Here is a 144,179-nt window from a genome sequence, read left to right on the forward strand (position 1 = left end):
AGGTGAAATTTGGGTGAATGAAAAAGTCCTGATTGGATGGGAGGCCTTTTCAGATTGAAGGACAGACAGAAGAACAGCCTGAGGGAATGAAACACTGATTGTGTATATATATATATATATATATATATATATATATATATATATATATATGTGTGTGTGTGTGTGTGTGTGTGTGTAATCTTCCTAGCTCTCAGGAGGCAGAGGCAGGAAAATCACTGCAAGGTCAAGGCCAGCTCAGGCTTCATTATTTGACCCTGCCTGAAAAAGTAGAATAGTTAAACCATAAGTTAATTTCAGTCTACAACTATTATTAGATTAAAAATTAGAAAAAAGGTCTAAGATTTTAAACGGATAGTGATTAATGTTGAAGCAGGTAGAAATGCTAGTTACTGTGGTGTGATCATAACAGATTATCTACTAGTTAAAATGAAAAAAGAAGCTGGGCATGGTGGTGTATGCCTGCAACCCCAGCACTCTGTAGAGAGGGAGGCAAGAGGATCAGAAGTTCAAAGTTATGCTCAACTACAGAGCCTCAGAAGACACCAACTCCGTGGATACCTTGCTCTCAGGCTTCCAGCTTTCAGAAATGATAAGATTAATTTCTGTTATTTAGGCCACCTGTCAGTAGTCCTTTGTTATGGCAGACCCAACCAACTAATAAAATATCCCCATTTCCATATGGTATGCAGCTCCACATCCTCAATTCTTCTGTATCGATAATTCAGAATTCTTCTGACTAGGAGACAACTCATCCCCCATACACTGCTTCATTAGATTACTTACTTTGGAGGGGTTCTTTTGGGAGGTGGGGTACTGGGCCTCACTCAGTGGCTCTAGATGGCTGAGAAGTCATGATCCTCCTGCTTCTTCCTCCCGAGGGCTGGGCAATAGGTATGTTTCACCACCCCTGGCACAGTGATTTGTTTGTGCCAGCATGAGCTCATGAATTTCATTTTATACTTTGGATTTTAATAAGGTGCCAACTTCTTTATTCAGTTGTCCCCTTTGTCCTTGATATACCTCCACTGTGGCGATTGGTTTGGTTGTTTCTGTAGCATTTCCTTACTTTTGAGCACACTTTTCGGGGCTCATCTTGTACTTATCTCCTCCTCCATTTCTCCAAGATATCTGGCCTCCCTTTATTCAAGACTTAGTGGCTTTCTTGCTGCTGGGGTATTTAACTTCTAGACTCCTAGGTGCTACGGCAAAAAGAAATAAGTATGCATACTAATTGGTGCATGTATAGTAGCCTATAAGTATCTTTAAATGTAGCTACCTGCATCTATGTTAATCCAACCATAAGTTCACATTGTGTGAAGTTCTCAATTTATTACTACTTGGATGATCCTAACCAATGTCTTCCTTTTTATAACTCCCATTCAAACAGTGAGAAGCCCATATGTCTTAGTTAGTGTTTCTATTACTGTGAAGAGACACCATGACTATGGCAATTCTTATAAAGGGAAATATTTAATTGGGGTGGCTCACTTACAGTTTCAGAGGTTCAGACCATTGTCATCATGGCAGCAAACATGGCAGCATGCAGGCAGATGTGGCGCTGGAGTAGTAGCTGAGAAGTTAGACTGAGACTCTGGGCGCTATCCCGAGCACAGGAAACCTCAAAGCTGCCCCCCACAATGACACACTTCCTCCAAGGCCATACCCACTTCAACAAGGTCACACCTCCTAATAGTGCCACTTCTTATGAGATTATGGGAGGTCAATGACATTCAAACTACCATACCATACTTCTTTTGTTTATAGAGAGCCTCCCTTTTAGCCTAGATGATCTTCAAACATTCATAGCAATGTTCATGTCACCTGCTTCCTGTTAAGATTATAGGCATTCACTACCATATTCAACTTGTAAGCCCTTTTTTAATTTCTAAAACTACATTTGCTTATTTATTTATAGGTACATGTGGAGGTCAGAGGACAGTTTGTGAGAATTGGGTCTCTCTTTCCATGTGGGTCCTTGGGATGGAATTCAGGTCATTGGCAACAAACATCTTTACCTGCTGAGCCATTTCACCAGCCCCCATAACCCTTCCCGCCTCTCTCCCCCCCCTCCCTCTCACTCATTCTCTCCCTCCTCTCTCTCTGGAAAACTTTTATGTATATTGTTATTAAGAGGTTCAAATAAGGTAAGTGAAAATGTGTACTGGAGAGCTGGGTATGGCAGTGTGTGCTTATAATCTGAGCATGATGGAGGTAAGAAATGATAAGGAGTTGGAGGCCAGCCTGAACTGCATGGGAACCTGGGAGGGGTGGACAAAAAGAAAGAGTCGAAGCCTGGGGATGTAGTTCATTTGGTAGAGTGCATACCTAGCATTCTTGAAGCTCTGGGTTTGATTCCCAGTACTATGTGTAAACTGGCTATGGTGGTGTGGTGTGACTGAAATTACAATTACAAAATAATTGTAATTATCTTGTTTTTGATTGGTTGGTTGGAATGGTTTGTTGGAGACAAGATCTCTTGTAGTCTAGACTGGCCTCAAACTCCCTATATAGATAGAGATGGTCTTGAGCTCCTGATCCTCTTGTCTCCACCTCCTAAATGTTGAGATTCTAGGTGTATGCATGCCTCCATCACTAGCTTCAACTCACTATTATCACCTGATGGACAGCATTGCTGTACTGTACTGTGAAAACACATCCGCACAAGACTTTGAAGCTACCTAGAACTTCTGTTTGCTACGCACACAGCAACAGAGTTGGGCAACTTCGGGACCAGGCAGTGGTCACACCCGGGTCAGGCTCCTGGCTTTTGTTTGACTGTGACTAGGGCAGCAGAGAGGCACAGCAGCACTTCCCACTAAGAGGCAGCTGCTGAAACACATTCGTGGGGCTGTTCCTAGGTAGACATTGAGCCCAGCCCTCCATCCTTCCTGTTTTGTAAGTAATCTGATAAACAGCACTTGATAAATCCTATTTACAGCTTTAAATGACTCGGAATTTTTATACTTTTGATTAAGAACTGTGACCATTTACAGGGATACAGCAAAACTGAATGGAAGTGGCTACACTCTCAAGAGTACAGTATCTTTCAGAAAAACATTTATGAGGTACTCACTATGGCCAGGCATTGGGCCAAGTGCTAGGGCAAATAACAATCACTCTGACTGTAAGGAGGCCAATGGAGGGAAGTTTCTTCAGTGCACTGTGATGAAGTGGTAAAACAATGTTATGTGGAAAGTGAGTGTGTCTCCGGATGAAAGAATGAACTTGGTGTGGGGCGCGCGAGCACACACACACACACACACACACACACACACACACACACAATCTTAAAAATATTTGAGTCCATGTATAATTAATGTTTCCCTAACTCGTTTTTCTTAGCTGGAGTATCTATTCTTACACTTACTGTAGCAGTTAACTGATCTGTAGGGAACTGTTCCCCTGCCCCAACTGTTGAAGGCAAATAACGAACTCATTTATCAATAACAGGGAAGGCCTTATATACCCTCCTCCCAGCACCCTGTGTGGTCACCCCTCATTGAGTGGGCACGATCAGGAGCTCTGACAGCGATTGTTGCTAGGCCCTCAGGCAGACTCCAGGTTGGCTCAAAGGAGTACTTTATGTGCATGCCTTGGCAACTGGTCTGAGCCAATTTCCTTGACCCTATGGGCCTGTCCTACTACAGTCCTGAAACTCACTTTATAGATCAGGCTGGCCTGCCTCTGATAAACAGTGTGCACCACCACCACCCAGCTTTCTCTCTGCTTAACTGAATACGTGAGCAGCTATCTCAAGCTCTTGCTAATGTGACTTACAATGATTTCGTGGAACCTGGAATTGTGAGCTAGAATAAATGCTTTCTTCTCTAACTGCTTTTGTCAAAGTCTTTTATCAATACAGCAATAGGAAACAAAACTAGGGCAGTTTCTTGTTGCTGTGACATAACACCCAAGGAAATAATTAAGAGTTAGATTTGCTTTGCTTCATGGTTTCAGAAATTTCAGTGCTGGATTACTTCACTCCACTATAGGGTTTTTTGTTTGGGGCAGTAATGTTAATTAAACTCAGAGCCTCGTGCCTGCTAGGCAAGGGCTCTACCATTTCAGCACCAGGCATGGTATCCTTGTTGAGTGTCTCAAGTTCAATAGAGATATTGGTTACCAACAAGGTATACGTACCACCACTGCATCCGTAGGGTCCCCCCCTCCTTACTTTTGGGTCTGAGTATGATGAAGCCAACAGTAGTGAAAAGCATGTTCTTGAAGCAGTGGCCCACCTCCATGGCAGACAAGAAGAGACCTAGAACCAGTCTCCCAAACCATGTCCTCAGGAACCCAGTCTCTATAAGGACGCATTGTATTCCACCTCCTCACAAGTCTACTGGATTATGAATCCATCAGTCAATTAAATAAGCTCATAACCCCAAGACCCTCCTCTGAATACTGCATTCTGTAACATTCCACACCCAAACTCTAGAAGCTACATGAAATTCACATTTTTAAAATCACTGTGTTGCCAGGTGGATGGATATTCAACTACTCAGGATGCTTAAGTGTATTACTTGAGCCCAAGACTGAAGAAAGGCCTGGGCAACAAAACAAGATCTGTCTAAGAAAACCACTGTGGCTTCCACAGCAATGAAAGTGGAAGGTCGAGGTAGGATGGCAGAGAGCACGGAAGGTTGGCAGCTACAGCAGTGGTGCCAGACATGCTGGCTCATACCTGTAATCCCAACACTCAGAGGTCAAGCAGGAGGACTGCCCTGAGTCCGAATGAAGCCTAGAGTAAGTTTGAAGCCAGCCTAGGTTAGACATCCTGCCTCAAAAAATAAAACAAAAAACATTAGTGGTTTGGTTATGGTACAATAAATAAGGGTTTATGGGTGTTGGTCACTACTTCCCCCAAGGGGGGAATGAGGATAACTTCAGAGCTCTTAAATGCCTGAGTTGGTGAAATCATGGAGGTATTTAGAGTATGAGTGTAGAGAGGACCAAATTTAAGAAAAAACAAGCTGCTTACATGCTGTTTTCAACCAACCTTCCTTACATAAGCTCACCTTTCTCCAACTCCTTGTTTTTGTGAGAATGAAGTGTCCTTCACCTTTAATGCACTTTTTTCTTCCTTCTACCTACCTTCACAGCATCTGATTTCTAATTCCATCTGAAAACTCGTCTCTGTTCTACACTGAAGCACTCATTCCTATAGAAGTCTTAGAACTTTTCTGAGATGGTCTTATGAAGTTATGAACTGTTCCTCCTTCCTGCCTATGAGGTTACAGGCATGTGCATGCAGACACGGCTTATAAAGCGCTAGAACTGAACCCAAAGTTTTGTGCAAGTTAGGCAAGCACTCTACCAACTAAGCTATATCCTCAGCCCTGTGGGCTTCCTGAAACTATTTCCACCTGTCTCTTTCATTTTTCTGTACCTAATATTACTACTGTAGTACAGCAAGATGAGAACAGCAGGGTTTCATTAACACATTTAAATGAAAACAAAATCTAAGATCACAAATAATTTCTTTATAATGGCTTAACTTCAGAAAACATACTGAAAAACATTAACAAATAAGACAAAACTGCGTATTAAAATCAATAAAAATTAGGTAGATCCATTTATTTTGGGTGTATTTTACAAGTATAAGTTTGGAAGGGCTATTTGACAAACTTCAGCATTAACCGCCAACTCTACAGACATCTTTAACAAGAAAAGGCATTTACGTTGGCCCTCTGCATACAGTGTCCTATTGCATACCAAATGGTGGAGAAGCAGTGACAGATTTGAGGGCATGGTACTAAAGGAGTTAGATTATTTCTACTGCTATTTAGTTGATAAATACCATACAAACACACACGAATGGGTGTCACCACCATCAGGAATTTATAGAATTGAAACCCACAGGTCTACCTACTTCAAAAGCTAGAACAACTAGTTAAGAGTATCTACTTGTCATTTATAGATGAGCTACTCTGAGTTCCTTTGATTCTGATTTCTAAAAGTTGTAGTGAGAAGTTGGAGAAAGGGACCTGGGTAAGACTGGCAGTACACGCCAAGTGAGATCAAGATGGCGCTTCAGAAAACGTAGGTGCTTCCAGTGGGCTTCAGGGAAGGACAGGTGACAGACATGGGTTACAATGAAGTAGTAAGTTTGAACATTGGGGGATGTGATGAAGCCATCACAGACAAGGCCTTGGTAGCCACTCAGAACTGTTCTTCCCACAAGCTACCTGCTTCTGACCATCAAATAGTAAGTTTAGCGCAGAGTTTGGGTTGATAGTTCAGTTTTGATAAGACTGTGATATTCAGATTAAGAATACAAGTCTGACTTAGTAATGACTACCAATACTCAGAGGTATACTTTGGGTACATCAAGTAAAAACAGCAACTAATTCTAACTGTGGAAGTAATAACAAGAAGAGGCCTTGTGACTGCCGTGAATAGTTTGGACTTGTTTCATTAGTACAAGATTATCTAGCAACTTGTAGACTACAAACATGCCCCCTCCAATCTATCCAAATGCTATTCCAACTAGACACGAGCTGCAACTGTCGATGTAGCCTTCAAGATGTTTCTAATAGGAGCTACTGAACAAAACAGACTTTAGACTTTAGCCAGTTTGCCTTTAGTATTTTTATCAACTTCAGTTTACTCTAACATTGAAACTAGCCATTCCTTAGACACAACTTTGACATAGAAATGGACAATTAAGCTCATTTAATCAAAATCTTCACTAAATGATGACCAAAGAGCCTACAAAAATGTCTATAATAAACTGAGCTTTGAAGCAGAACACAAAACAGGAAAATGTAAAACTCCTCTCAAGCACCAATAATGGAAGCTATGCAGCTATACGTACAAATCCTTAACAGGTCTTCCCTCGTGGAAAATCCTGAGATTTTATTTAAGCACTGCTACTTTATAGAAGGCAGGTTGGTTTAGTGAGGAGACTTCTGATAGTGATTTTATTTGGGGCACTTAGTATTTCACAGATCCTCAAGTCTTGAGGTAGGTTAAATATCAGTGTCCTATTTTACAAATCAAAACTCAAGCAGGTGTTACTCACTTGTCATAAATTGAGTCTGGTGGTCAGGAAGAGCATGGCCACTCTGATTTCAGATTCATCTAATCTGAATTTAATGGTGATGGGATTGCAAATATCCATGGGGGGAAAAAGACTAGATATCAATCCTATGGTGAATTACACATATTACAGAATAGTTCACTTGATCATTACAAATACATTGACATAGAACTACGCTGTAAAATTACCAATGTGGAGTATAGAGTGTGTTGCTTTTCTTGCTTTCAGGTTGAGTGGAGCAGGACTAATCACGAGTGTGAAACCATAGGAAAGCAGGTGCATATAGCCACAATACAAAATGATGCCTGGATTCCCGTAGTAGGGTAGGTCTCATCCCAGCCCAAGATGAAGAGAAAGAACAATATCAGCTCAGGCTGCTGCAGCTCAATATGCTTTTCCCCTAGGCCTGACATCCTGGAGAAAGGGCTCTAGGAAAATAGTAAACGTGTCCCAATAAAGTGTGCTAATGTTTTCACTATCACATAAACCACAAGTAAAAGTAAATTGATATTTTATTAAAATGACATGTAGAGGAGATACCTAAATAGTTTAATATAAATGTTTTACCTATCACATAAATCATTGTAATTGTTATAAGCCCAATTCTCCTAGTTCATCCTAATTATTTAAAATTATTTAACCAGAATTCAGCTTATCCTGACAGTTTCCTAGACCAATCTTTTCAACTACTTGCTTCATTATAAAGTTCCCTTAGGGATAAGAGTGTAGTTCTGTGGTACAGTGCTTGTTAAGCACGTGTGAGACAGTGGTTTGATCCTCAGCATAACAAAAAACCCTCACAAAAATCCTTTTATTTAAGCAAGTTTAAAAAGTAGAGATAGACACGTATGCTTTCATAAATGGAACAGCCCAACACGAGTCACAGAAGCAAAGTAAAGAGAAGATGGGGGTTGAGAACAACATAGAAGGCAGAGAATGCAAGCCTTTAACTTTAGTATCCCCAGTTGGGTTGGAAGTAAAAAGTTTCTACATTAAGGAAGTTTATATAAATTATATGAATTGTAATTTTTTTGTAAAGAGTCAAAATGAAATGTTCTGCATAGAACAAAAGATATGCCTAAGCAACATATCATATTTGTACAAGGCCACTGAAAGTCATGAATATCAGTAACAAATGAAAATGCTTAATTCTGTATCAGGCTGAGTGTATTTCAGTTTGGTATTCTAATAAGCTCAAGATTGTAAACTATTCTTATACAAAAGCAGTAATGGTGGGCAGATTTGTGTAGGAAGTCTTGTGCTTCTGGTTGGCACATTATCTACTTTCTAATATGGTGAAATTAATACAGACATTTGTAAAAGGTTGTGCAAAACTATTGTATTTACAAAATGGCACAAAAGTGAATGCAATAGTCAGTGCACATGCACACCCATTCACGTCTTCAACAAAGAAAGCTGTCCCAGCACTGCAGACCCGAGGAAGAGCATGAGCGTCAATGACAGCTGGTAAGCGTTGGAGTCACACAAGTCACACCAGAACGGGCAAATATCGCCCAGGTAAGATGCTCTTGTTAAAGCTGGAACAGCAGGTTTAAGGCCGTCAAGTCCAAGCAGTTATTCAAATCTTTTGCAGCCCATTTACTTGTGTCTGAATTATGTGACTTGTCTTCCAACTTGTGGTCTTAAACGTCTGTCTTACAAAATTCAAAAGGAAAATACAGAAGAAATCAATACAACAGAGGTTCTATTAAATAAGAGTAACATACAAAGCTGTAATTACGGGGAAGTAAGGAAAGCCAGAACATTAAAGCTGTAAAACTTGCTTGCTACTTGTTGGAGCCAGCCCTACACCAGCTAGGTAATATGTACAATTATTGTAACGTCAATTACTTAAGTTGTTGTTCCATGTCCTTTGCATCAGTGCACTGTTAAACTAACCAAAACCTCTACACATGTATGCTCCCTGACAACAGCAGCACACACTACCACTACCTGCAAAGCTGTCAGTCTCCAATGACATAGTGAGTGAAAGGAAACAGAAAGTGGGTAAGTAACGCAGAAAGGAGAAATAAAGGACATTAGAAGACCCATGCAGTTCAGCTCTTTTAATCAGCCAGCCAGCTTGCTAGCAACCAGGGATGGTTTCCGCTGAGGAAGGTCCTGTGGAGTGGGAATGTGGTCACCAGTGACCTCTGTCTTATCCGGGGCTGCAGCAGGAAGCTGCTTGTTCTTCATCTTTGCTTTTGCCATGTTGTAATCCCCAGAATCAAAATACTTTTGCTGCAAACAAAAACAAAAACAAAAAAAATAGATTAGAGTTTAAAGATACAGTGATGGAATGATGGCCTAGATAAATAATGAGAAGAAAAAAATGTCTCAGACTTTACAGACCCTAAAATGAAGTAGCTGGGACTCACAGCTAGCGCAAGACTGCTGAATGGCCTAGTAACAGGTCTTATTAGCTGGCTCCTCCTGACTAGTCTTTTGATGAGCCCCATCTGGCCTAAAGCCAATGGATCTATGATTAGAAACTACTTTTTGGATAGCACTGTACAAGTTTTATATGGAGTAGTAACAATGAAACGTGGGCAATGTAGTGGGTAGCCATTCCAGCTTGGATCTGGAAGTTCCAACCCCCATTGAGACTCTGGCAACTGTCACGCCTACGAGGCGGGGCCAGGGGAGGCACCTGGAGACCCAAGAGCTGGATGGGCGAGCACTCTCTCGGTGCCTGGGGCAAGGCACTTCTGAGGTTGCTGCAGTATCATTTCTGGGTGATGCTTTAAAAAGAGTGTGGAATTCTAATGCCCCCAAATCAAGAAGCTGCTTCTAGCTAACTATGTGTGGCACACCTGGAATCCCAGCACTCAGGAAGTGGAGGCAGGAAGACAGACACTCAAAGCTTGCTACAACTACATGAGACTCTGTCATAAAAAGGAAAATGGAGCACTGCTTCTTTTACTGGCTGGCATCTGGACAACAAAGCAGTCTGGTAAATTTCTTGTGTTGCTTAATGTACAAAGTAAGAAACTGAACACCGCAAGCTAAAATAAATAAATAAATACATAAACATTTTTTTTTCATTTACTTATTTAGTGGGTATGTGTGTCAGAGAGTCTATGTGGAGGTCAGAGGACAATTTTTACAATTGCTTCTCTCATTCGTGAGTCCTGGGGACTGAACTAAGATTGCCAGGCTTGGCAACTTTACCCTCTCTCTCTCTTATAGGCCGTACAATTTCCTCCAATTTAATGGAACTCAGTTTCTAACTAGAAAAATTTAATCAGAAAAGGATCTCATTTAATTGCGTACTGGGATATTCTGAAGAGTATAATAGTTACATTTTACTATTGCTAGAGTTTAAACTCACAGTGAAGCCCAGAGAATCTGAGCAAAGATACTGGTACAACAAAACCTGGCAGAACAGACACTGACAGGTGGTACCGGTGAAGGAGACGGCTTTTTCTCAGGTTAGGGTCCAACAGATATAGTCTAGCAGGTTTTAGATGTTTAACAATTTCTAAACTTCATGAGCGTGTGTGTGTGTGTGTGTGTGTGTGTGTGTGTGTGTGTGTGTGTGTGTGTATAAATGCACATGCACACACGCCATATATATTAGATTACTTCCTATAATCCTCAGTTTGGAGTCTTTGTGCAGCAGGAGTATCAGAGCAAGTCTGAGGCCAGCTTGGGCTATTTAGTAAGCCCCAGGCCAGTGTGAGCTATAATGAGACCCTATCTCAAGCAAAATAAACCCCTTAAAACCAAATAAAACATACTTTAGATCATATGGAGGCAATCTTACAAGTCTCTCTTCACATTCATTCATTCATTCATTCACTCATTCACTCACTCACTCACTCACTAACTGAAGACAATGTCTCATGTAGCCCAGGCTGACCTCAAATTCTAACTTGCTATGTAGCAGGGATGACTTTGAATTCTTTTTTTTTAAGCTAAGGATCGAACCCAGGGCCTTACATGTGCTAGGCAAGCGCTCTACCACTGAGCTAAATCCCCAACCCTTTTGAATTCTTGATCCTCTTGTCTTCTCCTCCCAAGTGCTACGTATGTTCCACCACGCCTGATTTCCCACTAAAATTGAACAGCATTGACACTATGTATGTTATCACCTAACATGACAAACCTTAAAGTCATGTTTATTAGAACTGGGTCCTCAGTCTTGGTACTTTACAAACCTTACAAATACAGAAAATCATGGGCTAGACTGTTCAAATCCTTAACCACTCTGATGGGCTATAACTCACCATGGACACGATATTATTATTAGAAGCCCAGTGAAAATATAACACATTAATTTCATAATATCACCAATGGGTACAGTACAGAAAAAGATCCAATATGGTAATTAAATTTAATTCAACCCTCTCAAATAATGGAGAAACTAAGTCTCTTAGCTTGTTAACTATCATGGCAGAGGAAAACTGAAACCTAGAACCTTGTAACTCAGATTTGAAATAAATTCTAGAACAACAACAAAAAGGCTTATTTCACTGATAGTTTGGGAAAATACAGAATCATTCAAACATTCAATTTCAAATTCTATAAAATTATTTGATTCAAGTGGCATTTACTTCATTTCCAACTATTTACATCTACGATACTGACTTTAAGATATATTAATTCTGTTGTGAAGAAACTGTCTCCTAAATACTAGTAACCAGTCAAGTGCAAATGGCTATCTGATGCCTAGGATTATACATGATTATGTCATAGCTGAAAATACACCTAACAGTATGGTTCTGTAAGTGGAGAGTCCATGCACATCCTGCATAACTAGATTCCTAATGAATGCAGTTCTCACTCTGATATTTCTAGTTTCCCACTACATGACCTTTACAGTCATGATTTCAAATAACCACATATTCTATTTTGTTGACTGATTATAACTTACTATTTCTCTGATGCTGAACAATCATGCTGCTTCTAATTACAGTAAAAGCTTTAAGAGGGAAAAAAAAAGCTTTAAATTTGAAGATATTTTTCTCTCAATTACACCCTTACATTAATTTATAAGAGATTAGTCAAATGTAAATATTTCCATGAATCTTCTATAAAACACTTTCAAAATTAAGAGTAATGATTTTAATGTTTATACAGACAAGTAATTCATTAACTACACTTAATTTCAAGCTCAGCAGTAGGAATTATTCTAATATTTTTCCACTTTGGTTGAATTTAGTATGATGAAATTTCACTGATTTCTATCATGGATGTAAACAGTGTCTATTTTAATAGTTCTATTTCCTCTGTTAAATTCCTTTATTTAGGATCATGCTAATGTTTTTTAAGGTCCCTGATATTTTGAATAATTTCCTTTCTAGATTCTGTGTTATGGTACAGAAAATTTGCATTTTTCTATATTTTACATAATTGCCCATATATTATTACTTGAAATATGTGAATCCTTTCATTTCACACATTAAAAAAAAAACATGCTATTTGTTGATACCTTTAAAAATCATTTGTAAAAATCACATTCGGCGTTTTGAGTTGAGAAAACAGTTCATATGTAACTATGGTGCACACCTACAGACTTGTTTTTGTATATAAGTAGCCAATACCAATACACTTAAGGTATTTACTTAAGGAGAAACATAAAAATGTAGCATCTTATACAATAATTATCTTCCACATATACTTCACCATTATCTGATCCCACATGATTAAGAATTCAAATGTGTTTTAACTCTAATTTTCTAAGAAGGAAGGAGTTGAGAGAAAATTAGCACTACTATTTCAATGCTAATAAATAATGAAATGTTTTCAGTAATTTGAACTACTAAAATTATAACATGTAAATTAGATAAAAAAAATGAACTACAAAGCAAATTAGATGATTTTACAAGTGATCATTTCATCCAAATACAAAGAGTCTTAAGCCTCTGGATGTTACGTGGGACTTGCTTTCCAAATGGTAAAAGCTTTAATAAGGGCAGTGGGATACACCACCAGTTTCTAGACATCGGTTCTTTTGAAAATGAAAGGGACCATACAGAAAATACAGGGTAGGTTTGAGTTATATCTACATTTACTTTAATTACAAAGATGACAAAATATCAATATTAAATGAAGGTGGTGGTCACAGGAATTCTTTTACATTATTATTTGTACTATGCTACATACTTGAATATTTTATAATTTAAAGCATTATAATTGATTCTTTTCATATATCTTCATGGTATGAACCATGTAAAATATTGACAAAGACAGACACATGCACCTGGTAAGCTGAGATTAAAAATGCAGATACTCATCTCATGGCCTGTCAGCACACTGAGTTCATTTCCCTGTGAGGGAAGATGCTCAATAACTTACCCCTTTCTGCAACCTTTTCCTTAAAAAATCGGAACCGCCAGGCTTTTGTCCCAAGTGTGGATACCTTGCTTTTAATTTTGCTTCTTCAGCTTTCTCTGGACTAGTCACTTTATCTTCCATTTCCTGAAATAATTTCAAGTAAATTATTTCTATTACAACTCAGTTTTTGAAAATAATTCACCTCTTAATATCTGGATTCTGACTTTCGTTGTTGAATGCCAAGTAATACAGCCTCTGACTAAGAAACCAAGCACAGAACCCTTTCAAACGCTTCTGTCTTTCTTCTCAAATGTCCCATGTGATAGCTCTATTATAGCTGTGATGCATGTATAACACCCCACACAGTGGATAAAAATACCCAGATAGCTCAGCTCTCAAGTCTTGCTTGCAGTTACTTTCCAGTCATGTATAATACATTCATAGTTAGTCACCTTCTATGGAACTCTTCAGCTCTTTGTCTATATTTAGAGAATTTTCTTAATATTATCAAAACCTAAAAGATCTTTCTGATTTCCTATTTATTCAAAAGTACGTATGATTTTAAACTCCTTAGATTCTTTACTAGACTTTAACAGCTGCCCAAATACTAGCATATTTCCCTTAACTAAATCAATTCAGAAGACCCTGATATCTGTAAAGGACAGAAATACGTTCAGCAATCTTCACATCTGGCTGGGTGTAAGAGCTCATGCCTGAATGGATGGAACTAGAAAAAATCATCCTGAGTGAGGTAACCCAAATCCAGAAAGACAGTCATGGTATGTACTCACTCATAAGTGGATTCTAGATATAAAATAAAGAACAATCAGACCACAACCCATAGAACCATAGAGGCTATATATATAGAGCATGGAGGTCCCTAGGACAACTGTGGCTTATAATAAATTTCGGTTTTACTCAATTATTAAAAAAAAAATAGCCAAATGAATGGAAACACATGAACTATGAACCAAAGGCTGAGGGGCCCCCAGCTGGATCAGGCCCTCTGAATAGGTGAGACAGTTGATTGGCTTGATCAGTTTGGGAGGCAACTAGGCAGTGGGACCAAGTCCTGTGCTCATTGCATGAGTTGGCTGTTTGAAACCTGGAGCTTATGCAGGGACACTTGACTCAGTCTGGGAGGAAGGGACTGGACCTGCCTGGACTGAGTCTACCAAGTTGATCGCAGTCCTCGGGGGAGGATTTGCCCTGGAGGAGGTGGGAATGGGGGGTATGCTGGGGGTAAGGGGAGGGAGTGGGAGGGGGGAGAATAGGGGAACCCGTGGCTGATATGTAGAACTGAATGGTATTGTAAAATAAAATTAAAAAGAGCTCATGCCTGTAATCACAGCACCTAGGAGTCTGAGGGAGGAAGACTACAGCAAGGTCAAGGCCAGGCTACAGTGAGTGAGTCCCTGTCTCTTACCATCAAAAAGGGCAATTCTGCTCATGTCACACATTTTTAGGTATCAAAGTCAGCTTCCTAAAAAGACTCATTAAATGTACCCCCCCCCTGTACCAAGGATTAAACTCGGGGTACTTGGTTATAACTCTAGTCCTGTCACTGTCTCAAGACCATTTTCTCAAACACCCATCCTGATTAAGTCCATATTCTTCAAAACACTATCTTACAGGAAAGAACTGATCACCTCATGACAGGAACAATGAATCATGAAAAAGCACAGGTCTCCTATGATGGGAGGCTGAGCAGCTGGCAAGGGTACTTTTAGCTATGGGACTCATTCTGAACTGGCAAAATCACACTTTGGCACATTTTGAATCTCTAAGGTTATTTATGAAGTAAAATAGCAGAAATGTTAAATCTATAAATGTCAAACCAACTGTTCTTATATAACAAGTAAATAAGTTATCTAGGAACTTTTCAATCTCAAGTATTTTTTTTGGAGATTTTCCTCAAAATTACATTTATACATATTCTACAGTATTATCAACACTTGACCCTCAACAACTTCCTTATACCCCACATTTAATGTCTGAGAGGATTTTGAAGGAACAGTTGCTAATGGCAGATATCCTTTGTTTTCTTTCTCTCTCTCTCTTTCTTTCTTTCTCTGTGTAGCTTTTGAGCCTTTCCTGGAACTCACTTTTTAGACCAGGCTGGCCTCGAACTCACAGAGATCCGCCTGGCTCTGCCTCCCAGTGCTGGGATTAAAGGTGTGTACCACCACCACCCGGCTGTTTTCTAATCTCTTTATAAAAACCTGCCTTTTCTGATTCAGATGTCCTGCCTCCCCCTTCTAGGCTGCAGTTTCATGTATCTATGCTGACAATCTCTTATTATGGCCATCCACACATATGCTCCATACAAAATTTACTTGTGTATTCAGCACAGGTTAAGACTCTAAGTGACCATTTTTCTAGTCCTTACATTTAAGAATGGTATGTCCAAAAGTTCAAGTGTGAGGTATACAATCTAAACCCTGGTAACTTGCAGTGTGTAAGCATATCAACACGCTGCTGATTACTGTCACATTTAAAACTAAGCTTCCATAAGCCACTACACAAAGCCTCCATAAGTCACAACACCTCAGCTGGTATTCAAACTGCAATATCATCATTTTTTATGGTGCTTTTTGTTGTCTTTTTTTTTTCTTTTTTTCTTTTGGTTTTTCGAGACAGGGTTTCTCTGTGTAGCTTTGTGCCTTTCCTGGGACTCACTTGGTAGCCCAGGCTGGCCTCGAACTCACAGAGATCCGCCTGGCTCTGCCTCCCGAGTGCTGGGATTAAAGGCGTGCTCCACCAACGCCCCGGCTTTGTTGTTTGTCTTTGACATGAGTTTCATTCTGTATCTCTGGCTATACTGGAACTCACTATGTAGACCAAGCTGGCCTTGGACTCAGAAGAAATCCACCTGCCTCTGTTTCCTGAGTATTGTGGCAGTTCTTTAAGGAGTTTTTCAAACCTGATTTTATGCATAATTCCTGTCTTACAAAGTTTAGAACCTAATCAGGTAAAGATATAAGGACATTGTACTTATGTAAAGCTGGAGACACTAACATACAAAAATAAGGTGTGCTAGAGCCTTAGCGACATCTAGTGGCTGGCCGCTTACCCTTCACTATACAAACCTACTGTAACTCACTGGCATTCTCAGAGCTGCAACTTCACAGCAAAACTTGGATGAAAAACTGATGCAAGGCCCTATTCTTGGGCTTCCCTGTCCAGTTAGCCCATTTTAAATAATGCTTATTGAAAAGGAGCCAAAGTCAACTACTGGCCTTTAGTCTCAGCACTTTCAAACCTTCCTGTCAGAATCAAGATTTTCTTGGGCCAGAAAGATTGCAGAGCAGCTAAAGGAGCTTGCCACATAAACCTGACAACCTGAGTTCAACCTCTGATTCTGATGGTGGACGGAGAGAGCCAAGTCTGAGAGCTGCCTTCTGACCTTCACATGCATAGACAGCACACATCCACCCACACTCATAAGAAAAAATAATGAGGCTAGCCTGGTTTACATATCCAGTTCCATGTCTATACGGAGAGACATTCTTTCTCCCCTCCCCACACATACTCCTCAAACCCAAACACACTTCTTTTGATAACTTCTTGAACCTAGGATCTCAAATGTTTGAGACCAACGAGACCTCATCTCAAAACAAGGAAGAGGACAGGGAGAGGAGAAAGAGAGGGAGTGAAGGATGAAGAAGGAGGAGAATCCTTGAATGTCCTTGTCAATACATAACATGTTATTAATAAGTGCTATTAGTATAATTTCCTAGATGAATTCAAACTTTGTTCTGTACAAACACTTTAAAACAAAATTAAGCACTATCAAGACTTGTACAATACTTTTTGAGAACCATATAAAACATTCTTAATCTACTGCAGTTGCTGAAGTTTTAGGACCTTACATTAAATAACTCCAGCTAACAATGTTCACTAACATTCTAACACAACTACAGATTTACTTACAGAAATATAAACGTGTGGGGGTGGGGTGCAGTGGCTGCTGGCATTTAGCCATTCTTGCTCCTCTCTACAAGCTTCCCCAAACAGTACAAATAGAAGGCTAAAACTACATTTCCCCAACTGTACTCCAATTAGGCAGCCACACAGATGAAAAAGTGTAGAAGAAGAGAGCCCACTCTTCTCTTGATCGTGCTGCTACAGAGCAGCAGGCCCCTGTGAGTTCCTCCAGTGGGGTATCCACAGAGAATCAGGGGCTCTTGTAGCAGCTACACGGCAGTGGAGTAGATGAAAGGCTCCAAACACGACTTTCTTCAATCCTTGCCTCTGAAAACATCTTTTTCCCCTTCTGTTCTTCCAACCCTTTCAAGAATTTGTAATCTAGTACCCCAAACCATTTCCTTTCTGTTTGAAATATGTCAAGTAGCTTTTGTTCTTGCCCTCCTTGTATGATGGTTTAAAAAAAAATCAAGCGGAATAATTTATACTTATAGTCATGTTAAAAACAGAATTGGACACAGAATTTGCTATGATTACAGTTTCTTGAACATCAAAGATATTCCCGAACATTTATTTTAGCTAAGAAAGAAAACAAAATGAACAAGGGCAGTGTGTGTGTTGAGATAAAGAGAAGGAAATATAAAACAAAGAAAAAATAGGTTACATATGCATGCATCAATTATACCGTAGATGTCTTTTGTAGGAAGGGGTGGGGGGTGGGGTAGGAGAAGATGAAGGGCCAGGGATGTACCCTATGTCAGAGGGCACAGAGGCCCTGGACTCATAATTTCCAGCATCTGAGAAGGAAGGAGAGTAGGCAAGAATAAAGGGCTGGGGTGTGGCTCAGTGTGGAGCACTTGCCAAGAATGGGCAGGGCCCCAGGTTCAATTCCAAGTGCTGTAAAAATAAAATGAGACAACAAAGAAAAACACATAAGAGGATAGTATTTTTAATTTAAATGTTTATAATTTGGAAGTCATGATGGTTTATAATGACTGTCAAAACATGACAGGAACCAGAATCTCTAGGCACATCTGTAAGGGAGCTTGCAGATGGATTAATTAGGTGGCAAGATCTGCTCTAGATGTTGTCATATCATTTCATAGGCTGGGGTACTAGGGACTGAATTTAAAAAAGGAAGTGGACTAAAGAGATGGCTCAGTGGTTTAAGAGAAGTTGTACAATCATAAAGATTGGAGTTTGGATCCTAACAACTATGTAATAAGACAAGTATTGTGCAAACACTTGTCATTCCAGTTCCAAAGGAAGCCCTCTTCTAGTCTTCACATGTGCATTTACACAAAACACATAAATGCACACAAGTGCACACACACATGCACATACACTAAATATTAGAAGGGGGAAAAGGGAGAAAGATGAACACCGACATTCATCTTTGCTTCTGGCTATAGCTGCATTGGCTCATGTTGCCATATACTCCTAGCCATCGTGGACTGTATCCTCAACCTCTGAGCAAAAATAAACCCTTTTTTTAAGTTACTTTTATCAGATACTGAGTCAGAGCAATGAGAAAATAAATTAATATACAAGTGATCATGTTTTTTTTGGTGGGGGGACAGGGTTTCTGTATATAGCTTTGGCTGTCCTGGTACTTGCACTGTAGACCAGCCTCATAGAGATCTGCTGGCCTCTGCCTCCCAAGTGCTGGGATGAAAGGTATGCGACATCACCACCAGGCTTACAAAATAAAGTTTTAAAGGGGGCTAACTAAACAAAAATAAAGCATAAAATCTCCAAATTGGTAGTTTAGTAGTGAAGAAAAGAAAATCAATGGGGGAAGTTAATGAAATAATAATGGGACTAGATAACACACACTCAGAGCACAATAATAACAAAGGAACAGAAAAGATGTGATGTGATTTTAAAAAAAGGGCAGCAGTAACAAAGGGTAAGATGAAAGGAAAAAAAACTAAAGTGCCAATGATCACAATAACCATAAAAGGACTGATGCCCTGTCCATTTAAGTCTGTAGCTGGAAGCCAAGGGAGACAGTCATGCCTGTAATCCCAGTATTTGAGAGACAGAGCCAAAAGGACTGCCACCAAGTTCACAAGCCAGGTCAATATAGGAAGATCCAGGAAAGCCTGTTCAAAAGGTCAAAATAAACAAATATAAATTCAGAGCCAGATTTTAAACAGCAACAACAAAAACTAGTCACTTACCAAGTAAAATTTAAAAAGTGAAATAGGTAGAAAGTAAACATAGGGGAAATAACACACTAGTCAAGCCCTAATCAAATAAGAGCTAGTGCATCTATATTGAGTAAGATAGATACTACGACAAACGTATTATTAGAATATATAGGCCAGTCAGGTGGTGGCTACACACACCATTAATCCTAGCAGAAGCAGGTGGATCTCTAAGTTTGAGGCCAGTCTGGTCTACAGAGTTAGTTCCACGACAGCTGGGGCGACACAGAGGAACCCTACAGAAAGAAACACAGAGGCCCTGCTCTCTGTGCGGCTCCCATGGCGGGCATGGGACAGCAGGTGCTGTTTACTGGTCCCCAATGACAAGGTGCATGCCAGTGTGCTATATAACCTGCACACGGGTGCCTGATCCTTGAGAGGAGGTCCCAGCACCACAACAGGGATTGAAGACAATCACTGTTTTGTCCTTGAAGGAAACCTAACTGCCACTAGAAGCCCACCCAGGAACAGGGCTGTTTTCCCTGAGGAATGAAAGCCAGGGGTCTGGAATCTCCCCCTTGGAGGTGACTGGGATGGCAGCAAGGCTTAGGTGATGATTTCTGCTGTTTCAACTATGAGCAGTGTCAGGAGCAGAGAAGCCGCTCTGGTTACTGTGGACTTTATTGCTACAAAGAATAATTTCTGTCTGAATTAGGACAGATCCTAGGAACTCTGATCTTTCCTATATTAATCAGTGTGAGCAGCAATCAACTTATTATGTTTTAAAAAAAAATGGCTTGAAACCAGCACATTTCTGTACCAGGCAGACATCTACTGGGTAGGTGCTGGCAGGTGAATCTACTCCTGGTCATGGAGCTAGAGATCACTTGAGTATGAGTTCAAGGATAGTCTGGATAAACTTACTGACAGCTCACTGTGTCCTGCCCCAAAGAAGACAGTGTTAACTTATATTTATCTTATAAGTACTTGGTTTTACAAAAAAAGATCCTAGTAATTTCTTTTACATGTATGTATGCTGTGTGGAGGCATGTGCATGTCATAACAGAGGAAGTGTGGAAGTAAGTCAAAGGATAACTTGCAGGAGTCAATTCTTTTATTCCACCAGTGGGATCTGGAGATCAAACTAAAGTTGTAGGCTTGAAGGTCAGAACCTTAACACTCTCAGCCATCTCACGGGTCCCTGATAAAATATTTTAAAGAAGAAAAGAGAAGACTGATCAGGTGTGACTATGTATCCCAACATTTCTAGCATTCAAGGGTCTGTAGAAGTTTGTAGTGAGTTCAGAGCTGCCTTGGGAGGTACACCCTGCTTTAAAATAAAACAAAAGGAAGTCACACAAAGATTGTACATGTGTGTAGTAGACTTAATTCAGTGGTAGATCAGTTGCTTGGGATGTATGAAGATCTGAGTTTAATCCACAGCAGGGGTCAGGAGAAGAGTAATAAGCAAAGAAACTAGTAAGAGTCAGGCAGTCTCAAAGTTACAGGCAAGGGGTGGGGGTCTACAAAATTAACCCTGTTAAACAAAAGCTTAAAAGCTGGGCATATGAAAACCCAGTATGTACAAAGTGGAGGCAAGAGGATCAGGGGTTCCAGGCCAGGATGCAATATATAAAACCAAGCCTTAAAAAACAACAGCAAAGGGAGAGCAAGTTCCAGGACAGCTAGGGCTACACCGAGAAACCCTGTCTCAGAAAAAAACAAACAATAGTAAAGGAAGCTGGGCAGGCGTGGTGACAAAGCCTTTAATCCCAGCACTCAGAAGGCAAAGACAGAGGCAGGTGGCTTTCTGGAGTTCAAGGTCAGCCTGGCCTATATCAAGAGTTTCAGAAAACAAACAAACAAGCAAAACCGACCAAACAAATAACCACAATAACAAAACTCCCAACCAACCAACCAACCAACCAACCAACCAACCAACCAACCAAAGAAACCACCCCCAAAAGCCCTCACAAAAGTAAAGGGCCACTTGTCACCAAGCTTAGTCACTGGGTCCCAGATGGCAGGAGGAAGAGAACAGACTCCCATAAGTTGTTCTCTATTCTACACATATGCACTGTGGCATATGGGTGCTGGGGATGCTTTTCTGTATGCTGTGAATGTGTTGCTCTGATTGATTGATAAATAAAACGCTGACTGGCCAGTAGCCAGGCAGGAAGTATATAGGCAGGACAAGCAGAGAGGAGAATTCTGGGAAGTAAAAGGCTGAGTCAGGAGATGCCGCTAGCTGCTGCCACATGAGAAGATGTAAAGACACATGGCAAGGTATAGATTTATAGAAATGGGTTAAGATATAAGAACTAGCTGCGCGGTGGTGGCGCACGCCTTTAATCCCAGCATTCGGGAGGCAGAGCCAGCCTGGGCTACCAAGTGAGTTCCAGGAAAGGTGCAAAGCTACACAGAGAAAACCTGTCTTGAAAAATCAAAACCAAAACAAACAAACAAACAAACAAAAAAAGATATAAGAACTAGATAGCAAGAAGCCTGCCATGGCTATACAGTTATAAGTAATATAAGTCTCTGTGTGTTTACTTGGGTCCAAGCGGCTACAGGACTGGTGGGTGAGATTTGTCCTGATCATGGGCCAGGTGGGACACAGGAAAACTCCAGCTACATATGGGAGAGCTTGCACACTCACACTCATCCACTAATAAAATATAAAAAAATTTAAAAGCTAAAATAAAATGTCAAACTCAAGAAGAAAAATAGCTTTAAAAATTCAAAGCTGATTTTGAAATTTTATTCTATAAAAACTCCTGTCACAGGTTTCTACATTTTTAACATTACATGATGAAATAAAGTGCAATTTACATATATATTTATATATTTATAAATATATGTATTTATACATTCTTGACAAATGATGGGATGGTTATCAAACTGTCTTCCTATAGTATACACTTAGAAGAGAACCTAATCTTTATCAAATATAAACATGAACTAAGATTAACACATGTATTTCTGTGAGCTTTACTATTAGAATACATTAGAAACCCTCTGTTACTAATATACAAGCTTTGAATACATATACAGAAACATTCAAGGGTTAGGGTTCAGTAGCAAAGCACAATCTAAAATTCATGAGGTCCAGGTTCAATAGATCAGCACCAACAATAGCAGAAGACCTTTGAAAATGACTAGGTCTAGGGATGTAGATCAGTGGTACAGTGCTTGCTTAACATATGCATGATATTCCCTAGGTTCAATCTCTAGTCCTAAAAAAAAGTTAAAAATGGCTGGGCTGTGTTGTGGTGGCGCATGCCTTTAATCCCAGCACTTGGGAGGCAGAGCCAGGCAGATCTCTGTGAGTTCGAGGCCAGCCTGGATTACCAACTGAGTTCCAGGAAAGGCGCAAAACTACACAGAGAAACCCTGTCTCGAAAAAAAAAAAAAGTTAAAAATGATTATTTTATATTCTAATAAGCTGATAATTTTATCGGAATGTCATTTTTCAGCCTGTGGCTGTTACATAGCTCAGCAGTAAAACCAGAGCACTCAAATAAGTTCTCTGTCTGCTGAGCAATATGTTCACTAATGTACTGATGAATTAACAAAGGCCAACTGACCTTTTCAGATATTGTGAAGAAGGTTCAACTACTGTTACCATTTTATAGAGAATCACTTTTGTCCTGTAAATCCTTACTATTTACCAGTGCTTGGCATTCAATGACAGTAAATAAAAGTCTCCAGAATGAACACAATGTCCTTCAACTGTGTCCATAAAACCAAGAAACTTTCTACATAAGTAGATTTACCATCAGCTCAAGAACATTGATGCAACAGAATTAATAGGTTCAGGAATGTAAGTTATAAAGTAAAAATCTTATACCAAGAACAGAAACAAATCTAAAAGCTGGTTGGACTGGAGATGTAATTCAGTGGTAGATCATCTATCTAACATGCACAAGGCTCTGGGTTTCATCTCCAGTACCACAAGATGGAATATGACTGAAACCCCAGCACTCAGGCGGTAGAAGTAATAAGGTAAGGAGTTCAAACTCATTCTGACTACACACTGAGTTCAAGGCCAGTCTGGGATAAGAGACCCCATTTGACAAACAAAAGACAGAAAAATCTGAATAGAAAAAAAGAACATTATTAAGCCTACCAGTGATAGAGTATAATAAAACAGCTCCAGAAAATACCAAGATTAACTAGAATTTTTTAAAACCTGGGGGGTAAGGAGTGGGGAAGCATTTTTATATCTACTGTTAAACAATGATATAAGGAAACAGACATGTTATTTGTATTATTAGGGATGTTCAGGAAAATGTATTAGGCAGGTTTTGTCATTAGAAGACATCAGAGTGGGACTGGAAAGATGGCTCCATGGTTAAAAGCAATGGCTGCTCTTCCAGAGGACCTGGATTCAACCTCCAGCACTTACACAGACAGTGGCTCACAATGGTCTGTAGCTCCAGCCCATTTCCGATGCACATTTCTGACCTTCTAGGGCACCAAGCAGCACACATATACTCATACATGGAGACAAAGCACCCATACACATTAAAACAAATAAACAAACAACCAATAAAAGATACGTGTCATGTGTAAGATTTAAGAAGCCTCTCATGAAGGAGAGAATACATTTTTTCCCCTCTGTGTCCTTTCTCATCGTTTAATGAGCTTAAGATGTCTGAAACTGGAGCAGCCATACTGCATTAAGAGCTGAGGTGCTAAGAATGGTGGAGCAGCAGCAAGGACCTGCATCCTGAAAACCTCAGAACCACTCTCCCACTCCTGGGCTAGCTTTTTGTGTTTCTTTGCCAAGAGAAAAAAATAACTTCTACCTTGTTCAAACTACTACTAGTTTCATTTTCCTGTCACATGTAACCAAGCATAATTCTGATTAAATAAAAAGCATGTAGGATTTAGACACAAAGACTTGGACAAGTTGGGCCACCGTGGCACACGCCTTTAATCCCAGCACTCGGGAGGCAGAGCCAGGCGGATCTCTGTGAGTTTGAGGCCAGAGAAACCCTGTCTCAAAAAACCAAAAAAAAAAAAACCAAAAAAAAAAAAAAAAAAAGACTTGGACAAGCAGGTTTTGTCTGAGGATGGAGAGGAAGCATCAATAAGAGAATGGACAGTGTAGGCAAGAAGGGGACTTCTGGGAGATGAAGCAAGAAAATGTGATGAAAGGAGGCTGAACAGCAGGCTAGTGAGCTTGGACTTCACCCTGTGACAGATAATCGGGGCAGATAAACTTACTCCCAGCGAGGACTGTCCAAGGTCATCCCCTTAACATCCACCTCTAGGCAGCCTTTGAGAGAACTTGCAGTGGAACGGAACTGGAGGTTTTACTCTGAAACATTCTATGTTAGCAGTTCTCTTCCTTTTCCACCATGCACAAAAATACCAGGCCTTTTTTTTTTTTTTTTTAAGTTTTGTATTTTTGGGTTTTTATTTGTTTTTGAGATAAGGTCTCTACATAGCTCTGGCTGTTCTAGAACTCACTCTGTAGACCAGGCTGGCCTTAAACCCACATAGATCCACCTGCCTCTGCCTCCCAAGTACCGGATTGAAGGTGTGCGCTACCATGCCTGGCCCATATCTTTTTAAAAAAAGAATTATTTTTAAGTTACTGTGTTTTGTCTGCATGTATGTCTGTATACTACTCGCATGCCCACAGGTCAGAAGAGGACACTGATCCTCTGAAACTGAAGTCACAGGTGGTTGAGAGCCACCTCTCCAGTCTGGCCAGGTGTTCTTTAAACACAGTATTTCAGTTCTACTTCAGCTGAGTTCTACTTCAGCTAGTCTTTCTAAGACACTTCATTTAGTTTGACTAAAACAACCTCTAGAAAACTTGCTACTGGCATCTTAAAACAAACAAACAAACAAACCAAAGCCACAACACGCACATATGCATTATGTATTTAGTTTTTTTCATATTTTTAAAGTGGGCCAAAGTTAAGGTTTTTATTCTTTATCACCATGGGCTTTATTATACTGGACAGCTTCTGCTTCCAGACTGCTGGGATTATTAGGTGTGATCCACTATGCCTAGCTAGAACTAATTTTAAAACATTAAGTTATCTCAGTTCTAGATAGTTATATGACCTCATAGCTTATATTAAAAAGGAGAACTTAGTCATCACATGGCCTATGGGATAATTAACCTTTAACAGCTGCTACCATTTCTCAATATATTTAGTTTCAACACAATACCAGCCACAATGAATAGTTTATAGATAGGCTGTGTTTCTGTTTAAGACTGATACAAATTGAGAGACAGATATCTGTGTTTTTAATGCTCACACATATTTAATGAATGTCGCAATTAAAAACAGGTGCCTATCTGATTTCCTTCTCTTTTTAAAATTTTGCTTTCTAATTTTATTTCCACTGGTCTCTCTCTCTTAACATGAGTGTATACCATTCATAAGGGGTAGAAGATGACCTTGTCCTATTCCTTGCAGGGTCCAGCTATCTTAAACTTCTTTAGACAACAAGCTACCATAAAGTCTATCTTATAAGTATTTTTAACTGAATACTTTGACTATAATTGAAAGGTCAATTGGGAACAGAGACAATAGTCAACTTTTGAGGTCATGTAACTGTCCTTCCAAATAGAAGAAACAGGTGATTTGGCTCACAAGACCACAGAAGTGACTCTGCACATTTTCCTCCTGCTGAAGGATCTGTTCATGCCTCAGGCACCTAAAATCTACAGCCAATCTTCCATTCCAAAAGGGACACTATATTCCCAACACCCTCTAATTTATATTAACGACATTAGCTAGAAACAAAAAGATCTAAAAAAATGCTTAAAGAGAAAAAAATCATAAAGACAAAACATTAAAGTTATCATTGGTATTAGATATTGTATTGGGCTATTTTAATCAAAAGTATTTATACTCTAGAAATCAATACTTCAAACTTTGGTAACATACTAACAAATCTTGTCACCCAAAATTATTTGAGTCAGGTGTAGTGGCAGCGGGACTGTAATCCTTGAACTTGGGAGGCTTAAGGCCAGAGGAATACTTCAAGTCAAAGGTCAGCCAGGGCTACAGAGTGAGCCCCTGCAGGAAAAATAATTAAACAAGGGCCAGCAAGATGGCTCAGGTTCAATCCTGGAACTCTCACGGTAGAAGGGGAAAATCGACTCCTGCAGGCTGTTCTCTGACCTCTACACAAATATCCCCATTTAAAAAAAAAAAATTACCTACCACACCATTATGTATCAAATTAAAACCAAGATTCATTTCAGTGTATTTAAGACAAGATAGACATGGGCTTTGAGTTCCTAAATCCTAAGCAATTATGAACACATCAAAGTTTACAATATGAACAGGTAATATATAAGATTACGACTAAGACTGTAATCCTTAAACTGTATGCTTTTTCTTTTCTTTCTTTCTTTCTTTTTTTTTGGCTTCAAAAATTCATTGCTCAGCTGGGCCTCATGGCACAGGCTTGCAACTTGAGCCACTTGAGTCTGAGCCTAGAGAACCACCAAACTGAAGGCTTGCCTGGGCAATTGAATGAGATCATCTCAAAACTGAAAACAAGAAGGCTAGGCCAGCATGGTAACGGAGCAAATAGTGTCAGGGCCATCCGCTCTAGCTAGCCACACCAGCTCTTGTCCCAGAAAGGCAAAATAGGGGCTGGGTGGCTAGTCAGTCAGTACAGTGCTTGCTGTGAACACACATATTCTCTCTTTCTCTCACTGGCTGTTCTCACAGAAACAGAAGGGGACCCCAGGAATAGAGCTCAGTGGTCAAGCCCTTGCCTAGGCTGCCCCAGAGGCCCTCCTGCAGAAAGGAAAAAGGACAGACGGACAGGAGGGAGAAGAAATCTTTCTTGCAAAGTATCATACAGCCGAACAACGTGGTGCTTTTATTATCTTTGTTCTCTTTCTTTTCATCAGTTAATTTACAAGTACTCTCAGAACAGAACTACTGTAATGGAAGAAATAACAGAAAAAGTCAACACGATTAGGAACATATGGAATGGGCACAGAGCACTCATCTACAGGGCAACATTCAGTATAAGCCCTAAGAAAGTTTAAACATTACAGCAAATCTCATGTACAGTAAAGCAGTTTGTTATTAATTATCAATTAATTTGAGACAGGGTCTCATTATGTAGCTCCAGCTGGCCGGGCACTCACAGACATCTGCCTGCTTTTTCTGCCTGAGACCTGGGATTAAAGGCACAGTTTGATAAGAAAAATTGCTGGGAACTCTTCATAATTTAAGAAACGAGACCGAGGGCTCTTCTCCTTTCTTAATTGACTCCATGTAACCAGGAAGGCAGGGCATCAGAATAATTAATTATAATGGAATGGGCAGGCAACAGCCCAGATAAACATACAGGCCTTGTATTCCTAGATGGATTGCTAGCTCATTTCCCTTCATCGGAGAAATACAAATGAGCTGACAAAAAGATCCCCAAGTCTCGAGAAATATCTGATTCAATTAGTGAAAAAATTGTAAAGCTCCAATTCTCGAGCTATAGTCAAGTACCACAGGCAAACCCCACCAGCTAGCATGTCTGAGCACAAGTCGTGCTGGGTTTACAGTTCCTCGGTTGGGCCTCCCGGCCGTCGTAGGCAGTGGGCACTAGGACCGGGACTTAACCGACGGGGAAACCGAAGCCCCAAGGGTTTAGGCACAGATCCTGGGGTCACACGGCTCACAATCCTAACCTAGATCTGCATCGCTCCCCCCAGGCCCCCGAATGGAGACACCGCTTTAGGAGTTACCTGCAAGCTTACAAGTGGTCGGAGCGCTTCCGGGGGGGGGGGTGAGCGCGCGGGAAGGGGGGGGGAATACAACGTCCTAAGCAAACAAAAGCTCGCTAGAAAACTTGGGTTCCTAGCACCGGCCCGAGTCCTGGCTCTCTCGTATACCCAGGTGACACACCGAGGCACCGGAGAGGAACGTTAGGTGTCCAAGCCGCCTGGGGGGAGGTCAAGGGGGGGGGTCGGATGCGGGAGGAGCCGACCGCCTCGTGTGGTGCGGCCAGGCGGCGGCCGGCGGAGGGCTCCTTCAGGCCGGCCTCGCTCGGGCCGCGCTCCCGCAGGCCCGCCAGCCAGGGCTCCAGCCACACCTGGCTCCCGCCGCCCCGCCGGGCCAGCCCGGCACGCTCACCTTCTGCTCCTCGGCCGACGCTGCTTCAGGGACTTCCGCGGACATGGTGCTCCTTCTGCAGAAGAGACGCCGGGAGAAGACGGATTACCGGGGTGGCCAGGCCGCCCGCTGCCCTCTGCCTGCCCCGCCGCTCGCCGGGCTGGCGGCTGCCGCCTTGTGACGACACGGGCCCCGGGAGCCCGCAGCCCAGGCCCGCCAGACTCCCGCGCCGCACCCTTACCTACCTATCCCCGCGCCTCCGGCCCTGCGACGCCCAAGCACTTCCTTTTTCCCTCAAAGGTTGCGGCGGCTCGCGCCTCACCTCACTTCCGTCCAAGGGCGCCCGGTGCTTCCTGGGAATTGTAGTTTATCTGTGGCTCTGCCCCCGCCTTTCCAGACTGCTCTGACCTCCCATTCACCCATTGGCTTGCTCTGTGCTCTGCAGTAGCTCTGCTTCAGCTTAACCCCATCCACCATTACTTCATTCCTCCACTTTGTCTCAGCACGATCTTATTTTCTTAGCTCAACCTCTTCAAAGCTATCACTGCTCCGGAGAGTTCCATAATGAGCACAGCATCATTAGACAGAAATTGTGATTACTTTGGTCATGTCACCTTCCCTCTTCATATTAGCCACACTAGGGAAGAGGCCAATATTTCACTCTGAGACCCTCCCAGGCCTTGGTATTTCCTATGTAATAAATAACCGATGAATGAATTCAGCTTCCATTCGTTGTTCTTACACGGCAGTCAGCTCAAAACATTGAGCTCCATAATGACTTTCTTAATTGCCAAGTCCCGTGGCTTCATATCGACTCGTCATTCTACTAAGCATCTTATACCTGCTGGCACATCTGGTTCCAAAGAAATGTCCCTCAGATATCTTGGAGTAAGGTGGCCTTATATGTTCAGCTAGTAGAAATTGGAAGGTAATGAATGCAGTTCTGGAGGGCAGGAGAACAATCAAAAGATCCTAATTGGAAGCCACAAAACCAAAGCTGGGCCCTGTAGTATAGGACTGTAATCCCAGCTGTCTGGGAGGTTGAGACAGAAGGATGGCAAATTTATGCCTGCCTAGGCTATAGAGTAAATAAAAGGCCACCCTGGGCAATTTAATGAGGCCTACATCAAAAGGCAGGGCATGTAGCTCCTCAATGGTAGAGGGTTTGCATAGCATGTGCAAATCCCTGTATTCTGGTCTCTCCAGCACCAGAACGAGAGAGAGAGAGAGAGAGAGAGAGAGAGAGAGAGAGAGAGAGAGAGAGAGAGAGAGAGAGAGACTTACTTAGCTCAGTAGTAGATGATCATTTGCCTGGAATGGGTTTGACTTCCAGCACCTCATAAAATCAGTGTGTTGGTGCATGCCTGTAGTCCTAGCACCAGAGGGGTAGAGTCACAAGGATCAAGAAGTTCAAAGTCATCCTCAGCTTGAGCATGAGGCTAGCCTGGGCTATGTGAGGCTCTGTCACTAAAATGAAAGAAAACAAGACAACAACAATAAAAGACAAGCAAACACAAAGCCTCAACAAGATGTAGAATCTCAGACCTGAAGACTTACTGAGACCTCAGTTTGAAAAACAAAAGGAGTCTTAATCCTGAGTTCCCTTCTAAGGAAAGGTTAGTCAGCCTTAGTCACTTAACCAAGTGCCTGTTTAAGATAAAAGAGCTTAAAAAGCTGACCCTTGGACAAAGATATCCCCTGAGAATGGCTCAATTTGTTCACAAATCAACTGTAGTGCACACCTAGAATCCCAGAACTTTGCAAGTGGAGACAGGAAGAGCATCAGTCCAAGGCCAGTCTTAGCTAGCTACGAGTGAGTTCAAGTTCAGTCTACACAACATGGTGTTTCCAAAACCAAAACTGCACAAAAAGAACAACAACTGTGTGTTTGTTATCATTCTATACTGGCGAAGGAACCTTCTGATATTTGCCCCACCCCCATTCTGGTTTTTTGGTTTTTGTTTTTAGACAGTCTCTCTATGTATTCTTAGCTGTTCTAGAACTCACAGAAATCTGCCCACCTACATGTGCCACACCTGGCTTCGTTAGTTTGAGACAGGGTCTCACTCTAGCCCATGCTGGCTTGAAACTCACAGCAAACCTCTTGCTTTAGTCTCAGTGCTCTTCATTTGAGTAGAGCTACAGACTGAAGGAAAAATGTACTAGTCAGGCTAATGGATGCATCTAACTAGTGTTTTTATTAATCAAATACAATTCACACACACACACACACACACACACACACACACACACACACACACACTCACTCACGTAAACTTCAGTAGATTTTTGGGTTAAGATGTGACAAGGCACACAGAAAAAATGCTATTTGTGACCTTAAAAAGAATCTGTCCCACCGGGCAGTAGTGGTGCACACTCTTAATCCCAGCACTCGGGAGGCAGAGGAAGGTGATCTCTATAAGTTAGAGGCTAGCCTGGTCTACAGAGTAAGTTCCAAGACACCCAGGACAACACAGAGAAACCCTGTCTCCAAAAAAAGTCTCTACAATGAAAAAAAAGCATCTATGTAAAAATGACAAATGGCAATCCACTGTACCAAAAGTTGGCTTCTAAACATCACTGACTCCTAATGATACCATGCCTGCCTACACATTTTTCTATAACTATATTGTACAAATAAATGCATTAACAAAACTCTGCAAGTTTCAGCACACACACAACACACACACACACACACACACACACACACACACACACACACAGAGACAGAGACAGAGACAGAGGACAGATATGGGGGAGATGAAGACAAAGACTATAAATATATATCTGGTTCTAAAAGATAGTTAGTAGCATTCATGTCAGAAAAATCTGAATTTCTGGGGAACAGGGTGACCAAATAAAAAAATTCCTCAGAGGCAATGTTCTGGAACTGTCTAAGAAGCCATCCTTCCCCAAGTAACACTGTCAACAGAATCACCAGTCATAAAGCCTGGCTCTGGTCCCAGTGCAATGCTCACCCACATTAGGAGAAAAGAAGATGTTAGATATGGTGGTACACACCTGTAATCTCAATACATGGGAAGTAGGGGCAGTCGGAGCAGTAATTCAAGGCCATCCTGAGCTACATAGTAAGTTTGAGCCAGCTTGGGTTACATGAGACCCATCTCTAAAGAAAGAAAAAGTCTTCATCTGTCTTTGTCTTACTCATATCAGTGTTCCAACATAGGAAGATGAAATAGGAGCGAGGAAATACACATATGCAGATTTAGCCCTATGTTCAAGATACCAGAACTGGGAGCTAGAAGGGCCAGGGTTTGGGGCAGGCCATTCTCACTCCCACTGTGTTATATTCTGTAGGAAGCTGGAGCTGAAAAAAGCAACTTTTGACAAATCTTAATTCCCAGGGCCTGTTAGAACATGATTCTGTACCATTACTCATGTACTTTAATCTTTAAAACTGCACATTGATCCCAAATACTCCACCCCTCAAAATACTCTTTTGACCTCTAGATATTGGCCACTCCTCTTCCTTCCTCTTCCTCCTCCTCCTCCTCCACCTTTTGTTTGTTTTAAAAACGGGGACTTACTATGCAGCCAAACAGGCTGGCCTTAGATTTGCTGCAAAGCTCAGTCTGGCCTCAAATTAAATGATTCTCCCTCTTCTGTTTGATGCCTGATGTAATCAGAATCTCAAGTCAGCTGTTTGCCCCTTTTTTTTATCAAGAAACAAAGAGAAAACCAAAAAATGGCGGTTGTTTAAAGGAAAAACGGTTTTGTTTCTACTGTTGGGTGCTTTTCACTTTTCAGTTTGGGCCAAAACTGATCGAGAAACATCCTCAGTTTCTCTCCACCTGGACTGTAGCTACCTACAAGTTATGGAATCCACGAAACACAACTCAAGGAATTTGTATGTGTAGCTATAGCTAAACATGGTTGAAATCTTTGTTTGGGAAACCTTGGGGTTTAGGAATTTGCGCTACTCTGGTTCCCAGCACTGGACTTCCTGATACGTTTTTATTCCCTGTGGTCCCTGTACATGCTATTGCCCTATCACAGGTATGAGCTACCATTCCTGGCTCTGTCTTGTCCTTTGTTGAGATGAGTGGTCTCACTCTATGGTTCAGGTTGGTCTTGAACTCACGAATTTCCTAGGTTCAACCTTCAGAATGTATCTACAACTTACATGATTTTTGACAAAGGGTCTCGATAACTCAGGCTAGCCTCCAACTTGCTATGGAGCTACAGCTAAACTTGAATTCATGGTCCTCCTGCTTCAGGCTTTGGAATTCTGGATTACATGAGCCACTATGCCTGCCTTTTTACCTGGCCCTTTATCTGGCTCTTTGTTTGTTTGTTGTCTTGAGACAAACTCATTGTGTAGTCTATATTGAGCTCTAATCCGTAAGTCTTCTGTCTTGGTCTCCCAAATGCTGGGATTACAGGCCTGTACCGCTACACCTGGCTTTACCTACCTCTTAACAAGAGGATTTTGGAGTTAGTGGGATGGTTTAGTAGGTAAGGCACTTGCCCCCAAGCCTAACAACTTGATTGTGATGTCTTCCTTGAATTCCATCCTCTCTAGTTTTACTCACTTCTGTCCTTGTAGCCTGAGCTGCCGTCAATCCAGAATAGGGCTGTTCCATAGCACTTTCTGTGATGATGTGGGTTGTCTACATTTGTGCTCTCTAAACACACTGGCTACTAATCATACAGTGCTAAATGCCAGCGAGCATTTAATGTGGCTAGTACAAGGAACTGAATGCTTAACGAATTAGTCATAGAAATTAGGAACATCCACATACTTTTGACAGAGATTCTTACAATTAGGTTCAGTCCAAGAACTGATGCTAATCGAAGCTGCCTCCAGTGGTTCTGATGTGAATGTGCACACAATAGTTGGGATTTAGTAAGCATGTAAAAGCTTTAAAAGGTCAGAAGATCAGAATTTTCTTTTCTTCCCTCCCTTTGTTTTTGAGACACACATGTAGCACAGGTTGGCCTCAAACACTATGAATCAGGAATAAACCTTGAACTCCTGATCCTCCTGCTTCTGCCTCCCTTGTGCTGGGATTACAACATGTACCATGCTTGCCTGGTTCACACTGTGCTGTGGGTTGAACCCAGGGCTTGGTGCATGTCAGACAAGCACTCCATGACTGATCTACAGTTCACTGAGGGAGAGAATGGATTTTTAAGGATATATAGTAGGAGACTTGAAAATGATTGAAAACAAGTGAGATACTGAGTAGTTAGAATGGTCTCTCTCTCTCTCTCTCTCTCTCTCTCTCTCTCTCTCTCTCTCTCTCTCTCTCTCTCTCTCAGACAGGGTCTATGTAGTTGTGGCTATCCTGGGGCTATGTAGACCAGCTTGCTTCAAACTTGAAGCAATCCTCCAGCCTCTGCACCCCCAGTGTGGAGATTACAGGAGTGTGTCCCAATCCTGATCTGCGATCCAAATATTCCTGTTGTCTGGTGTGCTGCCCATCACCCCAGCACAAATATCAAGGATGGAACACAGGTTCTATCCATGGCAGGAGGCGGCTTCTGATGCATCCAGTCACGCTCCTTTGCTTGGTAGCCTTTCCTGCTGCCAAATGCCTCTCTCCTTGGCAGCTGTAGAGGTAGATTGAAAACTGTCTGATGGCTAATCCAACAGTTAAACAAATGTCTCATCTCAGAATAAAAGGCAAATACACGTTTTAGGGTTTTTTGCATATATTTACAATATAAATATTAATTTGTTTTCAAAGTACATATTCTCTTTAAAAGTGTGAGAAAATTCTTTAGCATGGGACAGCCATTTAAAGTAAAACCTCTACAGTTGTGATTCAGGAAAAATAGAACATTTTTTGGGGGGGAGGACCTCAGAAGGGATGAGAATGGGCATGAGGCTGAGAGCTTGCCAGGGGGACAGAGCAGCTTTGTCTTACTGCACCGAGGAACAGCATGTTACTCCAGGGCCAGCCCCTGAATGGATGTTGTAAAAACTAACCTGGAGAGATATAAAAAGCAGACATGCTTGCATAGTGCATTAATCTTCAAGAAGCCCAACATTTCATTCTCACTTTCAGTAGCTTAAATGAGTAGCACTTAAAACACACCACACAAAATTAAAGACTTGTGCATATATTTCGGATTTCAACATTAATGTCAAAAATACATAGTATGATTTTACAGAGGATTGTGCTACATTAGAACACTAGAGACAAACATCACTTGAGTATTAAGGAAAACATTAAATATTAAATAACAGAAATAAAACGTGTAAACACTAATCTAACCGGGGATTTTGCTATTGCGACTGTCCAATGAAGTGGTTTCAACAGTATAGAAAGGGTGAAGACACGGCTGCTTCCAGTCCACACGGAGTCACAGGTCTCACTCACTTCAGGGGTCCTTTAACAAAGTCTGGTCCAGGACAACAGAGGAGTGCCACTCCCCCGCCAGCTCTGATTTCATGGACTCCATTCTGTGGATGCTCACGTTCAAGCCTGGCTACTGAGCGAATACTTTAAGTTGCCCCTCACCCCCATCAACATCTTGGTGAAAACTGAGGGTTTGTTGGCGATTCAGTGTAAGATTTGAGTTCATACGCAGCGCCGCTATCAACCTCCATGGACTTTCTTGAGAACAGGAGCCGTACATCTCTATGGAGGTAGATCTTTCCAGATTTAGAACTCTGGAACCTAAGTAAATACAAAGATAGAATAATAATGTTAGAGAATGAGTCTTTCAAATAAGTAAACCTAATCATTAAAATGTGAAGCAGGAAGAATCAGTGTTGCTGTACTACAAGATGTTCCTTATTTAGGCTCTGAATTGTCAAAAACATGCTCCTGGTTCATCACACCCTAAACCACACTCCTGTTCTGTAACGGGACCAAGGCTTCTTTCTTCTGAGTCTGGGTTTCGACTTCACTGCTCCCCTGACTCTGCTGCACATGCACATTCCTCATCTAAGGTATCAGTTTCCATGACACCAGCCGATTATAGGATTATGCCTTGGGCTTTGTGGTCAGGCAGTTCCTAGACACACAGACAGACACAGTTCATATAAATTAGCTGCCCATGACTCAGGGTAGATTAAAATGGGTTCCATACCTGAAGAATACTAAAAGTTTTTTCTGGCTATGATTGCTTACATCTGCAATCCCACTATTCAGTAGGCTGAGACAGGAGGACTGTCATGTTTGAGCCCATTATGGACTACATATTGAGTTACAAACCAGTCTGGATTATAGTATAATAATGTGTCTCAAAGCAAAGCAAATTAAAACAGACAAGAGTCAAGTTTTTCTTAAATGTGTATTTGTGTATGTGAGCATTCCTCTGTGTGTGTGTGTGTGTGTGTGTGTGTGTGTGTGTGTGTGTGTGTGTGTGTCTCACAGTATCAAAGTATCAGGTATTTTCCTCACTCTCCACTTCATTTATGAGGCAGGGACTCTTGCTGAACCCAGAGCTCATTGAATGGCGAGTCTAGTAGCTTAGTTAGGGTTTCCAATGCTGTGATAAAACTCCATGACACAAACAACTTGGGGAAGAAAGGTTTACTTCATCTTACAACTTGTAGTCTGTCATCCAGGGAAGCCAGGCTAGGGACTCGAGGCTGGAGCCTAGAGGCAGAAACTGAAGCAGAGGCCATGGAAGAGTGATTACTGGCTCGCTCCTCCTGCTTTTTTGTAGCACCTAGGACCACCGGCCCAGGGGTGGCACTTCCCACAGTGAGCTAGGCCCTTCCTCATCAACTCTCTATCAGGACATGCATCACAAGCTTGCCCACAGATATAGCCAGAGGCTTTTCTGCATTCTGCCTGGTCCCACAGCTGCTTATAAATAAGCACTCAGAGGCTTATATTAACTATAAATAGTTGGCTGATGGTCAGGCTTACTACCAACTAGCTCTTACAACTTAAATTAACCCATTTCTATGAATCTATGCATTGCCACAAGGCTTCAGCATTACTGGTCTGCTGGCATCTTGCTCCTTGGGTGGCTGGATGGCGTATGCGAGGCTCTGCCCTTCTTTTCCTGTACCTCTGCTTGGATTTCCCACCTGGAACTATCCTGCCTTGCCGTAGGCCAAGGCAGCTTTATTTATTAACTACCAGGAGCAACACCTATTCACAGCATACAGAAAGACATCTCACACACAGGCCAAGCTGGTGGATGCATTTTCTTAATCTTCCAAAATGACTCTAACTTATGTCAAGTTGATGTAAATACTAGCCCAAACCTCTAGCCAGCCAGCTCACTCCAGAGATTCCATCTTTGCCTCCCAAGAGCAAGGATTCGCCCAGCTCCAATGTGTGTTCTGAACTTCAAATCAGTGCAGCAGGTGCTTCACCTACCAAGTCGCACCCCCCCCCCCCCCCACCCACCCCCCAGTCTATAGTTTTTGTTTTGATACTGGGTCTCACCCTGTACTCAGGCTGCCTGGAACTCACTATATAACGAATGCTGGCCTCTAACTTTGAGTAATCTTCCTGCGTTAGCTTCCTTAGTGCAGCAAATATTACAGATGTTAAGCATCATGCTGGGCAAACTTCAAGTTTTGGGACGATCGCTGCTATTCTTAGCAATTGGTTAAATGAAACCATCAAACCTAAACACCACTAGAAGTAATGACGACAGTTAGTGGGGAAATGGAAGAGGCTATCAAAAGTTGGCTCGGAGCTGGTTCTATCTTCCACTACCCTTCCTCAGCAGATGCCACCCAATGCTGATTTCTCCGACTGTCCTTGGCATAGCAGAAATGGTCTGTGTTTATGGACTTTACTCCAAAACTAATGGAAAGGCCTGGTGTGGCAGCATGTGCCAGGGCCCATCTCACTGGCTGGCTCACTTCTCCTCCCTTAAGTTTTCACCTTGGAAAGCTTTGGGGAAGATGCCATTTTTCCAATTAGGCTTTGTATAGCTTGTAAGTATTTAGCCGTGTTATGTGAAGACTGAAAGGAGAGGTCGCTGACTTGGGGTGAATGTTGGCTACACATGCTAAGACTGTTCAACTTCAGGAGGATGGCAATGCAACTCAGCAGCGTTCACCAGGCTCTAGGTTTGACCCCCGATGCCACGAAACAAATACTATCAAACAACCAAACAGAAGGCATCAGGACAATGCTGAAATGGGGGCTGAATCAGAACTGCCTCTTTCCCACCAGGCTGGGAGGCTGACGGACAGACTGACTTTGCGGTACTCAGGACTGAACCCAGAATCTCATACACACTAGGGAAGTACTCTCAATGAGCTGTATTTTCAGCCCTCGTTTTCCTTTTGACTCTGGCAAGGTCTCACTATGCTGCAAAGGCTGGTCTTGATTGGGCACTGTGGCCCAGGAAGAGCTGAACTTGGGATCCTCCCTCCTCAGCCCCTCAAACTGCTAAAATCACTGTCTCCATCACCGGGCTGGGCTGTCACTGCTTTTTATTATTATTTATTTTGGTAGTACTGAAAAAAAAATCCAGGGCCTTCCTCATACTCTCGTACTAGGGAGACAGTGAGCAGCACTGCCCACCACTGGGAAGTATTGCTATACTATGTGATTTCATTACACGTCTCCTTTATTTATTTGTTGTCATTTTATCTATTTGTTTTTTAAGTTTCTCAAACTAGGATATCGCCCTGTAATCTAGGCTTACACGGAATTCACTACATAGTCTAGGATGACCTTGAACTCACAGCTGTCAGTTGTCCTTCCTCTGCCTCTCCAAGTGCTTGGTTTAACCGTATCAGGAAACAAAGTTCTTTTACATTTAAAAGAAAAATCTGTGTGAGAGGGGAGGGGAGGGATACTTGCCACCATGCAAGTAGTTTTCAGAGGACAACTTATGCGAGTTGGTTCTCGTACCACGTGAGGCCTATCTCACCGGCCCACATCTCTTCTTCTGACAAAGTTCTCCAAGTTTGTGTCTCACAGGCCGTTTTTCATACTCACGGCTTATGAACATGATGTAGTACGACGCTCTTGTCAGGCAGTGCCAGGGTGAGTGAAACACATTGTCTTCTGGGGACAGAACAAGACGGGGCGAGGCCCACCAGGCAGCGTTCTAAGAGGAGCAGTCAGTCACTGCCTCAGGTGTGGACACCGCATGTCTAACTCATTCCCGACCCAAGCATGGTGCTTACACACTGAAGGACAGCTGGGACCCACAGCGTTCCTGAGAGCCAATCACTGACAAGGCTGAGAATGTTCTATAGTTGCAGGAACAAGGATGCTGACTTCTGCTTTTGTTTTGCTCAGTGTTCCTGAGGGCTACATAGGGATTGGTTGGGGGGGGGGGCGCTTAAAATGCAACTTAGGGATGTTGGCAAAATGAACCAGAAGGACAACAAAACCCAAAGCCTGTCCACGACCTAGAGCTCAGGAACTTGGAGGCTAAGGCATCTTGGAAATGTGTCCTCCATGTAGCACTATTACCTCCTAGATGTCGAGAAGCATGCCTTGCAGGAAATGGTCAAGGAGTGACGGAGAGTCCATTTCAGAACTCCTCTGTCCAATATGGCCACTAGCTACATGCGGCTAACAGCCACCTGAAATGGGACTACTTCAAATCGACTGTGCTGAGTGTAAAACAAATTGCTGATTTAGAAGATGTAAAGTATCTTGGTGCCTCGACCACTCAGATTTGGGATCACAGGTAAGAAGAGGCTCACTCCATAGTCAGCTTTGGCAGTTTACTACATGCCTGCTGCTAACTGCAATCCAGGCTGATGGCTCAGTTTAAGTTTCTATCAACATCACTGGTAACTTACTGCCTCAATTATCAGGCTTTACTCTGACTTTTAGCATTTCCCAGTTAACAAGTGCGAGCCCCTGACTCCAGTAAGCAGCAAGGGTGGTAGGAATGAATGCCACATGTTCTCCATTCGGGCACGTTGTCAAGAGGCCCCAAGAGCAGAGTACCCGGTACTGGTCCAGTCGGTCAAAAAGTTCCCTTACAAAACAAGTGTAACGATGTTAAATTGTTCTGAAGTAGGGTATTTCCCTATTAATTTGAAACATTACCTCAGATGTATGAGGTAGCGTAATAACTGTGCTGTGTGCTGGACGCTCTCTCTATTAATACTTCTCTTCATTTCTTGTTTAACAGGAACAGAAAATGTTCTCTGTCGCAGGAATGTCTGGTGATTGGCGGGCATACCTCGTAGGTCATACATCACAACAAACATCTTCACCACAGTCTTATTGGGATTGAATAAGGTCTGAAGAAACAACAGAGGGGTTATTCTTCACAATGATGATTGTTTATGACTCACAACACCATGTCAGTAATTAAACAGACAGTTTAGTAATTTAATTCCACTGGATAAGTTCCATTTCAGAAGCTAATATTAACATTTCAAAAGTTCACAAAATAATACTCAAAATTCTTTCAAAGATTCAACTTCATTTCTTATGTCACAACAAGATAAAATCCTGTAATAAGTCAAAATCTTTAGCCACAAATTTCATATTTAATAGCAAACCAGATACATTTTTCTCACTGTTCAGATTTTCAGAAACTTTTGTGCTAATTTAAGCAGAATACACTTCTCATGGTGTATTTTGTAAGCATATTCTAGGTTCCGTCATTTCAAATATTAGCTGGTGATATCAACCGCAAATTCTCAAGGTGGATTATAATTTTTCTTATGTTTTAATGGATTGCAGTTTTAAAAATAAAAATACAAGCTCAGCAAAACTAAGTTTAAATTAGCTGTTTTAAACTACTTATTGTAAAATTATATTGCTATAAATGTTCAAAGGGAGACTTTTCTATTGAAAATATTTCCAGGTCAGGATATAAAGCTCACTCATTAGCTCCAAAGTCTATAACAACATTATGTTTTCATCCACAAATGATCAGACTTCACAAATCATCAGTATCATTAGAGACCAAAATATGAGAAGGCTGAAGTAATTCAATTCTTCTTGGCTATGAATAATTTATTTTTTAATACACATTTTTAAATAAAAACCCAGGCTGCTGAACTGACTTTAACCAAATTACCAACACATCAATCGGTAACTTGGTGCCATGCTTTCAGAAGCTCATCCCAGGGCTGGCCATCACTCACTGAATCAAAATGAGAAATACATCAACATTATGATCCAAGTTTACAACCTAGCAGTGCTAAGATCAAGGCTGATACATTCAACAAGCACAAGCAGACCCAGAATTTCAAACCACGTAAGAAATAAAATCATGCTTAAAATGGACCACTCAGAGGTGGACTTCTCTTTCTGGGTTAATGTCTTATTACTAGGGCAGCTCACAGCTAGCTCTCCAGTGATTCACACACCCTCATGGGTTCCACAGTCAGGGGCTAGAGAACAGAAGCCTATCACTCTTGAACTTTAAAAAAAAAGTCTGGGGTAGAGAAATCACATTTTAATATGCAGCCATTCTTCGGTGGTACACATGCATATTGCTTACTACTGTCTCACCCCTGTGAGATGCCAGATTAATGCACAGGCTCAGCATAGCACTGAGACAGATGTGATAAGGTGTGACCAGGCTGACAAAATCGCTGACTCCCTGAGGTCACAGGGCTCAGGAAGCCTGTTGGGCTAGACCAGAGGCTGAGTGCAAGCAGCCAGCCTCAGCCAGATTCTTCCAGTCTGCAAAATCTGAAGCAGATTGAGGACTTTTGGTGTTATCTAGGTCAGATAGAAAGATAACGTAGATCAGGTCTGTCCTGGTTATAAGCGGTATTCTGAGCCCAAATTAGATGAATGTACAGATGAAGGAATGCCACCTTCTCTGCTCTGGAATCATCAGATTGTATTGGGTCAGTTTTAGAAACCATTACACTAGTAATAACACCTCATTTCCCATATTTTCCTACCAAAGCAATTCTAATATTTTGGGGTCTTCTTTTATATAGGTCAATCTCAATATGGTTTAATATTTAATAGAAAACACTGGTCAGGATCTAATTATATTGAAAACAGTTTAAGTCATGTAAATGGTATGTATCATTTGCCTAAAGCATTCACCTCTATTAGATTATTAATCTTTTCCTTTAATGGAGGTCCCCCAAATGGTCACTCCTGGGGCAGAGCATGGCAACTCCAAACAGAGCTGCAGCCCAGTGTTACTTACCAAGGTTGTTGCAGCAGCAGTAGCAGGAGAAAGGGCTAAGTTCTATATGTGTGTGAGAGAATGATTATTGCAATTGTAGGCTATAAAACACATACCACTTGTATCGTTCCTGAAGGAGGTACTCGATAACCCCTTTTACCAAGGGACTCTAAAGTAATCACACCCTTGAAACAAAAGAAGACAAATTGAGTGCATATGTATATAAAAGACGAAAAGTAACAGCACAACACGTTATTACACTTTCAGTAAATTTCTATGGTGAAATATTCCAATTGCATTGAGATATAGTCTGTGAGTATGAAACACTGAGGCTCCCCCTTCTAAAGGAACCATTCACTGCTGCTCTTCTGGACACGTTGCAACCATCAGCATACAGCATTACCTAAGACCACACTGCTGGGAACTGCCACCGAGACAGACTAAGGGTCAGGTTTCCTAGCCATAAGGAAATAAAGTGAGGCTATAGGATTAGTTCCCATCATCCAAGAAAAGAGGGGCAATGGAGAAACAAAGAAATGGCTGGTCTTGGAGTATGGAAAAGTAATGAGTATACAAAGTATCCTTTTGGGCCGCAAAAGAAGGAATTCTTCAGTCAGGGAGTCAACAACTTAAACATCAATTTTTTCTAATGACAGACAGAAGAAAAGAACTAAGACAACAGGTAGGTGGGACTAGGGTCCAGGTTCCAGTCTGATGAATTTCCAGCAGAAGGGATGTTCTAAGCAAATGTGAAAAATGAAGGTCTACCAGCAACACAAGGCTGCCTGCTCTGCACCTTTCCAAAAGGAAATGCTACTTCAGAAGTAGCTGGATCACGCTGTGTCTTAACTTGTATCTTAAGGTGCTTGGAATGTTTATTTTTTTTCCATTTTTTTGACACAGGGTCTCTTGTAGTCCAGGCTGGTTTCAAACAGGCTATGTTACCAAGTCTGGCCTTGAACTCCAGATCCTCCTGCTTCTGCTTCCCACGTGTTGGGATTACACCATGTCTGTCACCATGTCCAACTTATTTCTGTTTCTTTTGGTTTGCTTTTTGATTTACGCAAAGCCTTGCTATGTAGCCAAGACTGGGCTAGAACTGATGAAAATCCCCTGCCTCGGCCCCTCAAGTGTTGGGATGCCCAGGCTACTGCCCTTTAGCTGTTTCCTTGTTAAGGAATCTAAGACTTTGAACTAGCTCTAAACCAGAACACAGTGGCTTGAGAGCTGAGATCCAAGGAGAAGTGAAGGGTGAATCACAGTCATTTCACCACCACCAGCAGCAGCAGCAGCAGACACATGATCTTGCTAGAAAAGCAGTCTGCCTAGCCACTCTCCAGATCTACCAAACCAAATCTGCCTTTCGACAGGACTTTCCTGATGATATCATTGTAAACCAAGTTTAAGAAAACCTTAAGCACAGGCATTTTGTCTGCGGAGTCCAAACAACGGGGAAGAAAGCAGAAATGCAAAGAAAGTAAATCCAAAGCTCAGATTGAACACGCAAAAGCTTCTCAGTAACCGGGGCGACCGTATGGCCATAGGTGGTGACAGTAATGTAATACAGAACCGTGGCACTAGGTGACATCTTTGCTGGGTTTGGAAACTAGACCTGGGTTGGGATTAAAAAGGAGTGGATCACCGTGACAAGAGAGTCATACTCTGACACATGCTCCTAACTCCACCTGGAGAGCATGGACATTAGACTTAGGCCCCTGCAATGCAACAGTATTTCCTCACAGTGTGCTCAGCATCCTCACTGAGGCGTGTGCTCACCACTTTTCAAGAACAAGCAGTGTGGACAGTTACATGAAAAACACACTCTTCTTTCTAGTTCCAGAAAGGAAAAGTAAAGCATATCAAAATGATAGCTACTTTTATAGTCACACTGGTAGAGCCAGGAGTTGCTGCCCTGTCTCATAACCTCCTTCCCACACAAGAAGGAGAAAGCTTGGGGCGGGGACGACTGGAACTACAACTGTGACTGTATTTCTTTCTCTAATATACACTTCTAATAGTTTTTAGAACATAACAATAGTGCAATTAAGCTGATAGTGACTGAAAAAATTTAAAAGGTCTTTTATGTTTAGCGCAGCACTCCAATACAAACATTTTCTTTTCTTTTTAATTGGGTGTATTTGTGTGGGTATGTGCATATGAGTACAGTACCCTTGGAGGCCAAAAGAGGGCGTTGGGTCCCCTGGACCTAGCATCAGAGACAGTTGTGAGCTACCTAAGGTGGGTGCTGAGAACCAAACTTGGGTCCTCTGGAAGAGCAGCCAGTATTCTTAACTGCTGAGCCTTCGCTCTAGCCTCCAAACAACAATATCGAAGGATAGAAAACCGGCAGAAGCACTGGACAGTTAGGAATTACACAAAAATACCAGAATTTGATTAACATGACTTGATTTGTTTCATAGGCCAGACTGTTAATATTTACACTTAGGAAATTACCCTATTTAATATAAAGAAACATCTCCTCTAGCATTTTTGTAATAGTAAGGTTAAGATGAACTAAATTTGACAGACTCCTAGCACACATAAAAAAAATCTTCAAATTATTGAATTGTAGGGTGTGACGACACACCAGAAATCCCATTACTTGGGATGTAGAGACAAGAAGACCAGGAGTTCAAAGCCAGCCTCAGCTACACAGACTTTGAGGTCAGACTGGTATCTCTGACACTGTTTCCAGGCAGCTGAATGTTGTGGTGCAGCTCTTGGAGAACATTCTTACTGCTGACTCCAACAGGAAGAATTAATTTTTAAAGAATTGTTTGATGAAAAATCTCACCACAAAGACTGTTCTGTCCTAACATTTTACCTCTGGGGACCATTCAATCTGTGAGGAAAGGTCACACAATTATTAGAGTAACATAAGGGTGCATTACTTCTGGTGGTCTGGGATATGTATCATCTAACAAAACATGATCAGTCCTATCTAACAAAACATGATCAGTCCTTTGAAAGAAGACTAAGCTATCAAAATAGAACAAAATTTAGGAAAGATTTTTAGTGGAATGTTGGAGTGAGCTGCTAGTAAAAGAAACCCATACCTACTAAGTAAACAGACCAGGGGAAAAAATGATAGATAGTTGAGTGAAGACCATATTACAGAAAAGGCAGCCAGGCATTGATTTTTAGTTGCTTTAGATTTTTGAGACAGGGTTCTCCTCTGAAGGCAGGATCTTCTAGAACTTACTACATAGCCCATGCTGGCCTCAAGCCTACTGAGATACGAAGGGAGGCATCATTAAAGGATGAACTAACTTAATCCAGTAGGTTGACTTGTCCCTTTTCCAGTAACTATTCAGAGTCCTCTGTTTGTACATATTTGTTCTTCTGTTTGTAATATTCTCTGTTATTTTCTATCAAAGTCTAAAACACTGGCCAGGACCTTGACCAAAATTTCACCCTAAAAATGGAGTAAGCCTAAACTAGCCTCCTTGACAAACTGGGTCAACAATGAGGTGGTCAGATTTAGGGACCTAAAAAGTATAGCATCACCTCCTCGCAGGTATGGGGAAATCCCTTTTCATAGCTTTTATTATTAACAAAAGACATTGCCACTAGTGTTCTTCAAAGCCCTGAGGCAGGAGAGAGGGAGCCACTGGGCAAGTGTGAAGTCAGGCTGCAGAGTTCTAGGCCTGTGTGAATTTCTGCTTCTCACAGTGAGACTTATGTGACCCTGCACTTCACACCGTCACTACAAACTTCTTGGTATTTTGAAGAAGTGTTTATATACACTCCGTGTTCAGAAGCACTTCTGCAGGGTAATGCTTATTTTACCCAGAATCCACTGCAACAGAAAATGGGAAAGGTAAATTTACTGGACCTCAGGCTCAAGGCTGTGCTCTAACTCCCAGAAGCTCTCTTTCTTTCCACTAAGACACTGCTGTAATGAGAAATAGCTCACACTCCCTAGAACCCCAGGATCAAAAAAGAATGTGCCAAAGACAAACCAAACAGGAGAAGGTGGGGTGAAGGGGCCTCAGGCAGCCACGGGTTCCCAGATCTTACTAAGTGTGACTGAGATAAGAAATACGTGAGAAGGCAGCCACCTGGAATTAGAGTGTACAGTGAACACTGGGGGATTTGTGTGAACTTAGCAGGCTGGACTGGCTGTGCCAGTCAGTCATCAGTAAGTCGTGTAGAAATGAGTAAATTTTCAGCACCATTTTCAAATGCAAAACAGGTCACCTGTTATTTAAGCCAACTGAGAAAAAGGTCACGGAGCAGTGGTCTAGCTTACTGATCTATATCGGTTTCTAACTTTCTCTTAGGAATTGTTTCATGTTTTCAAGGACAGGACTGAAGCAGATGTGTGAATTACTAGGCTGGCTGATTCTGGCAGAAAAAGACAGTTAAAAAAGTACTTGCCATATAAGGCGAGGGAGCATTATCATCCGAAACACTGTAGAAAGACACTTCCACGGGCAGAGTTAAGTGCGTGGGGCAAAAAGTACCACTGGCTCCTACCTCGGCAGTAAAGCCATCAACTATGCCGAGGGGGTCTAAACGGTAATTCAGAACAGATTCCTGGAAGACAAGATGACAAGGTGTGTTTTAAGAAGACAGAACAATTAGTAATCAATTTCATTTCCTCCCTCTCTTCCTCCCTCCCTCCCTCTTCCAACACAAGACAGGGTTTCTCTGTGTAGTCCTGGCTGTCCTGGAACTTGCTCTGTAGACCAGGCTGGCCTGAACTCAGAGATCCTCCTGCCTCTGTCTCCCAAGTGCTGAGATTAAAGGCATGTACAACTACTGTCCAGCTTTAATTTCATTTGCTATTTAAGGAAATACTTGACTATGCTTTCTAGTTCCCATGGTAGCATGCATCTGCAATCCCAACATTTGGAAGGCCAAGGCAAGAGTATTGTGAGCCAGACTATGCTAGAGTAAGTTCAAGGCTACTCTGGGTGACACAGAGAAATCATGTCTCAAAATGAAAAATGATGTTATAGTGACTCACACCTGTAATCTCAGCACTTGGGTATCTGAGGCAACAGGACTTGTATGAGTTCAAGGCTAGCCTGGGCTATGTTATATAATAGGCTCTACCAGAGAAGGTATTTGCCCATGACAGAGCACACTAGGAAGGTGCTAGAAGGACTTAAACAGGCCACATACAGAAGCTGCGTTAGAAAGCTAAATCAAGCATTTGTCATGTTGGAAAATGATTGCTTTAAAAAAAATTGCTGTTGTAGAATCTATGGTGTTTTGTTTAGTTTAACTGAAAAAATAAGAGTCTAATTTTCTTCTCAGAAAGAATATTATTAAAGACATAATGATACTGTAGTCCTTCGACTACATAATGATACTGTAGCACTTCGACTCCTAAAATAGTTTCAAAACAACATTACCTCAAAATTTCCTAGAAGACTAAGACTTGTGACCGGTGGAGCACTCGAACTCAAAAAAGGTTTTTCATGAACATCTGGGTCCTCTTCAATATTCAGACATGGTCGAGAGCTATTTTAAAAAAGCAAAGGAAAAAAGAACACTTTAACTGCAATATTTTATTTTTATCTGTAAAATGAATTAGAAGCTGATTTGAATTAGAGGAAGTTTATTCAAACTAATATAATAAAATTAATATTATCAAATTTTAAAATGCAAAATTTGTAGTTGAAATTTCAGATTAAATATGTATTGCTAATATTTGGTAAAGAATATATACATATATATACACACACACACATAATTCACTGAAAGGTTTCAAGGTATAATTTATAATATATCACATAGTGGAAGCTACTGGAAATGGAGGATATTCAGAATTTTACAACCAGCTCACTTTCAAAGACTAAATTATGTGACTGTAATTATGGGGCTGCAGATGTAGCCCCAGGGGCAGAATACTTAACTACTCCTATGAAGCCCTAGGCTGGATCCTAGGACTGACAAAGAAGGAAGGAGGGAGGGAGGGTGAGAGAGAAGGAGGATGAGAGGGAGGGAGGCTGAGAGGGAGGGAATGTGGGCTAGAAGACAGGTTAAGGAGCAAAAATGAATGAATCCACTTCAAACCTTAAGCCAATGTGTTTCTGATTATGGAGACGACAAGCACACAGCAGGGCTCACTGCCTCATTCTTTACAACATCACGATAAAAATAAGGCTTTGTAAAAATTTTAATTTCTATAAAATGTATGCACAAGGGTGTTTTGTCTGCATGTTTGTGCACTACCACGTGTGCCTGGTGTCCATGGAAGCCAGAGGACGGTCAGATTCCATCTGTAAGTTACAGATGGTTGCAAGCCACCATGTGGGTGCTGGGAATCGAACCAGGGTCTCTACAAGAGCATCCAGTGCTCTTAACCACTGCACTATCTCTCCAGCCCCAAGATAATATTTTATTTTACTACACTTTTGACTCAGAGTCAGCATGTCTGCTGCGTCATTCTACTTCACACACATGCACTTGGAGTAATTACCTTCTAGAGGACAAGCTTCTCAGATGCAGCAGCGAAGTGTCTAGATCAAAGCAACCTGACTGCGTTTTTCTTTGAGGAACCTAAAGACAAAACAATTATTTGTATTTTTTGTTTGTTTTCAAGAGAGGGTTTCTCTATGTAGCCCTGGCTGTCCTGGAACTCACTCTGTAGACCAGGCTGGCCTTGGACTCACAGGGATCCACCTGCCTCTGCCTCCCAAGTGCTAGGATTAAAGGCATGTGCCACCACCACCCAGATATTATTTGTATTTTTTAAAGGACTACCTTTTAAAAATTATGAAAACACTCAGAAAATCCAAGTTAAGCATACTGTTTTAAATGACATTTATTTTTTATATGTGTATGGGTACATGCATGCTGGAGCACACATGTAGAGGTCAGAGGACAAATATATGAGTTAGTTCTCTTCTTCCCACATATTTTTCTTTCATTCGCATTTCATTAACTAATATGGAAAAAAAAACCCAGATACTCATAAAAGCACTTTGACTAGGTTTTAAGTAGAACTAGGCTTTTCCCAAAACTAAAGCTTACATGGTATCTCTGTACAGGACTCTTACTCTGTGTGTATATGGTTTTTGTGTTCATGTATAAGTGCAAGTATGTGTTTGCAGGTGTGCACATATGTGTGGAGGTCAGAGGTCAATGTCAGGCATCTTCTTCGATCACTCTTTACCTCACTGTTTGAGTCAGGGTCTCTCACTGAACCTGGGGCCCACTGATTCTCTAGCCTGGCTGGTAACCAAGTGTCAGAGCTACTCCATCTCTGCCCCGCCTGCCATCACCGGGACTACAGACACTTACTGTAATGCTTGGCTTTTGTGTGGGCACTGAAGATCTGAACTCAGGTCCCCAGGCTTGTGACTGAGCCATCTCTCTACCCCAGGACTGTTATTAACTTATCTGAGCAACTTACCTGCTTTGGGGGGATGTGTGCCTGTAACACTTAGAGCTTAAATTAAAAGGGGGGAAAGAGTGCTGAAATCCTACCCACTGTAACTGAGAAATGTAATACTTTACAGAGAATGGCTTTAAAAAACACTGTTCTGAAGTTTCAATCACTAGCATATACTAGATTGTACTTCTTACAAAACATATTAAAAAATGAAAGTTCTAAGTTCAAATTAAGGGTAGTCATATATAACATGAGAATTAGATTTGTTTTTTGAATTAAAATATGTATAAAAAGTCTGTGATGCACTGGTCTGAGAAGAAACAGATGAAATCATGGCTAGGAGTGATGGCAACCCAGTAAACTGCACAGGTTGCTGAGGCCAGAGGACAGGAAGCTCAGGGCCAGAATGGACAACTCTAGGAGACCCTGCCTCAAAGAGAAGCCAACCATCCCAGACAAAGATAATAATAACAGGGGAAAAGATTGGTAGGATGCTTTCCTAGCATGTGTGTGTTCAAATGGGTTCAACCTTTTAATCCCACAGAAAAAGTCTCTGACTCAATTGTGTCCCAGAACCAGACCATATAAAACAAACCAACAAAAACAAACAAATAAGGACTTGTCTGTACAATTCTCAGCATAACTCAGCTCTTTCTTCCTTCACTTCATTCTCCATGCCCTGCCTGGTCTGTGCTTGGAACTTCTGCTAGACATCCTGAGCATTTCACTTTGTTGTCTATGGCCCTTTCAGGATTACCATTCCCTCCCCTTTCTGTCCATCAAGGTAGGTTCTTTCTAAATATCTGTCCAGGCACCTACTAAACTTCTACTCAGCTGATTCCATTCTACTATTTTATCCACGTGGAGTTCATGTGTGTAGTTGCATGGGTGTGGACATGCATGTTTGTGTATGTGCACACTTCAAGGAAAATAATTTCATATCCAGATGTCTTCTTTCAAACATAACCCCACCCTTTGGAGATGGGGGTCTCACCTTATAGCCCAGGATAGCTCTGATTTGTAGTCATCTAGCCTCACCCTCTCAAATAGTGCTTGAATAGAACCCAGGGCCTCCTACTTGGATCTGTTGTCTCTGAACAACATCCCAAGCCCTCCAAAGCTAGATTTTAACCACTGCACTTGAAACTACAGAACTACTTTCTAGATAATACTGCTGCTGGTACCAATATTTACTGAGACTAAGAAAAAAAACTATTTGTATTAAACTTCATCAAGGTATTTAAAAAAAAAATTTTTACACTTAAATTCTTCAGCAAAAGAATTTTAGAAAAATTTCAATACCAGTAAAATACATTTTAAATTTGTTCAACTTATACTCCTTTCCCATATTATCATATAGCCATTAAAAGTACTATCAAAACCCACAAGGCTTTCTAACTGAAAATTTATTTCACAAGTTTTGAAATATTTCTATTAACATTAGCTGAAGTGCTTGCAAGCCTCTCGGGGGCCTGCAGGTGCTGGGCATGAGGGAACTCGGCAGGGAACTTACGGGACTTGAGAGGAGAGGCAACCCCGTCTGAGGGTGAAAGGCTCTGGTTGATGTCCCATCCAAGGAATGAAAGTTATGTTTTCTCCAGACACTTGGATGTTTCAGCGTATCCCTCTGCAGGAAAAGGACTAGATTTTAGAGGGAATATTCAAAGAATGGCAACTTTGTAGATTCATTCCTGATGCAGTCTGAGATACACAGCCTCGGTGGTAAGGCTGAAGAGCCCTATCTATCTTACATGTATAAACACACACACACACACGTACATACATCAGCACAGAAAACAATGCTTGTTTTTGATATCATGCTTCAAAAGTTCTAAAGTGAGCCCAAATATAACTGTTTTACCAGCACATCCAAATTATGCTTGAAGGGCCTGCATTCCTGCCAGGGTGGCCTTGAATCCGTATCTCTCTTCCCTCAGTTCTAAAAGCCTGGAACTGTAGGCATGAGGCACTGTGCCTCTCCAAAACATCTAGAGTTGTTAAGGCCACAGTAAGTCTTTGTGACAATTACACTTTTAGAGTGTACCTTCCTATTTAAACAATATGTTAAAGGTTTATGAACTATGAGGATCGATTATCATTTTCAGAATTATATGGTTATTTGGTATGACTCAAGGACTAAACTGTGAGGAAAAACCAGGAACTAAGTCCTCTGATTAACCACTTGGTGGAACTCCTGCAGACACCCGGCTCACTACTGTGCAGCATTGGTGACAGGCCGCAGCTGCTTGCCCAGCACATGAAGCTGACAGGGATGGATGTCTGTTTGATTCCTGGCTGTTTCCCACCGATTGTTTGCAACACTGAAGTAAATGAACAGCCAGCAGGAAAATCCAAGTGAGCCGAGCACCTGCACAGCCCACAGATTTGTCCTTGATTAATATGAGGAAGCAGCAGAACCCTGGGCCACAAGAACCCTGAAAAGAGGGTAAGGGGTGCCGATCAGCCACTGCTCCAGGCATATCCAACACTCTAAGCCTCAGTTTCCTCGTGTGCTGTACCTGCCCCTTGGCAAAGTACCAAAAGGAACTGAGTTATATAATCATGTGACATAATGAGAGGAGGCTGTAAAAAAAGGCAAAAATGAACTATTTTTATAAAACATCCACTCCTGCATCCACAGGCCAAACATAAAGTCCAGGTGCTCTGAATGGGAGGAAAAGGTCACGTGGCCTTGAGACAGTAGGCGAGAAACTGATGAAAGGTGGCATGACGGACCTCACAGAGCCTTAAAAAATTCAGTGCTGTAACTGTAGATTTTAAAGAAGGGTCCGAGCACTGCATTTTAAACCACAAAATCTGTGATCTACTTCTTCTATTACCTAGTGTTTACTTTCAAGAGAGTGGGGTATTGGCAAGGATATTAATAGTTCTGTAGAAGGCTTATCATGCCAGACTGGGTATTGTACAGATAAGAAGCCCCTTGGGCCTTTATAACCAGATCTCCTGGGAATAAAGTTCAAACCACAGCTAATAATTGGGAATTCCACTTAGAATATTACATGTCACCTACCAACACGTCTGCACTTTGCAGTCTTTCGCTTGTAGACAGACAGTGCTTCACACTTTTCCTCTGAGGTTTTCCATCAGTGGGATCTTCTTTTTGCTCCTGTTCCGTTATTTTCAGCTGCTCTGAGGCTGTGCATCTGAAACCGTCAGTACCTTCGCTGAAGTCACTCCCTGTGCTGAGCTGACTGCTTTGCTCACAGGTCTGTGATCTTTTTGCGTCTTTATTTGAACAATTAGTTTTGTACTTATTGAAACAGTCAGACATTTCCGACATAGTAACTTTTATTCTTGAGTCAATACCTTTTGAGTCATCACATTGGAGATGACTGAGAGATCCTGGGTTATAATTCTCATCTTTTATTTTCTCCGTACATTTATTTGTGCAAATCTGTTTGTCAATACTGTTGCAATGTGAACACTGTTTCTCAATTTCATGGCTCATTTCTTGCTCCTTAAGTTGTGATTTACAAGGTGTACTTTCCAATCTGCTAATCAAACCCAAGTTACTTTCATTGCAGAGAGTCATATTAGAGGAAGTTAGTAAGCCAGCAGCCTTGTTCTGCGGCTCCTGCCTGGTGCTGTGGGTGATGTCATCAGGATGCTTCTGATGCTGAGTTCTTACTTCATGCTTCAGAGACTTTTCCTGAAGATTGTATTTGGAAGAAATGAAGCATTTACTAGGTTTGGGGCTTTTCCCATCCCCTCTGTCTCCCAGTAAGGACACTTCTGTATGAGAAGCAGAAACAGAGTCACTATCTCTGTTCTTCTTCCACAAGGCTTTGTCATCATAGGAACTCCTGATCACTTTAGAAGGAATGGAATTGGAGTCGTGCTTGCTGAATGCAGGACGGGGAATGTGAGCTGTGGGGTCGATGTGTTCCAAGTGCTGTGCAATCCTGGCTATGACGTCCTGCCGCTCCTGGAGCAAAGAGCCGATCAGCGGGTTTGCCTCCCCAGCAGACTGGCGAGAGTAAGGGCTGTGAGAGGTGCAGGTCTCTCCTGGAGTAGTTTCCGACTTCCCTCTCACTTTCCCCTCATTGGTGTCCTCTGTGGAGCTAATCTCTGGGCTCCCAAAAGAGACTGAGAATGCTTCTTTGCATCTTCTGACACTCTCGCTTTCTTGGGGAACTCGGTGAAGCTTTGCACTAAGTGAAGTGGACTCCTGGGTGCTGAAGGGGTGTTCAGACATGCGAGAGGAGCTGGGGTCACAGTGAATCAGGTGCTGAGCAATCCTGGCAATGACTTCTTGTCGATCCTGAATCAAGGAGTCGATTAAAGGGTTAGGCTCCCCCACTGACTGCCGGGAGCTCTGACAGCTGGAGACACTGGAATCGATCGCAGAGAGTGATTTCAAAGTTCTCACTGACGCCTCCTGTGACCTTACTTCTCCTGTGGTGCCACCGAAGCCCAGGACACTGGCCTGAGATGCCCCGTGGTCAGACTTGCTGCCCGCACCTGGGCAGAGCCTGACATTTCTAATGGCTGCAGAGTACTCAGGAGTCAAGATACTTCTTACATGCAGGGCACTCACGGGTGCCATGGTCCACGTGTGTTTGCTACACAGACCCTGTGAGCTGCTGGGACAGCGGTGCTCTATTTCACCAGGGCCACGGTGTTGATAGGCCTTTAGCTCCTGCTCTTGAATTCTCTTCTCATAAAGAATGTTAGTATGAATACTACAGGTCAAAACCGGATAATGAGCTTGTCTGGGTAGGGACTGAACGCTGACTTTCAAGGCCACGTTGTGAGAGACGTTGGGAACAGGAAACACATGCTCAGTTGGAGTCTGTGAAAAACTCCACTGCAAGTCGACATCAGCAGCACTGATTCTAGAGCCAAACAACACAGGTTAGTCACAGCTGCCCTCGGACTCTCTAAGTCACTTGAGGATAAAAAGCAATCCTATACTCAGCTCTGCACTAACTCCCACCAGTCCACCATGCACATCACCGATAAACCAACTCACACGGCACAACAGACTGCACTTGGAAGAAGGTTTGTTTTTATTACTTTGTTCTTTAAGAAAGAGTTTCATAGCCAGGCGGCGGTGGTGGTGCACATCTTTAATCCCAGCACTCGGAGGCAGAGGCAGGAGGATCTCTGAGTTCGAGGATAGCCTGGTTTACAGAGTAAGTTCTAGGACAGCCAGGATCACACAGAGAAACTCTGTCCCCCAAAACAAAAATAAAAACAAAACAAACAGACAGAATTTCACTCTGTAGCCCAGGATGTCCTGGAATTTACTATGTAGCACAGGTTGGTTTCAAACTTGTAATGATCCTCCTACTTTAGCCTTCTGTGGGATTACAGGCATAAGCCACTGTGCCCAGCTGAGGTATCTTTTTAAGAACTCAAAAAGAAAATGTAAACACTAAAAGAATATTATGATTTAATCATATTTACCAAAATAGAAAGAAAAAAAGGACTTTGTGTTTATTATTAAATAAGTGGGTTCTGTTCATTTTATTGAGCAAGATAATTTAGAGACTGTCACCTGCATAAAGAAATAACAAATCGCTTTGCAGTGTGCATGTTTATTTATGCACACACAAAATACATAATCACACACACATGCACATAGGAACTCACACATGCAAATATACAATAACACACATACATGCACATAGGAACTCACACACACAAACACATGTACTTTTTTTTTTTTTTTTTTAAGATTTTGCTCAAGTTCAAACTCACTTCTCCTAGCCTAAGCATCCTAGCATCTCCTAGCATCCTAAGTAGCTTGGCGCTGTGGGCACACAGCACTATGTCCCACAATGTTTATGTGTTTTAGATAGAAAACTCCAGGTCATCAATAGAAGTCACAAACCCAGGTGACCTCTGTTTCCACTTCATCATGACATTAAGGCTGGATCGCCTTCCTAAACTAAGCTTTCGAAACCTTCCTCTACACCAAATTTAACCCACCAAGCCATCCTAATGAGATTTAATTCAACAAGATTACCCATATAATAGAACTCTCTTAACTTGTTTTGAGAAAAACCTCAACCTTTACTGATTTTCATTTACAAATGAAGGAAATGTGCTTGTGAGAGCTAAGACACCACTCTGCACTGTCCCTTCCCACCCTGGACATACCTGTAAAGAATATTTCGTGGAATAGCACCATGAGAAACACTCAGCCAAGCACTTAACTGAGAAAAAAACACAAATGATCGGACAGCCAGCAGAAGTGCCTTCTCTTCGATGAATCGGTCGCCATTCCTAAGGGGAGGAAGAAGGTACAATCACATGTCAGCAAATATGGAGTGACTGCTTTTGCAGGAGATAAGCGGGAACAAGCATCTCCTGGGACGTGTGCTCTGAGAGTGCACACATGCACTTCCTAATGTCACTTGGTGTCATAAGTACACAGTAAGCATCTCAACTCTACTACATGAAAAAGAGGGATTCAGAGACGTGCTACAGTATTCCAGAAGGTGTAGGAGGTCTTGGAAACCTTGACACCAAGTTTAACAACTTACTGTCGGGGAACTGGCTCCAAGATCCACCTCTCCAGTAACAGTGCATCCTGCTTGATGGCGGGGTCGTTCAGGTCCAGGCCCTCGGTGCTAGGGCCCTCATCACTGTAGCAGCAGTCTGGCAGGAGCATCACTTCCACCATGATTGGAAGATTGTTTTTCCACAACAGCGTGACCTCAGATCTGGTCCGTCTGGCTTGGCGACACTTGAGAGAAAATGAAAATAAACAAATGTCTCAATGACTGCTCTAATTTTGTATTTAAATTTCAAAACTGTAATTGCAGACATCTGCATAAGAAGCGTGACCTATATGGGAGTGCTTGCTCAGGTCTGGCGGACTCACTTTCTTGTTAAATGATGCACTCCAGATAGAAAGCTCTGTGCACAGGGCTCAGGGTAGAGGTTTGGGCTGCACAGTTTCTGGGGAAGGGCAATTTTGCTCTACTTTATGGGAAAGAATGTCAAATACAATGTCTGACAGGTCTCTGAGTATTCCCAGTGTGCCTACTTTGTCAATTTCATCAGTTCATAGGAAAGATTCTGAAACCTAAAGACCAAAATACTAAAAAAAATTCATTTTCAATCAACAATCAAAAAAAAAAAAAACAAGATGATTTTTTAAAGATTTTTTTTTTAAGTTTAAAAATTAGAGTGCTGGAGAGATGGCTCAGCATTTGGGAGCACTGGCTGCTCTTCCAGAGGACCCAGGTTCGATTCCCAGCACCCACACGGTGACTCACTCACAACTATCTGAAATTCTAGTTCCAAGGGATCAGATGCTCTCTTCTGGCTTCTGTGAGCACCCAGCATTCAAGTAGTACACAGACATACACACAGGTAAAACACTTGTATATACTAAATAAAATTAAAAAAAAAAAATTTAAGCCAGGCAGTGATAGTGCCACACGCCTTTAATCCCAGCACTTGGGAGGCAGAGTCAGGTGGTTCTCTGAGTTCGAGGCCAGCCTGATCTACAGAATGAGTTCCAGGACAGCCAGGACTACATAGAGAAACCCTGTCTGAAAATAGCAACAACAACAATAAAAAATTTAAAGTTTAAAAATATATTTAAGGGGGCAGGAGAGATGGCTCAGAGGTTAAGAGCACTGACTGCCCTTCCAGAGGACCTGGGTTCAATTCCCAGCATTGACATGGCAGCTCACACCTGTCTGTAAACCAGATTCAGGGGACCTAACATTCCCACCTAGACATACATGCAAAGCACCAATGCACATAAAATAAAAAGAAAAAATTTAAAAAAGAAAAATTATAGGGGAAACAGGTAAAGTAGGAAAACCATTGTAACAGTTTATCTAATGGATAAGAACATAAAAGGGAAGGGTCAGGGTAACTCCACAACTAAAGAAAAGCGAGTCACAGCCACCAGGGTTGCCAACCTCCCTTCCTCTCAGTGAGGTCACCTACTGCACTTTCAAGCACCTGCTTGACACAAAAATCACTGTGACAGAGCAGCAGGGATGCAAAAATTGGAACCAGTTTACAAAAACGATGAACCCCAGCAGCAATGGAACCCGAACCGGTTCACAAAGGACGGACGAACCCCAACAGCTCACCTGGGCCAGCTTGTCGCTGCACTCATGTCTAGCTGTCCCTGGGAAGCGCGACTGCGCTGGAGGACAGTGGAAGCTCTCAGCACGACCTTTCACGGAGCACTCGGGTGTCCGTCCTTCTGTTATCAGCAAGGCCAGAGAAACCAAGAACTCCTCTGCGTCATACTCAAAATACTCGTCCAGGGCATCTGACATTAAAAAAAAAAAAGGAAAATTCTGCATTGTATTAAAAATTCCATCACTTGAATTAATCACATTTTTTTTACAGTGTTTTGTTTATTTATCTGTCTTTGTGGGATTGAACCCAGGGCTATACATATACTAAGCCAGTACTTTGCCATGCTAACAAGTGCTCTACAACTGAGCTATATCCCTAGTTCATTAATTTTTAATTAATTAATTAATTAATTAATTAGTTGTAGATAGGGTCTCATGTAGCCCAGGTTGGCCTTGAGTCCACAAGTGGTAGGTAGAGGTTGGTCTTGAACTCCTAACCTCCCTGCCTCTGGCTCCATTTTTTTTTTTTTTTTTTTTGAGACAGGGTTTCTCTGTATAGCCTTGGCTGTCCTGGAATTCACTCTTTAGCCCAGGCTGGCCTTGAACTCAGAGATCCGCCTGCCTCTGCTGGGATTAAAGGCATACACCACTGCCTGGCCTGCCTCTGGCTCTTATGGGCTGAGATTACAGGTGTGCAGCTCTATGCCTGGCGACTCCAGCTTACTCTGTCACTGAGATACACCTCTAGCCCTAAAGTACCTAACAGGAGTTCATGTGAGCTGGGCGCAATGGGACATGCCTATAATCACAGCACTCAGAAGGCTAAGACAGGAGAACTTCTGTAAGTTTGTGGCCAGCCTGGGCTACACAGTGAGTTACGGGCTACTACTGGTTACAAAGCAAGATCCCATCTCAAAAATCCAAAACTAACGCCCCCCCCCCAAAAAAAAACCCAAACCATTACCTCCAACTAATAATAACTTAGTTATCTCTAACTAAGGGTAGTAAGTAGTCTAGGTCTAAAACCCGAGCACTGAGGAAGCTGAGGCCGCAGGATGACAGCTAACACTTAGTGACTTAATTGCCATCAAGTGTCACCAGCACTAAGTACCCCCTCTAAGTAAGCTCAGTTCTCAGATCACTGCAGGGTGAGGACTCCTACCTGCATCTTACAGCCAATCAAGCCAAGGGGTGAGCTGGCCCACACTCACCCCAGACAATCTGCAACGTGGACAGACGTCTGGCTCCAGAAACTAGGCTCTTAACCACCATAATAATGCTGTGTTCACTGTGACTATGAAATCTATTACATACTTTGTTTCATATATATATATATATATATATATATATATATATATATATGACCTACACTTTTATTCATTTGGTATTATTGTGATACAGAAATTTCTGTATTTCTGGAAATGGGACTATAAATTATAATAATGTGCTGATTGGAAGAGAGGGTCTCAAATCTCCTTTGGGAATGAAATTAGGTCATAAATCAAGGGTGTTCACAGATAATCCTATAGATATACAATCATACTTCCTACCTTTAAATTTTTGATTACATTTATTAATTTACTTGTGTGTGTGTGCCGTGTATATGTATGTGTAGGCATGTGTGCCGGTACCTATGGAGCAGGGGTGTATGCCACAGTGCAAACGGAGGTCAGAGGGCAAATTCCACCAGGTGAGTTCCCGGGACTGAGCTCAGGGCATCAGGCTTGGTGGCAAAGCCTTTACTTGCAGTCATCTGGCTGCCCCCTGCTTTCTAACTTTTTAAAAATCGTGTGTTTACTTATGTAGTGGACAGTTTTTCATCTCAAAAGTGGGTCTATGGCTTTATTTAGCTATTTAGCTATAACTATGGCATGATCTACTTAATCAGTCCCATACTGTTGGATGTATAGGATGATTCAGTTGTTTTCTAAATAGACGTAAGAATCTTTATTAATATGCTGGAAAACTGAACTCACTATCATTTCTTTGGATTAAATTATCAAAAGAACAACTTTTGTTCATATTAACAGACTGCCCTCTATGAAGATAAAACAAAATTATCTTAAATAAATTATCTTCTTAGCAATCTCCCCAGTTGTTCCCTGGCCTCCTTTCCATCTTACTCTGTGGTATGAGTGGCCTGGACTCTTTCTCCTACCCTGGCAGGCTGCAGAAAGAAGTGAGACAGCTTGTGTAGCAGCCCAGCCAGCCCTGGGAAGGACAGCCACCCCCACCCCATGCTCCAGGACAGAGCTGTGGCTGCCCAACTGTGTGGGAAGGATGCAAAGGGAGCAATGTGTGATGGAGGGTGCTGGTGCAGTCGGAGGCCCTGCTCCCTCTGCGTCTCTCAGGAAGCATGGCTGTGATCTCTCCTAGGGTCTTCCCAAGCTCCCTCTGCCTCCCCTTCCTCCTTCCCTTCTTCCCTCCTTCCTCCCTTCCTCCCTCCCTCTCTCCCTCCCTCTTTCTGTAGGTTCATTAGGTTTTTTTTTTTTTTTTAAGATGAATTCTAATTTAGTACAGGCAGGTCTCAGACTCACTACACAGTCAAGGCTGTCCTTAGTCTTCCGATCTTCCCGCTTCTACTTCTCAAAGCTGGGACAGAGGTATGTGTTATATCACACACCCAGCTCCACTGCTTCTCAAGAGCGGAGCTTCATAAACTCTAGAAAGTCTAATTCAATCACCCACATAAGCACTCAGATACTGCCCTGGCAACTGTCAGCAGCCTGTCCTTGTACATCTAGTGGGGATCTTCCTAAGTGCCTAAGCTGCTTACTTTTCTTGTTGAAGTGGGCTCAAGTCCGGAGCCTCAAGAACATGGTTCTCCAAAGTCCCAGCCCAGACCCAGCTCCCAGTCAGATTGCAAGCACAGTGCACAAAGGTGAGGGACCCTGTTCCACCTCCTACCCTAGTGTGATCCCACTCCACTATAATCCTCAGGGTACAAGGTTTGTTGTCGCTCTTCTTCACTGGTTGGCTTCCTAATTCATCCACTTACAACCCCTCAAGCTTGACCATGGCCGCAGCTGTCACACAGAGCCAACTATTCTAGCTGGCAATATGACATGTACTCTGACAGGGATGCTGCCCAAGTCCCAGGTCAACTCAGCTTTCACAGCTCCCTGCAAAGTCTCTCCACCCCAAACGCCCGTCTACAGATCGAGCTCTTGTCCTTCCCATTCTCTTTCCAACCGTCAGGCATGGCTTTCTCCTCTCCTTTCCATCTACCACAGCTTTGTGAAGAACTGTTCCCTGTGTTGTTCGTGAGAGGCCTCTGCCCTACCTGCTGTCTACATTGACCTCTTACTGACTTGCTTCTCTGCCCAGAGCTTGCATAAGCCACTGACTTTGTGAATGGCAAGATGCTGGCATTCAGCCTAGAGCCATGCCTTCCCCATCCACACGGCTACATGCCACCATTTTCCGTGGACAGACTATTTCAGACAACCTTCTCCAAAACCTGGGGCACTGACCACTAACGTGATCAGGAGAAAGGACAGGCTGAAGAAGCCAAGTGGTGCTACAGATGAACTCAGATGAACTGTCCTGACAGCTCTGTTACACCCAAAATCCACTTCTTCACAGTGAAAATCTTAACACTTCATCCTTGGAACCCATGGAAATGTGAAACAGAGACCCAACGGCCCACAGTTGTTCTCTAACCTCCCTGTGCACATCATGTACACACGTATACACGTACACACACACACACACACACACACACACACACTCTCCCATATACACTGCACATGTACACACAACACTGTTTTGTTAATTGTAACAAAAAAAATCTTTAAATCTTCAATACATGATCATGAGAAACAGCAGTAACAAACATACCATGGATTGACTTGGCTTTTGTTTCACTGTATCTATGTGTAGGAATGTGCAGGTGAGTGCTGGTGCCTTCAGAAGCCGGAAGAGGAAGTTGGCTCAATTGGAGCTGGGGTTACAGGCAGTTGTGAGTGGTCCAACATGGATGCTGGGAACTGAACTCTGGTCCTCTGGAAGAACAGCAAGTTCTCTAAACTACGGAACCACCTTCCTAGCCCCATATACAAGTTCTTTATCTCAGCTTTCCCCTTATTATTTGTGTCTTTGCATGTGTGTGAGGGTGCAAGTAGGGGACAGAGGATGTTGTCTGGTGTCTTCCTCAACTGCTCTCCATTTTCTGTGAGGTAGGCTCTCTGGCTGAAGCCGGAGCTCACCACTGAGGGAGTGCAGCTGGCCAGCTGGCCTGGGAACCTGCTGTCCCCACTTCCTGAACTGGAGCTGCAGGTGGGTGTCGGCCAGGCCTTTACTTGGGCCAAGTGCTTCACCCTCCGAGCCACCTCCTAGCCCTCCTGTCACTTCATTAAGCCGAGACAGTAGCGTCCTCCAGCCTCTAGTCACAAGGGTTACTTGTAAATTTTTTAGAATACTGTCAAGCACATAAGGGACACAACGTAACTACTTATTAAATTTATAATAAATACTATTGGACACTACGTCCCCCTTTTACGGATGAGAAAACTTTTTTTTTTTTTTTTTAGAGACAGGGTTCCTGGCTGTCCTGGAACTCACTTTGTAGACCAGGCTGGCCTTGAACTCAGAGATCCTCCTGCCTCTGCCTCCCTAGAGAACACTAAATTTTAAAGTCATTTTCCCAAGCTTACACACACGATCACCAGTAAGAGAACCATCTTGAAGGTCGCTCTCCAACAGTAGTTCTCATCAACTCTGACTTCTTTTTATTTCAGAAAAAAATTCAAAGGCAACCATCCTAACTTATGGCATGGGTTCTAAGAAGTTCTCTGGACAATTTTCAACGAGTCCTAGTCTTAAATAACTTAGACAGTTCTCTTGTTTCTTTGGTTAAGAAATAAGGTATTGTTTAAGAAACCTGCAGCTCATAATTAGTTCGTCTGCTGGTTATATTTTTTATTTCACTGTTTTTGTTCTCTCTCTCTCTCTCTCTCTCTCTCTCTCTCTCTCTCTCTCTCTCTCTCTCTGTGTGTGTGTGTGGTGCATGTGTCCGAGTGCAAGCTTATGTGTCCCACATGTGTGGAGATCAGATGGCATTTTCTGGAGTCAAGTCTCCCCTCCTACCATGCTACTGTGGCTTCCGGGGTTGGACCTCAGGCTTGCTGGGCAAGTGCCTTTACTTCTGAGCCATCTCATTGGCCCGTTCTGTTGGCTTCTGACAAACAATATTTTAAACATTAATTGTATGCACTAAGGGTTAAATAGGATGCCTAAATTATAATTAATTTTGAATCTGGATTATTACAATGTGATAGTGGAACCCTGTGGCACAAAAAGTTGTAAGCTCAGCTACTGAGTGAATGAGCAAGCTGAAATGATATTTTCCCAGTGCTGGGGATCAGAACCAGGGCCTCAGTCTTGATACAGAGGTGTTCAGATACTAAGTCTCATCCCTAGCCAATGAAATAAAAATTCTTACCTCAGAAACTTCTGAGAAAAAAAGAAAAAAATTGCCTCCTTGTATTTTGGAATATCTTGCTATGTTAGAAACTTGGGTTTGTTTTTAGTTAACAGTCAACTCTTAAACAGCAATCCCAGTACACTCAATAGGCACTCACTTTAGAATACCCTCGAACTGTACTTGTTCCTACAGTTCATACAGTCAGAAAGACTTTCTTAGTGGCTTTTCTGCACAAAGAACAAGGAGTGTGAATTAAGAAACTATAGTTTTCATGAGTATTTCCTTTATGAATATTTGGCTAAAGGAATGTTATGAGGAATTATATATTCCTTCCTTCAGAAATGAAGTTCGGGGGTTAGAGCACATGCTCAGTAGTTAAGAGAACTGGATGTTCTTCTAGAGGACCCAGGTTCAATTCCCAGCACTCACATGATGGCTCACAACCATCTATAACTGCAGTTACAGGAATCTGTGCCCTCTTCTGGCCTCTGAGGGCACAGAAGTTATGTGGTGTACAGACAGACATGCAGGAAAAACACCCACAGATAAAATAAAAATTGAAATGAAGCTAGAGTACACTCAACAAAACTAGTAGCCAAAGAGAAGCAGAAATAACATTCATATAAAGAACTGTGTAAAGAAGGTTTCTTTTTCAGGGGATTGGGCACGGTCTTACTCTGTACTCTAGGCTGGCCTGGAACCTGCTATGGAACCCAGTTTGGCCTCTCACTCCAAGCAATCCTGTCTCAGGCACAAAATTGGCCTTTAATTAATATCCGTTTTGGAACAATAATAAAAAGATTCATTGGAGAATTCAGTTTTACACAGAGGCAGTAATATCCAGAGAGTCCAATCTTGGGCAAGTTCAGACTTGTTATTTAATTTCTTTGTTTCTAATGGAGGAATGAAAAATATTATGAGAGAAAGACCTTGTTTGTCCTTGGGGGAAAGTAGGACTTTCCCACAGGCCTTGTCTTCTCTCCAGGGGATACACTGTAGGGAAACCTGATTTCTATGTTCAGCCCTCCAGGGAACTCTATTTGCTAGCCACTGGGCTGTTTCCAGCCAAGGCAGAGGAAGAGGCATGTGGATTACCCTCACACTACAAACCAATTCAGAGGATGGGCATCTCTGACAGGGAAATAGACAGGAGCAGATCTCCATGCTGAGGCACAGGAAGAAGCAGCATTCAGCAGTCCTCAGGAGTGAGGGAAAAGTGATGAGAAGGGAAGTCAGGGTGGTTAGCCACCAGAGAGCGGAGATGAGAACAGGGAGCAGGAAGGCACCACACAAAACCTTCTCAACCAAGGGACCATTACAAAAGAAAGCAGAAGCCGGGCGGTGGTGGCGCACGACTTTAATCCCAGCACTTAGGAGTCAGAGCCAGGCGATCTCTGTGAGTTGGAGGCCAGCTTGGTTTATAGCGTGAAATCCAGAAAAGGCACCAAAGCTACACAGAGAAACCCTATCTCAAAAAACCAAAAAAAAAAAAAAAAAAAAAAAAAAAAAGGCAGAATGATTTTTCAAATGCAGCAAGGCCAAGCATGTGTAGTGGCATACACCATTAATCCCAGCACTTGGGAGGCAAAGGCAGGCAGGTCTCTGTGAGTTTGAGGCTAGTCAGCCCTATACAGTGAGACCTTGTCTCAAAAACAAAACAAAACATACACAGCAAACCTGAAACAAATCACCTGCAGAAGACATGAATAACCAGAGATATTGAAGCAAGCTGTCCTGAGATAATTCACCTGTGGAAGATATGCAAGCCCTCCTGGCAGAAGAGAATTGTATCATCTGATCCATTCAAATAGCACTGGAAACCTCAAAAGTGCAGATAAATGTAAATAATTTAGTCTCAATCCCCAGAACAAAAACAGCTGGAGAGCTGACTTAGTAGTTAAGAGCATGTACCGCCCTTCTAGAGGACCCAAAATTGGTTGCAAGTATACAGGATGGGTAGAGCTCACAACTGCCTATATCTAGCTTGAGATCTGATGCCCTCTTCTGGTCTCTGTGGACACTGCATTCATGTGCACAAACACACAAACATGTACACAAAATATAAAAAATAAAAACAAACTTAAATGTCCATTGGGAGACATGGTTCAGTGGTTATGAGCACCAGCTGCTCTTCTAGAGGACCCAGGTTCAATTCTTAGCACTCACACATTGGCTCACAATGATTTATAATTCTAGTTCCGGGGACCTGATGCCTTCTTTTGACTTCTGTGGGCACCAAGCACACACATGGTACACAGACATACATGCAGAGAAGACACCCACACTCACATTTAAAAAAATAAAAAGGCCCACTGGTGTGTCATGTGCTTGCAATCTTAGCACCAGGAAGGCAGAGAGAGACAGATCTTTGGGGCTTGGGGCTAGCCTACTTGGTGAGATCTGGGCCAGTGAGAGAGCCTGTCACAAAACAATCAAAAACTAGACAGCACCTGAGGAGCATGGACACTCCAGGTTGTCCTTTGGGCTCCACACACATCCAGGCACGTAATCCACCATATACTCATCGTGGGCTGACACAGCACAGAGGATCTTGCTAGATTACAGTAGCTCCTCAATCTTCAACTTCTTAGTTGCAAAACTGCTGGAGGTAAATCTGTCCCCTGTCTACTCCAACAAGGTCTCATTATTTTGTCTATGTTGCCCAGGCTGTTACAATTCTCTTGCCTCAGGTTCTCACATAGCTGAAACTAAGGTGTATACATACCCCTGTGCCAAGCTAAATGTATATTATTTTAAAGTATATTCTGAATTCTGAGGGTTAGTAAGATGACTCAATAGCTACAGGTACTTGCTGGTAGGCTTGATATTGTTTCCTTGGGACCCACATGGTAGAAAAAGAGAACTGATTTCCACAGCTGTCCTGAGACTTCCACACATGTGCTGTGGCATGGGTATACCCATGCACCTACACACACATTCACATGAGTTCAAACACACAAATAAATGTAACAGTTTTTTTAAATTATGAAGCCTGAGATCTTGACATAATAGTACAAAACTAAGACATCTTGACTCCTTGTTATTTTAACAGTTAATCATCCAACTACTATATAGTTATAATGGTTAGAAATAGCCGGGTGGTGGCACACGCCTTTAATCCCAGCACTCGGGAGGCAGAGCCAGGCAGATCTCTGTGAGTTCGAGGCCAGCCTGGGCTACCAAGTGAGTTCCAGGAAAGGAAACCCTGTCTCAAAGAAAAAAAAAAAGAAAGAAAGAAATAAGGTAAGCCAAGCATTGATGGTCTCAGTTAAATGAAGAAGAATCTGTTCTGTGGTAGGATACATAATGAAACTAAGATAAAGATATGGAGGGCAAAGAAACCATAAAGACTAAGAGGCAGAGGAAAAAGAAAAACAACCACAGTGTCCGTACAGTATCACCTGCCACCTTCTCCTGCTCTTGTCCTCCCAGCCCCAAACCTGCTCTTCCCTCTACATTTTCTCTCCATTCTAACAATACACGTGCTCCAGGAGCCAAGCTCTAGCTGGTTTGCTTTCCCGCTCTAGGGCTAGAATCTCTTCCAGGGTAACAATAGTACCATGGGTGGCTCTCTGCATCTAGTTTCCTTCCATTCCATCCATTCCTAACTTCCTCAAAAGAATTCTCTACACAGTAAATATGATTATGTTGGATCAAATCTCCACAATGGTTCCTATTACTTATTTTTAATATCCAAATTTCTGTTAAGAATCAGTCTAGCTGGGCAGTGGTGGCACACGCCTTTAATCCCAAGCACTTGGGAGGCAGAAGCAGGCAGATCTCTGTAAGTTTGAGGCCATAAAGTAACTGTTAAGTTTTTGGAGAGAGAGAGAGAGAGAGAGAGAGAGAGAGAGAGAGAGAGAGAGAGAGAGAGAGCAAGCAAGCAAGCATCTAAAATCACTGAATACAGGATACAGCACTGTTACTAAGGCTGGTTACCAGGGTGTTCCTGCTCTAACTAATCAACCATAATTACTGCAAATGAGTTTTGCTTCTCTCTCTAGTCTTTATGCTTTAACTTGTTTTTCTCGCCATATTACAATGGCTAGTTACACAACACAGACAGAAGCAGCAATAGTGGGCATTTTATTTCTAACCTTGGCAACAGTATTTAATATTTCACAACTAAATATAATAACTAGGTGAATATTTTTCACATACATCATTTGTCGGGTCAAGAAGGTTTGTTTATAAGTTATCTTGATTTGATAAATGTCATGTAAAATAGAATCCTCATGGAAATGGCATCTATTATTCCATACTGCCCAGCTAGTTTATATCTTTTTGTATTGAGGCAGAGCCTCATTATGCACCCCAGGTTGGAACTGGTTATGTATCCCAAGCTGGCCTTAAATTTTCCTGCCTTAGCATCCTGAGGATCAGGATTACAGGTATGTATCATGACCAGCTTTCAATTAGTTTCATTTTTTGTAGGGTTCTGGATTAAGTTCAGGGATTTACAGGTACTAGGCAAGTGCTCTACCACAAAGCTACATCTCTAGTCCTAGTTAAGGACTTAAACCATTTCAGTTGCGGCAAGTATAAATGTACAGTACTTACCACTGTCTTCAGTGTCTAAAACCAGGAAAGGTTTGGTAGTACGAGAGGAGGAAGGGCTGTATCTTCACTACTTGTTACTAGATTTGTATTGCAAGCAAAGAGCTGTTAAGCAACTAGGGAAGAACCTTCCTAAAGCAACTTACATTCTCCAAGTCTATTATGAACAGCCTTTCTTTTTGTATAACCTCTAATGCCAAATTTCTTGGACAAAGTTCCATGGATTAGAACCGTGGGTATTACATTTCTGTATTTTGGGAAAATGTCAGAGCACGAATTTTTAAGGGGCAGCACTCCACACTGCAACGTAGCCATTCAGCCTTCTACAAATGCAGCAGTGTAGGAAACACCCCCGGCATCAGGCAGATTTCTGCGGGCTGAAGGACTTGCCTGCAGCACAAGGCTGTGAGAAGAGCCCATCTCCTCCCCTGACCCTGAGGAGCACGTGTGCTGTTCTCTGCACTCGTGAAGTTCTGTTCCCAGCAACCATGTTGGCTAGCTCACACTACCTCAGCTCCCAGGATCCCACACCTCTGGCCTCAACAGGCACCTATGCTCACACACAAACCCACACATGTACATATAATTAAAGATACAAATGAATCTAAAACATATGTGCCAAGCCCTGGTCACATTGCACCTCCAAGAAGAGGCCATTCATTGTTACTTCATCAAATCTGTAATGTCATTAATTTTAAGATAAACAACTTGTCTTAGGGTTTCATTGCTGTGAAGAGACACCAAGACCACAGCAACTCTTGTAAAACAAACAAACATTTAATTGGGTTCAGTTGAGAGTCCTACACTTTTCAGACAAGAGGAAGTTGACTGAGACACTGGGCAGTATCCTGAGCATAGGAAACCTTAAAGTCTGCCCACACAGTGACACTTCCTCTAACAAGGCCACACTTCCTAATAGTACCATTCCCTGAGATTATGGGGGGCCAATTACATTCAAACTAATACACAATTATTTTATGCTTCACCAGTTAAGAAAAAAAAAAGTCCTGCCAATTAAAGCATTGTGTTCCATCAGGAATCCATTTAGGAAGACATGTGCCTGTTAAAATCAACCAAGTGTAGAAATGTAAAGTGATGAATTTTATCTGATTCTGATTTACATGCAATATAGCATGATTGACCAAAACTCAAGTAAGCCAACTCTATTAGCTGAATATTTTTCAGCTCCTTTTGAAAAGACACTTAATTTTTGAGTGAAACCATTGAGCCAACAAACGTTTTATCTGAAGAAAAAAAGCAATAGTTGCAGACATAGATGCTCATAAAAACTGTATTCCTGGGGCTTACAGATTAAGAGCACTGGGCTGCTCTTCCAGAGGTCCCGAGTTCAATTCCCAGCAACCACATGGTGGCTCACAACCATCTGCAATGAGATCTGGTTCCCTCTTCTGGCCTGCAGGCATACATGCAGGCAGAACACTACATCATAAATAAATAAATCTTAAAAAAAAAATCTAAAAATAAGAACTGCATTTGTATTTCATGAATGTATGTCATGGATGGATATATTCATAGACAGACATATAGACAGACAGATCGATAGGCAGGCAGAGCTCAATAAGTAACCCAGACTTTCCTCAAACTCACCATGGAACCCAGGGTGGACCGGGGCTCCCACTCCTCCTGCCTCCGCCTCTTACCTGCTAGGATTACAGTGAGCACTGCCACACCCAGCTCTTAGCTGTACATATTTCTAAGGAAACTGTGTACATGAACCAAAGTAAAAAATACAGTCATCAGAAAGAATGACTAACAAAGATAAGTTAAAAAAACAATCATGCTGTGGATATTGCTCTATATAAATAAAACACTGATGGCCAGTGACCAGGCAGGAAGTAGGTTGCCAGGCAGGAAGTAGGTGGGACAAGGAGAGAGGAGAATTCTGGGAAGCGGAAGGCTGAGGGGAGAGACACTGCAGCCACCGCCAGGAGAAGCAGCATGTAAAGACACCGGTAAGCTACCAGCCATGTGGCAAGGTATAGATTTATAGAAATGGGTTAATTTAAGATAAAAGAACAGTTAGCAAGAAGCCTGCCACGGCCATACAGTTTATAAGTGATATAAGCGTCTGAGTGATTATTTTATAAGTGGATTGTGGGACTGTGGGGCTTGGTGGAACCTGGAGAGAAGCTCTCCAGCAACAAATGGCGCTCAATCTAGCTGGGCGGTGGTGGCACACGCCCTTAATCTCTCTGGAGGCAGAGGCAGGTGGATCTCTGTAAGTTCGAGGCCAGCCTGGTCTATAGAGTGAGTTCCAGGACAGGCTCCAAAGCTATGCAGAGAAATCCTGACTCAAAAAACCAAAAAAAAAAAAAAATCAATCTATATTTCAGAATTGGGTGCATACAGCATTGGTACAGTGGCTGCCTAGTCTGGAGGAAGACCAGGGTTCAATATCTACAGCCATCAAGAATGATGACAAATTATGATTTCATGGTTAAGATCATATCAACAGTCTGAGTCTTTATTATACTCTGAGCTGTGTAAGCCAAGAAAATAGTTTTTGTCTGTTTAAAGCTTATTTTCCTGAGAAAGATGGTGACAATATACAGCTTACAGCACTGTTCACTTCAGAGATAAAGTGTGTTATCTGAACATGATTATGAAATACATGCTATTATGTAACAAGATTTTGCTGTTAATATCAAAGGAAACTTTTGAAAGTTTGAAATCTTGTGTTTTGAGTTTTAGCAACACATGGAATAAACTGGAAATCTTTGAAAAACAAAAATAGTGGTTGGGCATGTAGCTCAGTGGCAGAGTTTGTGATTCATATTTAAGGCCCTGCATCCAATTCTGAGAGCCCAAACAAAAATACAATAACAGAATAATACTAGGAACTCCATTTAAGGCCAAGCATTATATCATTTTTTTCTTTTTTTTTGTTCAAACAAAAAACAAACAAAAAAAACAAAAACCCATAACACAGGTGATGTATATGCTGATCCCTTGATATAGGAACAGAATACACAGGATGTCTGGATCCTGTATGGTGCCCTGCTGACTTTAAATTTTTTAAATGCTTATGAAAAAAAAATCACTGCTGAGAGACACTGGACTATGGAAACTGCTAAATTAAACCAACCTGTATATTTTTAAAATGTCTTAACTTCAGAATGGAAGTCAGAAAACATGTTGTGTTGGGGGAATTTGTGTTTGTTTTTGTTTCTACAGGAAAAAAAAAAAAGCTATGGATTCCTCCAACATTAATAAAGATCAGATTTGACGAGGAAGACCTGAAAATCTTGGCTACAGACATGAAGAAAAAAAAATTCCCTACAAGACAGGTGATGCATTTGCTGATGCCTCAACATGGGAACAGCTCTGAGACTGAGTGAGACATGATAAATCTTGTTGGCTACAGAGTCCTCATGACTTATAATTACATGCTATGGCATGGATAGAGGTCTGGTTATACAGTCCAGATGGACTTACAAAGTTGACAGATAGATGCCTTTCACTTGTTCAAATATAAAAGAAAAAAATCATCTTTAGCTGACTTGTATACACCACACATTTCATACTTGTATTAATGCAGATATGTATTTTACCTTTAAAAGTGTGTATGATTTCAGAAGAAAAAGACCAGGCACCAATGAAAATAAGTATCCCAGGTGAGTCAGCCTCTTAAAATGCCTCTGTTGCAGTTTCCTCAAAATTCTGCATCCAGAACAACTTCAAAGCTGCTAGTTGAGATGGTCCAGCCTCACTGACTACTCCAGTCAAAACTTTAGATAAGCTCTACACTTTCCTATTACACAGAGATTAAACAAAAAATAATATAGCTAGCTCTCCCAGTACTTGATCATTATCCCAATTTTCTCAGCATCTCCTAAAGATGCTGTCACCCCAGGTAACAGGAAGCAGTCTAGAGAATATGACATCCACATTCCCAAGAGGGGGAGTGAGTTGTTTTTGGTTGTTCAATGGATTATGAATGTTTATCATTTAGGGAGGTTGGTTACAAGTTGTTGTTGGTCATGGTCATGGAGAAAGCTGAGCAAAGGAGATTAGATTCAGGAATCTAGTTCTGGAAAGAAATGGGGTATATAGAAATGATAGGCTAAAAGGCTAAATTATTAAATATACTTTAAACTAAAAAGCAACTATTAATCTCAAATATTTTATATTGGTATGGATTTTGTGTATTCATACAAATTTCAGGTCATTTTTGTTATACTGCATTATGTTTCTACTCTTGTTTAAGGTACTGAACCTATGCAGCTCATTTAAAAATGTAATATATAATTAAGAAATATAGGTTAGTCATTAGTTATTTTTAATAATCAAACTTGTAGTCATGTTTGTTATGTTTTCAAGGTTAGACTTTAGATAGATAAGTGGTGTTCAAGCACTTCAGAGACCTACAGAATGTAGAATTTAATGTTTTAATAATATAAGGCTTTTCATTACAGTGAGACACATCTGCTCCTGGCAGTGCCAATTTACTTCAAAAAAGGGTGACGTGCCGGGCGTTGGTGGCGCACGCCTTTAATCCCAGCACTCGGGAGGCAGAGCCAGGCGGATCTCTGTGAGTTCGAGGCCAGCCTGGGCTACCAAGTGAGCTCCAGGAAAGGCGCAAAGCTACACAGAGAAACCCTGTCTCGAAAAACAAAAAAAAAACAAACAAAAAAAAAAAAAAAAAAAGGGTGACGTGCATCGAAGAACATCCATATGGAGTTTGTTTTTATTGTGGCAAAGTTAGTCAGGGGGCAAGAAATTGAACTTCCCTCTACTGCTGACAATATGTTGTCCAAATTGGTCAAGCAAGACAAGAAAGAAGGTGATTGACAAACTTTGCCAAGACAAGATAGGACAGTCCTTCAAAATTCCTGCTTCACAGAAAAGTCTATCCAATGTTCTAGGCTTGTAGGCTGAAGATTGATGCCCCAATGTTGCAGAGAAACCATACGTGACCATGCAGGCAACTAGCTGTTTCTGTCATTTTATAGTTTTAAGTTGCTTTCTATGAGCTTCCTGTTCACTCAGATAATATTATATCCTTCTCAGGTCTCTGATGGGGTTGAAGGCTAGATAGTTACAGTTACAGTCTTCCTGAGTTATGATAGAAAATAAATTATGTACAAAACTTCGGACTCACCAAGAAAGGATAGATAATGGAATATTTTTTCTAATTTTGCCAAATACAAATGGACTGGACATTGTAAATGTAATTCTTACTTGATAATTGTTCTTATTGCATATAGTTTTACTGTATTAGAGTTAAAACCTTTCCTTTTTATTTAGACAAAAAGGAGGAAATGTTGTAGGATATTTGTAAACTGTGTAGATGTATTGTTGTGATTGGTGTAATAAAAAGCTGAACCACCAATAGCTAGGTTGGAGGTATAGGCAGAGAGAGAACTCTGGGAAGAAGAAAGGCAGAGTTGCCAGACAGACACAAAGGAAGGAGGATTGGCAGTAAGGGATGAGGTAATGAGCCACGTGGCAGAATGTAGATTAAGCAAATATCAATACATACAGTATCACAAATATTCATAACTCTGAAAGACTTGGCCCCTAAAACTGGACCAATCACTGTGCTCATACTTTGATTGGTAACTTTATAATTGTAACATGTCACAATGACTTACAGTGTATTGGTTCTGTAATTTGATTTGCTGTAAAATTGTTAGAGGGCCACCTCTTCTGGCCCTTCCCATCTACAAACCTACAAGCCTAGTTCCAGATGCATTACCCACAACCAGCCACCTTTCCTTGTTAAGTGTAGCTATCAAAGAAGCCTCTCTACCAAGTGTAAACCATTACAGAAAATGAAAACTGGACACAATGTAGAAATCAACAGATGATGGGAGCCCATCCCTAGTGGATACACCTCCATCACAGCTTCTGCATCTATGACTCAAGGAACATCAAAGAAAAGGGGACAGAAAGATTGTAAGAGCCAGAACACCAGGAAGTCTGCTGTCGAACAGTCTCTCCTAGAAACGGCTGCATAAAGAAGACCAGAACAATGGCAACATCAGGAGACATGTTAATGTGGAACGGAGAAATTCCATAGGGTCCTACCCTTAGACATTTTAAAAGTTACAGGCAACTAACAACTCCTGGAAGAGGGAGAATTAGCCTCTCCTAAGAATGAGCCCCTTAGTGGGCTATCCAATGCAATGTGATCAGCTCTGAAACCATATACACACCCAGAAATGGATTCAGAAGGCTGTATTTTTATATACTTGTGCATACACATATACACATGTAACAAAAATAATAAAAAAAGAGGCTATCCAATTGGGAAGGGGGTAGAAGAGGGATTCCAGGGAGGGTGGCTAGGAAGGGCTAGAGGGGAAAGGGTGGTAAGATAATTCTATTTCAACTAAAAACATATTAAAATGCTAACACCTTTGGCTTTATAATTGTATGGGGACTATGTATGTGAATGAAAATTTTTTTACTGAGTCATTTTTCTAAATTGTAACTAAAAATAATTTATGCTAGCCACTTCAATTTTATGTATTTATCCTTAGGCAGATGTGAGAGGAGAGGCCTGGAAGACAGTGAGTGAATAGGCTCAAATATCAATTTAAGTGATGAGAATGTCTTGAACTTTCTATAAACATTTAACACCTTCTCTTCCTCTTACCTTGAAGTTAGTAAAAGTTATACTTGGCTTTTCTAAATATATGGCAGATTTCTTAATATGGTCTGAATGCTTGTGTCCTTCTGAAATTCTTTATTGAAACCTAGCTCCCAATATGATGGTAGTCAGAGCTGGGCCTCTGGGGACACCCAAAGGATCCTGTTTGTCCCTTTACTTGAGGATATAACAGGAAGGCTTGTCTCTGCAGCAGAGGTGAGCCTTTTACAGACACTAAATCTTCTGGTGTCTAGATCTTTGGATTCCCAGCCTCCAGAACTCTAAGCAATAAATTTCTCTTCATTATAAATTACTCAGTTTAATGCATTTTGTTATAGCAGCTGAAATGAAATGACAGTTACTAAAACCAAGCCAATCTCTGTTTATTTATTAATTCTCCCTGATAAAACATTAAAGAAGAGGAAGTCTAGACAGGTTATGCAACTTCCCCCAAAATACACAGGAAATGTCTCCAACCAGCACATATTGGTCCCATTTCAGTACTTGGCTCTCCAATCAACTAAGTCCTACAGAGGTGAATGCAGACCTCACTACTAATTTGTCTTTAACAACTGAATCAGAGTTGGTCCAGCTGCAGCCTATAAGTCTCAAGGACTTTGTACTGGGTTGATCCTAAATGTATTTGTTACAAACGACAGTAATTTTACACCATTGAAAATATTTTACTAGCATTTAAAAACAAGGAGAAAAGTATTTTCTTATAACCTCACTTTAAAAAAATCAAAATATTAACCATTTACACTACTAAATGTGATTCTGACATGAACATGAGGAAGCTGCTGAGACAGATCCAGTGGAGGAAGTTGAAAAGCAAAGTTTAAACCGTGATCCTTCATTTTTAAAATGCATGCAACATGTGTGCATTTTCTCCACTTCGTTATTTATAAAAACAAAATAACATCCTAAACTCAGGGGTTGACACAGGGTAATGGAGAGGCCATTTACTTTATATAAGATTCTAATTATGGTTGCTCAATTTCACAAATAAAAATAAAACTTGCCCAATTACCTGGAACTTCAGTACAGGATATACTTGTACTAAGAAATTACTCATTCATCTGAAACTCAGATTTAAATGAGGCAACAAAACAACACTGCTGATCAAGCCTACTTCACATACTTCTAACGTCTGAACTCAGACATTTATATTTTGCATCTAGGATTGCTGTGCCTTATATATCTACACAGCACCCCAACTCTAACAAAAGTACCTAGATGATGCATTTATTTCCTACAATGTGCAGTTGAATGAGCAAGGCTGGCAGTGTGGCTAAGAAACACGGCATGTGCCCAGCATGCTCAAGGCCCTGGGTCCTTTCCCAAGCACCCAAAAACGTGACAAGCTACTTCAAAAACAACTACATTCCCACACAGAAGACTGTGCTGCAGTTAGGTCAGTATCTCTGCAGATGCACAGTCACTGCTCAGCAGGGAAAGGTGAAGTTGGTGGCACATACATAGTACGGCCTCGTTTTTGTTTTTACCAGTTGTAAGGCATACAAACGCATGTGAGTTTATGTGGCTAACAAGTGACTAGAAAAACTGGAGGTACATGCATCAAACTGCCAACACTAGCCTGAGAAACAGAAAAGGAAGTAAAAAGGAGTCGGTTCTATTTGATGACATGCTGTCTTGTTTTAATTTTGTTTCAAACATTATGTAGCATTTTGTAATGCCTTAAATCAAATCTTGAGGAGCTGGGACATGGTAGACACCAAACACATGTGCAGGTCTATATGGCTCCAAGGCTTCCAAAGTCACAGACAAATGAGATTTACTAAAGCAACAACAAAAATCTACAACAATACAGACTTTTACATTTTGCTAAAGGTGTTTTTAAAAAGAATCTTATTTAGCAAAATGCCTGATGAAGTTCACTCAGTTAAAAAGAAATACAATTTCATATTTCTTATGATTTTTGAATAATGCCTAAAGATATGTCAAGTGTGGTGGTTCATACCTGTAATCCCAGCACTTGGAATAGAGACAGCAAGACCAGGAATCCAAGGCCTCAGATGCATAGTGAGTTTTGGACTAGCCTAGGCTATATGAGGTTGTCACAAAAATGAAGGAAAAAAGTAGCATTAAGGATAATGTAAAAAATTAAAATAAAATAAACTTGCAAAGTTTCAGGATTAATAACCTTTATTAAAGATGTACTATTTCACTTCCTGAGCAAAAGTACAGGACTGCAAAAAGAAGGAGATTTAAAGTGCAGTGTTTTAAATTTCACTTTTACCATAATTTCATAAATGGAAAGATACTTTAGAAGAGATGCTGGGAGGCAGAATCAAGATGGGCTGGCCTGTCTTGCTGTGGACATCAGGCCATTCCTCAGTAAAGCACAGAAAGACTGAGGCTGGAAGTAACCAGAAGCAGGGCAGCATTACTGTGGGGTCCTTCTGCCTACTCACCCCACCCGCAGCCCCGACCAAAGTCAAGAGACCTGTACTCCCCAGGATGGAAAACTGCCAATTCCAAAACAATGGAGTCACGGGGCAGAGGTGGGAAAGGAAAGTGTTCTGGGACTGGAGGGATGGTTCTGGGGTTAAAAGCCCTGGCTGCTCTTTCAGAGGACCCAGGTTCAATCCCCAGCACCCACATGGTGGCTCACAACTGTTTGAAGTTCCAGGGATGCAATACCCTCTTCTGGCTTATGCAGGTACCAGGCACACATGTGGTACACAGACATGCATGCAGGCAAACTATCCCTATGCATAAAATAAAATTTTAAAGAGAACAAGTTTTCTAAAAGAAAATGAGACATTACAGCATCATTTGGGAAGAGGAAGCACAGGTTCCAACAATGACTGAACTACTTAAGGCAGGCCATGCCATTTACTAAGCCTTCACTTACTCAAGGGATTCATTCATTCCCGTTTATACACTGCTACAGAGATCAATCCTTTAGGATGAAACATTTTAGCTTAATTACAGTTTCTCTTTTAAAAGTATCACCTTACTATCAGGTTGGTAAGAACTGAAGCCATGCGTTCTCTCTTCAGTTTTTCTCTTCAAACACCATTCCAACTGCCCTATCGTCCCTTTAGAGTGGCGGAGGCCAGAGGTGGGATCCTTTGCTAAATACAATGGTCAAGTCCTGGGATTTAATTCCAAAGCAACACTTTTAATTAATGTTTTATTGGATCACAGTGGTCATTATCATGAACTTCAGGCAGTCAAGAACAGACTATTTCCTAGAACCAGATTAAACTGGTTTGAGGCCAGTCAATCAAATGTGCACAGCTTTGATAATTAAGCAGTCATTTACTGCTCATTAGTCCAAACTATATCTTGACAATAAGTGTGCCAATCTACTTAAAGTCCACATTCCACTTCCATACTTAGCTCTTTCTCCCTAAATTAAAAAACAAATGTTTTTTTGATAGAGGGTCTCATATCATCTAAACGGGTCTTAACCTTGCTGTGTAGCTGAGATGACCTTTCACCCCTGATCCTTCTGCCACCATCTTCAAAGTGCTCAGATTATAGGCATGTGACACCTCACATGGTCTCTCCCTAAATTTTGACAGCTAAGTCACACATCATTAGGTCTGTATTTGTAGATGTACAATATCTTGAAATTCACAGATCTCTCAAAAAATAACCAAACAACAACAACAAAACAAAAAACAAAAAATAAAAAAAATCAAAGCAGCATTTCCCACAGTGCTTTCAAGTTACTGAACGGTATGGGAAAAGCTGCTCCGGAGCCACCTGTCAAGCTCTGGAGTCACCGAGCCTCGAGTCCTTAGTGAAGGTCAAACTCTCTGACCCTCTGTCCACTCTGACAATAAAGGTGTGTGAAACTGAACAGGCTTCTTCCAGTTTCAGTCCTTTGCAATCACCAGCAGCCCCGTCCCATCTGTTGTTTTTAATACCACTTTGGCCACAGGCACAGGCTGACCCGAAGTCTATCCTACGACAACAAACTAAAAATAATCACAGGGGTGCTAGCTGGAGTGGAAGCCTTTGTCCCAACCACAGCTGCTTGGCACTTTGGGACTTGAAACCTAAGAATGATCTACACTCCATTTCCATCTTTGTCCCCAAGTTTGCCCTCTGTGGGAAAGTCTGATTGCTCTATTTCCAGCAATTGTGACCCATGGCCATTTCCAGGACAGTTGGAGCACTGGATGCCTGAAGCACAGTAAGGAGGCACGGGGTGAAAAATCCAAACTCCAACCTAATCTTTTCTTTACTTAGTGTTTTGTTTGGAGACAGGATCTGTGTATCCCTGGCTGGTCTGGAACTCTCTATGTAGATCAGATTGGCTTCAGACTGACTGGGATCTGCCTGCCTCTGCCTCCGGAGTGCTGGGATCAAATGTGTGCACCACCAAGCCCCAGGGCATGGACCTCATCTTTCACTCAGTCTGTCTTAGCCACCTTAGTTACTGCTTGTTCCCAGCACTGGCTCCGGAAGGTCTCATAAGCTACACCATGGAGACCTAGGTAGTCAGAAGGTAATTCATACTCCTGTGCATTGGAAGAGCACACCCATTCTTTAGCATCCTCATCCTGCTTTTCTTGAGATGCTTCATGGACTCATTAGTGGTTCCCTATAACTATAGCTAGTGATGAAAACTACTTCAATCAACTTCTAGAAGCCATGGGGGCTTAGATCTCACCATTTGTGAGAGCCTCTTAAGACACCCACGGGCAACTCTAAGGTCAAGCTCTCACAACATGTAGAGGGGATCAAGCTGGGTTTAAAAGCTACTCTTGCAAGCAGACGTCCCCTTTATATTTCCTAACATAGTTTCTCTTTGGAAGGGAAAATTCCTCATATCCTACACAACAATAAATATGCTATGGGCTAGGTGTGGTAGCTCTCCCATGTACTTTGGAAGTCCCAGTACTTTGGAAGGTGACACAAGAGGATGACTAGCTTAAGGCTAGTTCGGGCTATATAATGAGATCTTCCTGAAAAGGGGGTGAGAAGGCATGAACCTCTCAGAAGGTCTCCATTTCGGCTCATAGACACTATCCTTCTCTGGGTCTCCCATCTCATTTGAAGCCTGTGCCCTCTGCTGCAGCTTTGACTGTCTCTGGAAGGACTCACTGCATGCACTGTGTACTTTTCCTTGCTAAACTCAGCATGAATAAAACACACCTTTAGCTGAAACTCCATGGAAAAAAAGGCCAATCATCTGTGTATGTGTAAACTGTGCACACCTGTGTGTACATGATGTATGCGTGTGTGAGTGTGTGTCCATGTGTATGAATGTGCCTGAATGTGTGTGTGTGTGTGTGTGTGTGTGTGTGTGTGTGTGTGTGAATGTCATGCATGTGGAGATCAGAGGATGACATTATGGAGTAAGTTTTCTCCTTCCATCTTTACTTGGGTTCTGGACATCAAACTTTTCAAATAATGATTCTTATTATCCTCATGGTCTTTGTATTTTAATAGTCATCTACTTTCTCTTCTATCAATAAAGTTCCCTCAAATGGGAAAAAGAAACATTCATTTTTAAAATAAGCAAACTGCTTTAGGCAATCACCCATGAAGTCTCTAACACAAGGTTCACAGGCATTCAAATCTATAAAAAATGAAAAATGAGAGAGCTCTTCCTAGTTCCTGGGCAATCTTTGACAGGACTGCAGATATACACCATACAATTTACTGAATGCTTGTGTAAGGAGTTGGAGGTGACCAAGGCTCCAGGAAAACCCTCTGAACTCAATCAATCCGAAGGATTAGCTTGAAGACTGGAGTAGAAGTGAGAAATTTAATGTTTAGGTGTGAAAAACTATGAGTAAAATTCAGCTCTTGAGAAAACAAAAACAGGGGCTGGAGAGATGGCTCAGAGGTTAAGAGCACTGACTGTTCTTCCAGAGGTCCTGAGTTCAATTCCCAGCACCCACATGGTGGCTCACAACCATCTGTAATGAGATCTGGTGCCCTCTTCTGGCCTGCAGTCACATATGCTGTATACATAATAAATAAATAAATCTTGAAAGAAAGAGAGAGAGAGAGAGAGAGAGAGAGAGAGAGAGAGAGAGAGAGAGAGAGAGAAAGCAAAAACAGAGCAAGGCACCATCACCACCACCTCCAAGGGGGCAGAGCAAACACCATCACAACCTCCAAGGAGAGGCCTAATCTTGTGAGGCTGGCAAGGATTGGTCTCATTTGGGATGTGATGAAAATTAACAGGGACACACATCAAAGCACTGGGAAACAGAAGGACCTGGACTCATCAGAGGAAGTTGTCACTCAGGGAATCTGCTGGTATCCTAAAGGATATAGTTTTGCCTCCTTACAATTTGGGCTGAGAATTATGCTTTCATCCATGTGTCACAGATGCCTGGGCTTACACTGGGGGGCTACTCAGCTCTGATTCACCGCTGTCCTCCCTGCACTAAGCCCACGTCATACCACTTCTCTGTGTTCCAAGTAAAGCATCGGCCTTAGGATATTGCTCTTTCAGACTGAAATGCTTCAAGTAGATGGTATCCTTTTCACTGTCCTTTGTGGAAACATCCCCACTGCCTGGTATTGTTATTCCACAGCCCACGCAGAAAGAACTTGGAGGCAGTTGCTGAGAGAACACTGTCACAGAAGAAAGCAAAAACCCTTTTCAGAATCACATGCTCTAGATTTAACTGAGTGCTCAGAGAAGTCTGTGCTAAAAAGGCAACCATCTACTATTCTAGTGCTGTTTTGTTTTGTTCCAGCCTTACTAATCCCTGATAACTGGCACATAACTTTCCAAAATTATCCTTAAGCCTAACCTAATTTAGTCTTGCATTTTTACCTCGTGGGAATATGGTTACAGCATAGGCTGGTCCCAAAAAACACACTCAGTCCTTTCAACATTCACCCCTCTGCCACGTGCGCGACCCTTCACTCCTTAGCACTCTCAGCATTCACATTTTCCACTGAGTGTGTGTTTATATGCGTGAAACCTAAAACTCCTGGAGAAACACAAAAGATAATGGGATACAGACGTGCTTCTAATTACCGCACAGAGCAACTGCAGCTCAGCTGGACTGTCTTAAACAAAGATGGAGGAAGGTGATATTCTTGCAGTGGACCTCCATTTCTAGAACAGGACCATTTCTGCAGAGTTCAGACGGCAGCCTAAGGCCAAAGGAAGTGTTCTTCGGGCCTCCTGCAGCTCAGAGCTGTTCCAAAGTGGTCTTCTGTGCCTGATTCTTTGCCACAGCTCACCCAGAATGCAGAAGTCAGTGCAGACAATGGGTTTCAGCAGGACACTCTGGCACATGCCACCATCTCCTTTGAGGCTACAAAACCCACACGGGTGTTCAAAACCTAATATTTTTCTTACATGCATGTCCTGAAATCCTTACTCAGTCTGTCTTAAGCCTGAATTTTGTGTCTGTGAGCATGTGTGTATATATATGATATATATGTATGTGTATTCACATGTGTGTATACTTGTGTGAGTGTGAGAGTACCACACCACAGCATGCATGTGGAGGTCAGAGGTCAACTTCAGGTGTCAGTTCTCAGCTTCCGCCTTTCTCTTTTGTTGATGGTTACTGCTGCGTATACCAGGCTAACTGGTCCATGAATCTACCTCATATCACAAGAGTTGCAGATGCATTACTATGCCCAGCTTTACACAGGTTCTGAGAACCAAGACTCAGGTGTTTTACTCTCTGAGCCTTCTTCCTCGGCACTGTTTTGATTTTTGAAGTCCAGGCTGAGGTTGAATTCACTATGTAACCAAAGTTGACTTTTAACTCCTGCCTCTAACCCCAGGTGCTGAGATTACAAGTATGAATCACTCACGCCATATTTTTGCTGTTTTGGTTTGTTCTTTAAGACAGGGTCTTGTTAAGTGGCCCTAGAGGGCCTGGTACTAGCAACGTAGCTTGAGTGGCTTTGAACTTGTGGCAACCCTACTGCCCCATACTCCCAAATGCTGGGATTACAGCTTCTGAGAGGCTGTGTTCCTTTTTCACTAAGTGCAAAGTAATCCCTGGGCCTGGTACAGACAGCGCCTCGCAGAACCACTGGACTCATCGACAGGGAAAAAAGATGAGCTTTGATGGAAGGCATCAGCTTCCTTTTTAAATCTGCTTGCTTCTTAGCTCTCAGTAAACTACGTGGTCTTCAGCAGGTTGTAAGACTAACTGATGTTTACGTTTCTGTGAATCATCTCAGCACTAGAGCTGGGTGTAGCTCAGTGGTGGAGTATTTATCTCCCATACACAAGGCCCTGGGTTTGACCCCCACCCCACCCCCCCCCACACACACAAAAAAAAATCTTAGTATTAAAAGAAAACATACAAGTGAGGATGGGATTCATATTAAATCTTGCCTTTAACACAATAAAATTATCATAGCTCAAAACAGTGAAAATATTGTAGTCATTAAAAATCTTATGAATGAATTAAAGTGATCTTTTAAGATCTGAACATTTTCTGAACATTTTCACTTTGAAGTTTGAGTTTTCAAAATTTAGCCTCACAATAGCACCCAAGTTCTATTCTGGAAGTTTCTGCACTTTTGAGACAGTCTTATTCAACTCATTTGTGATATTCACTTTCTGGCTCCTGGACAGCTGGCAACGGGAGGCAACACCAAGGTCACTCTACTAAGTTCCTGCTGAGGAACCCCAAAGAGAAACAAGTGACTACCCAGAGGCTTGACCCAGAGGTCAGAGCAGCTAGACATTTGCAGGGCGGGGCATGCACAGCACAGGCCACAGCAGACTGCCCTGAGCACGGCCTTTCCTTCCCTTCCCTGACTTCTCTTGCTCTCTAGACCCACTGTTTGAGGTTAGCTTCTGACAGCCATCTTCTCTGATTCCCTTTTCTGATTTAGTCCTCTTGTCCCTTTCCAAAGCATGACACAGCTCAGAAAATCAAGAAATGTATCATTTCTATAAAAGTGAAGCTTGGGGCAAAGTCTTAACTGAAAATTGACATCTACCTAATCCTGAGAAAACTTGTTTACACTTGGGGATTTATGTCAGACTTCACTGAGTGTTTAACCGAGCCATTAATCTGGGTACTTTTGTACACTTTTTCACTGAACTCACTACAGAAGAAGAGCTGGTGTCCATGGCCCACCAAGGCACACCTCAGACCCCGAACCTCCACAGGAAGACAGGCCGGATCATTATCATTATTGCCATCACTAGTTGAGACACTGTCTCACGGTGCGGCCCAGGCTGGTGCTGAATTCACAATCCTCCTGCCTCAACCTACAGAGGTTCTAGGCTTGTTCCACCAAGCCCAGTTTCCAACTTCGAGCTTAATGCCACATATTTAGCAATACAAGTTGGAGAACAGGGCATGTATAACCAGCTGCCTCAGTTCCCTCTTATTCCACACAAGAAACTCCTAGCAAAATCTGAGGCCTGACTGGTTATTTTTGATATGCTTACTATTTCCTGTAATTTGTAATTTCATTGTTCCAGTGTGCACCATTATTCCCTTTGATGTTCAGAATCTCTGAATGAGAACAAGAAGGTAATAATTCCAGCTTCCCTGCCAGCAGTCCTTGGCTGCCAGTTTCGTAACACAGTCTTGGCACAAAGGATTATATAACCAGACCCAATTAATATCACTAACAGGTATATCTCCCTAGTCTTTGACTTTCCACAGTGACGTCTCAAGGCTAAAATAAGACACTCTGTTCTTACAAAAGCATCAAGTCTACATAGCAGCACAGTTGATGTGAGAAACTGCTCAGCAACAGCCTGGGAGCGGCCATGCTGGAGGCTGGTCTTCAACATGGGAGGCTGAGGCAGGATGGCCATCAGCCTGGAAATAAATGACATTGTCTCAAGGAAAACAAAGGGGGGGAGAGGGGGAGGGAGAGGGAGAGGGGGAGGGAGAGGGAGAGGGAGAGGGAGAGGGAGGGAGAGAGGGAGAGGGAGAGGGAGGGAGAGAGGGGGGAGAGAGAGGGAGGGAGGGGGAGAGAGAGGGAGGGAGGGGGGAGAGAGAGGGAGGGAGGGGGGAGAGAGAGGGAGAGGGAGGGAGGGAGAGAGAGGCGGGGGGGGGGGGGGGGGGGGGGGAATGAGAACGAACAGGAGGGGAAGAGAGAAGAAAATGGCCGACCACCTGCCCGTCTAGCTGACTGTGTAAACCAATCTTCCTTGGATTCAGGCTACAGATATAGGAAGGAGCTTCTGCAGGGGAGAGCTGAAGGTTTATCACGCAGCATTTAGGTGGACATTTAAAGGACAAAGAAGCAAACATCTGTGGTGACACCTAGAACAGAAATGATTTCACAGGCCTAAACTAAAAAGTCACCACCGCCAGACTGGTACCCATCTGGCCCAAAAGTTTACATAAGAGAATTTAGGAACCCGGCTGGAGAAGGGGCTCGGTGGCAGCATGCTTCCCTAGCTTGTCCGCTTGGCTTAAGCCCCGGCACCACCACCAACCCTCCTCCTTCCAACAACCAGGGACAGAATTTAGGATTAGGAAATAAGATGTATTTACGGATCACAGCTTACAGATTTCAACACATACAGGCACATTTCTACATCACTGTACTTGATAAACAGAACTGTGTTTGCTTCAATAAAGCAAAGTGCAAAGGCATATAGCCAATTTAAGATCTGACACAGAAGGCAGGGGAATTCCTCCCATCAAATAATAAACTCAGTTGAACTAGCTAGCAACACTGCTCTAACCACTGGTTTCTAGCTGTCTGTCATCCAGAGATTCTGACAGTGAACAGGATTCTCAGTGCTCTCAGACAGAAAGCATCTTCAGATGCTCAGCAAGGACTCAGTGGACGGATCTGCCAGGAACATCCCTGTTGGATACAGCGAAGCCTATGTGACGAGGACGTGTGATCAGCTCTGTCTGTGGCCCTGTGTTCTCCCATCTTTTACAGCACATGAAAACAGCCTGCACCTAGAGTTCAGTTCATTCTTAGGAAGTAAACCAAAGGGAACTGGAGAGAGGAACAGTTTAAGTAATGCTGTGGGGTTCTGATTGTGTAATTTAGACAATGGAATTAGCAGTTGATGAGAATGAGCTCAAAAAGAGAAAACAACCAGGTTGACCCCAGGTGGTCATTTTCTTCTTCTTTTAAACACAGGGTCTGGCTCTGTAGCCCAGGCTGGCCTCTAATTTGTGAGTCTCTTGCCTCAGCTTTTCAAGTGCTGGGATTACAGGAGTGTGCCCCCATACCCAGCAAGCTTTTTACCCTGACACAAATATATGTATTGTTAAGAATAAGTAACAAAAGGCACAAGAGCACCAACATGTTTTAAGTTGTTTACAAAGGAAAGAAACATTTTTTTCCTCACTTATCAAAAAATGCTGATACTGGTTGCTATGACTTTCTAATTACAAGGACTTTTTTAAAAGAAAACAATCCTTTTCCAAAGAATGTTTATAAAGATTAAAAAGTTCAGACACAAGTCTCAAAATGAATTAGAAAGGGATGACTTATACAACTACATAAAAGAAAATGTGATGGTTGACAAGGTAGCTCAGACACAGTGCTTGCCCAGTGTGCACAAAGCCTGCCTCTGATCCCTAGTAGCACAAGATAAAAGCAAAACCACATCCAAAACCTGTATTAGTTACAGCTCAACACTGACTGCTCATCAAATGGGAAATATGCTAATTGTCCTGCCCTGCTTTAATTAGCTTAAAAGAGCCATCACCTACATCAATTATATAAATTTTAATTTCACAGTATTTGAAAAATTGAAGGGGGGGCGGGGGAGAGTGGCGGGGTGGCACATGCCTTTAGTTCCAGCACTCAAGAAGCAGAGGCAGGAGGATCTGAGTTCAAGGCCAGCCTGGTTTACAGAGTGAGTTCCAGGACTGCCGGGGCTAAGAGAAAGCCTGTCTCAAAAAACAAAACAAAACAACAAAAAAAGAACAAACAACATTATATAGGACAGCATTTTCAGATCTCAAACACACTGTACCTTATACCCTATTCAATTACTAAATCAGTGTTGCTTAATTAATAATTTTTTAACATTTGCAATTAGCTCATCAGGTACAGAATTATACTTAGGAGGCTAATTTTAGTCTTAAAATACTATTGTACACATTGATGGGTTGGCTTCAAAATCTCTTGCTCTATTTTCTAGATGGGCATTTACCAGGTTTACTGGTGAATTACATCACTGTATTCTATCTGAACTGCACAAAACTAGTTAAGAGACCTAATTAAGAGACTACATAATTTTGGGAAGCATCTTCATAAGTGCATTATGGATGGGCAGTATGGATCCCTTCCTGTCAAAAACCACTAAGCTAATCCCTGGTAATTTTGATCTCATTCAGAAATAATTAATTCAACTAAACATATATACCAGATTTTCAAAACACTCCTTGGCAGCTTTTGTTTTAAAATATATTCTGTGCACACAGCCAGGACTCCTGGCTAACCGCCCTCCCTCCCCGATGTTCTCATTTCTATCACATTTTTCCTCATTAAAGTGAGCACACTGTATCTGGTTTCTTTTCTTCCCACTCATTGTTCAGATTAGCATTTTAATAATCCTTCAGGCAATGCTGTTCAAAGGAAACAGGCTATCTGAAGCAGAGGACAATTTGTCCCTACGTCCCATGACTCTCAAAGTCCAATCATATCCCTGGACCTGTTTATTAAAAATCCACGTAAACCAGCCATACAAGCAACAACCACCCCAAACTGGCCGCTTGACAACAAAACCACTGAAAACACCTCATTACACACCTTGTCTTCGGAGCCCTTTGTTCCCACTGAAAACCATACTGGAAGCCTCCGGCTGTCAGTTGCTACACTGTCAGCCACGGAGGGATCCAGATGTCGGCAGCGGTGGAAAACACGGGAGCAGAGCGGAGCGCAGCACTTCCCCGGGCAGGCTTCTCACAAAGGCAGAGTAGGGTGCACATAGCAACAGTGCGCTCAGCTGATTGGACGCAGGCTGTGCTCAGCCTCACTCCTGGGTCGGCTCGCTTACTCGCTCGCCGGGCTTCCTGTCTACTTGGCAGCACGGTCATGTTTTCTTTGCTCCTCTTAAGAACTCAGCTGTGTTTAGGCAACTTGAAAGGGAAGATCAGTGAACTGACAATGACCAGCACGGGGCCCCAACACGTGTACTTCTAATTGCTCTTAAAAGACCAGAAGTGTGTAAGATAAAATTGATCTCTGGTTGGGTTGCACATAAAATCCAGAACAAAGCAGGGAAGTGAGGGGAAACATTTATTACCTTCCACTTCAAGTAAATCAGGTTCTCACCCAAGTGAAACCCTCAACATGTAAATACAGAAATAGTAACCATGTGAATGTAGCCTGGACCTGAATCTACCTACTCTGAACTCTAAAGCAAACTCCTAGACTGGCACCACCTGAGAGGCACTGAACTGGCAGGTAGTTTCGCCTATCTTTTTGACCTCACAAGTCCCAGTGCCTTTAAGAGGCAAGAACAGGTTAACAGGTCGCTGAGTAAGATCCAAAAGGGAAAAGCCACAAGCTGCTTAGGGAACTCTTATAGTGTAGGAAGGAGGTAGGAATTTCCAGCATAGGTCTCTTGTTACATGAAGCAAGACACATATTCTAAATCCATTTACTTTTATCTTAAAATTACCTGGACATGGGAAGGTATTGATATTTTTCAGGTTTCATATATACTAGTCCACATCATCTCCACGAACATCAACAGCAAAAACACCTCTCCAGCTTGCAAAGCTGCTTGGATTTTAAATTTTTTAGTGGTGTTGCTGATTGAACCTAGGGTCTTGTGCTTGCCAGGCAATCCCTCTGCCACTAAGACAGACCCCAAACCCCTATAAGTGCCTGGGAGGCTCAACACAGGTATGAAGGGACAAACAGGAAGGATCACAGATGGTTTCATTTCAGAAATGCTTTTGTGAACATCTATCTCATCAACCAGGCAGAGGGCTCTGGATGTTAAAGCAATGGAACCTCTTTTGAGTTCTTGGTGGCAGCTGCTGCAATCTGCTCTTACTGGGAGCTTTGTTTACCTCAAGTGTCCTAGGTGGGGGAGTGCAGGATGATGGAAACACTGGCCACTAAGCACCCCATGAGCACCACGAGGCTATTTTTACACGAGAGGCCACAAACAGCACGGTGGCAGGCGGTTTCATAACAGCCCCAGAATCCACAAGATTACCACCCTAAGGAAGCGTCTAGATTCCAGGGGTTCACAACACACAAGTAAACACAACCAAAGAGTTAAATCTAACCCTATTGCTGGCTCCTCCACTAGGCATGGAGAGCTCCCAACTCTCCCAAGGAACAACATAGGGTATGCTTGAGAACACAGAATGAGGCCACGTCACAGGCAACTCAGGGGATGCTACCATAGAGAAGGCAGGGTTTTAAAGTCAGACCAAAGCGTTCAAAACATGAATCTTCTATTCACTAACAGTAGGAGAAAGAAAATTTCTAAGCCACTAAAACTTCCCTGATGCAAGACTAGTCTCAAACCCCCTCTAAGTACTGGACCTAAAATGCACATGGCTGCTGACAAATGACTGCTTTATGGGGTCTCCTCCGTCACACTGTATGCCCTTCAAATGGCAGTATCACATCTGCATGTTACAATCGCTCACCCAGCATCATGCCAAGTTGAATCCCACATGATTTAATTTTACTTCCAAACTACTGGAGATGAATTAAACACAAATGAATAGAGAGTATTATTTCCATTGCCCAGATAAGAAAACTGGCTCATCTAAGAGAATCACATTAAAAATCTGGATTAATAAATTTGTATTTCAAAATTAACTTTTTCTCATCTTTCTAAAACAACAACAACAACAACAAACCAGAAGAGCCACATAAAACACAGCTGAGCATGGTAGAACACAACCGCAATATAAACATTCCAGAGGCTGACGAGAGGATCACAACATCTAGCTTATCTTGGGTTATGCAGTGAGACTCTATCTTGGAAATAAATCCAATACCAATAACTCCTAGGTAGAGTGGGACCACTTCCTTTCAGTTACAGCTGTTGAGCACTGTAATTAACAGCTTATGCTACTGAGTGTTTACTGATACTATAGTATGGACTAACAGCATAAAGAATTCCCAAGCCAGGTGTACTGCACACCTATAATCCCAGCACTTAGGAGACTGAGGCAGGAAGAATCAGATTTTGAGGCCAGTCTGGGCTACATGAGACTCTGATCAAAATAAGTAAATAAATAACTACTAAACAAGAAAAAGGGAGAACTCAGAAAATACATTATATTTATTTAGTCAGATTATAAGTATAAATTAATAACCTTTTCCAAGAAGCGCATCACCTTGAAAAATAAAAACTAGCCCGGTGGTGGTGGCACACACCTTTAATCTCAGCACTTGGGAGGCAGAGCCAGGCAGATCTCTGTGAGTTCGAGGCCAGCCTGGTCTACAGAATGAGATCCAGGACAGGCACCAAAGCTACACAGAGAAACCCTGTCTTGGAAAAATCAAAACAGAGAGAAAAATAAAAACTAACCAAACAAAGTTTACTTTACAAGGTTCCTCCCCTGTGCTGCTGGTCCAGTACCTTCTGTCTTTCTGAAGGAGTCTTGCTTCTCCCTGGGTTACTAATCTTAGTAAACAAAGCTATGATGAATATGCTTGACAGCGCACATCAACTCTGTAGATCTCCATCTGTAGGCCAAGAGTCTAGACACAGAGATGCTACACAAGGGCTGGCTTCTGTCCTTAGGTCTCTACCTCCCCCCCTCCCCACACACCTATACACACCTACACACACACTAGTATGCACTCTATGTGGTGCAGTTCAGGAAGTTACTTTTGTTATCCTCATGCAAGGAAACTGACAGGAAAGCTCATCTTTTATAATGGTTTTTAAAACAATGTATTCATTCCAAATAGAAAATAGAAGAACGTCAAAAGCCAACTGTTTTAGATTATCTGTTTCCTGCTAGCAGAAATAGCTGCTAAGATACTTTGGATACAAGCTGTGATACTTCTTGAACAAAGAGGACCTTTCAATGTGGGTATGTTCAGTAACTACCATGCCTACGTAGAAATTAGGGAGCCACTACACAGGAGCTGCCCCCCAACTTGTTACATATCTACCTCCTCTCACTCTCAGGCAGTTCTTATCCAACTGAGAAAACTGACTTGTTACCTGCCCAGGTAACCAGAGTCAAGTGGACAAAACTAGGGTTCTGATGGAGTTCTTTTTGTGTCTTATGTTCGAGCTTAAACATAGCTATCCTTCCCAGAACCTGAGTGTGGGGGGAAACTGAGGACTGAACTGAGGGCCTTGAGTATGCTGGACAAGTGTATTACCACAGAAATACAGCCACAGTTTTCTTTCTTTTTTTTGTCTTGCTATGTAATCCTGGCTGACCTCACACTCACTGTGCAGCCAAGGTGGCCTTGAGCTTATAGTGACCCCCGGCCTCAGTCTTATAAGTGCTGGGATTACAGTTGCTCATCACATTGCAATTTTTACTTATTTAAATTGAGACAGGGTCGCAAAGTGTTGCCTACCCTGACCCTGAATTTACTGTAGCACACAGGCAGACCGTGAATGATGAGTAGCTACAATTACAGGCCTGTGCCTCCAGGCTAGACAAATGTTTCTCATATACATGCATCCATCTCTATCCATAAGGCAAATACAGCCTCACACAAGGATACATTTTTTTTTTTTTTTTTTTTTTTTAGGTTTTTCGAGACAGGGTTTCTCCATGTAGTTTTGGTGCCTGTCCTGGATCTCACTCTGTAGTCCAGGCTGGCCTTGAACTCAGAGATCTGCCTGGCTCTGCTGTGAGTGCTGGGATTAAAGGCATGTACCACCACTGCCCGGCAAGGATAAGATTTAAACACAGAATGTTCACATTGGTGTTTTCTATCTACTAACCAATACTTGACACTACAGCAGCCTATTACACACCAAAGCTGCTAACAGGCTGTAAGGGCCAAGCCAGAAGGGGAGGATAAATGCAAAACAAAAACCCAACCAACCATCTATCTTAAAAAAACACCAGTCCTGCCGGGCGTTGGTGGCGCACGCCTTTAATCCCAGCACTCGGGAGGCAGAGCCAGGCGGATCTCTGTGAGTTCAAGGCCAGCCTGGGCTACCAAGTGAGCTCCAGGAAAGGCGCAAAGCTACACAGAGAAACCCTGTCTCGAAAAACCAAAAAAAAAAAAAACAAAAAAACAAAAAAAAACAAAAAAAAACACCAGTCCTGACACAGGGAGCCTGGATGCAGCAAGACCATGAGTTGGACACAAAAGGGTCCACTGGTGCACTTTGCACTTCATGACAGAGATCACTCCCTCCATCCAGGGCAGTGAAGCAAGTGAGGAGGAACTGACCTGAGAGCCCCAGATTTAAACTTGGCCTCCAGCCAGCTTTGTGAATGAAGTGCAGCTCTGGATGCTCCAGAAGCGGCGGGTGAACCAAACAAGACACAAGTGGGAGAGCCGCAAAGCGCTCCACTATCTGCAACTTCCCACGGCGGACTTCTGAGACAGCCCAGCAGGGAAGTGCAGGCACCTTCCCACTTCCCTCGTGGGGAAGATCACTTGGGGCAGATGTCCTAGCAAAACTACCTGAGCTTATTTATTTATAAAGTTATAAAAAATGATTTCTCTAATGCCACAAACCATCCAGCCCAGTGCTTGGCTTTCAAGCAATTCAAGAATGTTAAGTCTCTTCTTGGGCAGGGAGACACAGCTCAGTAGCAGTCAGTGCTTGTCCAATGCCCTCGGATGGATTTCCAGAACCACCCAAGTATTTTAAGTTTCCTTACCTTTGGATACATGAGGTCCATGCTATAATAAAGGAATCCAGAGCCCCCTCCCAAAACACCTCTTCACATGTACACATACACACAGACAGACACAGACACAGACACACACTGACAGACACACACACAGACAGACACACAGACACACAGAGCAATACAGATAAATAACAAATGGATGAAGCTGATCTTGACTGTCAAAGGTTTCTATTCTTATTTTTTACATTGCTTAAACAGCATTACGTATAACACCTTAATAATTAAGTTGCAAGAAAGGTAACAAAATAGTTGAAATTCAACATTGTTAACAGTTATAGACATAGCTAAGTCTTTCTGAAAATTAAAAACAATAGTATGCTGTCGGGACAGTCTAGGGCTAAGTCAAGATGCCAGTCACATTCATTTCCTCTTCCATGCACACGCTGAGTTGTGTTTGCTGAGATGGTTTGAGTGGCAAAAGAGCACCTGAGATACTCGTTAAGAGCCAACAGCATTTTTGACATAAATAATAAGAAGACTCAAAGGGACCTAACTGGCATCCTCATCTGGGCACAGTCTGGGTTACGACGACCTGGATGGGCTGCAGGAGCAGAGCCTTGTTTACAAGACCCGAGATCCTGGAGAGAAGAAAATGTTCTCGCTGGTTCTTTTGGCACCGTTCATACTACATTGTTTAAAATGAGCTAGAACAGGGGTTATTTTAATCTAAGCTACCGGGCAAACACTTTGTCTAATAATATCTGCACACACATTAGTCACATATAATAAGTGTCAAGATCAGGCATAAGAATTCTTTTTAATGCCCTATAACACATGGTTAATTTCAGCATTATTACATAAAACGTGTGTCGAGGTGCACATGGATCCCCCTTTACTTCCTCACAGGTGCACTCTGGGGTTTGCTAATGACCTGTTACTGCAAAGCATGCTACTTTCAAGTCAGCTAGAACCAATAAGGACCTTTTATGCTGATAAATCGATGTTTTTCCTGAAAGCTTTTCCATGGAGCTAAGAGCCCATAATTACCTGTTCTTCTGTTCCTGAAGCAGTATTTTGAAGATTAAGAGGCCGCCTAAAGAAACTAAAGCAGTTGGTGAGTGACAACTCCAAGCCCTGTGCCTGTCACTGATGTATATACTGTCACCTTTATTAACAGGGGCTGATGTCAGTGACAGATTCAGTATGTTAAAGTCTGGAAGAACTTTAGCAAAATTCAAGTAAGGTCAACAGTTACACAGACCTCCTGAGCCTAGTGTGGCGGCACACACTTGTAATCTCAGCACTAGAAGCCTGAGACAGGAAGACAGGGCAGGCAGCCTGAGGTCAGCCTGGGTTACACAAAAAGAAACAGGGATGGAGACACAGCTTAATAGCAGAGGACCTTCCTAGCATGCACGAGGCCCTAGGCTGCACCTCCAGCACTGCACTGTGCTGCACTCAATTATTTAGTTAACTCATTTTTAAACAACCACAGAGAGCAGATACTACAATTAATGTGTTGAAAAACAACCAAGAAACCAAAACTGTCATTTAAAAAAGAAATATATTTTTTTTTTGTATGTGTGTAGTGTGGATGTGCTCAGAGGCCAGATGAAGATGCCAGATCCCCAGCAGCTGAAAATGCAGGTGCCTATGAACCTCCTGGCATAAGTACTAGGACCCAAAATCAGGTCCTCTGCAAGGACAGCAAGTGCTAGGAGCCACTAAAACATCTCTCTGGCTCCATGTTTTTTTCTCACAAATAAGGAAAAAGACATTAGCCACCACAAAGGCTGACAAGTGATTTTGGCAGCAGAGAGAATGTTGTCTCAGGGCAGCAATGCTGACTATTTATCTCTGAAATTATTTGAATATGCTTTAAAAAGGTGGGCTAATATCTTCATTTTATTTTTCAAGGTACCATATGAACATCCAAGCATAACAACACATGCTTGTAATCCTGGGACTTAGGAGGTAGAGCTAGGATGATCAGTTTAAGGCCACCTTCAGCCATGTAGGGAGTTCAAGGCCAAGCTAGGCAATGTGAGATCCTTCTAAAACACACCAAGGCTAACCAAATCAAACCCCTTACTGCATCCTGCCTACTCTGGTCTAAAGGGAGCAAAGGTACTCATTCAAGGTGCTGTTGTTGACTAAGGAAGAGATGGGCATGTGAGTGGTTTATAAACACAATATAAAGTCAATTCTGTGGCTGGAAGGAGAGACACAGCCAAAGGCTTGGAAACACTCTCTTCCCTTGGAGAAGACAGGTTAAGGAAGCAAAAAAGTGCGGTCAGTATCTGGTCTTCCTTCAGTTCCTAGAGGAGGCCAGACTCTTCCTAAATTCAGTGCCTATGTACAAGACACCTTGCCCTGGAACATTCTGCCCCCACTCCTTGTACAGCTCACTCCCTCTTGACCTCTGTTCTTTCACAGAGGTCTTAACCACGTTCTCTCTGACCTCAGCCTCTTCTGACCTGTGTACGTTTCTTTCAGAGCACCTGGAATATGTGTTCAACCTGTGTACTAAAGAGATGCTGACATTCACAGCAGCAGACAGAAGAACTACACACTGTTCAGAGTCAAGTTGTAGCTGGGACACTTCCCACAGCCTACCTCCACTGACTGCTACAACAGCCCTGTCAGGAAGGACGTCCTACAACAAATCTGAGACCATCTGAGACCAGCTTTAATAGCTGGAGAGGTTACTTCTTTTCTCCAACCTTGTCCTCCCCACCCCTTCCCTCCTTCTTCCCTCCCTCTTTCCTTTCTTTCTGTCCCAGAACTCTCTGTAGACCAGACTGGCCTTGAACTCACAGAGATCTGTCTGCTTCTGCTTCCTGAGTTCTGGATTAAAGGCGTGCGCCACCACTGCCTAGCCAAGTTCTAGTTTTCTTAACTAGAGTTTCACGTTCTCCAAAAGCCTTTCTCACTTGGGTTTCTAGAAGCTGAATGGCTCTGAGACTAATTTCAGAGTAACAAAACACTTTCAGGGGCTAAGATGCTCATAATGGAATTTAATCTGTGTCACTGTGCATATCACCTGAGGCTTTCCCTCTGATCTGAGACATTCAGAGTGCCTGGTAGACACCTGCACTCTACAACCCAAGTTATCAGAAAGGCACAGGTCAAGGTTAGATGAGAAGCTAGAGCACACTACACTCCAGGACCAGGGAGTATTCACTCTGCATAGTCATTACTAAGATGAAAACACACTTTCTCAACAGTCTGTCTAGATCCTTCCCAGGTTCTAAGTAGACATGTCTAGAGAAACAACGTTTAAGAAAGGAGTTATGAATGAAGGGACAATGAACCTAGAGGGACCCCCTGAAGTCATCTCATCTAACCATCAGATGAAGAGGATCCTGGGTAAAGAAGGGGGTGACTATTGGCACAGACAGCGAGAGAACTAAGACCCAGGACCTTTCTGCTTCCTGCTTTTCCTACCCTAACAAGCCTCCTCTGCTGGCCACCAGCTTTCCTTCCTTCAAGCTTTGTTGTGAGACGATTTCTGTGGTTGGGGAAGGAAAGCGCCTATCCTCTCAACACAGTCGGGGAAGCTTACCTGTGTTGTAGGGACGGCCATGCTCAGGGCTCCCAGGGCATCTAACTCCACAGAATTTATCTGAGCTTCTGCAAACGACTGTCTAGACTGGGAAAAGGAACCTCTCCTCTTCCCACCTTACCATCTGTGTTTTTCCTCACATGTCAGAACCTGTGGCTGAATAACAGTGCAGCTTACTGCTTCGACACGAGTATCATAAGATAGCAGACACACGATTATTAGTACTGTGCTCCACACTAGTAGTTCAAGAACTTTCAGAATAGAGAATACTAACCCTTCGTGTTCATAAACAACGAATGAAGGCAAGGGGTAGAACAAACAAAGGAGAGAAAGAATTTATCCAAGAGCAGAGGTTAGTGCTGAGTAATTTCATAAGTGCAGGTCACAATTCTGCGATCTAAAACATGATTTCAAGACTGTCAAATAGTAGTATCTCTAGGCTTGCTTATGGCTAAATTAAAGAAATGAAATTCAATGATTCTTCTAAAAAGTCTTCTGTAGTAGCCAGGTGTTGGTGGCACACACCTTTAATCCCAGCACTCGAGAGGCAGAGACAGGCGGATCTCTGTGAGTTCAAGGCCAGCATAGACTACAGAGGGAGATCCAGGACAGGCACCAAACTACACAGAGAAACCCTGTCTTGAAAAACAAAAACAACAAAAAAGTTTTTTGTAGTCATCCCAAAGTACTTACTAGTTAGTGCCCACTGCCAAATAGATTAAGCCCAAAGTCCTTAGCTTGACATTCAAAAATACAATCTCTTCTATTCCTAAATTAGCCCTCAGTCCAAGATTCTGCCTTCTACCTTGTCTTAGTTAAGGTTTCTATTGCTGTGAAGAGACATCATGACCACAGCATCTCTTATAAAGGAAAGCATTTAATTGGGGCTGGCTTACAGTTTCAGAGGTTCAGTTCTTTATCATCATGGTGGCAGGCAAGCAGATGTGCTGGAGAGGTAACTTCGAGTTCTACATCCCATCAGCCAGCAGGCAGCAGGAAGAGAGGCACTGGGCTGGGCTTGAGCACTGGAAACTTCAAAGTCCACCCCTAGTAACACACTTCCTCCAACAAGGCCACACCTACTCCAATGAGGCCACAAATCCCCATCCTTTCAAAGAGTGCCACTCCCTATGAGCCTATGGGGACCATTTTCATTCAAACCACCACACACCTCCACACTACAGCTCTCTCCTTATAGTGCCCTGAGCCATCTCAACCCATAATTGAAAGAAAAAAAAAAGTCTGTCTATGTCTATGCAAATATGTGTCTTCAAGGCTCAACACAGCTGCTGTGTCTTCCTAAAGACCATCCATACCTCTAAATCCTTCTTCCTGGCTGCAATCAAACACCCCAAAGCACTCTGACAGAGACACTTTCTGACACTCACCCAGCTATCAGCTCATTTCAGAAGACTGTGGCAAGATAGACATTATACAGTCAGAGCTGCAGATGCTCCCCGATGTAACCATAACTTTCCTTAGCAAGGCCTCAAAAAACTGAAGGGATTCCTAATCATTTGGGATTTTACAGATGAAGTAGCTAGTTAACATTAAACCAATGCCACAAAAATCCAAATTTTGAATTCCACAGTCAAGGAAGGCTGAGTTTGTCGTGTGTGTGTGTGTGTGTGTGTGTGTGTGTGTGTGTGTGTGTGTGTGTGTTTCTTTATTATGACCTTGAGGGGACTTCTCTGAGACCCCAGCGGTTGGGTACTCTTTGCACATGCTCCTACACTCAGGCACAGCTGTTATCAGACCACTTACTGTACTGGCCTTGATGCTTCTGGCCCTTTCTCCAGTAGATTCCTATTGCCTTGACCTCATCATCTGTGTGGCTGGAGAACACACGGGTGACATATAAGCATAAATGCTTAGACACTGAATAGCTCCGGTGCCAGCTGTGGTGGTGAGCCTGTGATGCCAACACTCTGGAGGTGGAAGCAGTATGATAATGCTGAATTCAAGGTCTGCCTAGGCTACACAGTAAGTTCAAGGCCAGCTTGGGCTATATGCTGAGACCCTGCTTTAAGAAAAAGCAAACAGCCGGGGGGGGGGGGGGGGGGTAGGGGGGGGGGGGTGGTGGTGGTGGTGGCGGCGGCGGCGGCGGCGGCGGCAGCGGACGCCTTTAATTCCAGCACTCAGGAGGCAGAGCCAGGCGGATCTCTGTGAGTTCGAGGCCAGCCTGGGCTACCAAGTGAGCTCCAGGAAAGGCGCAAAACTACGCAGAGAAACCCTGTCTCGAAAAAACCAAAAAAAAAAAAAAAAAAAAAGCAAACAAAAAGAATAACTCCCTGATTATTTTAATTTTTGGTACATATATAGTTCTTCTTTATCATATAATTTCATTTAATCCACAAATAACCTTATAGAAATAAATATTCCCATTTAAAAGAGAAAAAAAGAACCCAACACCAAAGTATTTTATTTTACACTACAAAGCTAACAAATCACAAAATGATGCAAAGAAATTCCCATTAATGACCAGTTCTGTGCCCCTCTCCCCACAAAAGGTTTTAACTGACATTGGCTATTACTCACAGCACCACAAAACAAGACTGAATTCTGGGCTTAAAGAAGGAGAGGAGCCTGGTCCAAGTCCTTTGGAATCCTAGGTAATGCTGTCAGCCATTAACAGATCATCATTCTGTGTTTTCCACCAAGTTCCTAATGCCCACCACTGCCCCAACCTCTCTGCCTTAGTGTTACTCTAGACTGATCACCACCACCCAGAAACAGCTGGATGTGCCCCAAGTTACCCTGCTTCCCCTTCCCTGTGGCATCTGCCCTAACACTGCAGTCCAATGCCAGTCTCCACTTCTAGCACACCCAATGTTAATGAGGATGAAAGGTCTGTTGACCTCTGCGCCTGTTAAAACTAGTATTTATAACAGAGTTCTGAAATACTCAGTTCTTCAGAACAGCCGAGGGAAAAACAAAAACCAGAGCTAGCCCTAAATCCCTTCCTGTATCATGCGTGGGCTAGGTCTTGAAACCCATGAGCCAAGTGAGCTAACCATACCCCTGCCTGTGTGAAGCATATGGCTCCTGCCATTGCCAAATTCTCAGTTCACTTTCCAAAAGGCTTCAGGTAGACAGTGTTAGAGCAAAAAGAACTGTTACTCACACAATGTAACTGTCTAGAGGTCATTTTGGCCTGGCAAATATTGGTATTAGAATATTACATTTATTTATTCTCTATGTACCACGTGAGTGCATGGAAGTTAAAGAAAGCTGAGTCATCACGTGGGTGCCAAGGATTGAACCTGGGTCCTCTGCAAGAGCAGCAAATGCTCTTGACCACTGGATCATCTCTCCAGCCAGCCCCTGAAGTTAGCATTTCAGTCCAGATTTGATCATGAAGTTTCAGGTCCTTCACTCTTGTTACATTAGATCACACAGCTGAGGGGGCCCAACTGGCCTGACTACAGGATTGCCACAGTTTAATACTCCTGGGAAAGCATCTAACCAGGCTGCAATTCTGAAGGTGAGGCGAAGGGCAAGTCCTAGCTAGGCTATGAAGATAGTTCAAGGCCAGTCCAAGTGGCCAAATAAGACACTGTCTCAAACCTTAAAAATAAAGTATAATTAAATATGCATTTACTAGTCTAAATGACTCTATACTTGGTGTAACTTAAGTCAGAGAACAAGAAGTAATTCATTTTTTAAAATGTGTGAATTGCTATTAGGAGAGTAGCCCCAACTGTGAAGCACCTGACTGCCCTTGGGAATACTTCTGCTACTTACAAAGGATCCAGCCCTCAGGGTAAACCAGGAGTGTTATTATAGCATTCCACGGCTTACAAAGTCCTTTGTCCCATCATTTCACCTGAGCTCAGAAACAATACTGAGCCAAGCACATTTTCCAGATGAGAAAACAGGTTTGGGACTTGACCCGAGTCACAAAACCCAGTAAGTGACAGGATAGCCCCTATCTCAACTCTAAATCCTTCAAGTCTTTCCCCTGCTCTTCTATCTACTCCCCTGCCTTCCTGTGCTTAGAAACAGGAAGTTCACCTATTTACTCCCCCCCCCGCGCCCCCCCCCCCCCCCCCCCCCGTGAAACAACAACAGGAAGAAACTGAGCATGGGATGGTGATCAGAGCTTCCTCTACATATTTGTTTGTGGATCACTTGCTAATCAGATAACCGGGAGATCAACTTGGCTCTATAGCATACACACACACACACACACACACACACACACACACACACACACTTTTCAATAGGAAGCTCCTGGGCTGGTAATGTAGCCCATTGGTAGCAGAGGGCTTGGCTAACTAGCACGCAAGAAGCCCTGGGTCTGATCCCTAGCACTGCCTGAAACTGCATGGTGGCCACATCCTGTATTCCCAGACCTGGAGAGGGACATGATACCCTTTCCCGCAATCCTGGGATGGAGAAATGTTTTTAATGAGTTTAAAAAAAATCAGGTATAAAGTTGTGATAATAGCCTCAGAGTTATAACTCAAACAAACACCTAGAACAGAAGACTATCAGTTGGTGTCAACAATAACTACCTTCTCTTGCTCCCATTTCTTCCACACTGATGTGTACTAGCCATTCACTCATTGGTCAGTTCATTTGACAAATGTATATTAAGTACAGGTTATGCACCCACAATACACCTTCCCTCTGCAAAACTGATTGGTCAGGGAATGTAGCTATGGCTTCATGTGTCAACAGACAGCAAACAAGGAAAAAGATAACTAGTTACAAAGTTTGGTAAATGCTACCAAAGGAACACAGAATGCTGACACAGAATAGCAAGAGACATCTAGTTTAATAGACATAACAACAGTAACTAACAGTTAATGTGAGTTGGGAACATTAGGGTAGTCAGGGGGGAAAAAAAAAACCTCTCTGAAAAAAATGGCATTCCCTCCTAGAAGAGAAACACAAGGAGCACCATGGGATGCTGGAGAGAAGGGCTTTTTCGATAAAAGGAAAAATGTATCTAAGACCCCAAGTGATAATCAAAATCCAAAAAGGTGGCCAGTGGCACTGGGTATAAACAAAGGGAAGACATGAACAAAGCTTATTTTATTTTATCTGGTGAGGAAGCTCCCTCAGATTTCTACCTGGAGTTCAGGTGTCACATGTGGCTCTGGTTAAGAACTGCATGCACTCTTTGCCAGGCAGGCCAACAGGAACCTCAGACATAATCATGGAACTCTCTGGTTTTATTGTTTGTTTTTGTTCCTTTGGATATAATACCTCCCTCTTCAGTCCAGACTGGTCTGGAACTCATTCTGTAGCCCCAGGCTGGCCTTGAACTTGTGACAATTCTCCAGCCTCAGCCTCCTCAGTACTGGGAGATGTTTGACTTGGCATACTCGTGTCTACTCTGCATTTTCCCCCATCTAAGCAAGGACAGAATCACCTGCAAAGAAAGACTGTACCTTGTGTGATGGAAAAGCCCCACAAACGAACAGTAGTATCAGGACAACATATCATGAATGTAATAAATCAATACAATTAATGTAATTAATGAATATCATAAATATAGTTATTGAATGAAGAAAAAAAGAAAGGCAGAGTAAGTGACTCTAAGTTTAGTGTTCTCACTTTAAAAAGAAGGAAGGAAGACACCGCCATGGTCGGATGTAAAGATGAGAGGGACTAAAGAATAAACAAAGCCAGGTGTGGTGCAAACCTGTGATCCTGACACTCCAGAAACTGAGGCAGGAGGATTGTTCTAAGCTTGAGCCCAGTCTGAGATACATAGTAATACTCTGTCTTAAGAAACAAACAACAAGAACAAGAAGAAGAAATATAAATAATGGTATTTGGTTAAACAACTAAAATTCTCCTGGGCTTCTTTACATAAGATGCTCAAAACACACTGATTCATCACTGTTTACAGATAAATGAAATTTTAAATTATTCACTGTACATATACATTAGCTTTTCAAGTCTACCCTCAGATGATTTTTTTTTTCCTCATTGGACAGAGAAATGACAGTGTTCAGTCCACTAAATCACCTCCCTTTCACTGGATGACAAGAAAAACACAGGGTACCTCTCTGTCCACCCCTTTATTCCAGCAATTATCTGACAGCGCCTGATGTGTCGCGGCTCATCAGCATAAGTGCCTGACAGACTGGCGGGGTGGCCGGCTCTCAGCTCAGATCACCTCCACTCTGAAGCAGGAGCTCAATCAGCCCCTTTGTTCCGCTCTCCTAGCTTTCTCAAAATGCCTGGCTTCGTCCTTCGAAAATGTCCCAGAGCAACAACAGCAGTTCACATTAGCATGCTCCCTAAGTGGCAGCTGCTGTTCTGAGCACATTATGTATGTTAACTTACTGAATTTTCAGGGTAACTCTAAACCAAGGTACTATTTATTAAAAAGCCCATTGTAAAGACACGGGAGCCAAGAGGCAGGCAGCATCCAGAGTCACGAAGCTCAGAGATAACTTGCTGGTTTCCCCAGCATCTACATTTTTTTGTTTGTTGTGGTGTGCATGGGGGGGGGGATGTGTCTGTTCCCTCCCTTCACCATGTGGGTCTTAGGGATGAAACTCTGGCTGTCAGGCTTGAAAGCAGACTCCCTCAAGCCTGTTTCCCCCACCAATTAAGTTAAATCTTACAACACTTTATGTAAATTACTGTTACCAGAGAGGCTAGGAACACATACCTGAACTCACTTTGAACTCGGGCTCACCTTTTTTACTATCTGGATACCTTATGTAAGAAACTAAAACTCTGACCAGGCAGTGGTGGCACACGCCTTTAATCCCAGCATTTGGGAGGCAAAGGCAGGCAGATCTCTGTGAGTTTGAGGACAGCCAAGACTATACAGAGAATCTGTCTAAAAAAAAAGAGACCAAATTCTCTGTGACTTAGTTTCCTTTCTCTACACAACAAAGGTGCTAAGAGATACATCCATGAGTAACTGTGCAGATGAAATGAGTTACACCTGGAAAGAACACGGAACATGGTCTCTGCATGGAAGGCCCGAGTATCAGCTGTTATTAACACCACTACTGCCTTCCTCCGGGAATTCAGCCAAAGACTGCAGTTAACATAGCCAGCATTTCTTCTCTTCCGGCATCTGTCATTCCTGCTGTTTGATTTACACAGGCCAACAATGGACCTTTCGCACCACAAGAGGAATGCACCTGAGTCCCCTGCCACACTGTCTAGACCTAACCATGTCTTCCTTCTATTTCAGCTATCTGCAGAGCACCACTGGAAGAGAACAGGACTGCTTGTGTCTACAGAAGCAGGTCCAAAGCCATGGCAGTCCAAAGACTAATGACAAAGTTTGTAAGATAATAACAAAAGGGAGAGAGACAGAGCATATTCCTCCCATTTTAACTTAAAAAAAATCAAATTGTTTGAAGTTTTGTTTGTAGATCAAATTTTGCACTTATTTAAGCATCAGACATGATCTGCAAAACGTTTATGACTTGAAACACAGTCTGTTTAAGTAACTGATTTGTTGATACTTAAAGTTTGTCTTACTTTTTAATAAGTTTCTGTGAACCAAAATAGCACTTAAAATAGACAAAATTAATGTATTTCATAACATGTGGGAATATGCTTTAATTACTTCCACACAAAGATCATGTTTGAAAGACTTCCCATGAGACACTGGACACTCCATATTTGCATAACTGGGGCCAAGTTGTACATCCCTGAGTCCAAGGCAGAGCAGCTTACCCTCTGTAGCTAACCAGCTGGGCTCAGCAGGTAACACCAGTTAAAAACCTATAATCCAGAAAAACTTATTCTAACCACAGTACTCCTCAGACAGATATTAAGGTAGTTCTAACAGCAGGTGATGGCATAAAGAAATAAACTACACACTTACGTCATGTGTCTCTTTGTAGGTTGGATGTTTTCCCAGACAGCTACATATTAAAAGGCTACAGGCTGGCGGAGGTGTCGCCTTTAATCCTAGCACTCAGGAGGCAGAGGCAGGCAGATTTCTGTGAGTTCCAGGCCAGCCTGGTCTACAGAGCAAATTCCAGGACAGCCAGGACTGCTTCACAGAGAAATCTGAAAAACCAAAACCAAACCAAACCAAACCACAAAACAAAGGGCTCCCGACTGCACACTGACTCTTACCTCTGCTGAGCATAGTCTGTAACTGACCAACATGTGAGCACCGACAGTAAAAGTCGGGTACTGAGTTCCTACCATGTGTCAACGACTCTCAGAGTTCATATGTGAGAAGACGGAAGCGGATGTGAGGAAGAACACGCAGCAATGAGAAAGAAGACTCTGACTCCAGAATGCACGCTAAGAATTAACATTAAGGACCTATGTTGCCATTGGTACCCAAGTATGTTATAAACTGTTTGGAACTTGAAAAATGTTTTTTGCCTACTTGTTCTATACTATTTTGTTTGTCTTCTGACAAATAAAGCTTGCCTGAAGATCAGAGGGCAAAGCTAGCCACTAGTTAACCACAGAGGCCAGGCAGTGTTGGCACACACCTTTAATCCCAGCACTCAGGATGTAGAGACAGGAATATAAGGCAGGAGGAGACAGGAGCTCCCCCACCCCAATTCAGTCTGAGGATTCATAGAGACTAATTAAGATCATGCTTCACCTACTAGTAAAACACTGCTGTACAAAGATAGTGGAATGTAGCTATGTGCTACACAGTAACATGTTAACTGAGTATATAAACAAAACCTCCAGCTTCAACTAACTTAACAGGCAGAGTTGACTACATCTACCTACCATATAAGGTACCTACACATGCATACACTCAACACCAGCAGATAATGTGCATGTTCTGGTTGCCTGAACATTTCTGTTTTACTACTTGAGATACATAATTTACAAAAACCTAGAAGAATCTGGTCTTTTGCTACTAAATCCATTTGTGCCACTCTCTCCATTAAAATAAACCAAGGAACCATGCATTCAAAAACTACTACTGTGAAAAGCAAATTGAATGCTTTGGAACAAGTCAGCCAGTCTATCTATCCATCCATCCACCCACCCACCCATCTATCCATCCTCCATCCATAAATATATCCATCATCCACCTGCCATCTATCTATCCATCCATCATCCATTCACTCATCCATGCATCCATCTTTCCACAGAGCAAGCCAGCATATGCACACTGGGGATTGAACCCTGAGCCTTGTAAGTGTATTAACTGTACCACTGAGCTATATACCTCAAACCCCCAAAATACACTTTTGATGAACATAAACTCCCCCTCTCCCTAAAACAAACTTATGATTTATGTACATACAAAAGAACTATAAAATTGTTTGTAAAAATTAGGAATAATTAAAAATGTGAGTTTCCCACCTTAGACTGCTCTGCATAGTCTTCTTCCACTTTATAGAAGTCAGAGCTAGAGATCTTACCTGTGTCCTGGTTTGGTTTACATAGGAAATATTACACCCAACTCTAAAAGAAGACCCATTTCACTCTCCAAAGGTTCACAGATATAGGGTATAGCTCAAGGGTACTGAGTGTACAGGCCCTGGGTTTAATTCCTAGTACCAAAAAGAAAAAATGAAGGCTGAGGACATGGCTCAGTGGTTAAGAGCACAGACTGCTCTTGCAGAGGACCCAGGTTCATATCCTAGCTCTTACATGGTAGCTCAAAACTGTGTGTAGCTGGGCAGTGGTGGTACACTGGGGAGGCAGAGGCAGGCAGATCTCTGTGAGTTCGGGGCCAGCCTGGTTTACAAAGCGAGTTTGAGGCCAGCCAGGTCTATACACAGAGAAACACTGTCTCAAAAAAAAACAAAACCCAAAACAAACAAACAAACAAACAAAAAAGCCAACTGTGAGTCCAGTTCCAGGGAATCTGATATCCTCTTCTGGCCTCTGCGGAATAGCAGGGACACACATGATGCACAAACATACATGTAAGCAAAACACCCATACACATAAATTTTTTTAAAGAAAAAGAAAACAGGAAAGGAAGAAGAAAAAAACAGAGGATATGAAATGAAAAGCACTGTGATTTTTCTGTGATTCCCACTGAACTGTTTTTATCAGCTAACCAAATGCCACACCCAGTCATAGAGTAAGGGCCTCCCAGTGCAGTTACTTACAGACATCCTAGCAAGTCCCAGGGCAGTGTGGGCTACACAGTGAGCACTTGTCTCAAAATGAGGGTGGACACAGCTGTACCCTACTAAGCAAATAGTTTCACGTCTCTACATTAAAACAGTCACTTTTCTAGTTCTTGCATGCCTGTCTGAGAACCTCTTATTCACCTTCATTTTACAGAGATCCTGGCATCAAGTAGGATCATCTAGTTCTCCAGGACACAGACTAAAAGCAGAAAAACTAAAGGAACAAGAATAAGTATATTAGCATCAGAGACCGCTAATACAGGGGGCCATAAAACCAGGTATGAACAAACAGGTAAGAAACAGCGGCGTGGCTGAAGTTAAGAGACACCAAGAAAATACCACAGACTTACCTAGCTTCTCTAGAGCTGCCGTGGCACACAGCTGCAATTTTCAGCAGCTCCCCTTATCATCAACTAAGGTTGAATTATACTGACTGTATTCACCCTTTTTCCTTCTCTCTCTCTCTGGGGGTGGGGTGGGGAGCAGGTGGAGAAGAGGGTCCCCTGGAATTGGAGTGACTGGTAGCTGTGAACCACCACGTAGGTACTGGAACCTGAACTCACTTTGGGAGAGCAGCAAGCGTTCTTAACTGCTGAGCCATCTCTCCAGTCCCTCTTGGTGTTTGCTAAAGTAAAGGCCAGTACTAGGGTGGTAGAGGCAGGAGAGGTAGGCATTCGATGTCAGCCGCAGTGACAGAGGAAGCCGAAGGCTAGCGTGGGCTAAAGGAGACCATACAAGAGCCCATTGCACACAATAATGAAAAGATCTATGAAAAACTTGCTTTAGTGTTTCTGTAGCAGTTTGTTAAGTAAGACTTTGTAATTACTCTGAATCTTGTTTTTTGGGGTTTTTTTTTTTTTTTTTGTAATTCATGAACCAGACAATTCATGGTTTGGTTTTTTTGGTCTGTTTGTTAGATTTTGGTGTTTTGAGACAGGGATTCTCTGTGTAGTCCTGGCTGTCCTGGAACTTGATCTGTAAACCAGGCTGGCGTTGAACTCAAGAGATCCACCTGCCTCTTCCTCCCAAATGCTGGGATTAAAGGCGTTCACCACCACCTCCCAGTGACAGTTCATGTTTTTCTAGAATAAAATCACAACACTGGATTTGGGATTACTTCACTTTTTTTTTTTTTTTTTTTTTTTTTTTAACCTGAGAATGATAAAGGGATCAATAACTGTCAAGGGAAAGAAACTCACTCTCACTTCTCTGGGAATCTTGGTAAGTGGATTTCTTTTCCGTATCAACTTGTATCAGTACCTAAGTAAACCTTTTATTGTTTAGTTACAGTTTTACCTAAGACAAAACAAGCTTTATAAAGTTGCTGTTGTCAATGCTGTTGTTGGACTGCAGTGGCTTTAAAGCAACTTTTTAACAAGAATCCAAGACAAACAGTGACTTTGATTTTATTTGCTTGTTTATTCTGAGATGCAGCTTCTGACCTTGGTACCAGTTTTTCCACAGTCACTGATGTAATCTAAAAATCTAAACTTAGCACGGGACACAGGCAACCCTCTCAGCAGCAATGCACCCGATAGACATGTCTACAGACAGAACTATAAACTTAGCTGAATTACAGTAAAACACTCAAAAACTAATTTAGAGCATGAACTTAAATATAGCTGTCTCCCACTTCTTCCTAGTATATTTTAAAAGACATTATGACCAGAACACATATTTTAAAGTAGACAATTTGTATTTCTAATCATTTTGAAAAATATATATATAGGAAAAAGTAATCGTTTTCATGCACGGGTTCTTGAAAATCCACTTCTGGAGGATATATTACTTTTTCCAGTCCTGAGATCTCAGATTTGAATGAGTGCTGTATTTTTAGTCCTTCCTCCCAAACACGATAATACCTACTGCACAATTTCTTGGACTCAACTCACACCTGGCTAAGAAGCTCACTCCTATCCACTAATACTTTATCAAACACTCCTCAGAGCTGTCCTTATCCTTAATCAGAAGGCTAATAAGCAACTTTTTAAGTCTTTGAAAAGAAAAACGAGGCTGGTGTGGTGTTGTGGGGCTGTAATCTTGGCACTTAAGAGACTGAGGCAGGAGAGGCTAGGCCAGCCTGGGGTACATCGTGATACTCTTTTTCTTTTTAAGATATGTTTTATTATGTTAAAAATGTTCACTTACTGGGCCTGTATGTGCACTGTGTGCAAATGTGCATGGGTTGAGGTCAGAGGATAACTTTCAGGTTGGTTCTCTGGTTCTCTCCTTCACCTTGTAGGTTCCAGGGTTTGAACTCAGATCATCAGGCATGGTGGCACCTTGACCCACCGAGCCATCTCCTGGGCTTGTGACACCCTTTGTTTGTTTTTCATTCAAAAAATGGGGTGAGGGTGGAGCAAGGTATACACATTATTTTCTAAGTCTTGAAAAATGTAGGTTTAGAGCCAGGCAGTGGTGACTTTAACTCCAGCACTCAGGAGGCAGAGGCAGGTGGATCCCTTGAGTTCCTGGGTTCCAGGCTAGCCTGGTCTACAGAGTAAGTTCCAGGACAGCCAGGGCTATACAGAGAAACCCTGTCCTGAAAATTCAAAAATAACAACAACAATAACACAGGTTTAGAATGGAAAAATTGGGCCCTTCATTGTCCATATGAGAGACAGAAGCTGGGGTACTCTAAAAACAATTGGAATTCACTTAGAGCACAAAAATGAAGGGCCACAGTGGTGCATGCCTGTAATGCTAACACTGTGAGTTCTGGGCCAGCCTGGGTTACAAGGTGAGATCTGTGTCAGCCTAGACAACTTGGCAAACCTTATCTAAAAATCTCACCCCCCTCCCAAAAAAAAAAAAAAAACAGCTCGTGAAACAGAAATGATTACAAAATAATACTCTTTATCAAGTTCAAACTCGAGTTTCAAAAGTTGGGAAACTTTTCTAAAGTTGGATTGACTTTACCAAAAAAATGAGTAATCGCAACTAAAAAGGATACTAAGTCTGTGGCCGCTCACAAATGCTACTCTTCCCTTGACCCTACATTCTGCCACAGACCAAACACTCTCTAAGGGACAGGTCCTTCCCATCTGACTTCAACCACCTACTCCATAAGCCCATCTCTTCCTGAGCAGCTGGTATCTTCACAGAAACTGTCCGTCATGTCTGACACTGGAATAGTTGATCCTGCGGAAAATTAGGTTAACGCCTCTAAAAGGAGACAGAGAAACAAAACACAACTCAGGGCCCTACTTAAATAAATCATTTACCTCGGTCCGGCTTCATTTTCGCATCCAATTTCCACCCAAAGCGCTGTAAAACACAGGTGTGGGTTCTTCCAACCGGCACACCGCTGACTCAACGCCTTCGGCTTCGTTTTCCAAACGCTAAGAGATCAAAATAAAAAAAAAAAAAAGGAAACAATCGGGTCTTGTTTTAACCCCCGGATCTTGCAAGAAAACTACTAAGTTAGGCCTCTTCCTGGTGCAGACTGCAGTGACAGAACCCTGGGCAGGTCTGAAGGAAAAAAAAACTAAAGTCTGTGTACCGCCTCCCCCGGCGTCCTCGGGCCTAGCACCCCTGTTCCCCGCCCCTGCGCTCTCCAGGCCAAGGTGTCCTCCTCTGACACAGCGTCTCGGAAGCCCAAGCAGGATCTATTTATGCCCTGGAGGTACAGGCAAGGAGGAGGAAGAGTCGGGCTACAGGAGCTAAGGCAGCCCTCGGTCAAGTATCCTCTGGGCACCGAGGCACCTCCGCGGGGGCCGGGGCGCAGCAGCCCCCGCAGCGCCCCCGGGCCTCACCTGCGGGGTCTCCCCTCCGGCTAGCCTCGCCGAGGCCTCGGGAGCCGGGTTCCCGCCGGAGCCGGTCAGCAGCAGAGCCCGGGCATGTCCTCAGGCGCGCCGCCCCACGCGTGGCGCTGCCCACCCGGGAGCGGCTCCCATGGCCCGCCCGCTCGCAGCCCTCCGGGGACCCCCTCGCTCCTCCTCCCGGCACTGCTCTCCGCGGCCGCCCGGCCGCTCACATCACACTCCGTGCCGGATCCGGGCCACGCCTCCCCGAGCGCAGCGCGCAGCGACCCCGCGGCCGCCGCCGAGACGCCGAGACGCCGAGACGCCGCCGCGCCCCGCGCATCCACCGGCCCCGCTGCCTGCCCGCCTCGCTCGCTCGCTCTCCACTCTTTCTCTCACTGTTTGCCCTGTCAAAACACTACCCGGGTCACGTGTCCCAACAACAGCCAACCCACTCTCGTCACTTCCTCCGCCGAGGCTGCGCGCGCCGGTTGCTATGGCAACGCCGCCGCCGCTGCCGCGCGCCCCGGAGCTGGAGTTTGGGGGGGACCGCTCTTCCCGGGGGAGGGGGGGTGCCTCAGAGGACGCGGGACCCACAGGGGCCACCTGCACTGCGCACCCAAGCAGCCACGGAACCGCGCCCCGAGTGCACCAGGGTCACCTGGGAGATGTCACCCCAGGGCTTACCCCAGACGGGAAGATAATTATAGTGTCTCCTCCTCCACAGGGATGCTGGCCTGGCGCAGAAGAGCTGGAATCCAGCCCTCAATGCATGCTATTCCCCCCATGGAGCCCGTGTTTGATGTGGCCGGGAAAGGAAAATGGGGGCCATACATACCAGGGAAAGGAGCTTGGGGACCAGGGAAGGCCCCTTCCCACTGCACCCTTAGATTTTTGCGTATCTGCTAGGACCCAAGCTTCAGAAGCACTGAAGGAGCTAAAAATAGCTCCTGTAACTTCTAAAGCACTGACTCACCGCCAAGCGGACACTTCTGACACCATGTTATTGTTGGGGAGCTGTAATTTTCTTGTTGTGCTATAACAATGTGACACGGTGACATTGCGTGTTCCGATGTTGTGTCATCCCTTAAACACAAACAGATGTCAAGAATCTGCTGTCGCTAAAAAAAGCACCGAGGGCTGCAGCTATTAGCCACTCAGTTTAAGACAAACTCAAAAGAAGAAGTACAACATTGCAAGGCTCTAGTTTCATTGGAAAAAAAAACACACTTTTTTAAGAACCTTTTTTTTTTTTTTGCATATGAGAATCACAACAGGAAGGACTAAAGTGAACTGTGGTCGACTCTCTGTCTCTCATCTCTCTATAGTTTCTAAATTTTTAGACGTATGATTTTTGTTTATTTGTTCGAGACAGGGTTTCTCTGTGTAGTTTTGGTGCCTGTCCTGGAACTCGCTCTGTAGACCTGGCTGGCCTCGAACTCACAGAGATCCACCTGGCTCTGCCTCCCAAGTGCTGGGATTAAAGGCGTGTGCCACCACTGCCCGGCTAGAGTGGTTTTTGTAAAGCACGAAATTGGCAATTTTATTATTACTACTACTATAATTATTGAAGGTTTGATTTGATTTTTGTATATGAGTGAGGGCTTGGGATACTGCTCAGTGGTAGGGTGCTTGCCTAGTATGCATAAGGCCCTGGTTCAAATCTCTAGTACCAAAGGAAAAGTAAAATAACACTACATACTCAACAGTATAAGTATTTGCTTGTGATTTTGTCTGTTAACACATGCATGCAGTGCATCCAGAGGCCAGAAGAGGACATCAGATCTTCTGGAATTAGAGTTACAGAAGGTTGTGAGCTGGAAACTGAATACAGGTCCTCTACAAGTGTTTTTAACTGCTGAGCCATCTCTCCAGCCATCATCATCATCATTTTGCTTCAGATCAAATATATGGACTTTCTGTTGTGAATAAGTAATATTTTTCTAGATGATTAGACATGTACCATAAAATAACATACACAACTGAAGTTATTAACTTTAGCTCCAAAGCTGGGTTGAGCAGGGCAGAACATGGAGAGACGCATACTCTAGTCATGACGGTGTTCCACCATGAGAAGTGAATGTTTGGGCAATGGAAAGAGTTCTTTGATATGGTGGTGGTTACAAATGTTAACTCCTGGTAGACTTTCCACTATTTAATAATGTTTTGTGCAATTTTTAAAAAATGGGAACAGAAGTTTGACTTCTTCTGCAATCGCTTTTCAGTTAACCTTAGTATTGGGATACAGAACAGTTACAGATAATCCAAAATAATTTAGCATGCCAGCTGGGGTCGGATAACAGCTGTCGTAGAAGGCTTGTGGATGAAGAGGTGGCAAGAGGTGTGATTCGGCAGCACCACCCTGCCTAGTGTGTAAGAAGCATAAAGGACAGAAAAACGGGCTGATGAAATGACTTAGGTGGTAAAAGGTGCTGCCAAGCCTGAGTGCTATCACCCCAGCCCTAGGACCCACGAGGTGGAAGAAGAGACTGACCCCCACAAGTTATTCTCTCTCTCTCTCTCTCTCTCTCTCTCTCTCTCTCACACACACACACACACACACACACACACACACACACACACACACACACACGCCCTTCTGCAATAATAAATATAATTATATGCAAGAATAGAAAAATGTTTCAAGAACACCTGAAATCCTAGCGCTCAGGGACTGAGACAGGAGGATTGCTGTAAGTTGGAGACTAGCCTAAACTAGCCTGGACTACCCACTTTGTAGATCAGGTTAGCCTCAGACTCACAGAAATCTGCCTGCTTCTGCCTCCAGAGGGCAGGGGATTAAAGGCATGTGCCACCATGTCCAGCTGAGATTCTATCTTAAAGACCCAAACAAAACATATTTGAAAGGGCTGGAGATGTGCTCCATGGTAGAGAGCTTATCTGACCTGAGATCCCATCACTGCAAGGAAGAGGTAATGAAGACAAAGGAGGCACAGGCTGGAACTTGGCCATGTGATGAAGAGGTCAGAAGTTCAGAGGCTGGTCACTAAAACATGAAGGTCTTTAATACCACAAAAGTTATTATAAACCAACTGAAAATGTTAAGAAAATCTTTCAGATATCACATGTAAGTCTATGGACTGGAGAGATGGTTAAGAGCTCTGGCTGTTCTTCCAGAGGACCCAGCTCATAACTATCCATAACTCCAGTTCCAGGGAATCCGATACTCTCTTCTGGGTCTCCAAAGGCACCAAGCACACATATGATCTACAGACATACATGTAGGCGAAATCTCATATGCATGAAATAAAAGTAATTTTAAAGGTAATTCTATTATTTATAGCTAAAAGATGATCATAAAAGAATACTTAAGAATCATCACATGCAAATACACTGGGCTTGCTTGTTTGCTTGCTTGTTTAGAGGCAGAGTCTGGCCATGTATCCCAGGCTGGTCTTGAACCCAAGATCCCCTTTCTCAACCTCCCAAGTGATGTTATTACAGGTTGTGTGCCACTGTACCCCAAAATATACTCTTTTAAATATAGCATTTGGTAGCTTTTTTCATCATAAAGTATATGGAAATAGAAATGCAAAGTTAATTAGAATGTATGGCCAAATCTGGTCTTGCCTGGTAACTAACAACAGACAGACCAAACTATATAAAGTTTCCTCTCTGAAGTGTAAGCTGTCTTTTTTTAAACGGTTTCTGGTCATTCATTAAATTCGCCATGTTCATTTCCTTCCAAAAGTGAAGGATTGTGGAGTCCTATCCAAGACACCAGCTTCTACAAACAATCCTCTGCCTTTCCTTCCACTGGTTGGCTGCTCTGCCCTTTTGTGACACTGTCCACTCCCTGTGACCACAGGTAGAAGGAAGTGAAACCTGGTTCCAGTTCCTGCCTGCAGAAGTGACTGTAGTACCTAGACACACAAACACCTCTACAGTTAAAGCCCTGGTAACTTCTAATCATTCGGCAGGTTTGCTGAGCTGTGGGAGGTCTCAGTGTCACGGCATGTGTGAGCATGTATGCGAGGTCAGAGGTCAAGCTTGGGCATCATTCCCTAGTCGGCCTTCCACAAATATGTGTTGCATATTTAAACCTGGATGGTATAATTTAACTTGCTTTTCAGTTTTATCCATTTTCCTACAAATTTCGTTTTTTTCTTTTTGGCTGGATAAAATTCCAGCATGTGTATGTACCGCATTTTCATTACCAGCTCATCATTTGATACATATCTAGGCGTAGCTGGTGTCTTGCTATTATGAAAAGATCAGCACTAGTGGTGGGTATAGAGACTCTGCGGTAGAGCACGGACTCCTTTGGTGTAACACCCATATTCTTCTAAAGGCTTGTTTTATTTTTCATAATGTGTCTCCCTCTGTGAATGGGGAGCTGGTGTGCATGTGAGTGCAGGTGTCCAAGGAGGCCAGAGGAGGGTTTCAGATCCCCCAGAGCTGGAGTTACAGGCAGCAGTGATTTGCCTCATGTGAGTGCTAGGAACTTAACTAGCCCTATGCAGGAGCAGTACACACACTTAACCACTAAGCCATCTCTCTAGCCTCCTAAACACCTACTTTTAATGAGTGAAATAGGAGTTATTAAAAAAGTGAAGTTGTGAAGGGGGCATGTTGGAAGACACATGGGAATAGTTGGAGGGAGAAGTAGAAGTAGATATGATTATATTTCATTGGGTGTATTTATAAAATGTAAAGAATAAAAACTAGGTGAAATATAAGAGAACTATGAGGTGATGTATGACTGGTGAGGTATGGGGAGAAGGAAAAGGGAGACTAGGAGAATTTTGTTTTAGGCACATTGTGTTTGAAGAACCCATAAGCATCTAAACAGACATTCAGAAACAGAAAAATATTCTGCCCTGGGACCTGTGGCCGGGGTCTCACTCTAAGCACACCATGGTGGTGATTCCATGCGAGAAGAAGAGATGAGCAGGCCTGTGGGGTATCTAGAAAAATGGGTGCTCAGTTACATCAGCTGAGGCAGAGACGTCAAATAAGGTAAGGACTGAAAAACGTCCTTTGATTTGGCTGTCACATCACATATAAAGGAAGGAACAGTTTTGAAACTGCTTTTACAAAGAGAGAGACGGGAACTGGGTACACATTCAGTGAATAATCCATGTTTGGGAAATTTACCACGCATTGCTGTGGATGTGATTGGTAATTCACATCAGGTCAGTGTGATATTAACCTGAGGAGATAATGTGTTTATCCTGAGCACATATTTTGGGAATTCAACATCATTTGTACTAAAACACAGAAATTCTATTATCTATTGTCTGGTGAAATGTTCCAGCAAAGAAAAAAAAAACTGAACATGTTGGGGCTAGAGAGATGGCGCGGCAGTTAGGAAAGCTTGCTGGCTGCTATTGCAGAGGACTGGAGCTTGGTCCCCAGCACTCACCTCAAACACCTCACGGCAGCCTCTTATTCCAGTTTCAGGGGACCAGATGACCTCTTCTGGCCTCCATAGACATCTACACGCACACACACACACACACAATTAAAAATAAATCTTTGGGAAGAAAATCTAACATCCCAGAAATTTTACAGCAAGTGTTTTTCTAAGAGTGATGTACTTGGGAGATGTTTCCTGGTGTATTAGAATGCCACATTTTGAAAGCTACAGGATTCCTGCAGCTCTCACTCACAAATGCCTGTGGGTGGGATTTCTCTTCATGGCGCTACATGTACTTTCCTCCCAGTAGATTCTGACTCAAGTCTAGCTCTTCATCAGAACACTTCAGGATGATTCCGGGGAACGTGGCTGGGCATCCATGTCCTATTCATCCAGTGATCATCTCACCGCAGAGTTATTTTGTGAAGATATGGGTATGTCAGGAAGTCAGCATGGCTGTTTGGGTTGTTGACCTGGGTACAAGACATGTGCCCTGGCTCTGGCCTTTAACAAGAAGGCAGCACTCATCCATGCAAGATGCCTCAGAATACCTGCCTTGCTTGTGACTCTCTTTGTGCCAGAATTCCGATGCCCCCAGCCACTGGCATTGATCCAAGGATCAATGCCTGACCTGAAGCAACCCTCTGCAACATCAGTGGCCTGCAGAGTGGCCTGTTGCTAGAGCACTGAGCCAGATAGGGAGTGTATCGTGCTGGTTAATGACTGGCTAAGACAGACAGAAGTCTGTTGTGCTGTTAAGTGACAGCTAAACTAAAGAGACAAGGGTTATATTGGTTAGTGACTCGCTGAGCCAGATAGGAATGTGTTACACTGGTTAGTGAATGGCTAAGGCAGATGTGTATTATTCTGATTAATGACTAGCTACACATATTTGTCTTGATGATGGTGGTAGGAGGGCTGGGATGTGCTCCAGACATATACAGACAGTCCCAGTTAACTCTCCAACACAGAGCCCTCCCTGAGAGTAGGCAACAGACAAGGGAGCAACAGCACCTACTTCTCAAAGAATACCAAGTGATCTTTTAAAAAAAGAAGAATGATTAATTTTTTATTTTATGTACATGAGTGTGTGTCTGCATGTGTATATATGCACCATGTACATGCAGTGCCCATGGAGGCCAGAAGAAGGCCTTGGATTCTCTGTAACTAAAGTTACAGAAGGTTATGAGTAGCCATGTGTGGGTTCTATAAATTGAACCCAGGTCCTCTGGAAGAGCAGCCAGTACTTTTAACCCTAACCCACCTCTTCAGCCCTGAAAACAATTGCTCTTAAGCTAAGAGCTTCCATCTTAGGCTACTGGAGGTGCCAGGCCCAGATGGTGATGATGATGGATGGTCCATTGTTCTGTGGCTTGGATGCTGTAACTACTGAGCATCTTGTGTCTCTTTCTTTTTTTTTTTTTTTTTTCTTTCTTTTTTTGGTTTTTCGAGACAGGGTTTCTCTGTGTAGCTTTGCGCCTTTCCTGGAGCTCACTTGGTAGCCCAGGCTGGCCTCGAACTCACAGAGATCCGCCTGCCTCTGCCTCCCGAGTGCTGGGATTAAAGGCGTGCGCCACCAACGCCCGGCTTTGTGTCTCTTTCTTTTAAGACACCATGAATCCTTCCACCAAACCCCAATAAAAAAAGGCAGCCTGAACATCTCTGATGCCTGAAACTTGAAAACATCTGAACCGGGTATGGTGGCACACATTTGTAAACCAGGACTAAAGAGTCTGAGGCAGGAGGGTCGTGAGTTAGAGGTCAGCTGTGCTATATAAAGAGACTATGTCAGCCTGGCAGTGGTGGCGCATGCCTTTAATCCCAGCACTCGGGAGGCACAGCCAGGCGGATCTCTGAGTTCGAGGCCAGCCTGGTCTACAGAGTGAGATCCAGGAAAGGTGCAAAGCTACACAGAGAAGCTCTATCTCGAAAAACCAAAATAATAATAATAATAATAGATAAAGAGACCATGTCTAAGTAAATAAATATAAGTATAAAACAATTTTACACAATTTCTAGTTATGAGTGAAAAAGTTAAACTACACTCCTGAATTAGTTCTCTACACACATCTGTTATTCAGTCAGCAATATGTCTGGTTGCCTACTATGTGGCAGTTACCTATACTCATTAGGAATTTAGTAGTGAATGAAATTGATGTAATCCCTGTGTCCTGGTGCTACTGTCTGCAGCAATGTGTAGGCTATGAACCCTGGGGACCATCCTCAACTTATCAGAGCTCAGAATCTAGGCATATGTACTCATTTGTTTTTTTCCAATGTATACAGTTTTCTAGACACATCCACAGCATATTATCAAGACTCATGTCTTAGAATACTTCTACAATCACTATAAAACTTAGCCAAGATTTTTCTGAAACCCAACATATTTGAAACAAAGCAAGCAGGAGAAAGCAGCCTCAGTAAACCTGTAGCTATTATCTAGACCATGGTCCCTCAGTAGAAACGGAAGTATAAAATATGATGAAATTTGCAGAAATCAATTATGAGCTAACTGACGACACTTACTAGGGCTAGCATTTTGTATCAAAGGAAAAGTGCCACTGACAAATGAAAGGGAATCCAGGGAGTAATAAGTCTTCCTTCCTCATCCTAAGAATGAGATAAACTGAAAATTAATGGCATGGATTGCCCAAGATAACGGGCTGAAAAAATAAAGAGATGGGTAATTCATTAAACTAGATTAAGGAAGATGGAGGAGATGGGATCTGATACTTGGTGAAATTGAAACGTCCAGGGTCTGACATTGATGCATTTCAAGATGACCCTGCTGTGATTCAGTAGCCAAGCCAAAAATCTAAATGCTCTGTTTCTTATAACAACAGAATTAAGAATGTTTCCCCCAGAGGAAATAAAGTAGCCCCAGGGGGTTGGGTTCCAGTACTCAGGGGTTGACATACAGCTTTGAAGAGTTGGGGTACAGCATCAGAGGTTTGGGGTGCAGCACTAAGGTCACCCTGTGAAGAGGTTCATAGTTGCTCAGACTCATCAGCTATTAAACTATTTGAGCTTCGAGGGACTACAAATGCTGTTAGTTATATCCTTTCTTTCTAAAACACCCAAATCCCTAAACACCAGTGCTTTTAATTGCTGCATGAGACTTAATCTGCCTGCGACAGTAGCACTGTGGGAATTCTCTCTTGTCGCTTTTAATTAAATAGGTTGCAGTCTGAAAGTCTGCATCATTCTACAAAGAGAACACAAATATTAGAGATGAGAGAGATGAGGACTGCTCACTTTAATTATGAAAATGTCATTTATAATGTTATATATAAGAATATTGGAAAATTAAGGTGAATGAGTGAAATGGAAATCATAAAACAGGATCAAACTAGGTAGAGGCAAGTGTGGTGCACCTGCATAATCCCAGCCCTCGGGAGCCTGAAGCAGGAGGACTGAGTTCAAGGTCAGCCTGTGCTATCTGTCAAGAGTCTCAAAAATACAGCAGTAGTGTATTACCTGAGTATTACAGGAGTACAGAACTGCTTAACAGTGTGGAGTCCATTCATATTAATTCATATACATCACTGATGCATTTGATAAAAGGAAAGGGAAACCAAATGACCATCATTGCCTTAAAGTACAGTTGGCAAAATTTAATATGCATTCCCTTGGAAGATCTCTGAGAGATCTCATGGTAGAGCATACCTGTCATCCAGTACTGAGATGATGACAAATTCAAGAGGATCATGAGTTTGAGGATAACTTGGACTACATAGTGAAACTCTGTCTGAGAGAAAGAGAGAGAGAGAGAGAGAGAGAGAGAGAGAGAAAGAGAGAGAGAACATATAACAATCAGGTTTACAAGAAAGATACTAGAGCTGGGCAGTGGTGGCACATGCCTTTTAATCCCAGCACTTCGAGGCAGAGCCAGGCAGATCTCTGTGAGTTCCAAGCCAACCTGGTCTACAGAGCGAAATCCAGGACAGTCACCAAAACTACACAGAGAAACAAAACAAAACAACAACAAAAAAAAAAGATAATAGAAAAATGGGCCTGCTGTACATGTATGCCTAGCCATTTAAATTGTTCTTTTGTTCAATAAGGCAAAGCTTCTAAATTAAGTGCTCTATATAACATGACTGTTTTTCATTTTGAGGCAGCCCCTTCACACACACAACATGGTGGCTCATGCCTGTAATCCCGAAGCTCAGGAGGCTGGAGCAGGTTGCTGTGTGTTTGAAGCCAGCCTGGGCTATACAGCGTATTTTAGTCCAGCCTGGAATTTAGAGTGTCCAGAACAAAACAGCATCAACAAAAACAACCCCTGCCCCCAGCACACAGCCCAAATACATCACATAGAATTTTGTAACTTTAGGTATCAGTCTCTGTATGCTCCTCCTCCGGTTTCTTATTCTCCCTCTCCTTTCCTTGTTTTTCTTATTTTTTGAAACATAGTTTCGTGTATTCCATGCCATCCACAAACTCCTTATGTAGCCGAGGATGACACTGAACTTCTGATCCCCCTGCCTCTATCTCCCAAATGCTAGGATTACAGACAATAGGCACCACCATGTTTAGTTTATGTACTGCTGGGATGGAGCCCAGGGTTTTGTGCACGCTAAACAAAGACTCTCCCAGCTGGAACCACCCCCTCCACCCTTGCATGGCCTTCTTAAGGCCCTGTATCAAAAGTCTTTGATATGGGATTGCTTAGAATTAAAGCAGGTATTAGCATTTTTCCTTTGAGATCAAATAATTCACGGAAATTTGACCAGCATCTTTGTATTAAATGACTTAGGGGAAAACACACACACACACACACATACACGAGGAAGGCCAAAATAAACCATCAATGACACAAAAATGTCACTGTTTTTCAACACCAGTGCCAAAACATTAGAAAAGACCTTATTACATGCTTTCAAATTGATTTCAGAAATACATTTTCTCTTGCCGGGCATGGCGGTGCAGGCCTATAATCCCAGCACTTGAGAGGTTGAGACAGGAGGATCAAGAGTTCAGGATCAGCCTCCTCTACATAGTGAATCCAAGACCAGCTCACTAATGATTTCATGATGATCTGCTGCCAAGTTCACATTCCTAGCCCCTGGCCACCTATCCTCTGACCTCCAGACTATCCAGTTATTGAAAGCAAGGTTTCCTCCTTCTCCTTACATTTAGCAGTGTGGAGGAGTGTAGGTATACTGGGCATGCGCTCTATCACGGAGTTACACCCTTAACCTAAAGAGGCTTTTTCAGGTAGGGTTGTCAAGACTATGTCTCAACTGGGGTGAGTTGAAGGAGGTCACAGGTACAGATACCCTGGTGTGTTAAGGGATACAGCAGAGGGTTCTTGGCAGGAACTGTCCCAGACGTGAACTACTCCCTGCAAAGGCTTACGGGGCAACAATGATGGAGAAAACTTTGGGAAGGAGAGTGGAGGACAGTTGGGAATGAGGTCTGAGGAGACAGGGGTCTAGATCACCTGGGGTCTCAGTGACAACGGAGCTGACTTTGACATTATATGAGCTACTTACTTTGCAGAAGTCATTCTAACTGCTGTGTTGAAATTAGACTCCAGCAGGACAAGGGCAGACCCAAAGGGCAGGTTAGTAGGCTATGACTAGAGTCTCTGAATGACCTGGGATGGCTTGGCCTGCCATGCCCCTTCTTACCCAAGCTAGAAGCCTCAGTGAGCAATCCCAGTCATCCTTCTCTGCCGTTTACCCAGCCACATCCCATCTGTGTTAGTCACTCTCCTATTGCTGAGACCAAATACCCATGACAGCATCATAGGGTACTGAAGATTGATCTTGCTCACGTTTCTGTGCATTTCCATCCACCAGGCTGGAGGGTGTGGTGGAACAGAACAGATCACTGTACAGAGACAAGGTGCAGAGGAAGAAGGGATTGGGGACCAGGTAGGATCTCCAGAGGCATGTCCATAGTGACCTACTTCTAGCTAGGCTTTCTAATCGCTGTTACACCTCCCCAAAGATGAATACCATCATCTGGGCACTGAGTGTTCAACTCGTGAGCAAGTTGAGGACAGTTTATATTCAAACCAAGACACCAGCTATCTTCCAACCCACAACCCCCTGAGTCCACCCACTGCCTCGATGCTGTACTGAATCAGCCTCCACTCAGACTTATCTGGACCACTGAGGCCTCCTAACTGGCTATTCTGCTTCCTGCTTGTCCCCACTTCTGGTAGGCAAAGGTGTTCTGATAACAGAGGATCTGAAACTGGGATGTGTGTGTGTGTGTGTGTGTGTGTGTGTGTGTGTGTGTGTGTGTAATATACACAGTCTGTAAGAGAGGCTCGGTTTCATTTTTGTTAACATAGAAATGAGAACTGAATTTCTTTTGATTATGTATATATGTACCAGACCATAACATATCAGCAGTTCCTGCCCCTGTCACCAGCAGGTATGATAGATATCCTCATATCACAACGAAATTGTCACTTTTGTCCCAAGAAACTGCTTACTGTCCCTTGGAAATTATAACATTAGGTCTGTGGCTAGATTTTCATATGCTTATAATGGAGCAACTATCCTAGGAGATGTTTCAGAGCTGAGCATGGTGGCATGTGCCTGTAACCCAGCTCTCAGGAGCTTGAAGAAGAAAGCTGGAAACCACCTGATGTAGGGAGTTTGAGGCCAGTGTTGATTACATACTGAGATTGTACAAAAAAAAAAAAAAAAATTGGCCGGGCGGCGGTGGCGCACGCCTTTAATCCCAGCACTCGGGAGGCAGAGGCAGGCGTATCTCTGTGAGTTCGAGGCCAGCCTGGGCTACCAAGTGAGTTCCAGGAAAGGTACAAAGCTACACAGAGAAACCCTGTCTCAAAAAACCAAAAAAAAAAAAAAAATTGTGTGTGAACATTTTTGCATGTCTTTAATTTTTTTTACATTAATTGTGTGTGTGAGTGTGTGTGTGTGTGTATGTGTGTATGTCACAGTATGCCTGTAGATGACATAGGACAATTGTAAGTTAGTTCTTCCATATGGGGTTAGATTTAGGTTGGCTTGGTTGCGAGCATCTTTACCTGCTGAACCATCACATCAGCCCTTTGTATTTCTTTCTTTCGTATGTCTTACTATATAGCTCTGACTGGCCTGGAACTTGCTATGTAGACCAGGATGGACTCAAACTCAGAGAGATCTTCCTGCCTCTTCCCTTTGCTTCCCTAGTAGTGGGATTACAGGTGTGTAGCACCCAAGCCAGATTGTGTTTCTTTTAATTTCTATGTATTTACTTACTTATCAGAGAGTCTCATGGAGCTGAGGCTGGCAATGAATTACTAATCCCCCTACCTCTACCTCCCAAGTGCTGCAATTATTAGAGTGTGCTACCACACTCATCTTGTATTTTGATTTATATATTTAAAAATAATATCAGCCAAGGATGGTGACCAATGCCTGTAATCTAAGTACTTGGGAGGCTGAGACGGAGGATGGTTGTGACTTCAAGCCCAAACTGTGCTACATTATGAATTCTAAGCCAGCTTGTGCAACTGAATGAAATCTTATTTCAAAAAAAGAAAAACATTTAAAAAAATAAGAATAGAGTTATATCCTGTGGAACTTAAGGACTTTACCAAGTTGCCAAAGGAACTCAAGTTTTGTGACAGTCACATCAAATCTCTGCTGGCCTGATCTTAGCAGTGCCATGCCTGGAGCTCCTCGGACACTTGCCCGTGTACAGGACGCAGGCCTAGATTCTTTTGCTTTCTTGTGTGGACTCAGGATCAAAGCCAGGGCCTCACACACTAGGCAAGAGCTCGCCGCTAAGCCATAACTCTTGCTCTTATACACTATTCCATTTTATGTCTGTACCACATTCAAAAAATTATCCAGCTGTTTGGCCCAGGCCAACTTAAATGATCCTCCTGCCTCAGTTTCCAAAATCACCACCATAGCTAGCAAGCCCCATGCTCTTCAATACTGCCAGGGATCTCCACATGTGCACTTGGTTTACTTGTATTTGATAGAAGTATTTCTCCTTTAAATAAGTCCTCATATGGCACTCCGTGGGTGTTCTTAACTCACAGCATCAGATGGCTAAATCCCACAGTTCTCAATGTGAGTGTCCTTGCCAGAAGTCAAATGTGAGAGGAAAATAAAACTACTCCAATTGCTTTGGAAACTCAGTAGGTTTCAGAAGAGCCAGAGAAGCTTTGCTAAGTCGTCCATCAGTGCTTGGCTCTTGTAGCTACAGGAAAACAGAAATAAATGAAGACTCTTCTGGCCATCTCGGATCCCTGTTGGCCCTTGGCCACTTTGTTTCTCTGGGTGTTTCTGGTGTTTCCTGATCCAGCAAAGCCTGTCCAACCATGGACGACTCCTGTAGCTTCCAGGGTTCTCCTCTGCCAGGAGTGCCCTTTCCCCCGCCCACTTAGGATGAGTTAGTCTCGGCCTCTCCTCTTCCTCCTCCTCTCCTCCTCCCTATATCACATTATGCATGCTCTTTAACATCCTCTTCAGAGTCCTGGTTGACCTACTTGCCTATGCTTGCTCAACAGTAACACCTCATGGAGAGAAACTCTCTGACATGCCTTGGAATCCCTAGAGGTTATCAACAGATGTTTTAATGGTGAGTGGAACTGAATTAAACTATGACCTTTTAGATAATTGATTCGAGGACATGATTCAGTTCCTGGTGTGTGTGTGTGTGTGTGTGTGTGTGTGTGTGTGTGTGTGTGTGCATGTGGGCTCATGTGTTGTGTATGAGTGTTTGTAGGCACGTGTGTGCATGTACATGGACATGCATGTAGAGGCCAGTTGACGTTGGTTGTCATCCTCCATCCCTTATCACTTTATATGTTGAGGCACAGTCTGTGGTTTGACGCAGAGCTCACCATAGCTAGTCTAACTAGCCAGCATGCTACCATGATCTCATGTGATTACAGGCAGCTAAAAATACTTGACCCACACTTCTGTGGTTGCTGGGGATCTGAACTCAGGTCCCCATGCTTGCACGACAAGTGTTCCACCCACCAAGAAATTTTCCCACCTCCCATGACTCACTTCGTTAGCTCATAAGGACACGGTGGACTGCACCTCAGAGTATTTTCCCTTCCTCCTCCTCCTCCTCCTCCTCTTTTTGCTTTTCGAGACAGGGTTTCTCTGTGTAGTTTTGGAGCCTGTCCTGGATCTCGCTCTGTAGACCAGGCTGGCCTCGAACTCACAGAGATCCGCCTGGTTCTGCCTCCAGAGTGCTGGGATTAAAGGCGTGTGCCACCACTACCTGGCACCTATCTTCTAATATGCAATCCTATTTACTTTATAATTAAATTTTTATTTGTAAAACATAGACTAGAAGAAGGTTGGGATTCATAGGATTCACTGCTTGTTTTTGAGACAAATCTCAAAGTCTGGAAAGGCCTCGCACTGACTATGTAGTTAGCCTGGGCTACAGAGTGAGTTCCAGGAAAGGCGCAAAGCTACACAGAGAAACCCTGTCTCGAAAAACAAAACAAAACAAACAAACAAACAAACAAAAGCAACAACAAAAAAGAAATAAAGAAAATCAGTCAAGTACAAAAAGTGGGCAAGGGTGTGTAGTTCAGTGGTAGAGTGTTTACTCTGTGTGCTTGCAGCCCTGGATTCAGTCTCCCATATTAAAGAAAACTTAGGCAAAAGACTTGACTGGAAACTTGGAAAAAGAAACTTTTCACATGGCTAAAAGAAAAGACAAGAAATAATTAAAAAACAAGTTAGTGAGGGTCATCCAGTCTTACAAATAACTCAGAAAATACAAAAGAAGATTGAAGAAACCCAAAAGGCTAAAATTATAAATATTGACAATATCAAATATTTTCAAGGATGTAGAATTCATATCTGTTGCTGCGGGTATGTGTAAAAGGATGTTATATTTTTTTCCAAACTACCCGTTAGTTTCTACTATAGTTAAACCTGCCTCTATTTTATCACCCAATAATTCTATTTAATGCTGAGAATCAAACCCACAGCCTTAGACATTCTGGGCAAGCACTCTACCACTGAGCCACATTACCAATCTTCATTTTTCTTAGTAGTTTGAGACGGGGTCTCCTTGAGTAGCCCAGGCCAGACTTGAACTCTGTAGCCCAGCCAAGCCTTGAACTTGGAATCCCCCTGCATCAGCCTCCTCAACAGCTGGAACTAGAGGCCTGCACCCTGAGGCCTGAATCAGCAATTCTATTCTTTGCAGTCAAGAGAACTGAATACACATGTCCTCTCATTTGTATAATACTGTGGCCACAGCTTTATTTAAACCATCCAAAAGAAGAAATAATCAATTTCATCAGAAAACAAATGATAGTAAGTTTACAGAGAAGAACAACAGGACATCATTAAAAATAAATGTCCTGAGAATAGTGCTATGCTTTTGTAATTCTATCACTCAAGAGGCAGAGGCAGGAGAATCAAGAGTTCAAGGTCAGCCTGAGCAATCTGATAAAAGCAGGCTTAACACACCAAGAACTGAAGATTTAGCTCAGTCCTAAAGTATTTGCCCAGTGCACACAGGACACTAGGTTGGATCTCCTAATTGGCACAAACAAGCAAATGAATAACCCAGGAAGAAATAATCAGCTCCAGCAAGATAAAGAAATCTTACAAAGACTGAGTGCTCGCCAACCACGGGAAGAGTGATAAGAGAAGGGAGCAAGTTGGGGCAGAGAAAGACAAATATCACATATTTTCTTCCATATGTGAAATCTACATTTAGTAGCATATATATGTATATGAGAAAGAAGATCAGAGACTATTTGGAGGGAGAAAAGGGACAAGGAAGTGTGATGGGGATGAATAAAAAGTACACCATACATGTGTCTGCAAAAGTCTTAATGGAGCGTATTTTCTATTTCCTGTGCCAACTAAAAATGATAATGATGATGAGACCCTACAGACATGAAAGAGTTCTAGTCTATGATTCCTTTTATATAAAAGTTAAGCAAAATCAGATCTAAAAGATGTTCATGGAAGCCATTATAGGGGATAATTCTTTCAGGGCACAGAATGCAAAGGACACAAGGGACTCTCGTGGATGCAGAATATGTTCTGTAGTTTATCTAGATGGTGGCTGTCTATCTAGATAGAGAATGTGGACTGGACATGTAGTCACTTTACTATTTAGATGCTATTACTCGTGCAGCAACAGAATAAATAAACAAGTCAGCAGCAGTGGTCATGGTTTTGGAGATTCATGTGTGGCAAAATTTGGGGGAAGGGTTTTGATATAGTCCAAAACAAACTGCCCTTTGACCTAGTGGAAAGAATAAGAAAGCTATTCTTGGATGGGTAAAACACGGGAGTGAAAACAAAAGTATTTTGAAATGGAAGCACTGTATACATGTGGAGTATTAGCAGAAACTTTCCCTGGCCCTGGGTGAACAAGAGCTTGGTTAAACCCAAAGGCTCAGTCACCAAGCACCATGGTAGGCTGGCCTCCTACAGTGAGCTACCAGCATTTTTTCTAGCTATTTACCTTTTATTCCTCTTTCTTGTCTGTGTCTTCATACTGGCAGTGTTTGGGTTTGAAGAAAACGATATCCTTGCTGCTGTCAGGCAGGAGATGGGAAAATGAGAGACATCCTTGGGCTAGAGGAGAAGGCCTCTCCCTGTGTGACCTCCAGGTCTAGAATGCTCGTGTCCTTCAGTGTAGCTAATCTTTCTGTTTTGGTTTCGTTTTTTGAGATAAAGTCTTACTATGTCATCTGAGATGGCCTTAAATTCACTATTCCCCTGCCTCCGATGCTTGAGTTCTGGGATTGCAAGTGTATACCACTATGCCCAGATTTTTTAAAACATGTTTTTGAATTTACATCCTTATGCTTCACAGACTGAACTATCTCCTTGTTCCCGAGATGTGTACTATTATTTCCCCTTTCTGTATCAGTCTGATTTAGTATTTGTAAGAATCTGAAGGACACTGGAGGCATCAGTGCAATTAGATTTTGCATTCTGTTTGTTTGTTAGAATAGTCAGCTCTAGAGCAAGATTTTCCAACCAGAGAAATGTGACCTACTAAGCATGAGGCATTCTAAAGCACAATTCTCTTTTTTTGTGGTTTTACTTTTTTTTTTTTTTTTTTGGTTTTTCGAGACAGGGTTTCTCTGTGTAGCTTTGCGCCTTTCCTGGAACTCACTTGGTAGTCCAGGCTGGCCTCGAACTCACAGAGATCCGCCTGGCTCTGCCTCCCGAGTGCTGGGATTAAAGGTGTGCGCCACCACCACCCGGCTTTTGTCTCTCTCTTTTTTTTTTTAACATTCACAGTATGTACATTCTCAGTGTACAAATCTAAAATTTAGATTCCTTAAGTTTCTTTCTTTCCCTCCCTCCCTCCCTCCCTCTCTCTCTCCCTCCCTTCCTTTCTTCTTTTCTTCCTTCCTTCTCCTCCTTCTCCCCTACTCTCTCTCTGTCTCTTTCTGGCTTTCTCTGGTGTTGTAGACCAAGCCAGGGCCCTGTGCATGCTGGAGAATTACTCTAACGCTGAGTTATACTCCAACCCCTAAAGTTTAGATTCACAATTTAACTCTCTGTGGAAGCCCAACATAGATGCTTCTTCTCCTTCTTCAGATGATGCCAAGGTCTACTGTCAACTTGAGCAGTAGATGGGTCCATTTGAAGCATGGCTTCCGTGACTTCTGGGTGCTTGGGCAGCTGAGCATGGGGGAACACTTCCATAGGTGGTCCTTTGTGAGTGGGGTGCCTTTGAAAGTATTCTCTATCCTCTGAGAAAACTGAAAGTTTCTCAGATTAATTTAATTTTCTATACCCTTGAGCCTGGGACAGGTATGATCTGGCTTATTATTGAGATTTCCTCCAGGCATTTCCCCTGTTGTTCTGATGAAACTTGGTTGACTTCCTCTTAATAGCCCTCCTCACTTTTAAAATCGCACTGCTTTTTTTTTTTTTTTTTTTTTTTTGGAGCTGAGTATCGAACCCAGGGCCTTGCACTTGCTAGACAAGTGCTCTACCACTGAGCTAAATCCCAAACCCCAAATTGCACTGCTTTTAGCCTCTACTTTGTATGAGTACTTTTGACCAAGCTACAAATTTTCAAGGCCTTTTCCTCTGTCTTTTGCCACCAATCTCACTGTGAATCTAGCTACAGCCATGCCACAGTCGGGATACTAGGCTATTTTGAAATGTCTTCTGCTAAGTTAATTCATTTGCCACTTTAAAGCTCTTTTTCTGCAACCTTCTGCAAAGTCTTAGGACATGGAAAAGACGTCAACAAATTCATTGCCTCATTGTAGCATTAACGGCCCCTGGCAGCTGAATTCCTTGCAGAGTCCTTGTTCCCATCTGAAGGCCTCAGAGGCTAATTTTCAACTGTCTGTATTCTTATAGGTAGTCTGGCCTTCTGGGCTTCCACCAGAATCACATGTCAGTCTGACCTTGTAGCATTCTAGGGTGTGTCTATTCCACTCCTCCAAATACCCCCAAACCAGATCCACCATAGCAACAACCCCACTTCTGGTACAAATTTTCTGTATTAGTTACTTTTTTCATAGCCATGACCAAAACATCTGAGAGAACAACTTAAGGAAGGAGACATTCAGTTCACAGTTTCAGAGGGTTCGGTGCATGGTGGCTTGGTCCACACTCTTGGCAGGAGCATATGGCAGAAGAGAGTCTTTGACTCATGGCAGATGTGAAACACAGAGAGATACAGGAAGGGCCAGGACAAGACACCCTCGATGGTCTGTTCCTAGTGACCCATTTCCCTCAATTATCTCCTACTTCCTAAAGTTTCCAGAAACTTTCAAAATAGCACCAACCACCTGGATATAAGCCCCTTTAGTAGAATATTTCACATCTGAGCCACAGCAGTAGCTTTCAGTCCAATGCTGAGCGGGATTCATGGTCCCTTCAAAAACAAACAAACAGGCCTTGGGACTGGTCCTATTATTTATACCCAAAGTGATTATTATTCATATTTACCTAGAACACACTAGAGGAAATTATATCCAACAAACTTCAGCCCAAAGTGCTTATAGTTTCTAAACATAACTAAAGGCAATTCAAGAATGTTTATTACAATCATTTGCATCATCAGAATTTGGTGCTGGGGGTTGAATCCAGGGCTTTGTGCATGTTAAGCACAACCATTGGAAGGTGACCATGTTTATAGCCATCCAGGAAAGATTGGTTTGGATGAGAGTGGATGCTAAACCAGAGGGGATGCTCACACGGGGAGCAGGATATTTGTATAACCTTACTGCCTCTACAGCTTGCTTGAAGACTACAAGCGAACAAGGAACAGATACACAGAGAATCACGGACAGTGACTAAAGGTGAAGGAAAATGACATCCTACCCTAAGGACTGACAGAAGCCCTGTGCCTCATCAGTGACCTTCTGAGGACATAAAACTACCCATCCAATTTAAGAACGCATGAAGTCACTGGCCGACAGCCTTCAAAACTGTCAATGTCATGAAAGACAAGAAGCAGGAAATATTCCAAGTTAAGGGTGGAAAAGAGACATGATCAAACGCTACCCTGGTGGGAGGGGAAAAAATGATCATTTGGGCAACTGACAAAATTGAAATATGGACTATAGTTTATATAAAAACAATCAGTTGCTGTAAAAAAAATTAGAGTTAGTGCTCACGTGGCATGTAAAAGACTGTATTTGCTGCTAGGGAGATGTCTCAGTGGGAAAAGTGCTTGCCATGTAAGTGTGAGGACCTGAGTTCCGATCCCCAGTGGCATGTAAAAAGCTGAGCACAGTAGAGAAACTACCCTCCCAACACTAGTGAGGCAGAGACTGGCGGGTGGCAGTCCTTGGATTTGCTAAGCAGCCAACCTAGCTGAAATATGGAGCTCCAGGTTCAGTGAGAGACCTTGTCTCAATGCATAAAATAAAGATGTAAATGGGGGAGGACATCTCAACACCACCACATGGGTGAGCACACACCCCCCCCCCCCACACACACACAGAGGAATTTCTTTATCCAAAAATTAGACTGAGGGACCGTATACTTTCCATCTGCTTTCAAGTTATTCAAAAGCAAGCAAGCAAACAAACAAAACAGAACAGTGGTCGTGTGAATGGGCAGAGGAGAATCAAACCCAGGGCTCTCTACCAACTGAGCCACATCACCAACCAACCCCATGTCTGTTTTTTTTTTTTTTTTTTTTTTTTTGGTTTTTCGAGACAGGGTTTCTCTGTGTAGCTTTGTGCCTTTCCTGGAACACACTCTGTAGCCCAGGCTGGCCTCGAACTCACAAAGATCCGCCTGCCTCTGCCTCCCGAGTGCTGGGATTAAAGGCGTACGCCATCACCGCCCAGCTTCCATGTCTGCCTTTTATAGATGAGTCCCTGAGTACACATTTGCTTTGGGTTGCCTGGAAAAATCCTGTCCTGATTCACTCTCTTCCCATGCCACAGCAACTCTTGTTACAAGAGGTTGATGTCACAGGAGGCTCAGGATTTTTTTTCCCTGGGACGTCAAGAAAGGAGAATGGGGTCAAGTGTGGTGGTGCACACCTTTAATCCCAGAATTTGGGAAGTAGGGGCAGGCAAGGGGTCAGCCTGGTCTACAGAGAGAGGGAATTCCAGGACAGTTAGGGCTACACAGAGAAACCCGTGCTTGAAAAACCAAAACCAAACAAAACAACAAAGAAGGAGGAGGAGGAGGAGGGAGAACGGAGTTGTCCTGGGAAAATAATTGCTATGCATATTAATTTAGAACTTTAGAAGGGTCATAAATAGGAAAAAATGAATGAACAGAACAAAGGAAAGAAAGAGGTTAAGTGAGCTCCTGACAGCGCGAGTCCTGCTTGATGTAAACTGACTCAGTGTCAGCACCCCACTTCTAGAAAGCAGGGACTTCACTGGGAGAGACTCCAGGCCACCTTCCATGACAAATGTGACACTTCAAAACAACCCTGGGATTAGGGGCAGAAGTAGAATTCTGATACCTTTCAATTAGAAAGGGGAAAAGTCAACCACAATGTGTGCGTGCGTGCGTGCGTGCGTGCGTGCGTGCGTGCGTGCGTGCGTGCGTGTGTGTGTGTGTGTGTGTGTGTGTGTGTGTTTAGTTCCTTTTTATATTTTCTTTTCTGAGTCTGAGTCTCACTATTGTCCTTGAAACTTGCAATCCTCCTGCCTCAGCTGTGTTGGGATGAAAGGCATTGGACACCTAATCCTGTAACAAAGCTGATCAAATCTTCCATCTTGGTCAGGTTCTTTGACCTCTTTACCACATTCCTGACTTTCATCTCCTTCCCCCATCAGCCCACTGCAGGTCCTGCTTTCTCTAGACTCCTACCTCCCAGGTGTCCACCACAGCAGCCAGGGGCTGTGCTGTGGAGGAGAACTGGGGGCCTGTGAGCTGAGAGGGCAGGTGCAGGACAGCAGCGTCCATTGTGAAGAGGGCAAGGCTTCCAGGGAGAAGCCCAGAGGGAGGTAAATGAAAAGAGACCTGCTCCTCAGGGAACCCTGGCCTGCCTGGAGCGAGAAGGCCCTTGACCTCCCAAAATAGTTCTGCTGTTCAGGCCCAGCTCCCCTAAGACAGTGGTTCTCAACCTTCCTAATGCTGCAACCCCTTAACACGGTTCCTCATGCTGTGGTGACCCCCCAATCATAAAACTGTTGCTATTTCATAACCGGAATTTTGCTACTGTTGTGAATCACAATGTAAATATACAGGATGTCTGATATGGGACCCCTGTAAAAAGGTTGTTCTCCCCCCTCACAGGGTCACGACCCACAGGTTGGGAACCTTTGGTCTAAGTCCCTCATGGATGTGTTGTTGTTGTTTTTGAGGTAATGGTGTTGGGTTTTACACCCTGATACTTGTGTTGATGAGTTGATAGTCACCCCACAGAACTACAAATGCCCAGAGCTACAGAAATGCTATGTATGGGGTGCTGTGCTGTATTGCTGGCACTGAGCCCAAAGAGAGGCAGCATTAAAGTGTCCTGAAGTGCCAAGGCCCGGTGGGAGGCTTGGCAGTTAGTGCAGAAAACTGCGGCTGTGAAGTTGCATTTCTCCTCTCCCCTCCCCTCCCGTTCTCCCCTCCCCTTCCCTCTCCCCTCCCCTCCCCTTCCTTCCCCTCTCCCCTCCCCTCCTCTCCCCTTCTCCCCTTCCCTCCCCTCCCCTCCTCTCCCCTCCTCCCCTCTCCTCCCCCTCTCCTCTTCTGTCTCCCTTCCCTTTCTCTCTCCTCATTTTCCTCCCCCTCTTTCAATTCCTCCCTTTCTCTCCTTTTCTTTCCTTTCCTTTCCTTCCCTCTTTTCCCTCCCTCCCTCCCTCCCTCCCTTCTCTCCTTCCCTCCCTTTCTCCCTATTCTCTTTTCTTAAACTGTACCCTTGGGAGCTCAAAAACTGAATCAAGCTTATAAATGAATAAAAGGATTTTATTCTCAGAAACTTGATGGGACCTCGCGGAACAAATACCCACATTCAATTTTCAGACCCATTTTCTACCAAGAAGTTTAGGTGAAACTCCCATGGGGCCAGGCTGGTCATCACAGCTAGTCTGCAGACTTGGGCAGGAGGATGACAAGATCAAGGCCTGCGGGTCCACAGAGTGAATTCAAGGCCAGCCTTGGCAACTTAGACTCTGGCTCAAAATAAATAGCAAAAAAGACAAAAGTAGTATGTGAGAGCTGAGAACACAGCTTACCGGTAGAGTGCTTGCCTAGCATGCACAATGTCCTGGAGTCAATGCCTAGCATCCCCTCACTGGAAAAAAAAAAAACTTTTTTTTTTTTCAGTAACATAGGATGCTAATGAAGGAGGGCCAGGAGCCCATGGCCAGCTCGGGCTGTAGTACATCCTGCTAGTGAGGCGGATCATTTGACTTGGGAATAACCTTTGAAACCATATTTCAACACCCAGAGAACACAGATACTGAGAATGTTCTAGGGCTCCGAGTCTCCCTTGGAGCTCGTGAAGGAGATCTGGCAGGAGGTAGGGATTGCAGGAGGTCAACATGCTGCCCTTAAAGCTCCAGGAGAGGACCAGGACAGGTTACATTGCTCCAAGCAAAAGCACCTGCCAGTCATCCAGTTGAAAGCCTCTTTCTTTTTCCAGGTTTCTGGGTCTCCATATGAGCCGGTGCCAGTCTGGCTCCTCAAGGCTTTGGCTTTGTGAGCCATTCTTTCTAGATACTGGGCCAAGCATCACGAGCACTTTAAGACTTCAAATTCCTTGGGAAGTTTCTGTTGAGTTGCAAGTGAACCATCATTTGTGTCCTCTGTCTCCTGAGGAAACTCAGACCTTAACGTGCTGGTGACTTGGCAACATTCTAAAAGCCTTCACTGAGCTGGGAGTGGTGGCTTACACCTGCAGTCCAATCATTTGGGAGGCTCGGACAAGAGAATTTCCTTGAGATCAAGGCCAACCTGGGTTATATACTGAGCTCCAGCGTGGGTTCCAGTTAAAATTGCTGTTTCAAAAATCAACACAACAGCCAGGGAGTGTTATCCGCAGACAAACTGTCTCAAAAAACAAAACAAACAACAACAAAACCCCAAACAAAAAAGTCAATACTACTTCTACTACTAATAATAATCAGGAAGAGAGGAGGCAGCAGAAAGACAAGAAGGATGGAGGAGGAAGAAAGGAAGAAGAGAAGGAGGAAAAATTTTTACTTAAAAATCAACTTCTAGGATGCTGGGGTTATCTCTCTGATATCCCAAAGATTCATAAGATTACACTTCTGTCCTCAGAAGGAATAAATTTTCATCTTTGATAGTTTGTTTAGTTATAATTGTTTGTACAACAAACCATCCCCAAGATTTATATATAAAAGAATGGTTGTTTTTCTTTGTTTTGTAGTGTAATTTTTATTAATTCTTTGAGAATTTTTCCCCAATATATTTTTATTAATTATTTCAGAATTTCATACAACATACTCCTATCACACTCACTTCCCATTCCTCCCAGGTCCATCCTCCCACCCTTGTGCCCCCTCACAAAAAAAAAAAAAAAAAAAAAAAACAACCACCAAGTCCAATTTGTGTTACCCTTATACTCATTGGAGCATGGTCAAACTCCCAGTGGCCAGTCCCTTAAAAAAAAAAACCTGAACCCTTCCCCACCCCCCACCAGAAGCCAACGACTGTAAAGAGCTACACTCCAGCATCTTCATCACAATTTTTAAGGACTCTCTTCAATAGCTTCCTGTCTTGGATGTTTCTTTTTTGGGGGGGTGGGGGTGGGAAGAGGTTGTCGCAGAATCCTTCAATGTCTCTCACTCTCAGGTATGAACAGGCAGTCAACACCACTGCAAAAGAGGCTTCCTTGCCCATAGCAGCTGGTGGCAGCATGAATCATGGACTTCCACATGGTTTCCAGAAGCGACTTGGGTCATTGACATCAGTCGTCCCCGGGGAAGGCACAGATCATGGACATCGCTATGGGGTAGCGCTCCTGTTCTGTGCTGGAATGTTGACTTGTTTTGTATATGCTTTTTATATATACAATCTTGTTGTATAGCCCAGGTTGGTCTCAAGTGAGCAATCCTCCTCCTTCTGCCTCCTGATACTTGGTTTACACACATGTGCCACCATACCCAGCAAAGGACTGATTTTATTGTCCTTACAGATTCTGTGTTAGGAAATCTTACAGAGAAGAAAGGGCACGGCCCGACTCTGTTTTGTGAGATCTGGGTTCTCCACCAGGAAGAAGGTGCATGAAACAGAGGCTGAAAGCTGGAAGCCACTGGTCACAGCTTCCCACATGTTTCTGGCAGTTGATGGCTGGACACATCTACTCATGGTCTTTCAGTCGCGTCTCTGCTCAGAACTGTTTGGACCTCAGAACATAGCAGCTGGCTTCCAAGAACCAGTGTCCCCAGAGATGAGGGCCAGAGGCATGTGAGATATTTTTGTCCAGGCTTGAGGTCTCATGTTAAAATCGGAATGTGGGGTGAGATGATGTATTGCAGTCATCCTTGGTAGAGCAGAATAAACAACTGTCGATTTGACTTTCAGAAACAGCTAAAACCCTTTGGGAGTTAAGCTTGATAAAGAATAGAGAGGAATGAAGTTGTTTGGATTATAAACTAAGAGTTATGGGCTGAGGATGTGGCTCAGTTGGGAGAGTGCTTGCCTACGATGCACAGGGCTCTGAGTTGAATCCACACTACTGCATAAACTAGGCCTGTTGGCACATGCCTGTAATCCCAGGGAGGGGTGGGGACGTGCTCCGGGCTAATAAGATCCTGCCTCAAAACAAACAAACCAGACAAAACACCCACACCCACAAAACTTTTTAGACAAAGCGTGGCACTCCAGTGGTGACTGTGGCCACTTTGATCTCGCCCTGTACAGACCTAGGATCCTCTCAGGAGCACTTGAAGAGCTGCCCGGTGGACTAGCACATTCATGCCGCTAAAAAAAAAAAAAAGCCATGTTCATAATCAAGAGCCTCTAGACTGTGGGGATTTTGTGGATGGGACATTTTAAATTTCTGTAGAGATGAGATATTATAAATCAATAAACTAGTTGGGTTATCTTTGGTACTTGTCTCTGAGACAGGGTCTCATGTAGCCTAAGCTTCCCAGGCTGGTCTTGAACTCACTATATAGCACTGATGATGATCTTGATCCTCTGCATGAGTGCTGGGATTATAGGTGGTATAATAGGACCTATGGTGCTACACACACACACACACACACACACACACACACACACACACACCTATATTAGGACATATGGTGCTGGGGAAGGGACTCAGGGTCTTTCTAGGCAAGTACCACACTGAGCTATGTCCAGCCTGGTTGCACTTTTGTTGTAGTTGATGTTGTTTGTTCCTTTTTCTTTCTTTCTTTTTTCTTTTTTTCTTTTGGTTTTTTGAGACAGGGTTTCTCTGTGTAGCTTTGTGCCTTTCCTGGATCTCGCTCTGTAGCCCAGGCTGGTCTTGAACTCACAGAGACCCGCCTGCCTCTGCCTCCCACATGCTGGGATTAAAGGGGTGCTCCACCATCTGTCTTAGGTCCCACTTCTTCTTGATCCCCTCTGCTCTCTCCTGTGTCCTCTCCCTCGACCCCCCTCTCTGAGATAGGATCTCTATAGCGCTGGCTGGCCTGTGTTCTTAGGTAGCCCAAGCTGGCTTTGGAATACTGGCAATTCTCTCACTACAGCTTTAGGGTTTTTACTTGTATTTGTGTGTTGGGGTGTGTGTATCTGTGAGCATATGTGTGCATGTGACTAAACACGTATGTGTACCCTGATAGGTCAACCATTGTATGTCTTTCTCTATTTCCACTTTCTATTTTTAAATTTTTGTTTATTATTTAAATTTTTCTTTTTTAATTTTCGAGGCAGGGTCTCACTATGCAGCATTGGCTGGCCTTGGAACTCACATTGATCTGCCTGGTTCTACTTCCAGAGTGCTGGGCTTAAAGGTCCACACACCATTATGCTCAGCCAATTTGCTTTTGTGACAGAGTCTTTCTTTAGTCAGAGTTCACTGACTGGCTAGGCCGCCTGACCAGAGGAGGGCTCCGGGAATCCTCTGGTCTCGGCTGGACCAGAGTGAGGGTTAAAAGCATGAGCTCCCATCCTTGGCTTTCATGTGTGCGTGCTGGGGCTAGGAATGCAGATGTCATGCTTGTGTCAGGCACACACTCTGCTGACGGAACCATCTGCCCAGTCCCTGTTACAGCCTTTTGAGTGCTGGGCTTACAGGCATGGCCACCATGGCTGACCCAAATGCTCTCTGATGGTGTTTCCTAAAACTTTATTCTGCAAAATAGTAATTCCTGGAGATGGGACATTCTCCTCCCAGATCCAACTAATGACAGACAAATCCAAGTGAGAATTAAAACATCTCCACAGAAGAAACACATCTGTGGAGCTGGGCCTGCCGTAGCTCTGGGGTACAGCACGGAATTTGTCGGGGAGCTTTGACCTTAGAAGGAAAGCTAGGAGCAAAGATGTTTGATGTTGGAACCCAGAAGCCAAAGACTCCTCCTTCAAAGAGATCTCGCTGCTCTCTCCTGGAACGGTGGAGAACACTGCTGTGCGGTCTCAACCTTAAAGAAAGCTCTAGAACTAACAGCAGCAGCTGCAGTGGAGCTGACTTGCCATTTGCTCTGTGTTCATTTTTAATTTCTGATTAAACCGGTACCAGCTGATCTGACTGGGGACTTCAAGGCCACCTGGGGCCACTTGATAAAGGCTCATTAATATAACACAATTGTGTTGCCCGGGTTTCCAGGCTGCTTTCACAAACATGAAAAGCAATCTGGGGTATACATGGTAAAAGGAACCATCGAGCTGGAAGAAACCTGAGAGATTATCTCCTTCAGCTCCTTCATTGTAAGGATGAAAACCGAGGCTTAGCTACTGTTGGGCGACTTCCCCAAGAAAACATTAGTCGATGCCAGCTAAAGCAGAAGCCAGGGCCAAGTGCACTTTACCTAATGCAGCTCTTCCAGACAGGAACCCGTGTGCTTGTGCGTTGCTGGGGGGACATCTAGATCCTTACCCAGTAGAAGCAAATCGTTATGGTTGCAGATTTGTTTTTCTTATTTTTAATAACCTGTGTATGTGGGAGATGGGTATACGCACATGAGTGTGGGTGCTCAGAGAGGCCAGAGATGGTGGATCCCCTGCAGCTGGAGCTAAAGGTGGTTTGTGAGATGACCGATGTGGGTGCTGGGAACTGAACTTGGGTTCTCTGTAAGAGTAGGATATGCTCTTAACCACCGAGCCATCTCTCCAGCACCAGAAGCAAGATTACATGAGTTCTGAAGAGATCCTTCCACTTAATGGCCAGATCTTTTAGATGCTGTACACATCATTTCTCTTTCCCCAGCCTCTGCTTTCTCGTCCATAAAATGGTATTGATTCTGGACCTAGCTGATTTGTGGAGTAATCCTAAGGGTCAGATGAGGTAATGCTTTGGAAACACTTTAAATAAACTTTGTGGTTCCGGGGATGTAGTTCAGTGAGGTGAAGTGCTGGCCTAGCATGCACAGAGCCCTGGGATGAGAGGTGGGTATGGTGGTACATATCTGGAATCTGTGAACTCTGTTGGGGCAAGAGGATCAGAAGTTCAAGATCATCCTCCTAACACAGGGAGTTCAAGGCCAACATCGGCAACTCAAACTCTTCTCAAAAAAAAAAAAAAAAAAAAAAAAACAACCCACAAAGTAGCCATTCTCTTTTTCTCCCTTTGTCAATGACACACAATGAATAATTGAGAGCAAATCCACAAAGCACTTGCTCAAGGACTCTTGGAGCTAAAAAGCAAGCCCACACAGCTATCTCTCCACCGCGCTTACTAGTTGAAGGATCAAATGTTTGCCTTGAATAGTCATGGTGTTTCGAGACCAGTTACATAGGCCTGCCACAAACACTGTAGGGCGAGACTGCAAGCAGGGGCTCCCATACCCTGTGTCTAAGTACAGAGAAATGGGAAGTAAGGCTGTGTTTTAACAAACACACTCTATCTCGCTATGATGACAAATAACACCTTCATAATAACCTAGAAAGTTGTGTTACGCACACGCACACGCACACACGCACGCGCACGCACAAAATGTGGCATCACAGAAAAAAAACCCAAACCTGGTCCCAGGCCCAGGCATCTGGCCCTCGATTATAGCCCGCTCACTTCACTCACTCTTCATCTGTGGACACTGCCTGCACTAGGAAGATTCCTCCACGTTATCTGGCTACCTCAGTTTCCATATTCAAACTGGATCTCCACATTCCCTTTGAAAAACCCACACCAGTCCACCCTTCGGACCAGGAGGTGTATACTAGAAAGGTGGACCCCAGGAAAAATGCTAACTGGCTCCCATCGCAGGCTTGGGACTGCCTTGATGACGAATTCCAGGGCCCCAAAATAGTATTGCAATGGCGGCCTAGCAACGGACCTGTCAAACAGAATAGATTCTTCTTCTTAGAGAGTGCTGAGAAGCAAAGGAACAGAATTCCTGGGTAAGCAATTCTCCTGCAGATGCCGGTAACAAATTAGGCCTACCAGGCAGCCACATGTACTGTCACTTCTGGCTCTAAATCAGCTGAAGGACAGACAGTCTCAAGAGCCCAATAGAAACCCCAACTTCACTAACGAGAGCAGAGAGTACAGCTTGCACCTGTGACCAGGGGACTGCCACCAGCCAGCATCCTACCATCTTGTTCTTCCTGTGGGTAGGGAGCACTGATCCTTCCCTCTTGAAGAGGAGAGACTCAGAGGGATGTGGGAGGTCTCCAAGGGAGGCCCCATTGGTCTCCGTCATCCCTGCCTGGCACATGGGAACGAACCCAGGGAGGGCAAGGTGCAGATGAGCTCAGCAAGAGGGAGTCGACGGGCAATAGACCTTCACCCCTCTCTGTCCCCAACATGAGTCACTCCTGCCCCAGGGCCAGAGCCCAGAGCAGCTTTTGTTCCTTTACTGCAGGACAAAGTGTGAGCAGAAGTCACTTTCCCCAGGGCCAGTGGTGGCAGGAGAGACAAGAAGTGCTGCCTCAACCAATATCGACTCAGTCTTACCCTCTCAGAACATTCTAGAACAGGTGGGGCCTGGAAACCAGATTTCTAAACGAGCTCCACTGTTTACAAGAATGGGGCCAGCTGGCATCCACTCCATGTGGCTCTTGGTGGGTGAATGAGACGGACATGTGTAATTTGCAATCTGGGCTGTGGCAGCTGAAACTCTTCGTATCAGTTCTGGAAAATAGCCAAGAACTTCCTACTGGGAGCCCCACATGATTGGATTGGAGAGAAGAAAGTTATGTGTGTGTGTGTGTGTGTGTGTGTGTGTGTGTGTGTGTGTGTGTGTGTGTGTGTAGACCAGAGGTTGACTTTGGGTGTCACTCTTGAGAGGCTGTTAACCTTGGTTTTTGAGACAGTGTCTCTCATAGACCCAGAGCTCACTGATTAGACCATCAAGCCTTCGGGATTGTTCTGTCTCCACCCGCTCAGTGTTGGGATTACAAGCATGCACCACCACATCTGGCTTTTCTTCTTTTTAATGAGGATCCTGGGTACCAAACTCGGGTCCTTGTGCAGTAAGTATTTTAGTCACAAGCCCATCTCTCCAGCCCTCCCATCCCCCTCACCCTGAAGTGGACGGAAGGAAAACTGTGTCCCTCCTGGGGCTGTACGTCAGAGAGAAAAGCCTGATGGGGTACCTAAAAATGCGCTGGAGTTTTGACAGAAGTATGAAAACTAGACAAATTTCTAATCCCATCTCTCTGCCCTCCCTTTGGCCCTAGCTTCCTGCATGCTATGTGGTCTTCCATTTCCTTCCATTTGAGCTGGTCGGCTTCAGGCATCCCTTTATCCCTTCACACGTAGCTCATGGGTAGATGGAAGAGAACATTTAATAAAATTAAAACATTAATTAATTCAAAACGATGAACAGTGATGTGTGACTCCTAGGTTCCCTAAGCTACCAAAGACACATTTGTATTTTAAAAAAACAGTGGGATAAGCTCAGTGGATTACGTTCCAGGCAGAATTCTGAAGCTGTTTGTCTGGGAATGGGAGATAGGTCTGTTCTCAGTCCTCACAGACAATACAGTCTTCTGTGAAACAGTGAGTGAGTAAGGACCAGTCACAGACTCAGCAGAGGTCAAGTATGAAGACACAGAGATGACCACTGATTGTGCAGAATGAGGTCACTGATAACTTAAAAGAACTAGGGAAAACTGTCGATGATGAACAATGCCATGTGGATGTGGTTTAGCTGGCAGTTTAGGGTGTTTGCTAAGCCCAGGGCTCATATAATAGTCTGGAGGGAAGAAAGACTCATACTTATTGGAATAATGGGACGTTGCTTCTGAGAGGTCAGAACAAAAACTTTTAGAACACTGGATATTTTTTTTAAAGACAAGGTCTTGTATATTCCAGGCTAGCCTTGAACTTGCTATGTAAACTGAGGCTGCCCTTGAACTCCTGATCCTGCTGCTTCTACCTCTTGAATACTGGGATTATAGGCCTGTGTCACCAAGTGTATAACCTGGACATGTAACTGCTGAGCTTACTGCTTTTTTCTAAGCAAACCTTCAGTCTTTAACTAAGGAAAAGTGAACCTGCCCCTTGCTGCCAACTCACGAACACGAGGCCTTTCTGCTGATGTAAGCACTTGGCCAGATTAGCCAAGCACACCTTCCCTTCCTCGCCCCAGGCAACCCCTCCCCTTCTCGACTGCTTCTCTATTCTTACCTCAGAGCCTCCTTCCTCTCTCCTCACCTTGCCCTTTAGGCTTTCCTCCCCCTTTCCAGCAAAGGCACCCTCTGCCCCTCAGAACAGTGCACATCCTTCAGAGCTTGCTCAAGATTCCAGCACTTTAAGTACCAGGACCTCCCCCAACTCCTGATCTCTGAACTCTGAGGTTCTATCACTTTTTTATCTGTCTGTCTGTCTGTCTATCTTATCTATCTATCTATCTATCTATCTATCTATCTATCTATCTATCATCTATGTATCTATCTAATCTATCATCTATGTATCTATGTATCTATCTATCATCTGTCTATCTATCTTCATTATCATCATCTATCTATCTATCATCTGTCTATCTATCTTCATTATCATCATCATCATCATCATCATCATCAATTTATTTGTATAATACCAAGGACTGAGCCTCAGACTCTTAAATATTTGAGGCAAGGACTTTCTCAACAAGCTACAATCCCAGACTTCTTTCCATTCTTTGAGACAGTTTCACATGGTTGCCCAGGCTGATTTTGAATCCATTCTGTAGCTCAGACAGGCCTTGAACTTGTAATCCTCCTGCCTCATCCTACCCAAGTATCTGGGATTACACCCTGTGTGTGCCACCAGGTCTGTCTGAACTTTTGATGCAATAATAACACTCATAGTATTAATAATCATGGCTGTAAGGATGAGGCCTTAATGTTGGAATATTACAAAGAATGGCAACAACATGCTATTACATTTGTTACGTGATTGTTCAGAAGATGAGGGGTTAGTATGATTATAGCCTAAAAAGAAAAAACAATTAAAATACTTAACAAGTAAACTGAGATCCAGAAAGAATAAATTTGTTTCAGAAGATGGTAAGGCACCTGTGGTGGCCTGAAAGAAAATGGCCCCCAAAGGGAGTGGCACTATTAGGAGGTGTGGCCTTGTTGGAGGAAGTGTGTGGGGGTGGGCTTTGAGATCTCTTTTGCTCAAGCTTCGCTCAGCAGCTCAGCCGGTCAGAACACTTCCTATTGCTTGCAAGCCAGATGTGGGACACTCAGCTACCTCTCCAGTACCATGTCTGCCTGCATGCCCCCATGTTCCACCATGATGATAACAGACTGAACCTCTGAACTGTAAGGGAGCCACCCTAGTTAAATGTTTTCTTTTATAAGAGTTACCATGGTTATGGTATCTCTTCACAGCAATAGAAACCAAAGCTAAGAGAACATCCTTCCATTTTGGTCTCTCTGGCTTATGGACAGACAGATTTGCACGTGGCCAAACACATCACAAACTTATTTAAATCATTGAGGTTTTTGTTTTGTTCTCACAACTGACTAGGCAGTTCTCTGTAGGTGACAACATTATTTTCAATGTCGGAAGTTTGAATACAACTGGTAGTTTCTGATTGTTTTGCAGAAGCCGGGGTGGGGGGGGGGTGGGGGGGGGTGGGGGGGGTGGGGTGGTGCATGCCTGCAGTCCCAGCTACTCAGGAGACTCTCTCAGACCGGAGAGGCACAGTGAAGCTGAGAGCCGCCTGGGTAAGTTAGAAAGACCTTGTCTCCAGCACATATATGTTCGCATACACACCCCTTGTAGTGTTTTTAAGTTCTTTCCCATTGCTAATTTGACTCTCCAGTAAGATCACTGGTTTCTTCAGGGCAGGAAACCTCTACTAGGGTTTTTATTTTGTTTGTATTTTCTCAGCTTCTAGAATCGTAGCAAAAGTGTAATTGGAGCTTAAAAAGTGCCTCACTGAGCTAGGGGTGAAGTTCAGTGGGAGAGCATTCCTCCAGCATGAAGGAGGTCAGGGGTTATACACCAGCAAGGAAGGAAGAAAGAACACTCCACTGTGGTGAGGAGAACCCTGTGCATGTGTGTGTGTGGAAGACTGAGCTTCCTGGGCGAGTCTATTCACCTCATTTGGGTGTTGGAGGGAATGCAGAGTGTGGAGACTTCGAAGGACTCTTTGAGATGGAAACTGCATTACTAATCAAAAGTTCTTCAGTGTTGGAATCCAGATGGGAAGGAACAAAATGTCTCTGCCATCAGATGAACATGGTGATAATGAAGAAGGCATGCTGGGAAGACAGGGTATCCTGCTGCTCATTTATCTGGCTGAGAGAGAATCTGGGGAGGAAGAGCCGGGCCTTCTCTTTCCTCGGGTTTACCTGGAGAGAGATGGCCTGTGGGTCATCAGCCTAGATCTGCCGTTCATCCCTGGACAAGAGGAAAGAGAGGCCTCTGCACTTGCTCCAAGTCCCATTCCTAAAGGTGAAGCTTCTGAAGTCACTGTGCTGACTGAGTGAGGGCAGATTGAGAATGGACCGACTGTGTGTCCTAGGGATGTTGGAGGCCCCGGCTGGTGTATCTAGTTACTGGCTTGTTGCCACATAAACTTGCATCCTACAGTGAGGACATGCAATCTTCTAATGGCATCAGAAAGATTTGCTAAGATTTACATTTGTAAACATAATAGATGGAACATTAAAGTTTCAGTACTTGGAGTAAATCCTGAGTATCGATCACTGTGCAAAAGATTAATTTGAACCACATTCCAAGTTGAGTATGTAAGCATGCCAGCAAGATTTCTGAGGCAAAATTATCAATGTACACTTCCCAGTCCCCAGATCACTTTTAATAAACATGTAACAACTACTTCATTTCTAACTAAGACATCAAATGTTCCTGAGAACTTGACCTTCTCTGTGGGGAAATCAATCAAACTATGATAAGCAATGAATGTTCTGAACAAACATTAAGAGCTGGGGAAATAAGAAATATACTTATGATGACAAAGATTATTTCTTTCTCCAGAATTTTTTCCCTCATGTGCATCAGACTAGAAAGTCTTAGAGGCTGAGAAATTTTAAGAAGTAGTTTGAAATTCTAAGTACAAGGTGTGTGTGTGTGTGTGTGTGTGTGTGTGTGTGTGTGTGTGTGTGTGTGTGTAGCTCAGCTGGTATGGTGTTTGCCTGGTGTGAATTAGGCTGTGGGTCTGATCCCCAGCATCATAAACTGGGTGTGGTGGTTTGTGATCCCATCACTGGGGAGGTAGAAGCAGGAGGGTCAAAAATTCAAGGCCATCCTTGCTAAATAGAGAGTTCAAGGCCAGCCTTGGCTACATGGAACCCTACCGTAAATAAAATAATAAATTCTAAGTATGAAAATAATTCTTGTATACATATTAAGGTATAAAGTCATATCAGACAGTCAGGGAAGCAATCAGAAACTATACCTTAAGTTAGAGAGAGAGAGAGAGAGAGAGAAAAAAAAAAGGCAGATATACAGAATGGGGTCCAGTGCGCAGTCTGGGTTCATTCAGCTGGTCTTTGAGGGTAAAACAGCAAGGTCTCCTAAAGTGTTAGTTACATGCCTAGTGTTGTCTCAAGCAATTTAAACATATTGACATGTTTTGCCAACTCAATGAGTTAGATTTTATTCTATTCATTTCATAGATAATGGAGTCATGGCCCAGATCAGTTAAGCAATTTATCCAAAGTCACAGAGTCAGTAAATAACAGCACTGAAAATGTAATCCCAAGGAGTCCAGAGGCAAGGTTCTGTAGCCCAGGCTGACCTTGAACTCACAACAATCCTTTTGCTTCAGTCCTGGTATTATATGTATGCACTATCACACTTTGCAAGACTGTGGTCTTAACCACATAGAATCTCAAGATTCACGTATGACCACTAGCAACAACAACAATAATAATAATTTTAGTTGTTTCTTCCTATGTTAAAATCCAAGGTAAAAGTTGGGATATTAATGAGATACATGCTTGCAGACCCCTGATCACTGTTCTATAGTAAGCCATATCCACAGTCTCATCTTCTTTTGTCCTGGATTGTGATTGACAGGCAAGGGGCTGGTCCTGGAAGGTTCTGAAAGCCTCTAGTTGACTGCCAGCTCACAGTTCATCTCAGGAATTCTCTATCTATAGATTACTTAATGTGGGCTGTGGAGACATGCCCCCCACTCCAGGCACCAGTGCCTGCTCCAAGGCCATCTGAGGACTGGCTGGTGACCTGCAGAATGGCTTCTGCTGAGCCTTTTGACTACTGCGATGACTGGCCCAGTTAGGCTGCTCTGTGAGATTCCTCATGAAAGCAGTGTGCAG

General features: G+C 43.0%; 2 protein-coding genes across 6 annotated transcripts; both read right to left on the bottom strand.

Annotated features, from left to right (window-relative positions):
* Positions 1 to 5,546: 5,546 nt before the first annotated feature.
* Arpp19 (cAMP regulated phosphoprotein 19) lies at positions 5,547 to 28,984 on the bottom strand. Its single transcript, XM_028865166.2, has 5 exons — positions 28,980 to 28,984; positions 28,745 to 28,852; positions 28,521 to 28,575; positions 13,343 to 13,465; positions 5,547 to 9,283 (listed from the first exon to the last, which is right to left on the bottom strand). The coding sequence occupies exons 1-5, from the start codon at positions 28,982 to 28,984 to the stop codon at positions 9,113 to 9,115; spliced, it is 462 nt and encodes a 153-aa protein (XP_028720999.2). The 3' UTR covers positions 5,547 to 9,112.
* A 5,173-nt stretch (positions 28,985 to 34,157) lies between these two features.
* Positions 34,158 to 109,015, bottom strand: Fam214a (family with sequence similarity 214 member A). 5 transcript variants are annotated; one of them, XR_003734076.2, is made up of 13 exons: positions 108,830 to 109,015; positions 108,078 to 108,194; positions 56,955 to 57,139; positions 55,383 to 55,585; positions 54,997 to 55,122; positions 51,902 to 53,726; positions 50,384 to 50,497; positions 47,956 to 48,035; positions 46,886 to 46,994; positions 45,903 to 46,061; positions 41,544 to 41,707; positions 39,464 to 39,660; positions 34,158 to 35,146 (listed from the first exon to the last, which is right to left on the bottom strand). XR_003734076.2 is itself a non-coding variant. In XM_028865194.2 (13 exons), exons 2-13 carry the CDS (start codon positions 108,091 to 108,093, stop codon positions 34,993 to 34,995), a joined length of 3,237 nt encoding a protein of 1,078 aa, XP_028721027.1. In that variant the 5' UTR covers positions 108,094 to 108,194; positions 108,830 to 108,916; the 3' UTR covers positions 34,158 to 34,992. The 5 variants fall into 5 exon arrangements, 3 of the variants coding, with proteins under 3 accessions (XP_028721027.1, XP_028721020.1, XP_028721010.1); XM_028865194.2 differs by having other exon boundaries at positions 41,639 to 41,707; positions 108,830 to 108,916; XM_028865187.2 differs by having other exon boundaries at positions 41,639 to 41,707; positions 108,609 to 108,836.
* Positions 109,016 to 144,179: the final 35,164 nt, after the last annotated feature.

Source organism: Peromyscus leucopus, chromosome 14 (assembly GCF_004664715.2).
Source record: "Peromyscus leucopus breed LL Stock chromosome 14, UCI_PerLeu_2.1, whole genome shotgun sequence".
Classification (NCBI taxonomy): Eukaryota; Metazoa; Chordata; class Mammalia; order Rodentia; family Cricetidae; genus Peromyscus; species Peromyscus leucopus.

Excerpts from the sequence above, each read along its gene's own strand:
- Arpp19 (XM_028865166.2), bottom strand. Across the intron at positions 13,466-28,520 it reads CGTCGGCCGAGGAGCAGAAG|GAAATGGAAGATAAAGTGAC; the intron begins GTGAGCGTGCCG and ends AAATTATTTCAG. Across the intron at positions 9,284-13,342 it reads GGAAAAGGTTGCAGAAAGGG|CAAAAGTATTTTGATTCTGG; the intron begins GTAAGTTATTGA and ends TTTTGTTTGCAG.
- Fam214a (XM_028865177.2), bottom strand. The coding sequence starts at position 86,258 with ATGGTTTTCAGTGGGAACAAAGGGCTCCGAAGACAAG. Across the intron at positions 57,140-86,221 it reads CAAAGGGCTCCGAAGACAAG|ATGCCCTGGACGAGTATTTT; the intron begins GTGTGTAATGAG and ends TTTTAATGTCAG. Across the intron at positions 41,708-45,902 it reads ATGCTCCCTCGCCTTATATG|GGTGTGATTACTTTAGAGTC; the intron begins GCAAGTACTTTT and ends TTTTGTTTCAAG.